The sequence below is a fragment of the Leuresthes tenuis genome, unplaced genomic scaffold, assembly GCF_036924035.1.
Source record: "Leuresthes tenuis unplaced genomic scaffold, fLeuTen1.0.hap1 SCAF_17, whole genome shotgun sequence".
Lineage (NCBI taxonomy): Eukaryota > Metazoa > Chordata > Actinopteri > Atheriniformes > Atherinopsidae > Leuresthes > Leuresthes tenuis.
The window spans coordinates 11556732-11688842 of NW_027325371.1; the positions used below are offsets into that span (position 1 = coordinate 11556732).

The 132111-nt window shown below is 41.1% G+C and overlaps 6 protein-coding genes and 1 pseudogene across 7 annotated transcripts; 5 read left to right on the forward strand and 2 right to left on the reverse strand.

Moving 5' to 3' along the window:
• Positions 1 to 349: 349 nt before the first annotated feature.
• ush1ga (Usher syndrome 1Ga (autosomal recessive)) lies at positions 350 to 4824 on the forward strand. The gene is made up of 3 exons (XM_072368888.1): positions 350 to 557; positions 3286 to 3739; positions 4024 to 4824. The coding sequence occupies exons 1-3, from the start codon at positions 394 to 396 to the stop codon at positions 4822 to 4824; spliced, it is 1419 nt and encodes a 472-aa protein (XP_072224989.1). The 5' UTR covers positions 350 to 393.
• A 2285-nt stretch (positions 4825 to 7109) lies between these two features.
• LOC140273135 (tripartite motif-containing protein 16-like protein) lies at positions 7110 to 10314 on the forward strand. Its single transcript, XM_072368652.1, has 6 exons — positions 7110 to 7674; positions 7895 to 7990; positions 8104 to 8337; positions 8952 to 9123; positions 9264 to 9338; positions 9426 to 10314. Exons 1-6 carry the CDS (start codon positions 7129 to 7131, stop codon positions 9959 to 9961), a joined length of 1659 nt encoding a protein of 552 aa, XP_072224753.1. The 5' UTR covers positions 7110 to 7128; the 3' UTR covers positions 9962 to 10314.
• Positions 10315 to 10407: 93 nt separating this feature from the next.
• On the reverse strand, positions 10408 to 11847 carry amn (amnion associated transmembrane protein). The gene has a single exon (XM_072368653.1). The coding sequence runs from the start codon at positions 11806 to 11808 to the stop codon at positions 10408 to 10410; it is 1401 nt and encodes a 466-aa protein (XP_072224754.1). The 5' UTR covers positions 11809 to 11847.
• Positions 11848 to 12567: 720 nt separating this feature from the next.
• LOC140273904 (proton channel OTOP2-like) lies at positions 12568 to 15385 on the forward strand (annotated as a pseudogene).
• Positions 15386 to 16543: 1158 nt separating this feature from the next.
• Positions 16544 to 27656, reverse strand: hid1a (HID1 domain containing a). Its single transcript, XM_072368992.1, has 19 exons — positions 27471 to 27656; positions 26661 to 26810; positions 25535 to 25705; positions 23464 to 23580; positions 22810 to 22916; positions 22576 to 22692; positions 20231 to 20438; positions 20082 to 20138; positions 19847 to 19987; positions 19666 to 19756; positions 19429 to 19580; positions 19247 to 19325; positions 18923 to 19087; positions 18567 to 18794; positions 17877 to 18028; positions 17712 to 17798; positions 17525 to 17616; positions 17262 to 17420; positions 16544 to 17178 (listed from the first exon to the last, which is right to left on the reverse strand). Exons 1-19 carry the CDS (start codon positions 27534 to 27536, stop codon positions 17115 to 17117), a joined length of 2403 nt encoding a protein of 800 aa, XP_072225093.1. The 5' UTR covers positions 27537 to 27656; the 3' UTR covers positions 16544 to 17114.
• Positions 27657 to 28579: 923 nt separating this feature from the next.
• On the forward strand, positions 28580 to 34018 carry LOC140273040 (protein VCF1). Its single transcript, XM_072368566.1, has 3 exons — positions 28580 to 29144; positions 29620 to 29740; positions 30924 to 34018. The coding sequence occupies exons 1-3, from the start codon at positions 29128 to 29130 to the stop codon at positions 31134 to 31136; spliced, it is 351 nt and encodes a 116-aa protein (XP_072224667.1). The 5' UTR covers positions 28580 to 29127; the 3' UTR covers positions 31137 to 34018.
• A 23906-nt stretch (positions 34019 to 57924) lies between these two features.
• Positions 57925 to 120863, forward strand: LOC140272826 (BAH and coiled-coil domain-containing protein 1). 2 transcript variants are annotated; one of them, XM_072368302.1, is made up of 29 exons: positions 57925 to 58191; positions 61290 to 61614; positions 87122 to 87304; positions 95597 to 95719; positions 95937 to 98285; positions 99493 to 99604; positions 99721 to 99920; positions 100099 to 100260; positions 101438 to 101694; positions 101845 to 102190; positions 103047 to 103976; positions 105286 to 105455; positions 105627 to 105763; positions 105967 to 106080; positions 109478 to 109592; positions 109901 to 110135; positions 110246 to 110434; positions 111653 to 111826; positions 111956 to 112236; positions 112503 to 112580; positions 112757 to 112886; positions 112991 to 113105; positions 113660 to 113735; positions 116002 to 116110; positions 116194 to 116310; positions 116424 to 116585; positions 116867 to 118104; positions 118273 to 118509; positions 118627 to 120863. In XM_072368302.1, exons 2-29 carry the CDS (start codon positions 61443 to 61445, stop codon positions 118834 to 118836), a joined length of 8721 nt encoding a protein of 2906 aa, XP_072224403.1. In that variant the 5' UTR covers positions 57925 to 58191; positions 61290 to 61442; the 3' UTR covers positions 118837 to 120863. The 2 variants fall into 2 exon arrangements, with proteins under 2 accessions (XP_072224403.1, XP_072224404.1); XM_072368303.1 differs by having other exon boundaries at positions 109904 to 110135.
• The last annotated feature ends 11248 nt before the right edge of the window (positions 120864 to 132111 follow it).

Consider the following 132111-nt stretch of genomic DNA (forward strand, 5'->3'; position numbering starts at 1 on the left):
GCTGAACTAAAATGAAAACGTCCAATTATATTACACCCCCCTAGCTGTTCGAATGAGTTAAGGTTGGTGTAAAAGCAACCATGAAAATCCTCAACACCACTTCTAATCAGATAGTGTGGCTCCTTAGAGGGGTTTTGGGTCTCTGTGCTGGACCACCTCGGCCACCGGGAGCACTGTTTGACCACACGGTGCGCGCTGTCGAGTCCCTGGATACCAGCGACGCGCTCCACTTGGCGCTCTTTGTTAGTTCAGAGGTGACTCGCTCTGGATGAACGGTGGAACAAACCGACACTTTGATCGCTGTGTTGCCACCAAATGCCCGCATGACTCCGGCCATGGTGGCGGTGCTGATTAAACGGAATGGAGTCGCGCACAGTGGATTAATTCAGCACCATGAATGACAGGTACCACAAGGCGGCCCGGGACGGCTACCTTGACCTGCTTAAGGAGGCGACGAGGAAGGATCTCAACTCACCGGACGAGGATGGCATGACACCGACGTTATGGGCTGCTTATCACGGCAACCTGGAGGCTTTGCGGCTGATAGTGGCCAGAGGGTGGGTAGGACTTATTAGAACTTGTGTGCAAAACCACAGAAAGCCAACAAATTCACCCAAATGCCAGTAACGGTTTATGCGTTTTTTTCTATTCATTATTCATGACAAATTTATTCAAATTAGTATGGGCTCTATATTGAATATATATGCTCATACGTTAAAAACATACTCTTAAACATTAAGGGCAATTTGAAATTATTAAAAACCTAACCTAGATTTCAGTTACCTTGCTCACTGAAGTGGAATAAATAATGCCTTTATAACGTTTATTATCGTTTTATAACTTAAAGATGTTTTTACAAATGGACATGCACCACTTTTAGATATATTCAGTTAAACCTTGAGAGTGTTCTTATAGAAAAAAAGTCGAGTTCTCCAACTTTGTGAAAGCACACTCTATAACCCTCATTATCACCATCTCCACCTCATGTATTTAGGTTAATACAAGTATAACTCAGCTGAAGATAAAGAAGCCAGTTCATGTCGTCCACGAGTTCTGAATGACCTGATAATTAAGAACATTTGTGACACTATAAAGAGACTTCATAGACATTGTTTATAACCTTTGGCTAAAACATGAACAGTTTATGAATTTTCTCCTTTACTAATTTCATAACATGAACAGGAATATGGCTTAGCCTAATTTCAGGGGGCTACATCGTGTAATACAAGCTGGATACTCTTCAGCAAAAAGTGCAGTCGTGGTTGCTATTCACAACACCCTCTTTCTCATCTTATCTGGTTGACCTAGTTTGCAGCTAGCCAGAAAAAATGGTACCAATTTGAACATGCTTCCCTGAATCTTTTTAAAAGGGGATAACTGTTATAATAATTGTTATTATTTTGGAAATTTTAGAATATACTGTCTTCAAGAACCGAAAAGAGGTCTATCTGCCTTTTCTCAAAGCACACAGTATTATCATAGCCTGAGTTGGATATTTCTCACGAAGTGATTGTAAACAAACCAGCAGTGTATTCAGCTGCTAAGGGACATATTCTTCTATTGTTAACACCAGGCATAAACTACAAACTGACATGTATTGTCAAGATGAATTTTCAAAGTTATCATAAGTCAAACTCATCAGAGGGGATACAATGAAGAGAAGTCTCAGACTGCTGAATACAGTCATGGGAAATAGGCCATATCTGCTATATTTGGCAGGTATATTGCATTGGCTACCAAACATCAAACTGACATAGGACGTGGAAACACGAATTGCCCATTATGTTATAACAAGCTGGGGAGGGATAAGTGGAGCAGCCACCGCTGTCCTCAGTATTTTACTACAGACATTAATTGTGACTCATAAAGCGATCACTTAGAATGACCACCATAAAGGATCATATAAGCTCAGAAGGTGATAAATGTTTCATCTCAATAAAGATGATTTTAATTTTGCAATACCCAAGTGATGATTCAGTCATTCAGTCATTAATTTATGGCCCTTTATGGTCCTTCAATTTTTACAGCACTGTGCTGAAGATGCTTTTCATTTGTTTGATCATTGTTTCATTGTTGCTTTGCCACTTATAGTTCATCATCCACACTGAAGACAGCTACACCCCAAACACAAGTGAACTGTGGTCATGAAACTGCATCTTCTTTTTGACAATTTTAACATCATCATATTCAAACGTAGAGAGCATGGGGCTGAAATCAGAGTGGGACGTGGCTAATTACTGCACAAGCAGGATCTGGCTGATGTGACACACATTCCCTGAGAAAACCTTGCAATGCCCTCCATCAATAATACATCTGCACTTCAACTTCATCCACTGCATCAAATATTCAGGAGTGTGTGTGTGGATACAGTGGAGAACAAGACACAAGACAGTTTCATAAGCATGGGAGTGTGACACAAACAACAAATTTTTTTGAAAATGCAGAAAACCTGAGCTGAAATTAAACAAGAAATATCTAGATTTAGCTGTAAAAAAAAGCTCTCACGTCATATCATGTTGACCTTTGGACATGATAATGTATTTGTCGAAACAAAAAACTAAATTAAATGACAATTTAGTTATAATATTTATAATACTTTCATGAAACAAATTGGCTTTGATAGATTTGCATATTAGGTTTATGATTGGAAAGAAATAAGAGCCCTCCTTATACATCTGTCCGACACATCATCCAACCAGGTTTACAGCTGCTTATTCTGACTTCAGGAATTCATTGTGACATCACCATCCTTGCACAATTGTGCTTTTTGAGCCAGGTGCAACTTCTGTGGCCTCTCCTGAAAAAGGATACAGGTAGTGGAGCAGTGGTGCTAGCAAGCCTCAGGTCATATTACAGACCTGAAGCAACAGTGCAACACACACAGAGGTAACCTTCAGGTCGTGGACTATCTGGGAGAGGAAGTTGGTGGCTGTAGTGTTAATAATGGCCTTTGCATTATTTTTGATTATGGCAGTTTCTTAGATTGGGCCCTCATCCAAGTTTCCAAGATATTTAGACTAACAGTTGTTCTCTGAAAAGGCAATGTGATGTTTAGAGTTTGAATTATTGAATAAGGTCCTGTTAACAACTCTGGGACAGCAGGCCAGTTCTGAAAACATAATCAGAAAATCACATGCTTACTCATGAGTGAGTCATCTAAACAAAAGCCAGAGAGAAGGCGGAGTTTACCCTTAAACTGTTTCAGAGTTTGAACAGAATAGAAGGGAAATGTTTCTTCAAGCAAATGCTTCTTGAGTCATCTAACACATTTCTTATGGCCTACAGAGGAGACCCCGACAAGTGTGACATATGGGGAAACACGCCACTCCACCTGGCGGCTGCCAATGGTCACCTCAACTGCCTTTTCTTCCTGGTGTCTTATGGTGCCAACATATGGTGCCTGGACAACGATTACCACACACCGCTGGATATGGCTGCCACAAAAAACCACATGGATTGTGTCCGCTACCTGGATTCTATCGCTGCCAAGCAGACAGCTCTCAATCCAAAGCTGGTCAGCAAGCTGAAGGACCGGGCATTCCGTGATGCTGAGCGGAGGATGAAAGAGTGTGTGAGGATGCAGAAGAAGCACCACAAACGTATGGAGCGAAAATTTCATAAAGAGGCATCTGAGGCTTCTGCGTCAGATGTCATGAGCTTTTCCAGTTATAACAGCAGTTCTATAAGCCACAAATTACGCAACTTCAACACAGCCACCGTCAGTGTGCCATATTCTCAGGTTTGAAATTTGTTTGTTGTTGTTGATGGTTTTATCTACTAGTTGAGATATTCGTCAGTTTGTGGCCTGATGTGGTAAACATCTTCCTTGTCATAGAATTTCAAAGCACTATTGCACAAAAACCCATCACAGCCTATCAAGCTAGCAATGGGAACAAGAATGAGAAATATATGAATCTGTTAAACTATCTCTTTAGGAGCGTGAAGAAAATACTAGTCATAAGATTCAAATCTGAAAACACCTTTCAAATTTGTGATTGTACCTCGTTGCTGTTGTCCTCTTAGGCAACTCTCCATGCCACAAACCGAGGGAAGACAAAGATCCAGAAGAAGCTGGAGAAAAAAAAACAAGGCGATGGCACCTTTAAGATCTACGAAGATGGAAGGAAGAGTGTGCGCTCTCTTTCTGGCCTTCAGCTGGGTAATGATGTCATGTTTGTAAAACAAGGGACCTACATCAACCCAAAGGACCGTGGTCGTCGCAATGTTCGCGACATGTTCACTAGAGATAACGACGATGCCATTTCACGTGCCATGAGTGAGCCGGACTTACACGGGCCAGATGTGGACTACTCTGAGATCAGCACAGACTCCGGACATGATTCCCTGTTCAACCGACCTGGTCTCGGCACAATGGTCTTTAGGAGGAACTATTTGAGCGGGGGCATGTTTGACCTTGGTGGCCAGGATGTAGCAAGTGTGGCACAGTCCACTAATAATGTGCGTTTACGCAGTCGGCTGCAGCAATACCCAAGTCATGATGAAGACAGCATCGGTAGCGCACATAGCTTGCAGGAGAGGAACATGGAAGAGTTGCCTTGGGAGGAAATTGAATTAGGGCTGGACGATGACGATGAGCCTGATACAAGCCCGCTGGATGTCTTCCTTGCTACACAAAACATGAGCGAGTTTTATTCCATCTTCAAGAGGGAGAAGATTGACCTAGCAGCACTAATGCTGTGTTCTGACCATGACCTAAAGAGTATCCATATCCCCTTAGGACCAAGGAAAAAGATCTTAGATGCCTGTAAGAGACGGCTTGAAACCATAGAGGACCCTGACTGCATAGAAGACACAGAATTGTGAGTCTTGAAATGTTCAATCAGTATTCACTGACTTAAGGGTTTGCACAATCACAAATTGTTGGTTATTCTATTTGTTCCTGGTATAGAACTAAATACAGGCCCCTTCAAACATAAATTTGAACTACCGGTATATAAAAATATCAAATGTGCTTTGTGGAATTATTTCTATTTTTTTCTTTCTTATCAAATACAGTACCATAACAAATAGAGAAGATATGAAGTATTAGAGATTACTAATTAGTTTGAAAACAATGGCAGAAGATTTTACCTACATGTTCATGCATTTGCCTCTAGTAAAGCCTGTACTCGAGCTATCTTTACTTTCCCCCCCTCCTTGGTCTTGCATTAATTAGTATAAAACGTGTTTTGGTTGGCCTAAAGTAAAATGGCTTTGTCTGTCAATATAGTTCACTGCAAAAAAAAGCTTGGCTAGTCTTCACATTTCAGTTGCGAGGGCTTTTTCCTGTATGGTTCTGCTAAAACTGGAAAAACTGGATGTGATCATTTTCAACAACTTTCTAAGCTAGAATGACAACACTTTAACTTTATGTATTTTTATTTAAAAAACAATCAAGACTGCATTGCACATTTTGTTTCTTGTTTGTGAGATTAAAAAAGATCGCAAAAGATAGCATGAATTCCTAAACACATGCATTCTTTCTGTGTCTTCTCTGCAGATAATAAAAGTTGTGGATGGCCATCCTGCTGCGTGCTCATCCAGCCTTAAAGGCCAGTGGAGCATTGTGGAGTGAACGTCACATATGTGAAGGAAGGACTTAAAGATTTACATCTCAGTGCCAGCAAAGCAGAAATAAACACTGTTACAATGAAGAGGAAAACAAGGGAGAGATGATTCTTTTTACCATCTTGGTAGCTCAGAGGCATCACAGAAAGGATTTCTCCTTGTTGGTTGGATGGTTTGAATACCCTGCGCTGCATGATTTCACAAACTGAAAGAAAATTATCAGAGTGCAGCGCTGTGCTGTGATGTCATATGTCATGTGATGTAACTAACAGAGAGATGATTGTGGGCCCCTCGTCCCCAAATGTTTTCCCCTATGCGGTCAAATTTATCACCTCATGTGCCTACAATGCTCGTGCCTGTTTTTCTTTAAAGTTGATGTTAGTATGTTCATAAATACTTCTTATGATAGCGTTTTGGTAAACATTTTTAATCAGAGTCATAGTTACTCATATTTTGTAGCTATTTATGTTTACATACAGGAAGCCATGGCCATCTAAATCTGGCTCACTAGTACTGGAAAGGCCAATTGTACTATGAGATTGTTCTAAATTATTTTAATATTGTAAAATATGTGAAAATGCAGTATTTTTTTTTTATAAACACTATAACAGCACATTAACCTCACACTACAGCATGTATTATTCTTTGTATGCCACTCATATCCGTCTTCCAACAGTTTGTACCATAAATACTTTTTTCAAATCTGCACTGTAGCATAAACTGATGTTTACTACCACATTGTCTTTTCTTTTTAACAACTTAAGACGGATTTTACTCTAAATAAAGATACTCTTTTCCAAGCTGAACATTGTTCAGGGGGAAGAAAGAAGTCTATATATCTATACCTGTTTTTGCAGGAAAAGATTGTTTCTTAATACTCTAATCATTGAGTTCTTAAATGCACATATGGAACTATATGTCCATCTTATGTTTTACTATACAGCTTTCCAAGTTAAGGATCTCCCTGTTTACAGAGAAAACATTCTGAGCCTCTAGAAGGATTTATGAGTGTCTTTGTGACCTGAAAAATTTATAGAACAAAATAATTGTTTATTATACTCAGCTTGTTAAATAATAATCCACACTTGCTGCTCACACACAGTAGGAAAACGTTGCTTCTGTCCCTCATGGCATGAATTCAGGAAGCGTGTCTGTAGATAAGTGGTGTTGTCTGGAAGCTCCATGCCTCTGATAGAAGAACATTGTTATCAAAAGGAAACTCCGCTACAGTGTTGTTTTTAGCAGCACGGAAGATCCAAGTGAAAAAAGAATTCAAAATTCAAACAAAATTCAAAGAGATTCATACATATAATGCTACTGCATTTCACATAGCATGTCATAGAATCTAACTCTTTAAAAATATTGAATTAATGAGAAAACATCAGAAAGTTTGTTTATTCCCCTTCCTGTTTGAATAACTTCCTCTAGTCATTTGTTCTAAACTTAGTGAGGCTGCACACAGGACAGTGAGAACAGCAATGCAGGGGAGGGGTAAGAAATGAGAAAGCCTCTGTTGGCTAAGCACAGAATATCTTAGGCGTGGTTCTTAATTCTTTCCTTATGCTCTCTAAGGGTCTTTCCTACATAGAGAAGACAGAAAAAGGCAGCTGTAGGCACAGAGCTGGCATTGGGAAATTTCTCAAACAAAGCTCATCAGACTTGGATTTAAGGTGGCAAGAGGAGCACTCGAACATGGCAACTCTCAGCAGTAACAGTGAGGAGAGTGTGAAAGAGAGTCAGCACCATGTTGGCGTCAAGAAAGAACCGGAGGATCCTACAGTTGAGGCATCCAGTACACTCCTGGCACAGGATGTGTTATGTGACTCCTGCATGGACAGCCCCAGCAAAGCGTTAAAATCCTGCCTGACCTGTCTGGTTTCTTATTGTGAGGCCCATCTCAGACCCCATCTGGAGAAAGCAAATTTTCAGAACCATCGTTTGGTGGATCCCCTTCATGATATCGACTCTCAGACTTGTGCGCTTCACCAACTCCCTAAGAAAAGCTTCTGCCTGATGGATGGTTGCTGTTTGTGTTTGGACTGTGAGAATCAGGAGCACGAAGGTCACACAACGGTGTCTTTGGGGGAGGCATGCGCACAGATTAAGGTCTAAAAAAAATTAATAAAATAATGATAATGATACACTACAATTTATAACTGGGAATGTCTATATAGTCAGGCTTAAGTCTTACAAAAGGTAGAGACAGTGCTTTAATGTTATTTCTGTTAATGGTGGTTTTGCAATTTTTTTTCTTTAAACATATCCTTGTTTGAAGAACCAGTGCAGTATGTGTTGTAGTCTTGTTTTTTCATACAATCATTTGTAGACTGAACTGCAGAAGAAACACAAAGAGATCAGTCAGAACGTCTCATCTGTCGAGAAAACAATTGAAAAACTGCTGAGCAACAGTGACTTGATTAAGGTAATCTTGAGGGCAGTTTTCCAATTTCTGTTAATTTACTTAACAAATAGAAGTCAGACCTGAGTATGCTGTTTTAAATTCAATACAAAATCCTATTTTTCTCCCTCCCTCAGTCTTCAGTGCAGGAGGTTTGTGTTACAGTTGCACAGCAGTTTACCAGGCTGCAGATAACTGTGGAGGAGGCCAGAAAAAGGGTGGAGGAGCTGCTGGACAGAGAGCATAAAAAGGCCTTCAAACAGGTGGCGGGCATCCAGGCACACCTGGAGCAGAGGAGAGCAGAGTTGATGAAAACTTTAACTCAAATGAACAAACTGTCCAAGAGCAGGTCTGATGTTGACTTTCTGCAGGTAAAACTGGTGGAAAATACTCTGAATTCTAAATTCTAATATATAAGTATAGCCAAAATGCATTCAAGTTTCCAAAAGCAGAATTGGCCACAAGTATGAAATGAAAACTGAATTAGAATGCAATGATGTGCAAATCTTGCCAGAGAGGCTGTGTGTTTCAGAGTCATCATTGTATTAAGGAATATGGGCAAATTGTTGGTCATTTTGAAAATTAGGATTCTCATTTCATCATCTTTGGAAAATATGAAGAAATTCCAAGAATCAGCAAAATTTAGAGATAAATTGATTTGCAAATGAATGTATTCACTTTTTATCAACATTTTACACTAAAGGATTACATTGAAGTAGGTAAGATTCACAGTGTACTAAGTTTAAGATATTTGGGCCAAAAGTTTTTGTTATATCTAGCACAGGGCGTTCTGGGAGATAAAGAATGGATGATGTTACGTTGACAATGCCGATATGGCTTTTCAGATATCTCACACCGAAAAGTCTTGGATCAGAGGAAATAAATTTCACGTTTCTTTGGTTTTTTTTTGGTTTGTTTTTCAAGCATCACTTTTTCACATCATGAACCTGATAAATGTTACATACGTTATTCTGTCATGTATCAGGACTATACAGAATGGAAGAAAGAAGAGGCAGAAATATGTGTACCCAATGTGCACATCAACCGAACGGATAATCTAAACTTATATACCCAAGCAGTGACAGATGTTACACAGGAGCTATGTGACCTGATTTTCTCCTCCTACAAGGAAAAACTTAACATGATTTGCCAAGGTGGTGAGTTAATATGATATGTTCTGCCTCATATCTTGAGACTTATTATGAAAAAAACTGTCTTTACATTTGGTACACACATTTATGTCCCACTTAGAATTAGTTTAAATAGATTTTGTTGTCTGTAAAATTGGATAATGTAGGTAGTAGATCGGTGATGCCAGAACCTCAGCCTCCATCCCTGCCTGTTCCTGAGACCCGGGAGGACTTTTTGAAATGTAAATACTTTTCAATACATTATGTTCTGAGTTTTCTGTTCAATTATGGCTTGTAAATTGTACAAAATTGGGTTTCCCCTATTTTAGACTTAAGGAGTTTGACCTTTGACCCCGACACCACTCATCATTTCCTACGTATAATGGAGGACAACAGAAAGCTGACCAACACCAGCCCCTGGCAGCACAGCTACCCAGACCACCCCAGTCGTTTTGAATATTGGCGCCAGGCCATGGCTAAGGAGAGCCTTTATTTAGGAAGACATTACATTGAAGCAGAGCTGAGTGGAGAGGGTGCACACGTTGGTGTTACCTACAAGAGCATTGATCGTAAGGGAGAGGAAACCAGCAGCTGCATCACTGGCAATGACTTTTCTTGGTGCGTCGGAAGGAACAGCCGAGGTTTCTCAGCTTGGCATGCTGGTGAGGAGACGGCATTGGATGTCACCGATATCACAAAGATCGGCTTGTATCTTGACTTCAACCAAGGCTCTGTGTCTTTCTACCATTTAACGGATCCTATGAAGCTGCTCCACAAATACACAGCTGAATTTATAGAGCCCTTATATGTAACTGTGTGGCTGTCAAAGAAAGAGAACATAGTTTCTCTGGTTAGTCCAAAATGATGTATGTGCTGACAAATTACCAGCTGTCTTCACTGTGAGCCTATAAAAGAAATGTAGTGCTTTGTAAATATTCACCTGTGTTTCAGAACAAGGTACAGATTGCACAAACCCAACATTTGTTTTTCTCACACATCAGAGAATTAAATTTACTACCATCTAGTGGTATCTGTGCAATGTGAACATAAGAACTAAGTGTGCAGTGTTAGGAATTTACTGCCCCATCGTTGCTGTTTTACTGCTTTCAAATGTGATTGGAATGATAAAAAGTGCTGTTGTTTGTCTTGCACGTTTATTTAGTTGGTCATTAAGAGTTTTTTATCTGTCAGCAATGTATCATCTTATTGACACTGCTCAGTGGTTGTTAATCCATAAAAAGGTATGCGAAATCGTCATGTTAGTACAAAAATTACTTTCACAAATCAGTTATATATATGTGCAGATCTACTTCAGACAGTAAAATCTGTTTCATTTTCATCAAAAACTGGATTTATAAAGTGCACACCTGTCTGAGTCATACAGACTGAATTACGTTCAGTTTCATACAGACCGGGAATATCAGAAAGCATGTCAGGCTTGTCAAATATTGGATTATCAAATCCATGGTCAATTGTCCCACCAACATCAGTGCTTTTCCGCAAGCGGCGAAGAGATGGCATTGATGGTATTTGAACAACACCCCTACGGATCAGTACAACTAGGACAACAATGAGTGTAATCACAAGCAAAACAGCAAACACAACTCCAACCACTGTCCCCGCACTACTTCCAGCCTGGTTACTGCTGCTCCCAGAGGAGGCTTGAAATTCAGTGTCTGTGATCCCCAGTTTAGAGCCGTGAGAACAAGCATCCTTCACAATGTCCCGGGCCAAAGCTTCTGACAGTATCCCTGTCTCTCCATCCAGAATAACTACCTGGATCTCAGGTGATGTACCAAAAGGGATAACCCCCATCAGCCGCTGTGACTTCAAGACTTTGGACATGCCCAGCTGAATGGACTTGTACTGTGGCAGGATAAGAAAAAGGTGACGTATTCGTTCCCTGTAATTCTGCAGGTCGAAACCAGCAGTATAATGCATGGTAACAACAGCACCACACATTTCACAGCAGTGTCCCACAGGTAACAGCGGCTTCTTACAGCTCACAGAGTTGCATGTTACTCTGCTACAGATCTGCTGATGGTTTACAGAGTTCCCACAGTCACAGCCAGTAGGATCTTCACAGCTTGGGTTGCCAACAGTGACAGCCGTAGACCCTTGAAATTGCAGTCGGCCAGAGGGTGAGCTGAGATATTGGTAAAACTCAGATTTTTTTTCAAACATCTTCCCCAGCACAGACACAGATTTGACAGGGATGCTTGACTGACTGGAGCTGGTGTCCACACTGAAGGACGATAAGGCTTTGAAAACAACATCATCATGCTGACAGGGAACACTCTCTTCGTGAACTGAAAACAGAAAGTCTCCGTGCTGCAGGTCATTCAGAGTTGCGGCAGTCTGCCACAAAGCTGGGTTAAACCACTGAGGAGACTCTGAGTCTTTGAACTGGGCTGTTACACCTGCTCCACAACCAGGGTCTTGTCCACTGACAACATAAAAGCCAGCTCCTGAATTCAGAATAAACTCTCCATCGATTGGCAGCCTTATCTCCCTCACAGCATGTGAGCTCTCCACAAACACAGACACTTTTCTTTGAACTGAAAAAAGAGCGATGTCATTGCCACATGGAACATCTCCTTTGTCCCAGTTGGTCTTATTCTCGTAGTTGGTGTCAGGAATCCATTGTTTGTATAGAGCATTTGTTGCCCCAACAAGACAGAAGACCAGGAGCACGTCTGGTGTTTTCAGCATCTTGAGTATCTGTGCTGGTCAGAGGGATCATGGTATGACCTTTGCTTCCAAACTTGTGACTAGCACATGACTGCACACTGCTTACTCGTAAAGTTAGCGAGCAATCAACAACATCACCTTACTCAAACAGGTGACCTGTAAAAGATTTACATCTTCTGCATGAACACATCTGCATGACAAGAAGTTTCATATTTAATCAAAAGCTATTTTGTGCTGGGAATGACTGGGAAAGTCTCCATTCTGCAGGTCATTCAGAGTTGTAGCACTTTTGTCCTTTTAAGTTTTTTCTCTCCTCTTTTTTGCCAGTTTAAGCAAACATTTTGTGAATTAAGTGAAGGGTTTCGCTGAACTAGTAATAAACCATAAGCAGTCTCTGAATCTTATTTAGGTTTTGTGTAGAGCATGATAAATGATCGTGTAAGGATACAGCATAGTGTGGTATCCAGCGTATAATTACAATTCTATCTCATTTGCTTAATTTTCAGGCATAATGAAAATTGAATTAGAAGTAGGAACTCAATTAAGATCATAACTAGTTTAATTGCTCTGGATACTGAATCATATTATGGCGCAGAAACTCATAAGCACACACCAGCATGAGAATTATAATCATAATTAACAAAATCATCTTAATATGCTGAATCTAAGTTTGATAAACAGCCTCTACATAATAGCTTATTTCTTGTGTGTTTTCAGTTACATGAAGGGAAAAAGACTTCCTTATTCCTTATTCCTTGTTCCTTATTTCACCCATTTCAAATGCCTCAGGTCAGCAGGGAGGAAAATCTTACGTTACACATTTTCCAAAAAAATATGCTTCTTGGAACCAGTATGCATGATATACAAACACACACTCTCTCTCTCACACACACACACACAACTGGATTTCTCCTTACAACAATTCTTTATACATTTTAAAATTTAATAAATAAGTGTGTTTCAATAAGATGTTTAAAACTGATTCGTACAATTAAAAAGCAAAACGGCTTTGTTGAATTTGTAAATAACGTAAACCATTTAAAAACCTCTGGCTACCTGCAGAGGAGCATTAACTCTGGGAGGCTACATAACTGTTTCTTGGAAGTGGTCATGCGTAAACACAAGCACTCGTCACTCATTGAACCTGCACCTCATAAAATAAACTTTGCAAAACAAGCACGACCTTGCACCATCTGACGTAGCTGAGTCAGGTATAGGAATCTGAGAATCAGGCTTTTTACATGGGATACTGAGAAGGGAGGGGTGGGAACTGGGGAGGGGGCAAAAATAACAAGTAGAGGGGAAAAAAACAGCCAAATGATATTTGGTGTGAAGATGGTGAATTTAAGAATGTTGAAAATGTTCACGTCTGCCGTCCATCAGAGCGGGGCAAGAAACTTGCTTCGTTAATCCGCTGCACCTGTTTTCATTTACTACACTGGTTGCTCTGCAAGCTGACCTGTACGGAGAGGAACGCCGGCCCACTTACTTTGTTTTCAAGTTTTGACTTTGATGCAAAAGTCTTAAGACTTGCACAAGACTTTTACAAGACAGTCCCATAATGAAAACTGTAGCTCAGCAGATGTTGTGTACCTGTTCAATTTTTGTCAGGGTAAATTTTCATTGATGCTTTTGAGTTAATTGTTCCCACTCTGCAGCGCTATCATTTGTTACTGACTCTGGAACTTATAAATTATCATATCCAGCAGGCATAGGTTAATTTTGAACTTGTTTAATTGTCAACTAAAAACGTTCATACTGTGTCGTCGGTAATTAGTGGATTTCTCTTGCACAAAAACTCCAAATGTTCCATTTGGAGTTCCATCCTTCCAACAGAGGAAGAGCAGCACAAGCATTTGCCCTATCCACCCCAAATTTTCCAGAATCGAGGCTGTGAGAGACCATGTGCACCATGCACAGGCAGTGAAGGACAGGGCTCACCACAGTGGTGGAGGGCTTCTGTCTGGGATGACATGCATTAACATGTTGATCCTAGGCTGTGCTCTTGTCAGTGGCAGTGCTTCTAACAGTGTGATTATTACCCCTGTGGACTTCCTTATCGTACTCTTCCTCCTCACTATGACGTGGATGCTTTTTTACATGGTCTTCACCTCTCAAAGGAATCAAGGATTGTTCAAAGATGGCCATGCTGATAGATGATTATTATTCAACAATCCGATCACTGGACTGTCAATATTGCAGCTGGACTTGTGCTGTTTGGCCTTCTCAGTCTCCTAATGGACGTCTTCAAGATTGCCACTTATGTTGGCTACCTTCACTGTGATTCAGCTGTTAAAGTAGCCTTCCCTGTTGTGCAAGCTGTATTTCTATTTGTGCAGGTTGTTAAATTTCTAGGAAAGATATACTGATACTGTTAGTCTTACTTCTACTAAAGCTGAGTTGGTAAAACTTAAGTTGTCCGTTTTAGACTTACTTTCTGCGGATTCATACAAACAATTGTGTGCAGCAACATACTAATTTCAGAAGGTAAAGAGCATTACCTTTTGATTATCAAGGACAATTCTTGATTCATCCAAATCGTAAATGTAAAACATGATGAAGAGGAGCAGAGAAACAAGGCCCTGTTGATTCATTTTATTATGAATATAGTGATGGTGAGCCTGATGTGTCTTGCCACTATGATTTGGCTGCATTGTTTACAGGCTGGACCACAGGCAACATGTATCAGAGAAAAACCCCTCTCGCAGCCTTGATGTGGGGCTGCTGGTGGGAGCCTCAATGGGGCAGTTCATCATCAGTTATTACACTATTGTAGTTGTGGAAGCGACAAAAGCCAGAGGATACCTGAATGCCCTCAATCTGGCCTGGGCTGTGCTACTGGTGCTCCAGCTTGGCCTGCAGAACTATTTCATCATTGAAGGCCTCAGTCGGGAGCACTTCCAAGTGATGCAGGAGGCAGCTATGCACAAATGTTTGTGCCTTTCATGTGCATACGGAGATGATCATTACAGTGGAGCACAATGCATCCAGACATATGACTTCAGGTCCTGATTGGCAAAACTGGAAAAGGGCTTACCCTAAGAGAACCCTAAGAGTTCTGAAGGAAGTCTGTGCCTTTCTGCTGCTTGCTAACATATTTGTAAGTGATACTTATTTTTTCTTGCATTTATTACTGACCAGTAGTGGTTCCTATTGAAAAATAACCTGCTTATTCCCTTCCTGTGCTCTGACAGCTCTGGATCATGCCTGCATTTGGGGCTCGTCCTCAGTTGGACCACTCCACTGAGATGGGCTTCTACAAATACACGCTGTGGACCACTATTGTGGATATTGGACTTCCTTTTGGAATCTTCTACCGTATGCACTCTGCTGCCAGCCTTTTTGAGCTTTACTTAATCTCTTAGCTGTTTTATATTTTCATTTTATCTTTGTGCATGATGATTCATTTTATGGACTATTTTAATGGTTAACCCTTCAGTTGGAATATGTTATACAAATACACTATGCATTGTCATTGGTTGTTTTTCTAGAAAAGTTCCTATTTAGACAGACAGCATATTTATATGCATCTGAGGGTCATATATTTGATGTGCTACAAACATTTTGAAATCAATTTAATTAGTTATCAAAAATTTTTGTCACTTGTTTTGGATGAACAAGGTGAAGACATTGACTTATTAGAGAAATACTAAAATTAGAAATGGTACTAAATGTGCCCTTACAGAAAAATACTGTGTTTCTTCAACCTAAACCATATTGGATTTAAAGGAAAAATATTGATAAGACCCAAGAACCTTTACAGTTTGACCATTATAAATGACAATGGACAACCACCAAATGGCTGTCATTTTATAATGGTAACTAAACAGCAAAATAAGAGTACCTGTATTTCAAACTGACAGGCTTTATAAAAACACCTGTGGGCTTATGCTTTTCTAAATCGTGGCAACAAAATGTTAACCCACACTTTGAGCTTTGAGAGTAACTTTAGGTGACTGGAATACCTTGAAGATGTGGCTCATTGAGCTACAAAGTTATATAAAAATGCTTGTCTGTTTACTGAATGCTGCTGACCATATTTGCAATAAAAAATGTGATTATTGCCAGGTAAAAGGGGGAAAAAAAATATATATAAAAGCTGTTTCTCCTGAAGGAAAATCCTGTTCTAAGAGCGGACCCTACTGTTAGTTGATGTGTAAGTCATTTAAATGAAGTTCAGCCCCATTTGGCTGTTGTTCTCTCAATGTCCTCTCTTTAATCCCCGTCAGGATTTATTGTGCTATCATAATAGATATTTAATCAATGATCCTAACATGAAAAAATAAATCATAAAACTTCATCTGTGTCTGAGGCTATCAATAAAATTAGATGGTCAGGTCTGATTAGAAACATTGTGACTTATCATTCTGCAAACTTGCTCCCAAGGTCATGAAATAAGTATTTAAATGGATGACACAACTGGGATCTGAAGCTAAACGTAAACTAAAATGTGATGATCCCTCTGAAAAGTTCCCCCAGATGGCAAACATCCATCAGCAGTAATTGTGGTAAAGCAAAATTGGCCAACAAGTTGACTGCTGAATAGGAACATGGCACCCTCTAGTGGCCAATACTTGAAGGTGCTCCTTTCACAAACATGTTAACCGACTGAATATCTGATCAGAGGAAAGCGTTCTAGAATTCAGAGATATGAAACAGACATTTGTGAGGAACCACGATATTTAAAAGATTTTACATTGAAATCCATTTATCAGTAATGCGATCGACATGTAATTCACAGATGCATATCAATATATATTTTAAGGAAAATAACATTTTATGTAGTAAGCACTGTGGGCATAGCCGGCAAGGTTGAAAATAAACCCTGGTCTTTTACATGAAATCATACGATCTGCATTATTGTCTCCAAACATCACATAAACAACAACCATAACGAACAACTTATAAAAGTGCAAGTTCACTTTAAAGCATAGCAAGAACGATAAATAAATACGAAACACCAATACTGTGCCAGCCGAAACAGGTTACATGTTCTCTATTAGAAATTTAACAATAGTTTAATATTTTATCTTCTATGCTTTAAAGAAGAAAGCCTCAGCCTTCAGAAAACACACCGATCGTGTCAGTGCTATGACAGACATTCTGTGGTCTTTAGCTTTAGAGAAAAATACGAACACATTTCTTAATAGACAACAAAGTTCATAACTCAGAAATTTTCCAGCTCCCTAGTGAATGGTATAAGGGGCAGGCATTATGATTACGAGGAAGTTAAACACAGTGAAGTTTACCAGGAAACCAGCAGATACTGAAGGGAGGAGGAAACCTGGAGTCAGAACAGTCTGTTTTTGAGTCATAAAGCTTTCTGTCTACATCCTCTGAATCTCAAAAAGGCGGACATCAGTATCATACCAGATGGGAGGATCCACATTGCTAGAAAAACAAAATATATTAGTTTTACTCAACATAGAAAGTTGTCAATTTTCAACATTATACAGTTAATATGCCTGGCTTACCGCAAGTAAACGACACCCCACATGTAGGTGCGAAACCACATGGCAGTGCCAGCGTTGGCCTGATACTTTCTGATGAGGATGGGATGAGGAACTGGCAGCAAACCCACTAAGGTGCCATGCTGAAGAAACTTCAGAATCTCTGATTCATCTGTCAGACCCCTGCAGTGAAACATAAAATATGATCCAACTGAGTTTATTCTGGTGTTATTTTCTGAGAGCTACTGTAAGACATTTGCACAAAAAGGGACAAAAGTCAAACTAACTTGTCAATGCAGATCTTCTCCACTTGGGGAACAAGCACTTGTAGAAGACGCATGATAGTCTGCAGAGGTAACTTGCACTTCCAGGAGAGGACCTGGGACAAAAGAAGCAACTCTTAATTAGATGTTCATGTTGATAAATATTCCAAATTTATCAAAAACTGAAATAAAGGCAAGAGAGTTTACTGACCCATTCTGGTGTGGGAGCCCATAATGACGTTGAAGATGCAGTTGACAAACGTCTTCTCTCCATCTCTGCTTCAGTGTAGAAAACATCCTGATAATGTGAGGAAACAGATTAACAAGTATCCGTTTACATTCAAACCAACAGATACAGTCAAAGAGAGACACTTACTTCATTGTCTCTGCCTGAGTTTGACTCTGTGTCACTGGTCCCAGCAGTGGCATTTTGGTCTGAGTGGACGGTGCGTGGGGAGTCTGTTTTTGGGACTGACACCATGGTGCCATCCTCTGATACCTGGGACTTCTCAGTCAGTTTATCAATGCCTGAAGGAAGACATGAATAGAACATGAATCAATGTGTATCAAAAGAGCCAAATTTCTGCTAGAGATACAGATCAAACTGTTCAGAATATATAAGAAAGAACCGTATCGATACGATCTAGAATGACTGCTCCCTGCTCTGGGCCTACGTATACTTAAATCATGGACACTGTGCCATCCCATGATCAAAACAAGTGGAACCACAGAGCTTGTTACAGGCGCACAGTTTAAAAGGCAGCATTTGGGATGAAATGGGGTTCTATTAGTGCACATGGTATGGGTAACATGTACATCTATGAGGGTATGAATAATGCTAAACCTTATTATCAATACAGATTTTGGAGCAACATATTCTGAGGCCTTGCTGATCTCAGCAGCATAAACCACATCCTGCACATGTTAAAAGTAAGAGTGAAGTAAGAGTAAAAGTTGCTGAACTGGCCTGCCTGCAGTCACTGGCCCACTGAAAACATTTAGCACATTATATTAAATATATATTTATATAGATATATATAGATATATACACTAAAAATATCATTACCTGGTATAGCAACTAGACTGGTCTTCAGTGTCCCAGGCTCTGCTGGGACCGCAGGGCGTGAGCCCTCCATGGATACAGTCTCTTGGGAACTTGTTCGAGAAATTACATCAGGCGTCTTCTTCTTCCTCTGCAAAGCCTTTTGGATTGAACTGGAGTCAGAGGGCAGGTTGGCCAGCTGGTGGAACACGTTTCTCTTGCGAATGATGGCATAGACTAGACTGCAGTTTCCTGGCAGTGAGATAGAGAGGGACAGAGCTATATAAATAAATGCGCCTGAGAAAAAGCTTAAACCTGACAGTGTAAAAACAAACAGTTTATCTCTATATATCTCCTGTGTTTCCCCAGCTTTCTCTTACCATCAAACTGGTATTGAATTATATTGTTGAATGCCTCGAGAAGGAAAAAAACAAGGTGATGGTTCTGAGCAACAGAGAACAGGAACCAGTTGGTGGAAAAGGCCTCCAGTAGGTGGAGCAGTTTATTGGCAGCTACCATAGATAGGCTCTTCAGATATGGGGAAACTACACAAGAAGCAGAGGAGACATTTATAAAACATTTTAAAGGAATGTTTTTCATTCAATTAAAATATGTGTGACATCCATTTCTTATGACACACAGCCTAAAACATTTCAATGTTGATATTCTAGATAAAATTTGAGGATGGCACCAGAGAGATTCACCGTTTACAACAATGGTGAGTAAGCAGTCAAAGAGAGGTTGGAGACGCTGGTGGCCTGTAGTGATAATCTTATGAAAAACCTGGAAAACAAACCAAGTAACAGCTGTGAGACTCAACTGTACTTTAATAAGATAGTAATCAAGTATATTGCCTCTTTAGTTGTGGGGCTGGTGTGTCTCTCACCACAATGAGTAGGTCAGCATGAGTCCCTGTGAACACCGGGATGTCCATAGGCACATGGACGGAATATGGTTTATTCAAGCGCACGCCAAAGTTTCTCTCTCCACTCAACAGCAGCAAAATGAACACCCCAATATGCATGAGTCCAACACGTGCTGCAGCAAGGATACATCACACAACAAGTTAATGAATGTTTGTCAAGAAGAAGTTTGTTGAAATGAAGAAAAAGAGGAGACTCACACTGGTCAGCCCTGGCATCATTCAGGTAATACAGTATAGGGACCAGAATATCCAGCACATCACTGCTCTTCAGGACGAAAAACAGGAACTTCTGTGACGGGAACATAAAGTGGACCGTGTTATATAATAAAGCACAACCTCTTCTAATGTCTCACTTGAGTTAAATGTGGCACATTCCAACCTTATTGAAGTCGCAAAGCTTCCAGAAAAGCACCAGCAGCTCCTGGTGGAACTGGATTTTTTTTGTGGAGTTAGGCAGGTAAGTCTGAGTCAGAGGATTGGTCAGCAGACGAGCGAGACCTTTCAGTACAAAGTCGAAGTCCTACCAGTGGAAGAGCACAGTATTAGCTTTTAACAAGTGTTCGCCACAGGAATTTTTATTTATCATTTATTATTTTTTTACACATTAGGCGTACCTCCTCTCTGTGAATCCTTGACAGATAGTTCACAAACAGGTTTTCAGGACCTGCGGACTGCACAAAGGAAAAAAAAGGTTTATTTGAATAACACATAACCCATCAAATATCATCAACAAACTGATATGTTCATCATGACCTTGCCATACCTCTTGTTCCTCTATACTGGATGAAGAGGCAGGAGGGTGGGGAACCCCTCCATCATGCTCCAGCGTCACAATGAGGATTTGCACAGCCTGCTCCACCAGCTGCTCTCGGTAGTCAGAGAAGAGTAGGTGGTTGTATGGGATGCCGTAGCCCACCGGATCATAGGCGCACACCACATTGAGCAGAGACGTGAACAAAGGCAGCGCATGTCTGTGGAGAAAAACATGAAGACTATGTTAGTGAATTGCTCAAAAAAAAAACTTTTAATGAAATGTTCTGTTTTAGTCAATTGTGTTAAAATCGTGTTACCAAATCCATATATAATATTTACATAAACATAACAAAATATGGGGGTTTGAATCCTGACTGGGGTATTTCTGTGTGGCTTTTGCATGTTCTCTCTGTGTATGTGTGGGTTCTCTCCGGGTCCTCCGGCTTCCTCCCACCATCCAAAAACATGCATGTTAGGTTAATTGGTGACTTGGTGAATTGACCATAGGAGTGAATGTGAGCATGGATGGTTGTTTGTCTTGTTTGTCTAAATGTGGGCCTGTGACAGACTCGTAATCTGTCCAGGGTGTACTCTGAGTGACCCTGAGTTGGATTAAGCGGGTATAAAAAATGACGGATAAAGAAATGTGGAAGCACAACAACTCAAACCAAATTCTTAACTTTGTAAACATGTACAACTGCAAACTTTGGTTTTGGAAATGCCACCCATATCTCAGCAACAGAGCCACAAGCCATCTGCACTGTAAGCTATACATAATGTCACTGCAAGTCCAGATTTTCTATCTCTAATTTTCTAAAAAATAGGAATATAATGAAATGCCACACAAACCAAGACAAAAACTAAATGTGAATCAAAAATTTTATTTCATTCGCTGATATAAATTCTGACAAATTCTGCTAACAGCTGTAACTGTCTTTCCTAATCCTCAAAAAGTCATCAACAGGGACAATTATTGTTTTGTTTTTTTTAATTGGTCCCTCATCCACACTATCACCACCACAAGATACATATTTTCAAATTCAAGAGTTTCAAACCCCCGTTTCCAAATAGTGTTACTGACCCATGCAGACCATGTTTCATCTTGCATGCATTCATGCAGGGTTGAATTTGTGATGAAGGAAAACAGTTACCCTGTGAGGTCATAGACTCCATTTCACATACTATTCTGTGGACTGTCCATACAAACAAGGACAGCTTTTGGAAAGAGAAGCTTCAGCTGTTTATTCTATAAATAATTCTTTTTAAACTTCAAAGAGCATTTTGATGTGTTGAGGAAAATAGTTTTTATAATAGTATTTATAATCATTTGAGGTCATATTATAATTGTTAGTTTTTCTTTAGTTTATCCATTTAGATTTTTGGTTTGAAGGTGCTGGATTCATCTTGAGCAGAATTGCTTTGTTTCCTGAATATTTCACTGGTAAAAAGGCCCAGGAGCTTAAGACATTTTCTGAGCAAAAAAGTATGTAGATAAGCTTATGTAACTAAGTACAATGACACATCAAAAATAAACAACGAACCAACCTTCAGCTGCTGTGCTATGTGCAATATGTATCAGGAGACTTGTTCTTGCTCCTGATGAATGATTTTACAAATGTTTCATTACATCTAAGAAACACATTCTGTGTTTGTTCAGATAGTGTCTGAAGTGTTTTGAGAGTTTTATTTGATTTGTTGATGCTGCGATGCTTAAGTAGATGCTATAGAGCATTGGCAGAATTCCACTTTGACCCAGTTTTCTGGCCTGTTCTCATCCTGGTGCATCAAATACTGGCACTTTGTCAAGTCAAAAAGTTGTATCTGCTAATCTGCCTTTTTCTTTACATTCTAAGATTTAGCATCACTTGCCATCCCTATTGTTTGGACAGTAGTGTGGCTTTTATCTCACTGCTCATTTACATTTCTCTATCTTAATGCTAGCTTTTCTTCCTGAGCTCCTCATTGCTGGTGACTCTGCAATGTGACATTTTTCTGTTTCATGAATTAATCAGTTTGCAGCCCACGTGTTCTGGACATCTTACTGTTAAAAACAAACATATATGTAAATGCACATTGCCCGTATCATCCATTGCATATTACAGTAAATATATTGTTATAACTGCCCACATATATGGGTAAAATGCATTACCTTTGCAGAGGCCCCTTCAGTGTCTATTAGACCGGGTACCTCAGTACCGGGTGGGCCTGATGCTAATGTCAGGTCACCTATTAAATATTTCACCTAAAGTAGCATTTACTAAATTCATCTAAATAGCCACTTGACATCTGCATGGATGCACACAATCACGTATACATGTATACACATGTGTGGATGAGTCGACATATGTCCATTACCTATTTTCTGTGGAGCAGAAGAATGTCACCCAAGGATTGAGGACATTGTTGTCTGATGAAGGAGGCAGGTACATGGCCTCAGAGAAGCAGGTCAGTAACAATCTCAGCAACTCTGTCCTGAAGGGGAAAAATGATGAAGGCAGACAGAGAGAAGTAAGTCCCACAGTAAAATTTGAAAAAAAGTTTCTGGCCTAGATATTGCAAGGTGCAACTGAGCAAAAACAGCTGAGTCACCTATTCAGATCATGGATGTAGTTGAGAGGAGGAGACTGAGCAAATCCTACCCCTGACTCCCAGATGTACTCACAGCTGTCTAAAGACTGCATGCTCTCAACTGAGTCCTAGATACGGTCACAAGACACATCAAAATGTAATTATTTCAATCAAAAAGCAGCATTAACATTTGTCAGAGTGACTCTTTGGGTTTGCACAAAATAAGTTGTCATTTCATCTGTCCATCAGTAGACATAGTTTATCATAACAAATAAGTTAGCAGAGTCACACTTTCTCCTCCTTGAACAGATCCTTGTCTGCAATCCAGTTTATGATAGAATGTTAAAATGGCAATAACAACGTTCATTGTGATGTCAAACTGGCAACATTCCTTTCATACTCATGAAGGAAGTGGAATTCTTCCTGGAGTAACTGGCAGTATCTCTTTCTACGTTGTCTTTTCTGTTAAACTTGAGAGACAGGTTAGTTAGGTGACTTTAAGTCAGGAAGGAGGAAACAGTGCCTGGAAATTGTGTCTAACCTTTAAAACAACAAATTAGAGTTAAGAGAAGAAAAACTTGCTCCAATGTGTCCAGAATAGTTGTGTTTGCTGGAAGGTAGTGAGATGACAAATTAACTGCAACTGGATTGCAGAGTGTCAGGACAGGTACTCACAGGGCCTCGCTTGTGACTGTGCACCGTGAAGTCAGGGCAGAAGAGAAGGTCAGCAATAGCCAGGAGCAGTGACTCAGCTAATGGTCTAGCTCCATCATCTTCATCCAACTCATCTGTCTGAAAAAAGGGGTGGACACATGTGAGGCTTAAAAAAGTTTTTTCAATTCTCTCCAAATTAATGAAAGCCCTGATTTAAGTGGAAAAACAATGGGAATATGCCTCATGACAAACAGCTTTCTATCAACTAAAATGTCTTTGTTGCATCATTTCCTTGTTGCAAACCTCCTCATAGTTGATCAACTGAATTAAAGATTGAAAAGAATACTTTGCTTATAACCTTCGTGAACATCTTAAATGTAATTGTGTCTTCGGAATTAAGCGTCTAATGTCTTTTTTTCAACCAAAGGGGTTCCAGTGCTGGTTTCGAATTGTAAATCAACTTTAAGCTTTTCTGTTTCAACTGCCAAAGTATTGAATCTGCTTGAATCTACTTGAGAACTGCTTACATCCGTGGCAAAGGTAAGGGTTATGATGACCAACCAGACCAAGTAAAACTTTTTAACCGTCTTCTTTAAAAATCCAAAGTGGTGTCAAGTCTGTTTGATTAAAGAGAGAGCAATAAAAACTGAGTTGTCACGTGTAAGGAAAGGAAATTCTAAGAAGCAGTGGAAGAACATGAGCTCACCTCCTTTACATGGAGACATCAACTGACTGATCCACCTCACCAAGATTTAGATCAAGGACATCTGCATGTTAGTTGGCCTACATAAATACGGCTGAATGATATCAAAGAGAGGCAATATATCACAACTGAAGAGGGTGAACTACCAGAAGGCAAAATAGCAGGTGTACAGGACAGCTACAAATACCTAGGGGCCCCACAGACAAATGGCAACCATGAAGAGGCCACAAGGAGGTCAACCTCAACCAAGTACCTACAAAGAGTAAGGCAGGTCATTAAGACTCAGCTGAATGAAATGAACAAGACGCAAGGGGAGGAACCATCATAGAAGGATTAGCCTCAGCATCACCCATCGGTGGCTAGAAAAGGCTGGTCTGAAAGACAGCAAAAGATGAACTAATCATGGCAGCTCGAGACCAAGTCCTGAGCACAAAAATAATAAAGGTGCACCACACCAGACAGGAACCTGGGTTCAGGCTGCGTTAAGAGAACTCTGAGACAGCAGCAGGTTGTAAGAGGCGGACAGGTAGGTCATACGTGGAATACCGTAATCGAGTGGTGGGAACAGGCTACAGGAACATCTGTGCAGAGTATAGGTTGGAAGTCTCAAGGTCAAAGTGTGAGATACCGTCAAATGTGGTGGAGAATGACAGAGCTGAGGGCCTGTGGGACTTCCAGGTCCAGACAGATAAACTGGCGATGGCTCACCAATCGGACACTGAGGTAGTCAACAAACTACTGAAGAGGACAATAGTGACAGATGTAGCAATCCTGAGCCACAGCAACATCAAGAAGCAAACCACAAGAGGGTTGAAAAATACCAACGGCTGAAAGAGGAAGTTAAAAACACACAAGAAGTGAGGACAGTAGTGGCACAAGTGGGAATCTCAGCCCTCAGGGCCATGACCCCAAAATGGGAGAGTGGCTCCAACAGATCTGAGGAACATCAGAGGTCTCTGTCCAGAGGTGCGCAGTTCTAGGAACAGATAAGATACTGCAGAGAACCCTCAAGCTCCCAGAACTCTGGTAGAGGTTCCGAGCTTCACACTCACTCCCTCACGTGAGCGGTTGTAGGTTATAATGTAATGCATAGAGCAGCATTCACAATTGACCTTTAAATTGAATTCATGAAAGGTGTTTGCAACTTTGTTTAGAAACATAATCAGGCGTCTTATTGCCACTGGCAACACGTTTATAGATCCCAGAAATACAGACCAGCAATTGTAAATGCCAGAAATTCCAAAAAAAAAACACAGTGGACACAACAACAGACAGACTCAAAAAGACAACAAAGAGGTGTTAAATGTTCATCAGAATAGTCTTGTATTGATACTGATCTATCGCATTTACAGACAAAAAAAAATTAATTCTTGTCCTGCACACACTCACCCCAGCTCGCCCAGCACCAGGCACTGTCGACCAGAAGAATCCTCTCCAGTCCTGGTCCTCAAAGATGTAAGGAAGAATACGTGTCAGGATCTGAGTGCTGTTCAGAATCACCTGCTTCTCTCTCTCAGTTGGACAACCAGACTCTGCTCCCTGTACCAGTTTCTCCACGGCCTGGACAATCAAGTAACATGGTAGGAGAAAAGAATGGAAATCTGATGAATTTGGCAACATGTTCATCTCAGATGAACATCTTGATTTAGACCGTTTTTGATTCAATTTCAAATATCTAACTTGTTTCTTCTCCATTAGTGATAATAGATTTTAGAGGCATTATCCACTTAGTGTGCATTATCAGACATTATGTTTCTGGAATACTTTCCATAAAAAATGTTATACTAAATTCTTACTAAGTTCAAACATTTCTGTTAGGAGATTTAATATACATGTCGATCTGTATCTCTTCTTTAAGATGCCCTTAATTCAGAAGTAATTATGTGTCTCTTTTTCCAAAAGTAGGCATCAACCGCACTGATGTGTGTTCAGTTCATGTGAGTAAGTAAACATGAGACCATGAATAGGTCCAACACTTTTGCTAATTAAATTTAACTGTTTATAAACTGTTATGCAACATCTATGGATACTCCATACACACACCATAAATTACAGTATGTTTCATTTGAGAGCGAGTATAATTTGTCTATGAGAAGGAGTGTATTGTTCTTATGGACAAAAATTATCTGCAATTCATCAACAGCCTGCAGCAGCCCATTTCTAAAATAGGTAACAAACCCTATGAATGAGCTTAGCTTGAAGGGCTCTCATCTCCTACTCCTTTATTTAATTATGCTGTTCGCCTCTGTGCGTCTGTTTTGTTTCTGATAGGCAGCTTCAAACGGAAGCTGGGAGCAAAAGACGGGAAGCAAAGTGAAAGGAAGGGGAGTTGACTCATTTATTCCCACATTTGGGTCTGCACAGGGCTCTAAAAACAAAATCCTGCATTGTTTTCAAGACAACATGAATCCACAATGTCCCTTTGATGTAAGCATTTCCACATGCTGGAATCTCATCTCATAAACAAACTCACATTTTCCCATGGGCTACTGTATGGATGGTGTTCAATGTTTACCTTATAACAGAGGGTTGCTAAATTTGACGGGGACTCCTCTCGCACAGCTCTAATCTCTGCAGCTGGCACCAGAGCAAAAACATCCTGGATTGTGGTGGTGGAGTCTGCCCAGAACTGGTCCCAGAAGGCATCATCTGTGGCTTCCACTGGCTGTAGAAAATATGTCCAGATTTAATTTCCCACATGAGCTACGTGAAGCAGATTCCGAATTCAATGTCCTAACTGATTCTGCACTGCACTGCAATAAACATTATCATTGGCCTTTTTATTTGAATACATAGGCCTGCATTGTTGTTGAGTATACTCTGTTACATAAACCATTCAATGTCTAATAGCAATGTAAACACAACTGCTTGTTCTGGCAAGAGTGGAAGCAATATTATGTACACTGACCTAAGCACAGTCCACCTGCAGCATCTACAAAAGTGGTTAGTCCCGGGCTTACGTCATCAACTATTATTTTGCTCAACGCCATGATTTATTATAATCTAAACTGAATACGTGGGCTACTGCTTGAATAGAGGGTTATGGTAATTTGCATCCCAGAATCGACAATCATTTAATCCAATTTATGACAAACACAACTCATATAAACGACGCATGAAATCTTTAGACATCGGGATTGTGAACATATCTACCCTGTAGAATACATCACTGTGAATATATACATGTATATGGCTATTTGCAACTAGAGGCAGTTTATTTTTTGCTACCGCATAAGAAGCTCATCTCCTCGGTGATGCTCCTCGGTGCGCTCATCAGCTTGCGCTCTCTAGAATGCTTCATTCAGCAATATGAAAGCGATCTTACCTGTGTTTTGGTCGTAAGCTGGATCACTGCCTTTCTGAAATTCAGTTTTGAGTCGCTGTTGCCCATTGCGGTTGATTCCCCGTGGACACACAGGTCCGCTGCTACAGAGAATCCCTGATAATCTTACCTCCGTCCTGCGCTTGAGTCATTGGCGGAGGCGTTTTTTTTAAACCATTGGCTGGCTGGACGCACTGGGGCACTACAGGGTGTAACTTCCGGGTAACAATTCACTCAGATTGGACGTTTTGTTTAACGATAATGAACAGCTAGCTATACACAAATCCCTTTAATTTATTACCCCTTTTCACAGGATTTCTCTATTTTAGAATTACTTCACCAAATTGGTTTTATGAGGGAACACTAAATATATATTTCTATCATTCGGTATTTCCATCCCAGAAACTAATTGTAACAATTTACAATGTATCGAACAGCGACTCTGTTGTAAACGTAAACAGCGACATCATTTGGAGAAATTCATAATATGTCAGTATTGGATGTCGTGTTAGATGAAAATCTATACAGCCATCTATCCATCCATTTGTTTTCTATACCCGCTTGGTCCTATTCGGGTCGCGGTGAGGAAGGGGGGGGGTCGCCAGTAGTCTATCCCAGCTGCCAGGCGGGGTACACCCAGAGCTAATACCATTAAGTGTATGTATTACTCTATAGGTCTGGGTACACCCTGGATGGGTCGCAAGTTCATCAGAGGGCTACACAGAGACAGGAAAAGAATTGGGTTAGACACACTCTCACACTCACCCCTAAGGACAATTAAAAATCTAAACATATATGGCTGAAATAAAATAATAAAACTGGTGTGGTGTTCAATTCCAAGAACATTTTTTTCCGCTACAGAATGTGCGGTCGTTTTTTTTATTTTGTGTTGCATTCAAGTACACCCGGCAAGCTGCCTTGATATCTATTCAACAGGCTTGTAAAGCACACCGTTGACCTTTTAAAATAGTAATTCATTAATGTTACAAATACTGCCATCACAACTACCCTGCTACTTAAATCTATCCTTGGTAATGCCACGAGAAGCTGCCATGATTAGACAGCACAAGAGTATTTTATAATAATTTCCTGAACACCCGCGGGCCATAAAAGCACCATATCTCTGCGCACGCGCTGTGACATGTAAACAGAACTCGCGTTTGGATGTTCGAGGATGGTAACGCCAGCTAGTCTGGATTAAAGGCCAAGATATTTTACTTGGTCCTTGTTACCGAAGTCCTTTGCCTGGTTAAAAGGGAACTGAATAATTATTACCTAATATAAGTTTGTCAACTATTGTCAGCAACATCGGATATAACGGCAGCGTTAGCTCGCGGTGACGTTAGCGTTAGCTTATAACCAATGACAAAGCGCTGGCTGGCTTGTTATCAGCTAGCTGGTCAACGCCGACATTTTGCAGCATAGTTATCATTTAACACTACTTAATAGTGTATATACTTATTGGAATAGCTAAATAATTTGCAATTGTTGCCAACTTGGATAATGATATCCTATCAGTATTCAGTATAATAAGCTAGGCAGTCTAATTTAGCTTAAGTAAGGTAATAGGCCATTAACTGACATCAAACTACCGTGTAGCCTTTTAAAGGCCTGAACAAAATAAAAAAGAAGATCCTCCAGTTTGACGAAGTGTCATCATATGTTGACTGAAAACAGGTGAGCGGGGCTTACGGTACTTTATACTTTGTTATCAGTTTGAAACAGTGGATTTTTATTCACAGCTTGCAGTATCCATTTTAGAAATGTGGAGCAGCCATTGGTTGATCGTTTGTTACATCAACGACATATCAATATCATACTCCAGCAGTTCCATGACTAACGTGCCTTTTTTCTTGTTTGGGTACATTTGTGGCAGCTTGCTTTTCTGACAGTGTAAAGTATTATATAACTTCATAAAGAATTTATAGCTGTATTATAAAAACGTTAAGGCAGAAGCAAGTAAGAATGGATAATGTCTTGAGATTACTTATTAAATCTACCTTCTCTTCAAAAATATCTCTGGGATTATATATTGTTTTTGCATCTTTTTTTTTTTTAAGAAAAAGAGAGATATTTTTAAACCACTATCATCTCATTTGTATCTTTGGTGCCCAGTAATGACACTTGTATATTCGGCGTTTACCCATAACAGAAAACGGCAGCGCTGTGGTGGTGGTGATGAGGAGAGTGGCCACCTGGTGCCCCAAGCCAAAAGGCAGAGCAGAGCTCATCCTCTCTCCCCTGTGCCAGGACGGGATGCCTGGGACTCTGAGGTAAAACAGGCATCAAGGAAGCTGTGAATTGAGCTTGTATTTCAGCTCAGTTGATCTGAACTGAAAAAAAGAAAAGAAGATTGATATAAAGGTCCATTGGTGCCCTTCCTATGTCAGATGGGAATGGGCACCATGCATCAGATGATCATTAATTGACCTTTTTTCAGCTTTACTGGCTATGACTGTAACTCGCTGATCGGTGTAAAAAATATCAGATGTCGATCCAGTTATTTTTATACTTTAGCACCCGAAATCCTCCAATAAGCCTTTTAAGATGTTAATTGTGTGTTAATCTTAATTGTCCACAAATTTATGGTTGTTCTTATCCTGATTTTTATTTTTTTCCTATTTCAAAATCAAATCTGGTGACTGACAGCAATTAAGCAGCATTCTTCTATGCATTAAGTGTTTATGTGGCCACAGCTTGCTCAAAAAATTAAAGATAAGCATCAGCATTATTGGTCAAAACAGCAACTGGACCTCTGTCAAAAATGCTGACACATATCACATGTTAAGTTAAAAAAGGGAGCGTCTTCTACCTTGATATTACTCATCTGTTAATTTGTTCATTTTAAGCTAATTTTCGCTATTTTCTTCGATTAATCCCCAGCATTAAGTAATTATACGTAACTGTTGACCATTAACGGGAACACTTCCATGGTAGTTCCCACGATCAACAGACCTATTAAAGGAAACTTACTCTTTCCTCAGCTGATAGGCCTGCGCAAAGTACATTTTGCCATCCTCCCCACTCCTCAAGGGTCTACCGGGTCCCTCTTGGGCACCTGGGTCAATCTCCATTTAGGAAAATGGCATACAGTACCATACTAACAAGTAGGAGAACATCACTGGTGCTTGATTGAAAAGTAGTGCGTAAAGAACAGCGTGCACATCTTTAGAGTGCCAGTAAATTCGCACACATGTTTATACAAACCATGTACTCACACTAATGAGTAATATGTCTGTCAAGGCAATGTACACGATGGTCAAACCTACAGTTTATTTGACATGGGGGTTTTAAGCTACCTTAGTTTTCCCTATTCTTGTCCTCCTCTAAGCATGTGACACCTTTGTGATCTACTAGTAGCAAATTTAATTTCTCATCTTAAAAATGAATGTTTTATACTTGAATTTCAGAAAAAAAAAAATAACACTGCAATCATGATTTTTATTGCTCAAACAGTCATCCAACAGTGAGAGCAGCAGCAGCATCAGCAGTCCAGAACATGCAGCTGGGAGTCAGTGTGTTGTGGGCCCCTGTAGTCCCCTCAACTCTGGCAACTCTTCAGAACTCCTTGGCCCAACAAACCAGGTGTCATATCTGCAGATCAACCGCATCCTCAAGGAGGCCCACTTCCAGAGCTTGCACAGTCGAGGTCACCTCAGAGACACATGATGAAATGATGTCCCTCTGTCAGCCACCAAAGGACTGAGGACCTGGAGCATATCGCAGCATCACATGCTGAAACACTTCACTCAGCTTTCCCCACTTATTTCCAATTACTGTGGCATCTCACCGCTCTACAGATATGTGGGTGAAGGCCAGCCTCTGGTCAAGTATATGGGGATGGTTTATCATTGAAATAAATCAAAGTGATTTTCAGTTGAGCAATAATTACTCTGAGAACTGTGATCAACTTAAAACATATTTTTTATCAGCTTATTTTGTGATCAGTCTGGTTTACTTGCTGCTCTGAGAGCCTTATTGTGACTGATTGATAGTGAATCCTTGTGTTTTGTCTTAAATGTTGTAGGAAAACAATGGAGCTGCCAAAGCAGCTCCAAACACAATTTTAGGCCAGTCATGGTGACTTGTTTAGTCTTACGGTAGAATACTTGGGTTGCATATGGCTGGATTAGATGTCTGTAAGTACATGGACCGGTCTCAGGGAGCATATGCACTTGTCTTAGACTGCTCATTTGCTTTTATATTCAGACATGGACTCCTTTAGAAGAAAATGTATGACCCATGAGAGTTAACTTAGCAACGGGGCTTTACTTAGTTCAAAATATTTATAATACATTTCTGTGAAAATAGGTTTCAGCTTGTAGTAGAGGAGTCAGGTTGTAGAACATAGGATTTGGTGTAAGGCAGGGTCATGCATTTTTTTAAAGATTTCATTGCACTCCCAAGACGGATCAATTTTAGTCACAATTTGTAGTATCAGCAATTCCGCTCACTCTGCTTAAGATTCCTCCTTAAATTCTCTGTATTTAGGAAGTAGTACAATAAATGCATTTAGATGCACATTCAGTCATAAGTGCAGATAAATATTTGATAATTAGAATATTGTGCTCTGTTGTTGCTTTCTTAGGTTCACCCCCCAGTTTTGTCTACTGATCTGAAAAAGTCTTTATTTCTTGAGTTTGTTGTACAAAAACTCTATTTGGTGATATTTGGCATAACAGTTTTTTTTAGAATCACTAGGTAACCTCAATGCAGATTGTCACTTGGAAAAAATCTCCTAAAAAGTCTAAAAGGCACCACTTTTGTACATTAGTCTTTACATTTGACTGGTGCAACCACAACCAAGAGAAAAACATATGCAAAAGAGTGCTTCACTGGTGACAGTTTTCAGTTAAAATGTTGATTTAGAACACAAAGAAGTGTCATTTGTTTCAGTTTCAGATGTTATTACTCAATCCCGTTTTTTCTTTTTAAAGTAATGGGAATGCTGAGTGATTAATGTCAAAACTGATCATGGTCACTGATCTGAGCAAAAATGACTGTTTTGGTATCATGACAGCACTCTGGCATTAAATAAGGTCAGACGAGGGGTAAAGAGCATGTTTGTTTTGGTGATTATGTGAAACTCATGAGTACAATATTACCACCTTTGACTTCTCAGTGTCAATACCTATAAAAGCTGAGGTTGGCAAAAAAAAAAACCCAGACAATTTGAAAACGCTTCTCTCTTCCTGCTCTTCTCCCGATCCTCCGGCCGCACACAGGCATATGAATGTACAGTATGCTTTGACAATATATTGTTACATGCTTTAATCTGCTTATTTTCAGACTCTGTAACTCTGCCTTCTTTTCTTTTGGCTGTTTTTCAGTCAAGGCAGCTGCTACCAATGCTGGAATAGCAGTTTTTCCTGCAGCGTATACTTCATTCAAATGAGTACCTCCATCTGCATTAAAGAACAGCTAATAGAAACCCAGTCCTTGATTGGTCAGGGTCTCCTATCATGGGCTTAGATTAAAGCCGGAAAACAGCCAATAGGGGAACTTGTAGAAGTCTATGTAGCCTAGAAACTAGATGAATAAAAAAGCTCATTATTTGAGTGATTCCCCCTCTCATTAAAAGAGATTTGCATCTGGCCTTGCAAGTGTTGGGCTAATCTTTCCCTTAATCTCTTGAGGGGCAGATTTGACATGATGGCTGAACAGAAAAGCCCCATCTGGGCATTTTTGTAAACGACCAAGATGGCAACCACAGAAGTGAGCAGAGTTTTAGTCCGTTTTTGTGTATGTATTACAACAACTTGATGTAGTATCTTCTTTGTTGAGCCTTTTGCTTCCATTTCTCTGCCTCAGTGCCACATCACACTTTGTGTTGCTCTAATTGGTTGCTGGTTTATCCAATTATGAGACCACCAGGAATCAAAACATAAATGAGAGGTTTCAGACTAATTTGGGAAATTGTCATGCAATTCGGGCAATAAGTTTCCTCCCGGACCAGTTGGAATACAATATGGTAAAAGATTGTCATTGAATCTGTCTCCAGTTATGCCAGAAATATTACTGGCTATTCCCAAATTATAACTACAACTTTCCACATTTCATGCTTTCTCAGCCTTTTTTTTTTTATGTTTATGCGTGGGACTGCTGTGGTGTTGATGCACGTAGGAACAAGTAGATATTTCTGTCAAGGAGTTGCATTCCAGAGGCTTGGATTGCAATATTATTGGGCTCTCTAAAATGGTGTTTTATCTGCAGACGAGCCTTCCTGTCTGTGCACTACCATTCAAAGGTTGCTGAGTGACTATCCCTGTGCACTAAAAATCCTGATGTGAGGCTACGTGTCGCCTTCTCTTAAAGTGCGATTGGTTTCTCTGCTGAGCCGTTGTCCCGGAACTAAGAAGTTTATTTTTATTTTTCTAAATCGATGTGTCAAAATAAATGCATTTTGGAGAGGTGGTTTTATCATTATTTTTAATTATATATTTTTTGTATTTAGAAATGTACAATATCAACGTGACATGGATGTTTTTGTTTTTTTTTTTTTTTTTTGTGGACAGCCTCTTATTTTAAAATAAAATTAGATTTTGAACAAGGGCAGTTCAACGTTTATTACCTAACACGTCTTCAGTTTCCCTGTGCACAGCTTGTCGTGATGTTTGGCAGGCAGGTTGTCTTTTGTCTATTCATACTGTCATGATATACCTGCCAGGTTTGCATGAGTTGTAATGCATGCCCCCCCCACCCCAAAGAAAAAAGCCTGTAATAAATGACTCCCCATGCAGTGAGACCATCTTTAATGAGACATGACCTGTGTCTAAGGGAGGAGCAGTGAAAGGCTTCTTTAATTAGCACACTACGTGTCCTTGTCACAGACACAGTAACAGATTACATACATTAATGCACCACGTGTCACCACGGTTACCTTGCTGGCTACTCTGAGTCCTCATTACTAGCCTGCTTTGAGTCCACCTCTACCAAATTGGAGAGATGAAAAACGAGCCAGTGATTAGAAATCTTTCCGACGCGATGACAACAAAGCTCCTAACTCAGGTGCATACTTTCTCCTTCTCTTAAGGACAGCAACATATAGAGACTGTCAATTAGTAAGCTATTTGTGAGTCTTTTATCTCGGCATCATTTCGGGTACGTCTGTTTTGAATATGGCTTTTGTGTCTTGCTGCAAATATCACATTAGTGTCTTGCATGTGGTATGTAATTAAGGTGGTGAGGATGCAATTACTGGGAGCTTGGGAAAATAGTTTTTGCGAGTGATGGTGCCAGTCATGCATACTGAAGGAATACTGCCCTGAAATGCAAATTCAGGGGTGCATTCATGGCTTGTTTGGTTTTGCACTGTTGACGGTATGCAGCAATGAGTGTACAGAATGAGACGTGCTCAAGAAAATGCATTCAATTCATTTGACATGAAATATTTTTTTGGGTGTCTCTGCTTGTAACTTTTTTTTTTTTTTTTTTGAGTACAATTGCAGTATTGATAAGCAGATTTCCTTTTCAGTGCGTCTTAGTAAGTGCAGTCGCTCTGAGAGCAGATGTTCATGAAAAGAGCAGGAGAGGGCAGCACACTCTGAGTGTTAACACATACCCATTCCACACAGTCTAATACTCATAAACGCTGGTGAATTCTGCAATGGCATGAAGACGTGTGGGCTACTAAGAAAATATTTATCTTTAATCAGTTTTCACACACACTCACCCACATTGTATTTTCTTTGCAGCTCACAGATATGAATCTGGTTGATGATGAATGGCTCATATTTGTTGAGTGGAAAGGCAGGAGAGAGTAAAATGAACTGTCCTTGTTCTCGGGTCTATATATGCGCATACATTGTTATATTTTTACCATGGCCAGTGAAAAAACATCTGGGTTAGTCTATGGCTTCTTTTCTTTGTGTTTCCTCTGTTGTTTCCCCATCTCTCCTCAGAGGTGAAATCACAATGAAAACCAGTGTGTTTTGCGTTTATCAGTGTCCAGTTCACCTTCAGCTTCAGGATTTGCAAATATGAATTCTCCTTGAATAATTTCATTAGCATCGGATTGTTTTTGAAAAACTGTTCACATGCCAGTCATTCAAGTGAAACAGTTTGGTTTGTGCAAAAAAAAAATAAATGAATGAATAAAACTCAAATTTGCCTTAAGGCTGATCTGATCAACATTGCCTCTCTTTGCCACAACTTTGGCTGAAATGTATTTGGACAGCTGTTGCCTGGCTTGAAATGGTGATTTTGTTGGCATCATGTTTGCTGCTTTTCCTTGCCAGCCAACACAAACATCTGCTTTGCCTTCCCAATATCAAACAACAAAGCTTGCCTGCTCTGCTGCTCTCATGGCCGTCCTGAGAATTAATGACCCACCAAGCACATTAGCAGTGCCCTATGGCCCCGGTCTGGCTGCAGTGGGGAAACAAGGAGAGGGAATGCTTTGTGGATTGTGATGATGAAATAGATAGCAGGGTAGGAATAAAAATGGTTAGATATTTTTTGCATCATTTGGTCTTTTTTAATTCTACAGTTGGCCGTAATTTTACAACAATGCTGACAGGTCCCGGATTTCATGTAGAATTATGTCGTAGAAAAAGCTTTTACTTTTTCATTTCCCTTGCCATCGGAGGAGGCCAGCTGAATAAATCTGAGAAAGAGGTCGATAAAAGTTCAAATGTACAGTTGTTACAACACTCTTGCTCTTGATTAAAAACAAAAGCTAAAGAGAATCCTCCTACTTTCTTTACATTGCCCCTTTGAGTGCTCACCCTTCCCCTAACTGCTGCTGTTACGGTCTGATGACGACTGAGTTATCTCAGCAACTGTAGCCTAAACGTCCCGCCCCAACGCAGCTGAGAAACAGTTGAGACACTCCACCAAATGAGCCCTTAAAGAAGTGTCTGCAGTTTTTAAAGCTTCCAACAGACTGAACATGCAAGTCAGACAACCAATAGGCTCATCATTTGTGGACCAGTGTCTCTATTTCCACTTTATTTTCCCCCTATACACACAATGCATTTCAGAGACAATGTACAGAGGATTGTTTTCATTATAAAAACTAAATTCAGTGAAGGCCCTAACTAGTCATCACAGACAAAGAAAAAGAAAGACAGGGTTGAGCAGTTTAAGTTGTCAAGTACAGACTGTAACTGTTCCACTTTTTATAGATGCTTGTGAGAATATTCAGACACACTGTTTTGTATTTGTAAAATTGTGATGTTTACGTGGTTCCGTTTTGCTCCGCTGAGCCGTTAACACTCGCAGGCTTTCAACCCAGAGAGGGCTGCAGAGAAGAAGTGCAATAGTTTAGAGAGAGCCGTGCTAAGTGGGACTGTTTAGGGTTGACTGGGTAGAGCATGCACTCAGCGCAGCACCATATAGACCACTGTTTTCTAAATGGCCCCTATTAACTGAATGGGAAAAGGCTGAATTTAGGCTGGTGTTGTTAGCTCAGAGAGGACAGGCTGCATGGCTCACCCAGCCTCATGTTGTCTCCACTCAGCTGACCTGCCACACTGCCATGTTTCATCACCAGAGGACTGATATGGCGCCGCTTACAGCCACCAAGGTGCAATTTGTTGCATTTGGACTATAACTGTCAGGAAGAGATATACCCTCACTTAAATAGCGGCTCATAATATGCCCCTCTCCCTGTATTATCCTAATTGAACCCATGGGCAGCCAACGCCATCAATGGCTGAGCTCATCTGCAAATTAATAAAACATGGGCCCTCACCAGCTCTATGTCTATGATACAATGTAGAGCTGCTTAGATATACTAAAGGAAAGAGTTTGAGATTGTTATTTGAAGAAGAAATGGAGACACAATAAAATGTTCTCATTTTGTTTGCAGCAATGATGAGCCTGAGTTCTTATGGGTCCCACAGTCCTGCATGTATTCCCAGTGAGCTCCTCTCCTTCCTTCTTCCTTCCTTACCCATAATGGAAATGCTTATTAAAACCATCAAACACCATTTACCTAAACATGCTTTGGCAATTCACCCTAATGCACTGATGTTAGATCAGTGGCTGTAGGGCTTTGGGGTGCAGATTCCAAGTGATTCAACAGGTCATTAGCAACCAATATGTTTTGTTTTCTTACCACTGCTGGTTAATGCCAGGCTACATCTTCCTTAGTCAGAACTGAGACACAGCGGCACCATCAACAAGTGCCACATCAACACAAGTACAGAGGGATTTTGACTTTGTGTTTATTTTGATTGTCTGGATTGAGCCCCAGCTTGATGTGGGAGACGATAAAAGGGGTGGTCATCAAAATAAGACCTGATTCTTAATAACAACACATCCCACGGGACACTAAAAAAGCAGCCAGAGGTTATTAAAGACATCTATCACATCTGTTGGGCAAGCAGTCACTTATTCACATTCCTCCCTCATCCTCTCACCACTGGTAATCACTCCTCTGCTTAACATGAAACCAAGGCCATGGTGACCAAACTTTCTACGTGTCTTTTTCACTCCCACGCAGCTTTATTCTGTGTTACTTTATTTTCCCACATACAAAGCTCAAAGGAGACTTTCAAAGCCTGTGACCTCCTACTGTTTCCCAAAAAGAATGGCCAAGTCCAAAGTGGCATCAATCTCTGAGGGAGGGCAGAACTCCTCCAATATCAACATAACGTACCTGGCCTTGAGTGCACCTCAGAGCTTTTGGTCTATTCAAGGGGCGTATTTTACAGCGCAGTCAGTGTGCACTGATGAAAAAAAAAAACACCTCTTGGACATAAAGAAAGGAATGTTGTAAAACCTGGAAGGCTAAGACAACTTGATGAGCCATCAAGACGGACTGTGATCAACCACAAACACAGAGAGAAAAGGCTGACATCACAAAGCTCGAGTATATGGAGTCACTGATATATGGAACAAAATAGAAAAACAGACTCGCTCTCCAAAGAAAACCGTGAGTAATCCTTGGACAGAGTATTGTTGGAGCTTGCACATGATTCTTGAAAGACTTTGATGCCACAGTGAATGATGGTGCATGCTTGTCTTTGCTGGACCACATACAAAATGGGGTTGTAAAAATATGAATAATAAACAATAAGTCACATGGATTCCCATGAACAAAAAACAAAGATGAATCATTTTCTTTTTGTCAAACAGGATGTTTGTGTTGTAATAAATGGAAAAAGAAAGCATAAAAAAAGACAAACATTCTCACATCCATGTTGCATTTCATTCTCACAGATTAAACAAACCCATATCGCTACATTTGTGGGCTTTTGTTGGAATCTGATCCTGCAGATCAGAGAAAGAGACAGAGTTTTCCTGTTTCAAATCTTTATGCTTGTACTGTACTGTATTTCCAAATAGTGATATGCTCTGTGGAATGTCAACAAAAGCAGAATAATGATCAGCTAATTAGTCAGACTATACATTTAGTTAAAACAGTACAAATGTTGACACAGAGACATTTCTTTTACATCATATGTGTACTTTGAATTTAATGACATCAGCACACTTCAAGAGAGGCAGAGGCAACAAAAGTGCTTCCCAAAGAGCCTCTCTGAAGAAAAGTCTGTTTCATCTACTGTCCATTATCCGAAAAAAATATCATCAGGGAACATGAAGAACTCTCTGAGACAAAGCTGATTACTGAGCCTGCTCTCACCTAACAGTATCATATACCCACATTTTATTTGGACCTTTGTCATCCTAATTCAGGGTAGAAGGCAGTCATGTTTTAACACATTGGGTAAAAAACAATGTTTGTCAATATCAAGCAGTTTTGGTTCCTAAACCTAACCCAAACAGTTTTAGTGATTAAACCTAAAATAGTTGTGACAACCTGGCTGTCTTCTCCAGGGAAGACGTTGCTTATTTCAGCAAGACAGTTTTACGCCACATTCTGCGTGTTTTTCCCCTGAATGGCCCTGCAGTAAGAGAGTCCCAGTGCCTGCAGTCCAGAGCTCAAAATAACTGAAAACAGAAGGGGATTATGAAATAAAAAGGAGGCTCAAACGTTTAAGCCGCTAAAATCACATATCAAGCAAAAAATGAGAGAAAAAAAAAAGCTTTAAAACTATAGCGATTCATCTCATAACGTCTTAACCAAAGCTTCCAGGGTTTTAACTGTGTCACTGTTATCATTCTAAAGTTTAAAATGAGAATATAAACAAGTTTCAATGTTCAGTACATTTGTGCTATTTTCAACTAAAAGTAGTGTTTAAATGATATGTCAATGATTGCATCTTCGGTGTACTTTCCCTTTTTAGTCATGAAATTAAATAAAAACTTTGTCAGGTTTTCTGACAACCACATTGTGCTTGCAGTGAAAATAGGGGTTGACACCGCCAAAGAGTTTACAAAGTGGTTTGCTCCAACTATATTAAAATACTCCCTACTGCTTTGTGCATTAATCATTTACCACTCTGAAAGGGGCCATTCCTCACAAAAATGACTGTTACTTTTGATCCCTGTGTAATAAATTTTACTGCTCATACTTAAGTTCAACTTCTTTTGTAAGGTCGTACATGAATGGTCACAGTAAATGGAATTTTTTTTTAGCTCCAAATTGGAACCTGGAGAGAATGCCAAAAGGAAACCTAATGCAAATCTATTTAATCAAGTGTGGTCTTCTCAACACTTAAGTGTCAGGTATTGGGCTGCCTGCGTTCTTTATAATGATTTACTCCTGTCAAACTTTAGTGGAAAGACAATATTTTGAATGTCTTGTGCTCTGCAACAGAGTCTGATATTGAACTGGAACTAAAACCTGGAGTTTGTTGAAATTTGCCGCGTTGACTAACATTTTCTAAAGAGAAGTCTCTCACTGTCATTGTCACTAACCGTAAAAAGTGGAGCCAAAAGGACATTAAGTGCAGAATTTATGGCCTCTATATATTTGAGTGGAGGGCTGCTAAACCTTGTGAAGTCTCTCTTGGCAGTGCAAGGTTTTGCTTTCTCTGTCTCGCTCTGTTGGTTTTTTTCCCTGTTGCTTCAGAGTGCCTACATTTTCCCTTTCTTTATTTTCATTGGCATTTAAAGAGCACGGTGCTCTGTTGAATGTGCTCATTCAATAGTGAACTTTTCAATACAGACATGCCCACACCGATACATTAGAACACAGGCACATGTACACACACAAAGAAAAGCAGCCGTGAACATGGAGAGAGTCGACACTGACTCTCCTGCTCAATGCCACAGGACACTGGAACCCAGCAAGTTTCAGACATGCACCAGATCTGAAAGCATTTCTTCCCGTCTATGCTCATTATTGTCGGGAAGCATTAATTGATTGGTTTGGTTTCTGTTCCCCTTTGTGAGGTGGATTTAGTCCTGGCTTTATGGAGGTTGCTGAAGTCTATTCAGACCAGACCATTCTCTTTGCCTGATGGAGCAAAGCACAGCGGTGGAGAAATCCCTGTCTCAACCTTTATTGATGGAAATCACGCTTGTATTTTTTTAATCTGCCATCTCCCGGGGTCTCATAACACTTTATAGCTTTATATGTCTCATCAGGTTTTATATTCTAGGGTCATACAAAAGATGGCTTTCCTCATTATATTTTTTTCATCTTTTGTTTGCTTTTTAGAATTTCATTTTCGACTCCAATTTTCTTGACCTTAGACATTTTCTGCAAAATGAATGAGCAGACAAAGTTGCTAGAGAGTCTGTCAACCATTAGAATAGTTTAAAGATTTCCTACACTGATATGGTCTAAAATGATATCTGATTCTCACACCAGTCATACATGTCAATAATGAAAGCCTGATTGAGCACGTAAGATTAAAAAAAAGTAATAAAATGATAATTTCATTAAATATTATATTATTACGTTAATACGTAAACATTCCAATTTTATGATTTATTTACTGAGGACAATAATCAATGAACTCATAGAATTTTAGCCCATTCATCCATAAAGAACAGCTTAAACTCTGGGATGCTGATGGGTTTTCTTATATTAACGGTCCAGTTTAGGTCTTTCCAAAACATTTTGTGTAAGATTACTGTCTGACACTCATCAGTTTTAAAAAAATTAACACAATACTTTACATGGTAACAATAAAAATGCTACTAATACATGCTTTTTGATTATGCCTTGCTGCATAACCTTTTCTTGAGTTTAAGTTCACAGACATTTTCCATTTGATTACACTTGTATGATTCAGTCCATAATTCTATCAATGTTTGTGAGCCATCCTGGTCTGGATGCAATGAAAATGTCACCACACAACTGAGAAGAGTTTCTTATTCTGAAAATAAAAAAGAGAAATAAAGTTCTACTTTGACCTCATCTTTATGCAAAGAGCCCTGTGGTTTGTCAATTTGGTCCTTACAAAAAAAAACTGCAAGAGGATAGAAACTTTATTTTGAATAATGGCTTGGCTCATTGCAGCAGGACAAAAATTATCTTGAATTTCTTTTTCTTCTCAAAATCTATCTGGCTCGATTGGTAGGTTCCAAAAGGTTTGATACATTTTCCAGCCTGCTGAGCATCAGCAGCTCTTTTTCTTCTCTTCTGTAATATGCTAAGAAATCCCATTCGTTTTGGCCATAATGTGCTTTCACAAACAAGATCATATTTGATAAATTCCTGCTTTTGGATTTCATAAAAAGATGAAACACTCAAACTACGCCTTCATCCCATTAACCAGAAATACTTGCCACAAGTTTCACCCCTACATTTGCTGATATTAGATGCTTGTGTATTTTTGCCTCTGATGTGCATTTAATACTGCTTCAGTAAATAAAAAGCCAAGTTATATACAAATATCAATCATTCAATTGGATTCTTCGAGAACTTGTGTTAAAATAATTTGCATCATTTTCATGTAGAAATATAGAAAATTCTAAAGGGTTCACAAACTTTCAACCACCACTTCATAAGCTCTATGAAATGTAAAAAAAGATAGCTAAATAAAAATTGTCAGCGTTTAAATGTAAGAACTATCTATCCATTTCTATCCACCTGCTTAATCCAACTGTAGGGTCACAGGCCTATCCAAGCCATCAATGGGCAAGAGGCAGAGTACACCCTGGACAGGTCCCCACTCCATCACAGAGACAAATGAGACAAACAACCACACTCACATTTACTCCATGGGACAATTTAGAGACACCAATTAACCTAACATGCATGCTTTTGGATGGTGGGAGGAAGCCAGAGTACCTGGGGAGAACCCATGCATATATAAACTCCACACAGAAAGGCCCCAGCCAGGAATTGAACCTGGGACCCTTTTGCTGTGAGGTGACAGCGCTAACCACCACACCACTGTGCAGCCCAAAATAGAAAACTACACAGTTATAATTCCAAATTCACCTTATAGTATGAATACTGTATGTGTGTAAGTATTATGAATAGATGCAGTTGTACTGTGCGGCTACAGTTTATGTTCTGCTTTTTAATGGATTTAACCGTGACAAGACCCTGAAAGTATATGTACACACTTGTAGCTATGTTCCACTAATTAAAAGTTTAGCTGTTTTTCCTCCAATAAAACAGCCAGCGTGCACATTTCGGCTTTAAACATCCTCCACATCTCTGATCTGCAGCAACTGGCAAGAGTATCAGGATCGAATAATCAAAAATAGTGATGTTGCTTATTTAGACTTATTATTTAGACAAAACTTTTTGTCCCTGCGTTTTTATTCCTTTCTATTAGACCCACGTACACACACACAGCAACAGCTCATGCAGATGGTTTTATGTCCACATCTGGCAACAGCTGGAGTTGTGAGCACATCTGTTCCATTCTTGGTGGAAACAGAGTGGGTTGTTGCTGCTTTACTACTAACTCTCTTTTACATATTTTCATTTTTCAGTCCACCTCATGACCACAGCAGCCAAAATCCAAGTGGAATTTTTTTGTGTTCCCATTTCAGGCAGAGCAGTCTGTATCATGCTTTTCCCAAAGGGGAGCAAATGTATGCCCACATCTCACACTTTACACACAGACACATTTTTGTGTGTGTGTGTTCTTTTCAGACCAGGGTATTTTTCTTCTCATGTCTACATTGACATTGACGAGGCCAGTGAATTTCTTTGTACTGCTGTGAGCAAGACACTCTCAAAGTCATAATTTCATCAGCTGCAGGGATTTGTTGAGTGGTACAAGAACATTTTGCTATCAGAAACCACATCTACATCACACTATAACATGAGCAGAGTGTCTACATTGGACAAAACACAATTGATGCAAATAACTGAATTTGAAAAAAAGTTGAAACCTGAATTACAGCTCAAGACACACGACCTGTCTCTTACTCATTTAATTTTACTCTCTAGTCTCTTCTTTCTGGTAGATGCATGAGACCTATTTCCTTTCTCTTCCATCACCTTCTACTTCTCTACATCTTACTTTTTACTTGCCCCAATCTGCAATCAATCTGCTGTTCATTTCATCTAATGAGCTCATTAGGGTGTCCTAAGCAATGGTGATTGATAATAATGGCTTAAGAATGTCTCATGGATTCTCTTCTATATCAGGCTTGTAAAGTTAAGGCCCTCTACATTAAAATCATGGGTCAACTCTCCTGTATTTTGTTGTATTTGGTCTGCAAGTTAGCAACTGCCACCTCCCTGCTTTACTTTATCACAAGTGAAACTGGTTTGTATTAACACATTTGTTTAGGCTGCTAATACCCATTTCCGTAAAGCCTCCCTTACCAAGGAGTGAAAATGCTTTACCAATTAATCACTCCTCTGCAGCATTTTCCTTCCACAGGTTTACGTTACATCATAGTTTAACATATTTTACACAATTACAGAGATGAATGAGTGAAAGCAAATGTTAACAGTAGACATCATATTATTCCACCCTATCAAAACAAAGGAAATGTGCTACAGTCGGTCAGTTTGCTGAAAGTCTTTAATTTTTATGGCTGCGCTTTTTAACAGCCATGACTGATGGAGCCATTTGACTTTAAAGCTATAAGAGCGCCTGTTTGTAATGCGGGCAAGTTTGTGGGGCCACTGGCAATATGTCTGAGGACATGCTGCAGCTTTGTGTGTATACCGCTTGTGTGTTTGCATTTGCATGTGTGAGAGTGTGTGCATGACAGCGGGAGAGGGTGATGGAAAAAAAGAAAGAAGGGGGGCTGATCATGATAATTTGGGAGGGGGCGTGTTTGACAGAATTTGCACCCACATGAATAGCGCACAGTCAGCATGCAAGCTCAGATCACTTCAATAGTTTCACATCAACCAATTTAATGGCACAATCCTTGGCCAGTTAAGTTTTTATTCCAAATCCTGTCCATAATCTAATGGCCTTTGAAAGTCTGCCACTTCCCCCTGGCTGACAGGTTGTGCATTTGGATCTAATTGAATCCATTTACATCCTGCACAAATGGAAAGCACATGGAGGCCTACCCACCTGGTTCTGATCAGCTACTGAGTTGGGAGAGCCACACTCTTTGGAGTACGCCTCGTGCCAGCAGGGATACGCTACATGGTGCAGACTGAGAAGCCTGGAAGAGAAAAGGAAGAAGGGACACCTTTTGATACTACTCTCAGCTCTGATTAAATTCAGTTTGAGTTCAGCCGCCCCTTTTACCCTGCTGTGTGTCCCTATCTGAACAGACTGTGGGCTTTTTCAGTTATGATATTTTACCACAAGGGGGAGTCTGGCAATATCTACTCATGTATTATGACTGTTGATGTAGCTGATGTAGACCCAAGAACATTTATATTTTAAATGCAGCTAGGCCTCTCTGATTTAATGTTCAACTAATATTTTGATAATGATTAGATTTTTAGTATATCCTGTTTATGTGATGCACATGTAATCATCTAATTTCTTGTCCTGGTTTTGAGAAACATGTATATGCAGCCTGGAGGACTCAGATAGCTCGAGATCAGACAGAACCTTAAACATTTGATGAGAAACCTGTGTAAAGTAATGAGCATTTATGCAGGGATATGAATGATTTTGTTTCCTCGTGTTCAATGTTCCCACCATGTTTTGAAAATAAGTAGAACCAGGCTATGACTCAAGACAGTGATCAACATTACAGATGCTGCCGAGTACCAGTTTGAAGGCTAATTAGAAGCAGTTGTCTGTCAGTTTGATTTGACTATCAGCACTCATGAGTTGTCAAAGCAACACGAGGAACTGACAACTGACAGATTTCAGGCCAATTCGTGTGGACCCTGCATGCAGAACCATTGGAGGTGATCATGGGATGTGTGCCCAGTGCTGTGTTTAGCAATGCATGAGATAATTAAGTTAGTCAAAAGTAATTTTATGAGAAAATTGATAGTTTGAAGTTTGAAGTTTTCATAGGCAAAGAAAGTTTACAATTCGGGGCTTGAAGCTGTGGTAGTGGGGTCAAACACCACTGTTACCCTGCAGCTAAGTCTGTACTTATACTGTGTTAGTCTGACTAAAACTGGACTTTGAAAATATATGATAACGTGTTATCAATTTTGGACTATCACGCCAAATTAGGAGTCAAGTTACTTCCGCATGTATCTGTTCAATGGGACTCAAACTGGCCGGTGTATTCTGCATATACTTACAGTTCCTATTAAGAGTCTTTGATCCGGAAGTAATACAAAGAGCTGATACCCAGAAGAAGAAGGCACCACCAACAACAGAAAATAAGTGTACACATCTCATTTATCCAAAAAATGAGAAAATAAAAATTCATACAGCATTCACATTTAAACGTGCAGAGCTGTGAAGCTGTCCAACCACTCAACATGGTAACAACTTTCCAAAAGCTAATTTGTTTCATAATTGTTTTGAAAGGTGACAGGATATCAATCTGAAAAAAAGCCTAATAATAACAAGCTGAAAGGTCTCACTGATCATAGAAGAGTTTGACATTTGGTCATTTAATTGATAACCTTTGCGTGTATACTGACGCCTTGGATACTGCAACAAGGATAGAAGTCCAGTTAAATGGCTTAAGCAAGCTGCAAGTGTAGCTCTAATCTAAATTAATCCAAATTTAGTTGCGTTTCATGGTGGTGTGATGGTTAGCACAGTCACAGTGAGAGGGTTCCAGGTTCAACTCCTGGCTGGGGCTTTTCTGTGGAGAGTTTGAATGTATGTGTGTGGGTTCTCTCTGGGTACTCTGGCTTCCTCCCACTCCTTGTGAGTGTGTGTGTGGTTGTTTGTCTTGTGTGGCCCTGTGATGGGCTGGCAACCTGTCCAGGGTGTACCATACCTCATGACTGATGGATTATTTATTTTTTTCCCCTTGTCCTGTCCAGCATTATGGCAGCAGAATTGTAATCTGAATACCTTTTATGGCAAACAGATTTGCTTTGGAAAGGGAAGCTTTATAAATGTAAAGCTCCCCTTGATGCCCATCAACTGCCCGTTTATTTATTTTTGTTTACAATATATAACATGTATTAGAGCCGAACTGGACCGGGACACAAGGAAAGAAGAAGAGGAAACAGAACAAAAATAGAAACAAAAACCAGACAACCAGCTGCGACACCTGTAAAAACAGAACAGACGACAATCCACGGCCTCTGTTGGGAATCCAGCCTTAGCGCCTCCAGGAGCACCTGAAAGCAGACAAGCAGAGAAAAAAACAAACACACAAACAAACAAAAACAAGCACAATCAGGTATTGGGTGGGGCGTCTACCCAGGGGTTTGGGGGTGCTCGGGCTCCTGGGGCCCGGGTCCGGTGCACGGCCCATGTCTGGGCGGCTGGGGCCTGGCGGGGTCGGTGGGCCGTTGCCCCGAGTTCCCGGGGGGCCTCTGCCCTATGTTTATGGGGGCTTCCTCTGCGGTCTTCTGGGTGGATGCGTGGTTGTCCCTGCAGTGGGCTTCCTGAGTTCTGTGCTCTGTTGGGGCTGCTGGTGACCTGGCCTCTGCCTGCTTCTGATTGCTGTGTGTGTGTGTGTGTGGGGGGGGGGGGGGGGGGGGGGGGGGGGGGGGTTGTGGGGGGCTGTGGATTGTGGGTCCTGTGCCACGGGTATTGCATGTTCACACACACACACACACACACACACACACATTCATTAGCCCAGTAGCATGCTTGTTAAGCAGTTGATGTGTTATCCTATCGTTTCAGGTTATCTATATCCACAGTTGTGTTGTATGCGATTGCCGCTACTTGTGCTTGTTTCTGACTGATGGATTAAGCAGCTATAGAAAATGGATGGATGGACAATTTTAGTCCAATACGTGACTTTCTTATAATGTCATGGAAATTTTCTGAGTGTTCTTCTGCCTGGCTTTCTGCTTCTTACTCTTCTTTTTATTTCAAAATCCTTTTTTTTTCAGTTAGTGTAGTTACAACCTGTTTTATAGGGTTATGAACCTAAACCACATGGTAAGCTGTACACGTTGAAAAAATTTAGAAGGTTGCAACAACTACTTCTTCTCATTTGTGGCTCCATGATGGACGAACAAGCTGCCAAATGTTATCAGAGCAGAGGCATCCCTCTACCTTCAAGAATCTCTTAAAGACTCATCTCATCTGAGAACACCTCATTTCCCAGCACCTCTATACACCCATCAAACCTACACCCATCAAACCCGCACTCACCTGCACTTCTGTATCTGTTCTACTTGTACTTTGTCATATGAATAAATTGAAACTGATATTGCACTTGGTGCATAAACCAGGCACTCTTACCACACTGAATTTTGAAAGTCCTTTCTTCATTTTTAAGCCACTTTGGATAAAAGCATCTGCAAAATAGCTAAATGCAAATGAAATGTTAAGCATAACAAAAACATCATGTCTTGGTGTTTAACAGACCATCCGAGAGCATCTATTGGATTTTAGAAATCTCACAACAGGAGAAGCAGGCTCAAAAGAGACCTCCAGCTGAAATACATGATGTGCTGCACAGTTCATGTCCATCTGCACAATGACAATGGTTTTTGTCTGATGGCTATTTCAAATAAACCCTCTGGATACTATATTTGAGATAGTCCATGAATTTTCGCAGAGACAGTGCCTGAAATTGTTCTCTTTTCCTGGTTGTTTGATTGTTCACGAGCACAGTAGTTTGACAGTTTCAGGAAAGTGTTTTTAATCTCTGTGTTTTCATGTGAACTTACATGGATGCACAGACTTACACACTTAAGTTTACGTATAACTGTAAGTTGAGAACTTTAAATGTGCTGAAAGGCTTCTTTTTTTTTTGTCATTTTAAGACACGCAAGCTGTTTCCAGTCTCCAAAGCTAAACCACCACTGGCTGCCAGTAGTAGCTTTGTATTTACCACACAGACATTTGAGTGGTGTCATTAGAGTCATCTCTTTCCTGGCAACTGAATTTTCCAACATTGTTCCTTTTAGTTCTTACATTAATTGAATACAATGTGCTTTCTTTGTGTCACCATTATAGTGTCATGAATTTTTGCAGGCCAGTGTCCATGTTGTGAGTAAAATTGCCCTGTTAGGGTTAGCAGCATGTGGAAAGTAATATTTATGTGTCTGAATGAATTCACAATCTGGTCATTGTGTACGGCCTACATTTATGCTAGTCTGCAAATGGATGTGGTTAATGGGGGCAGTGAGTAACATCATGACCTTGCTCAAGTCCCCCTCAGTCCATCCCAGCCCCACCTCATCCCACATCTGGTTCGACCATCTCCACCTCAAACCCCTGCTAGTCACCCCCACCTGCACCTCATCAATCCTGTGTGTCATCATCGCCACATTTCGGGCTATCGCCAAAGTAAGCCATGACATGAAGACGTGAAAATGATGAATGGACTTTTCCGCACAGGAAGCCACAATGAATGAAGAGACACCCCACCCTCAGTCTTCTTTCCGTTACATTTTTCACTTTCATGCCTCTGCCATGTCTGTCTGTTGTGCACTCTCCTTACATGGAGAAGATCTCAGCAATTAAGCTCAACAAAGTCTAGCCTTTTTTTTTCCCTAATAAGTTTGAGGATCCACAGTAGCTACCAAATCAATGTATCTCTTTAGTGGGCATATAAGTCTTATAACATTCTACCTTCACATGACAGATTTAGCACTTTCTACATCTCTGACTCCCTCTTTTTTTTTCTCAATATGGTCAATGAAACAGTGCAGTTCTCTATCTAAGACTAGGTTGGACCTCACATCCCCAAATAGAAATATTACAGTGAACCTTTACTGTCTGTATGCCATCACTTGTTGTGCCTACATTCAGTATTCATAGCATGTTCATTCATTGCTGGATAATACTGTTCATTGTTATTAACGACTTGCTGGAGTTTTATCTGTTGTTGATGTGAATAGAAGTCCCATTGTGTTCCAGAAGAGATTATCAGCCTCAACCACCATAACTGTTGGCTGTAAGGCTTCTGTTCAACACATATGTAGTGTCCCTGACTGCTATAGAGATTCTTATAATGTCTCATGACTGAGACATTCATCCTTAACTTTGCTCAGACATGGTTAGTATTTCTATAAATTGTGGTAATTTTTTCTGTCATATGATTTTAATGTTTGTCTCAGGGTGTGTGTTAAGGCTTGAGGCGCCAGGTTTTGAACAAAGCTGGCTCTTAAAATCCTTCTATAGTCAGTGCTTATGTTTTACTCCCATGAACTTTAGCTTCCAATATCAGACCAAAGAAACAGTGCCTTGTTTGTACGCTCCCCCAGGGCAAAGTGGCACTGGTAGATATTAAAGAGATTCAAGCCTCCTTTGTCTGGAGGACTGAAGCCACTCCTACTCTATCCCCCAAAACACAGTTTAGCAGCTAAGCTTTAATAGAAAATCTTCATCGTGAATGTATTAAAAGTGGGTATGAATGTTAGAGAGGAATGAAACAGTCAGACTTAAATACATTTTCTTGAGATCATTTGTTTTCTAAGCCTTTCAAAATAATTCTCCATGGAGTTGCACAATTTGTCTGACATCAATTATTTCAAATAAGACAAACTGCTCTTGCTATGAGCACCACGCGCAGCGGGGAAGATGTGAATATTCAATAAAACATACATAAACAACTGCAGCTAATTACCTCAAAACATAGAAGTTTTAGGTTGTCATATGGCTTCTTGAAGAGTATTTCATCACAGTGTTTCAGTATCAATATTTGGAAAGATTCCCATTATGTAATTTGATTAGCGGACCAGGATTACAGTCATCCTATTCTCATGTACTATTACTGGGAAGAAAAACAATTAAGATGTGCATGTAAGCTATGAAGGAGACAATGCCCATGCACAGGAACACCAAAGGATAAAGCACACACATTTACGTAGGCACACACACAAGTCTCATTTAATCCTTTATGATGCGCCTGGAATTTGTAATGATTTTAATTAGGAAAGGTGCAGTAGAAATCAACTCCATGGCAGCGCTGAAACTCCAGGGTGCCTGGAGCCAATTAAAAATATGTGCTGATCAAACAGCCTGCCCTCGCTATACGTGAATATCTCCAGAGTCTATGCTGCAGCAGAGGGACGGCCAAGCTCAGGGCCTTTTACTCTCACCGAACAGGCTACGGAGGGGCAAGTGTTGCACAGCTCCACCCGTCAAAGCGTGGCTCTGGATTCAGTTGGTTCCATCAGCTGTGTTCGTGGGTGACAAAGGGCCAAGAAAAATCCTTTAGTTCACAATCAAACATTTGTGAGAAAATGTCACACACCCATTAGATCCCCACAGAGACCTTTTTTTTCACACAAGGGAATAGGCCCAGCCCACTTTTCTCTCACACTTCTAGTGAGAACATCACATTAGATTAAAATTATTTGACAATTTAGACCGACAATTAAGGTTGTTATTAATTACAGTGTTCCCTTTTGTTTCCAGCAATCCCTGTGATGTTGCCAGACCCTGGAGTGCTCAGAATAGATCCTGTAAATTTAAATGAATGTGAAAGCTACTTATAATTTCAAAATGTTAATATTCTTGAGGAATCCTTCATCTCTGTCACATCCTTTTTTCTCCCTCCTCAGCAAAGTCCCTCCTCCCTCTATCATTAGACATTTCTGTCCCTGGTGATTAATGATTCTAATGAGCATGTGCAGCCATTCACTCTGCCACACATTATTCTATCCTCTGGCCCAGGCCATGTGTCATGTCCTCCTGAGGATGGGGAACACGGCTCTCTGGTCATATTTAGCCAAACAAAATATTAGCTTACTGTATATCTTTTACAATAGCTATGTGAGAGGGGCAACTGTTACAAATGAAGACCTGAAAAAACATGTAAACACTATGCTTTCATTTCCATTACTACATTGACATTATGTTTTTGATAAAAATCTGAATGAAAAAAAGACATGTCAGACACAGCTGTATGTTCTGTGTTCTGTAATCGAAGTTAGCGCTTTGTTGGCAAATTGTTTACAATTAGAGTTTCATTTTCAACTCTGTACTGAGTTCAGTCACCCTGCTGAAAGACATGTACTTTCTGTGGAGCATTTTATAGGCTATAATTCAGCATGAAGTTATTTGTTCTCTCGCTCTCTGTCTTGTTTTGTGCTGTTCTGTCAGTTTGGAAGATCCAAATTAAAACTTTTCCTATCCTGAAAACAGTTGAAAAAAGTCATTTAAGCGTGAATCATGGAAAAAAACTGTTGTCATATTCCCACTTACTATTACTGAAAATTTTAGTGCACATGTTGCTCACTAACATGTCTACTGCTGATTTTGTCTCTTACCCACTTCAGCGTTGCAAGCATTGTTAAACTTTAATCTTTGGCAGACACTGCAAGCTTGTCAGGTGGGCGACAGGAGTGATAACTGCATTGCTGAAGATCCATAAAAAGGCCACCATCTTTGGGACTTGCCTCAGCAGAGACTCTGAAATACAGCTCATAACTTTTATGTTAGAACCACAGTTGGCCATTGGGATGTGAAATTAATATGACAGAAGGGCCATCTGCCATAGGGGAACACAAAGGCAACCAGGAAAACTGGCTTAGGCCTTACAGAGGACATCTTTAATTGGATACATCATGCACAAAATGATATACGTGTCATATAAACTGATTTGTTGTAATGATGACTGAGTTGGATTTATAGTAGCCTGCAAAAATATGCAAGTAGAGAGACAGAAGGGAAGATGCCTAGAAGAAAAAAACTAAAATAAAACAATTAAGTGTAGCTCTATTATTTTCCACTTAATGTCCCAAATTGAATAGCTGTAAATCAATTCTTTGTATTACTCAGATCATTCTACTTGTTTTCAAAGTCCATGACATTTAAACGTGTCCTGACTTTGTGAATGCTAAAGCTTTTAATTACATTTTAACTAAGCTACACATTATCAGGGCAGCAGCCTGCTGTGCTGCAAGGCTTCAAAGAAGGAATCCATACTGATCATTTGTCAGTAGGCTAACCGATGTCTACACACCTACCAGTGGTGCATAGTTTTTAATATTCTGTCACATTTTCGCTCACATGTCATTTTCTGGCTTTAAACATATTCAAGTCTGATGCCAACATTTGAGAGAGTTTATTTATTCAGACAGAGCCACGGTGCAAATTTAAAGTTTCACAAATTGTATTATATATGTCTTGAATTTGTGTCGCGATTAAGTGTTAAGGGTGGCTTTTTGATGGCATTTATTGTTTTCTGATAAACAAACTGGATGTTCACGATAAATATTTTCTCTTTGTCACATTCAATATATGAAGTCTAACAGTCTCCTAAACAGACAGAAGAAGCAAAAAACTGTAACTTTCACGTATTCTACTATTGTTTATATATAATTTCCTGATAATCCAGTCCTTCTTTTCTCTTTTGACTGCATGCATATTAACAGTCAACTTGAGACAGGCTCTGCTGCATAACATCTGTCTTATACGCCTGACAAATAGACAAATAAATAGTCTTCATTTGCACCTTTGACTGTGACAAGAGATCGTGGCGTGTTGATTTTCTGATAAACTGGCATTAGAGCCCAGAATATCCTAACAAATCAGGCCTAACAAGCATTTATGCTGCATGAGATGAGGAGAATGAGGAGTGACTTGTGTAAAATGAATGAAGAAGCTTGTGTGAATTTAAAAGAAGAACACAAAGAGCTGATCTAACTTGACAGAGCTAAGTCTACCGGGCTGGTGTCTAAAGTCCTGAAATCCTAAAATCTTAAAGTAGATGACTGCTGCCCAGCTCAGTGATGTGACGTCTATGTGCTGCTTCTCCAATCTGCAGCTGGGCACCACACACAAACCCCCTTGTCGTCTATCAAACAAGGCCTTTTTGGCAACAACAGCCATCTTGCTCACAAGGGGAACATCCCGTTAAGACATTAACACAATTTATTGACACGATCTATTGGAAATAGTTAACTCAGTTTATCAGTTGCAATCGTTTAGTTTTAAATAAGCATAAAAATGCACAATTCACTTTAATTCCTAACAGAAAATAAATGTATAAAAAAAACAGTGATGAAAAAATGTTGACATTCGCCCAGGGGGCCCGTGGAGCTGCTGGGGAAACATCTCTGGCCTCCTCAAACGGTAATGAGGGGGTTGAAGTACAACGTCAGGTTTGGTAAATTCAAAGGTAAAGATGGTCAAATGCACAGGTCTGCAACACAAATGATCACATCTTCCATTCATACGCTCATAAGCCTTTCCCGCTTCAGTGCAACATTTTTTTAGAAAGCTGACCATACACCCTAAATTATAATAATGATAAAAAAACCATCTTAAATTTATCTTTGGTTACTAATTTAGGAACCTAGTATATATTTATTATATGTGTGCGTGTGAGACACGTTTTTGTGTGTGCATCCTATGAGCTCTGCTATACCTTGACATTCTGTGCATTGGTTGTGTCCGTCATATACTTCCAATGCTCCTCTGCCTTCACACAATGTATGATATGAATTAACAGATTGCTTCTAGCCTTTTGCCCACACTGAATCACAACGAAATGTATTATAGATAAAAAATGCCCCCTTTTTTAAGAGTTGTATCTTGGCATGAATTATGTAAAATAAAATAATTATATACAAATATATATAAAAATATATATCTATCTATATCTAAATATATATATATATTTACATGGTGTAAAGATCCATGTTGAGTTCAGTTTTAAATACAGTCCAAGTCTTCAGTAGGCTTCTGGCTATGCCATATGCCACAACAATTCAAGCAGTTTTTCTGCCCCCACCACATAGACACACACACTTACCTCCTCCCATCTCCCAGATTTAGATTAAGCCAATCCATCCATGATAAACACAACACACAATGGTTACGAATGCTTTTAAAACACAAAAGATTTAATTTGTTTTCACTATGTTGTGCAATCTATACTATGTGATTCATTGCAACTTAATGCATTTCGATAGTCACCCACAAATACACACACACAGGTCATAGGTTATCTGTTGTCAGTCATCTTGATATGATTTCAGACCTCATGTGGTTGAAAGACTTCACGTGAAAAAAATTGGATCAGTTTTGGGTTGTTTTTTTTTCCAAGTCAAACCTTAACAAACCTAATTCCAAATAAGTCCACGTATAGCTGAAAGGTTGGGTAAATCTGTTTGAAACTACCGATATTACTTTAATCTCCTTAGAGTTTTGGACTGAATTTACAAATCACGTATATTTTAATAGCATGAATCCTGGAGGCGATCACGACCAAAAGTTCCCCAGGATCGTCCGCTTTTAGTGTTCTTGAGTGTAGCCTGTTTTATATGCTAAAATAAAAGACAATGAATTTGTCTATCCTTAATAGCAAAGGGCCCTTTATCCGTGTGTAGCTGTGGGTGGGAGGCACAAACTGTCAATCATCAATGCTTCATTGATCAAGGACAATCGTCGTTGTAAGTCTTTTTTCTTAAGAAATCACTCATTCCGCATTAATTATCGCCCTGTATGTCTGTGTGTGTGTGAGCGTGTGTGTGTGTGTGTGTGTGTGTGTGGGGGGGGGGGGGGTGCGCGTGCACATGCACGTATTAGCGCGTGTATTCTCATGTGTGCAGCTCACCACTCTTCGACTATCCCACATTGCATGTGCTCATTTGAAAAGAGCGCACTATGAGATGAAATTCCAGCACCTTCTGCTAAAATACAAGTTAGTATTCAAGCAATGCAGCCGGACGTTTGAGAAACACACACACACACACACACACACACACACACACACACAGTGCGTGCAGTGCAGCAGTGCATATCATTAACGCATTGAATTTATTCCAAAAAACAACACAACAAAAGACAAAAAAACTGAAGGAAAGAAATATATATACATATATTTATTATTATTACAGCAATTTGAAGTAACTAATAACATCAAAGTTGTTTCTCACATTTCATCTGTCAAAAGGAAAAAAAAAACAGAAACAAAAGCTAACAATGATAAAAGGAAAAAAAATCCGATTCATTTCTCCTTTGTCTGACCATGAAGTCGAAATAATAAAAAAAAAATTAAAAATGACGTATGAATGAAATGAAATCTCTCAAATAAACAAACTAAATAATGAATCGACACTTATCTGGTTGTACCATAAATATTAACAGCCTTGTTGAATTATTTTATTTGCCTGCGTTCCGGCTGCTAAAACAAACACTCAGCAAAAAGCTGCGATTCAATTTATTTACCCACGATGTAAAATTATGCAGATAAAGTACATTTAAGTTCAAATGTGTGTCATCATCGTATGTGTTATTCTCACAATGAAAACGTCCAATAAAACAGTTTGTAATACCACACGGCTTGTTTGTTGGCTTCTAAAACTATTTTACTATTTTAAGGCATAAGTAGCTGAACAGTAATAGGGAAGGTGCATGCAGTACATACAGTACAATAAGTAACTACATAAATAAAATCGGATATTTTGGTTGCACCGCATTCTTGCAAATTTCCACGTTGTTTTCACACATATTCGTCCGCTATCTCACTTAGCTACGTGCAAGCGTTTTACGCCCTAATCTGAATCCACCGGCTCCAGCCAGACCGCAACAGTAACAAACAGCAGGCGACGCGATCACTCGATTAACTCCCGCGTCAAAATTTTTCACTTCAAACAAATTGAACTGTTTTTTGTTTCCACCGCACCGCCCCAACTGCGACAAACCTCTTGCAGCCGCACTTTAAAATGGTGAAAGACTCCACGCAGATTTTCTCCGTTAAAGCAGGGCGATCCACGAGCAGAGCTGCTTTCCCTCTCCTTTCGCCCTCACGTGCAAGCCCGCTTCCTGAATTGTTTCGAGCCCCGTTTAACTTGTTTTCTCAACTCTTCGTAAGGATTATAACACTGTCGTTGCGCTTTTACACGAAAACTAACCTCGATTATTTTAAATATCCAACATATAATTTCCCTCGCGCTGCAGTATTCCCTTTGATTCGCGCTTGACTCATATGGCTTCAGGGCCAATGGGGGTCCGCCTCTGGGGTGCCTTGAAACCGTCCCATTTATCCCCTTTCATCATCTAACCCGGGATGCCTTGAAACCGCGGGGCCAGTTATTGCCTTTTTTTTCCGGACAGCCCAATGCGGACTGGCCAACAGCCAATCAGAATCATGTTTACATTCTGTGACTGACAATGCTCTGGCACAGTGCCAGCCAATCGCATCTTTACATAGAAAACAGATTCATGTGTAAACACTTAGAATAATGTAATAACCGAAGTCCACGCGTAACGCGAGCTTTTGGAGTTGCTGTCCTGTCTGCATGATTCCAGGTGCAAATTAATTAGTTTTAAAACAATTTGTCAAAAAGCTGCAAATGGAAAAAAAAAACCCACTCCGAAACAAGAATAGCGATATCTTGCATGAATTGCAAACAAAAAGATAAATAAAACGGGGGCTGTTTGGCATGTTTACCTGCAACGGAAAATTAAATGTATTAAACCATTCAAATAAATAGTCACGTTGCTGATTGTATGAACCTTGATTTAGAAGTTGTCTTTTTGCATTATTCTGCAGGACAAAGCGTTATTTGGGTCATGCTTAAAAGACGTGAAGCCCACGCAGGACAAGATGTGAACACAGTTTTACCCACATTTTCGGCTTACATTAATCTTTTTTTTTTTTGCGCCATTTGCAAACTATTTGTGGTTATTTTGAAGGCAGTTGTTGAATTGCAGAGCTTGAAAATATATTACGTTTTTTTGTTTGGATCTAGATTTATTCTAACATCTAAAAACCTCCTCATCTGTTGTTCATTCTCAAGACGTGCTCGAGCTTAAAGCTGCTGGACAATGTCATGTAGGCAGAATGAGAACAATGCCTTCTTTTTACTCTAATAGGTTGAATTCTAAATGTTTTTACTGAATATGTGAAGAGCTACATTACACGGGGGTTGTCCTGACATCAAGCATAATATTACCTGCAATTCTAATACGTTCATCTTTGTTTGTACCTCCGTATCCTCCTGTTTCTAAATCTGTTTTATCTGCCGTGCGTTTTAAGCTTTTACTCGGGGAGTACTGAGCTCTATTGTGAGTGATCGGACCATCCAGTACTTTAAATCTCGCGCTTTTCACGCTGTTTAGCGTTGCCAGTCACCACGCCATTGGTTTGCGCTTTCGGCCAATCGGAGCCTGCCGTATCTGCGGACAGGCGGCACGAGCCCATTACCATGCAGGTATCTGACCAATGAGAGGTCGTGTTTACCCTGCCCCCGAGACGCGAGGTACGCAGTTGCATCGGGAGAGAAACCGCTGCTCGAAGATCCGAGCCGCAATCCAGTCAGGCCGGAAGCCCCAGTCCCACTGGCCTCTGCTTTCATAGACTGAAACAGCAGACTACTGCACAGCCTCAGATGGAAATATTGTAGGATTTTATTCTAGCCACATGGTCAATCTCATATTTTGCTTTTAAATGGGCGTCGCACTTGCACCTCCTCTCCCAGAGTTTTGTGATTTTATAATTTATTGTTATGCAAGGATTTAACACACCAGTAAGTAGTAATTTTTATATACTTGATATTTTTTATTCAATAAAGACATTTCAGGGTCCGGTGCCCGGCTGCGACTTGACGGATGCCGTGTTTAAATAAAAATGCATGGTGTGACACGCTGTGCCTTGCACACAGTGCGTTGCAATAATTTTTAAAAATAACAAAACAGGATGCACGAGGTGTATCCTGTGTGGAATAAATCAGTGGTTTCATAAACCGTCACAAACTGACACGACACAAATAAGCTATTATTATTATTATTATTATCATCATTATTATTAGCTTTATTAGCGTTATTGTTATTATTATTATTGCATGTTGATGAAATTTTTGTAATCATATACGGTATTTTTATACTGATCGACAACGTAACTGATTTCTAATCACCAATATTTAAGAAAGATGCCAAGTTACTTTTTTTTTTCTTCTGTTCAATAAGATTTATGGTCGTTTTTATAAAGAATTCCAATTGGCAATGCTTATGTATACAGATAATATAGAGCCAAGTTATAAATTTGCGAGCTATTGTTGGGTGTATACTATGGCTGCCATCCGTAACAAACTCCCAGAGGAGTGTTTGCACTGGGAAATAACGGGAAACATTGTCCTTCCACGCCGCGGCCGAGGCGCACTCTCTGCCGGCCAGCGCAGCCACGGAGAGCCGCTTGTCTCAGCCGCTGCACGATCCGACCTACACAGCATAATTTGATTTATCAGCTTCCCCTCTGCTGTCGACGTGCTTTTGCAAATGCAATTGACAGCCACTTGAATTTCATTAGGAGCGTCGATCGTTTCAATTTTAAATAAAAACATTTATGTAAAATAAAAGCAGGCGTGTGCTGGAGAAATGAAATCGCACATTTCGGGCTGAAATATAAAAGAAAGAAACCATCGTGGACATTTACGCCACTTCAAGTAAATGCCCATAAATGTACATTTTGAACATTTACTAAGCTGTTGCCTCTCACAAACCTCGTAAATGCCCCACATTTTTATTCTTAGGTCGTTAGTGGGCACACAGGGAAGGCTGGATATAACAGCATGGCGAAGGGAAGGTAATGGCCGACTGCAAAGCATTTTCTCAGTATGGAGACAAAGGCAGTCCTCCCGATGGGCGGCCATTCACCTTGGATCCCCCTTACAGTCCACACACCGAAGACTTAACGATCATAGATGCAACAACAAGGACTTTTAAACGTTTTCACCTCACAGACCCACATGCATGCACATGTTATTTCAGGAAGCCTCTGTTGATACGGATTTTTTTTTTTTCCCAGGGACCTGCGTATTCAGTGATTTTATTGTTGATGTTGCTCTGAATTGCTGGCTGTAGGCTGTAACTGGCTACATGGGGAGATAATGGGGCTGGAAGTGAAATAGCCTTTAAGATAACAATATGCCTGCTCATATTTGGAGGCTGTATACATCTGATATATATACGATATAACATACACATATATATATATATTTTATGTATATATATATATACATATACATTTATTAGTTATTCAATTTGTGGTGACATGATAAGTTTATATGAGGATATTCTTCTCAGTCCCTTCGAAAAACCCAATGGGACCCCAGACTGAGAATCTATGACATATAAAATCCATAATGCATTTATATATTTAATATTTTGGAAATATAAAACTTAGCTGCCTTCCGCTGGCCTGCTTTATTATTATCTGTAACTGCTTGCAGCTTTCACGTTTAGATGATAGTCGTGTAGTTGAATATCGTTGCAATTAAACATATGTTTTTGGTGATTTAACTAATTATACCCTTTTCCCTCTTTCTGATTAAATAATGCTGTTTTGGGGCAAGGCGGAGCATGTCTCCTGCAATGTATTTACTACTCCGTTTGATTACCTGACCTGAAATAGGTCAAGGCAGAAGAAGACAGTGAGAGTGCAGTTATTCACATGCACATACACTCCCACTCCCCCATACACACACACACACACATACACGGGGGCGTGCGCACGTGCACGTACGCACACGCACACACACAAACATGCAGAGGGAGGGAGAAGGAGACGGCCCCTGCCTTTCAGGAGCTGCTGCATCTCTGTTATGAAGCGGTATTTTAGTGATACTTTGATTTTACATGTAACGCCTCTTGGTATGTGACACATCTCGAAACTTAATGATTTGACAGTGCAGGTTCCCCAAACCAGAATATTTGAAAATATGTCGATGCATGACTCGGTATAGATTGATTTTTTTTTTAAATTTCCAGTTTTGTTGTAAGCTCCATTATTTTCTGTATATATATAATATATATATAATCATATATATACATATTTTTAGTGTAAAATGTGATAAACGGTGTGAGCTGTATTGAGAGAGCTGGATGGAGATGACAGGCAGAAAAACGTCTGCATCAAATTCGAGACAATAGGACGAGCAGGAGAAAGAAGGCAGCGTTGTTCACCTTGAGATGTAGGCTGAGTAGACTTCCATCATTTTAACCCAAACAGAACAACACACAGTGCTTCTTCTGACAAAAGTGTAACACTTTTTGATATTTGTTGGAGGATCCACGATTAATAAAAAAAAAAGCTCTTTCCATGTTAATGTGCATTTTTCTAGAATTACAGATACGCGCTGACGTGGCGTTTGAATCAATTGTCCGGATTAGATCAAATGTGATTAATATTAGATGGAGCCGAATATATATGAGTATAAAATGTGTCAGTGTGCTCGTTGTGCCTATGTCTTTGGACTATGAAGTGCTCATCTCCATACAGGCCTATACTCTGGCTTATCAATAGAGCCAAAGCTGAGCCCGGCTCAGTGGGCTTCTGGACGTCTCGCTCGCCGATTGTATCTTTGTTGGCTACTTTAGACCAAGCAGTTTTTGCTTGAATAGGCAGCTTTCACCATTATGCAAAAATATGCATACATGTATTAGAGGAAAACGCAATGACGTGTAATAATGACTTGTTTATCTCATATGTGCCTGGTTATTTGACCTAATCGTGCTATTTTTGTAATACGAATACAGCAATATCAGAATTTAGCTTCTTGCCATTCTTATCTGAGCTCTCGTTTTTTTCCTTGAGACTGAGAACTGCTTTGAATTTCTCTTTTGACAGAAAAGATGATCGTGAGCTGTGCTTTTGGCTGGAGAAGCCTGCTATCGACTGAATGCAACACATAGATTCGAAGGGACGGATTTTTTTATGGGTTGCATCTGATTTTCCTGATTTACCCGATCCGGATTTCGGATTAACTTAACATTCCTCGGAATGGAAGGACGGGATTTCGCTGCTCCGGCGCACCTTCTTTCAGAGCGGGGCGCCCTGGTGCACCGAGCCGCCTCTCGGATCGCTCCCTCGGGCCACAGCTCAGTGCAGCATGCCGGTCACTTCCCGCCAGGGAAATATTACCCCTCACACATACCAATGGCTCCCCACTCAGGTTAGTCAAACATCCACGGGGCTTTTGTCCCACATCAATATTGCAATTGAAATGTTTCTTTGCCCATATGAGCGTTCTCAGAGCTGTTTCGCATGTTCTCAATGCTGCACAGGAAAGGACCTGCATTTATCATCGTGAATAATAGACAGTAGGCATGTTGTCTTACAAAGCTGATTATTTTTGTACAAAAAACAACAATAGAAGGGGCTCGTGGAGGGTTGCTCAGGTGTGGCTGTTGACATAAATTTCTTGTTCAAATAGCAGCTAATAAATCAGTGGAAATTTGATTTACATTAAACCAGTGATCAGGAATTTTGATTAATCTGAGTCTTCATTTGTAATTAAGATATCTCAGAAGCGTCGAAGGCATCTGTGTTAAGCAAATAGTCATTTGATAAGCAGGTAAATGTCATGGTGTTTAAAAAAAAAGAAGACGTTTAAGATCTGCTTTAGTTTTCACGTTGGAAGTTTCACAAAGCATAGATGACGCTGGTTTCCCTACGTCTCTCAAGCTGAAAGAGATTTTGTCACTTTACGTTAAACTGATAAGTGTCACACTGATGCCATCACTTAGCTGAAACCCCAGGCCATACATAGAGTCAAAAATTTAAAAAAAGGAAAGGAGAAGGCTGGATGAACAGGTCTGCATGGGTTACTGTGCAGGAAGATGAGCAGTACCAGAAACCTTCCCTCTATATTTGGGCTTTGAAGTGTCAGGGTGCAAATGTGTTCACAGTACATGCATCAGGTTTATCAAGTGACTTTGGTATCATGTAAGCCCAAACGTGCACGTTTACGAACATGAAAGCACACATTTTTGCCTACATTCAGCAGTCAAAATTGGCAATTTACCCATAAGACCACTGATCAGAATAACCTTTATCAGTCCATGTATTTGCATTATTTATAGTTACACTGGGTTTAATTAAATATGCCCAGGAAAAGCTCTGGATTTAGTGTGGGGAAGAAATTCAGAAAAAGAAAATGTATTTATTTCACAAATGGTCAAGATACCAATTATCATTCTTTCTTTTTATGTGCTAAAATAATGATACTAATTGCATCAAAAAGCTTTACTTTGAAGACAATTTTCTTTGATGAGATGTTAAAGAAGCTTAAAAGGCACATGTTCCTCCAAATGAGTCTTAGATTACTGCAAATAAAATGGATTTTAAATATTTGTATCTGCTAAATCTACAACTGAATTAGGTGGTCTCAGGTAAAGCTGGTCAGTGAAGCATTCACTTAACAATGCATTCTGTCTTGTACTTCATTATACTTCAAACAGCTGTTTGTTTATTTGCACTTTTAATATTTTATAGTTCGACTGTAGGCAGAGTTGTGGCAGGCTAACCAACGATATTTTTCAAATTCATTGTGTTTGTAAAGATTCTGAATTAATTTGCAAAATCAAGCTAAACATCAGGCATAATTAGTCATTCAGGAGAACACACGGGTGCCGTTCACCATTCATCTCTTACCATTCATGTTTGCTTTTGGCAGCACTCACACTACACACAAACACACACATACACACAGAGAGCCTGCATCCGTATGTTTTTTTTTTTCCTCCTTACAGATGTTTTGTTGAGAGCATGAAGGCTAATGCTGGCTACGGGGTACAGGTGCTCCCACCAATCAGATTTGGTGTGTCTTTTGTAGAACTGTGCAGCGGTAACATGAAGACCTACCCTCCAAATGTCAGCACTGTTCAGTGAGCAGCACAGGTGGTTTATTGTTCTCAGTTTCATCAGAAAGGAATGGGTGGGACTGCAGAGCTGTCTAATATCCTGCAGAAGAAAATGATTCAATTCTGTACATTTTAAGATATTTGATAGAATTAACAAACAGAGTAATATGACATAACTTTAAATAATTTCTAAAATCTGCTCTTGGTCTCATTAAAATTAATGTGTTATTGCACTCAGCTGATATCCAGTTTTTGATTTATTATTTCAATAATATTTGAAAATGTCAAGCACACCATAATTGAAATAAGTGGATAAGACACAAAGGCTAATTCGAAATTATTTGAGGTTTTCATCTTTAAGATGGTATTTCATTAAAACAGGAGATGCTTTCTCTTAAGATGGAAACATTATTGATTGCTCTCTTTAGTTATTCTAAAATTTTTTATCAGGGCATTTAGAAAGAAAACATTTTGAGGCCAAACTGGCTCTTTATTGGGTTGTTGAATATAAAGATGCACATGTTTTCTTGAAGGAATTAAATTGATTAGATTAAGGAACTGAAAGCAAGTCTTTTTTTTTTTTTGATTTCCCAAATCATTTTTATTTGACTGTAATGAGATTGAATAACAAAAGGCAGCATTCTCTGGCAGAGTATTTATTTCCTGGGATCATGTCATCAGCTTAATGTTATTTTCCAACTAGTTCACCCAAATGATTACAGTTGTAGATTTTCTGACCAAACTGGTCCTGGTTTGTTCATCTTGACAGGACAGGTCATTGGCATTCCTTCAAGTGACCTGTTTGCTAGCAACATTATAGCACAACTGAGCATGATGTTTGCTGAGTTTGTTCAGTTTCCCCACACTTTTCCTCTGGGGACTAACGTGCACAGTAGTTCACATGCATTCTTTACAAAGAACATGAATATTTCAGCGTAGATGTAAAAATGCATTGAGAGGCAGGTTTCTGATGTGGCTCCTTGAATTTGCAGAGGTATTCATTGTGAGTACCGACACCCTTGCTGCGGAAAAGAGCAATGTCAGTTGCAACACTCTCCCAGCAGGATTGCAGAATTTCAACATGTTTTGGGAGAAAATTTTCTCAAATTTCCACACACTGTCTTCTTGCTCTCTAAAAGATGCTGCTTAGAGTCAGTAGAGATTCTGTTTGTTTGCATTTGCCTCTGTCCATCTTCACCTACTACAAGCCAGTCATTTGTAATGCATGTCAGGTGGTCGATTTATAGTTTACACTTGCACTGTTCTCTGGAAATGTGACATTGGAGCAGCTTCTCTCTGTGTACACGTGGATACGGTGAGACATAGACCTGTAAAAGCATCTAATTCGGTTTAATTCAGACAGTTCATTTACAAGGACTCTGAAATAGAAATTTTATCTTCTTCTGGCTCAGACAGAGTTGGAGACAGTCTTCACTTGGCTGTGAGGCTAGAATTCAGATGTTGGATAGTGTCAGAGCAGGAGACACAGTGGAGCTGTCTTTACTGCTGGCATTTATGGCTGTGGGTTCATCTTTCAGCCATATTGTTCTGATCAGTACTCTCTGGCTGAGGTGTGGCTGTGTGGAAGCAGCAGGGGGTTCGGAGGCTGTCCATGGCTGATCTCTGCTCTAAACACCCCATGTAATCAAAGGTCATATTTGTGTCATCTAACTCACTCAGCCTCCCCTTCCTTTACATCTGCCCTTTCTCCCTGTCCATAAGCTCTCCTCTCTGTCTCTTCCCCTCCATTTTTCAGTTTCCTTTCTTTCCAGCAGGAAGACCCTTGTGTCTGGGAAGCGGTGGTCTTCCTGCCACTTCTGTTTTAGCCACCCTCCCCTGCCTCTGGGCCATTGTTGCAGACCCTAGCTTTGTGTGTGTTTTACAGCTGCTGTTAAAGATAAAAAACAGTCTCTTCCACCCCCTTTATTGTTTACTGGTAGGATGTCCCTGTCATTCCCTTGGTTTTTATGTCCTAGCTGGATATCTGAGCAGCTCCCCCCTTCAAAGGTTAGCCATACTGCCTGCCTTCTCCCATTTTTTTTTTTTCCCAAAGGAGAATAAATAACTTTACTGAGACTTTTATTGAACGTCTCATTGCTGAAATATCCCATGGGCCTGTGGTTGTTGGGAAGACTCTTCAAAGACAAACACAGGTGTTTGGTGGAGTTAGCAAAGGGCTGGTTACAACCAGGGTCTTAAAAAAATAAACCTCAGAGAGTGGGTGAGGGCTGCTCATGGGAAGGGAGGCTTCTTCTTCAAGGTCTCATTGCTCTTGTGTCGTAAGCACTTGGAGATTGTACTGTGGCCCTGTCTCCTATAACCCACCCCACATACTTGACAACCCTAGACAAGAGCTGCAGTGTGTTTTGTGTTTAGTGTAATTGTTTAGCTTAACAGACTGCTGAACTCTGCCCCCGTATCTTCCTTTTAAAAATTTGAGAATATGTTGAGAAAAGCTCAGAAGTGAGTGTGAGTGATGATAAATCTTGAACATTGCATTAAAAGGCCACTCATACACAGGAGCCCCACTTCTGGAAGTGCAGTGACAGAAGATGGGTTGTAAGCCAAGTTCCATTTGGCACTGGCTTTGTACACTCTCCCCTCTTCTTTGCTATTGCAAAACAGAGAGAGAACCATGGCCTGTTGTTGGGCTCGTTTGTGAATTGTTGTTAGATGACACAGTTCAGGCTGGCTGTCACTGGAGTCCTCCTGAATAGTGGAGGTGTTGCTTGGCATCCTGCACCTGGCTGAAATAGCACCTTGCCCTGTGCTGCTGCCATCTGTCCTCTCCCCCTGACATTCCCCCTGGAAACCACAATGTATGGCAAGGGCGGCGAGCTATCTTTGAAAGGGTAAGCCCCTTACGTATTTGCAAATGGGTTTACTTACAAGACTAATGTTTTGAGTGTATTCAAGCATCAATATCATTACAGCTCTGGTAAGCCAGAGACTTTTCTACATTCTTTCTTGTCACTACTCGGTCATCATACCAGACACTTATTTAAAAAACAAACAAAAAAACATAAGAATTTTCCACTCATTTAATTGAAAAGGTAGATTTGAAATCCGATAGATGATTAAATCATTTTTGTGTTTGTAAATGTCTGTAAATGTCTTTGCTCATCAGCAAAACTGTCCAGCTACCTGAAAAAAAGCCAGGGTCTGGCTTTCTGAGAGGATTTTGGCTAGCTACTGGTCGTGTTGCCTCAGATACAGTCTCTTCAAACAGACCGCCACCCACACTACACCGTGTGGCATGATGCCACAGAGCCCTCGCCTGGAGCATGGGGCGTGTACATAGGCCAAACACAAAGGAGACCCACGGGTGAGAGTGACGGGCAGGGTAATACCTTCCTGTATTGGATTTCAGGGCATTGGATTTCAAAACACTCTCATCTATTTTTAAACTATACATGAGGAAGTTAGAGGTTGAATTAGGAATCAAATGAGACTTTAGTTCACTTCTCATGATTGCACACATACCAAAAGCTTAAATTGTGTTGTGCGAGATTTAATAGACTGATATATTTGCCCAAACTCCAGAACTGCTGTTTTGTTTGTGATTTGGACTTCTCTCTGGCTTACTCTTATTCTCTGTCTTCCTGTCTTTATTTTCTCCTCCCTCCCTCTCGCAGTATCAGGCGGCTTCTCATCAGGCAGCCCCAGGCCCACCTCAGCGCATGGCCGTATTGCATGTGACAGCTGTTAGACATTATTAACGGCTCAAGCAGAAAATCCAGATTGTTTTTTTTTCTTAATTCCAGTTTTCTTATTGTAATCGTTCACTGAAAAGAACAAAAAAAGGGGCCGTTGCCCTATTGTTGTCTGACGATTTGCGGTCAGTGACAATGCTGTACGCATGTGACCGTGTATGTGTGTGTGGCTATGTTTGGGTTAGTGGGTGGTTTGGATGTGTGTGTCTTACACTGTGTTCTCTAGACACCCACTCCCCCACTGGAGCTGAGGCACTCTGTGGTTGACTGTAAGGCGTAGACAGGTGCAATGTTAACCCTCTAACGTCTGAGTCCCTCCCTGCTTGATCAGATGTTAGCTTTATGCAGGAGATTCATTGCATATGGTGGTCCAATGTTACACTGCTTTTATAAGAACCAGCGTGTACTCTTTCCCTGCTTAGATGAATATATAGAATCCCGTTTTATTTGCCAGGGGACAGTTTAATATGCAGGGTGCCTTTGCAAGGTTAAATTTTTTCTGCAGCACTACCATGTTGTTAGAACATGAGACTCACCTTGATAGGGAAATAATTCTGTACTGTGATTTCTTTTTGTCCCTCTTTCTATATGTTACTCAATTTGTATTTTCTGTAGCCTTCCTTTCTCAAAAAAAGTATGTAGACAGTATGTGGCAGAGGGTCCAATAAACTCAAATAAGGATCCACAATTTGGTGATATCACATCAGGCTGTGGTGACACACAGAGCATGTAAATATATGCATGTAATATATGTTTTGCCATTGAATTTCCATGCTTCTTAAGGATGTGTCAGCCTTTTTTGTGAGAAAAACAAAGATTAGCATCAAGAATTCCATTTTAATAAGTCCCATGGGACCATCCAACCAGATGTCTAGTCCTCAATCCAAAAAGTGGACTTGTTGCTCAGCTCTTCCACGGATCTCTTGAGCTCCAGCTGACACAAATGAGCAATGAAAGAAAAAAGAAAGAAAGGGAATAAAAAGAAACTAAATAAAACATGTCCATTCCATTTGTTTTTTCATACAAATCACCTGTTTTACACACAAACCCTTTCATGCCTACATGTTATCTCTTCGATGATCACATCTGTATCCTGTTGTTCCTCAACATTCTCCAATTCTCTGTAACAGGTAGATCTACACATTTTCCCAACCACAACTGTGTTTCAGAGTAGATCTGTCTCTGTCCACTTTGTTCTGCGTTTTTCCACGTTTTTTTTTTCTTGCCCTCTCCGCCTGGCGTGACCACTAGGCTACACTGCATCCTCTCTCTGATACAGCATGCGTCCTCAGGATGTGGGGCAAATGACTGGCGCCGCTGCAACAGATGTGTGTTTGTCTGCTGTTGCTGCATGCATATTAGCTTTCTATCCTTGCTATGAACGGCCAGTGACCTACCCTCCGGTGAATGTGGGGGATGGGACTGATTTGTACAAAAAAAAAAAAGAGGCAGACAGACACAGACAGTAGAAAGCGTCAGCAAGACTAGATGCACACTGTCACATGCTGTCATACACTTACTGGTGCATCGCGAATAGACGCATGAAAAGGCCCACACACACACACACGTGCGCACACATACACAACACAAGGACGTCATAGAGACTCACACATCTTTCCTCCCAGGAGGCCATGGGGCCAGTGGGACAGAGCAAGCTTGAGAGTCTGGTTCATCTGTTTACATCTAATTATAGAAAGAGGACTATTTCTGCAACCACTACTCCAGCTTTTTTTATATCCTTGAGAGAGAACAAGAGAAAGAAGAAGAGAGAGAAAAAAAAATCTTTGACAGTCTTTTCTCACAATGGTGAGTGGTTATCTCATCCCCTCAGTGCTGGTACAGTCTGTAGTCTCTCAGTACAGTACCAGCGGACACAGAGAGAGAGGGAGAGAGCACCTTGTATTGTAAACCCTCTCATCTTCATGTAACATGAATGTGCAAATTTACAAGATACAAGCAGCAAAATGAGGCAATGTGCTCTCTCCATTACCCAGCCATTGGACTGTAACTCTGATAAAGGGAATTTTTTATTTTTTTTTTACCCCTGCCCTTTGAGCTCTTGCTTTGACCCAGTATTTAGTGCTGTTCATCACAACAGTCAAAAAAGAAGGAAGACAGGTTTAAAAAGAAAATGTTTTTTTTGGGGGGGGGGTGCTGTAAAAAAAGCATCATGCTTTAAAGAAACAGTGCCAGTGTGTTAGTTAATCCTCAAGCTTGGTGGCTGATATCCAGCCGGGAAGCTGTTGTTTGCCAGGGGTGCCTGGAGGGGGTAAGCTGTCAGGGAGACGCTGAGCTGGCCGCCTGGGGATGCCAGGTGAGAACCAGATCAGGACAGGGTTGGGTCTGTGAGTCTGGGACAGACAGGTTGTAGCCTCTTGCAGGTGCTTTCATAAAGAGCCCCCAAGGCCAAATATACAGCTTGCTGGATGCAACCTGAGCCAGGTGCTGCCCATCCCCCACCCTAATACATAAACCACCACACAATGGAAATGTGTGCCTGTATACACCCCTCCGCCACCACCAACTCCACATGCTTTATTCTGAGACATGGCAGGTAAATTAATTGGCTGTGAGTATGTAACATAAATGCCGAGATAAAGGTGCACTGTCTGGCCGAAGCGTAGCGTAACGGCCGCGATGATAGCTCCATTGTGCAGATGTTGAGGGGGGTAGTTAGCAGCACAGCCAGCAGGGCCTTTTCTGGAAGGCTGGATAGCCTCTGATTAATTGTAGGGAATGCTTTGAAGTGACACCAAAATGCGCCAGCTCAGAGGCTAATGCAATACCATCAGTATAGGGAGTGTTCCCTCTTCCTCAGTCTTCATTAGCTAATGTTTCCCTAGCACTATCTTGCCACCCGCCCCATACACGCCTGCCTCTTCTTCAGATAGCTTTTAGGAGAACTCAGACTTTATTCTTGGCATTATTTCATGTTTCCACAGTAATTTCTCTACAGGACATTTTTTGAGTGTTTTTATTTTTCTTAGAAGGTGGCGAGGAGGCCTTTACTCACAGAGCTGCACAGCACAGGTGAACTGTGGCACAGCTGAAAGGCCCACGGGATTGATGTGGCACAAATGGGACATGGCTGGGGACTTTTCCCAGAATCCATTTTGATCTCCAAAATTGACAGACGAGCTACAGCTGTGGATGTGGCCGTGTTAGTGAGTGAGTATGTGAGTGTGAGTTTAAAAAGCCAGGGGGGCAGGGTTAGATCTGTCAGCTGTTGGAGTAAAGTAAACTATTAGCAGTAGGAGAGGGCAGTGCTTCCAGTGAAGAATTAGAACCAGTTCTAATTGTAGTGAGGTTGGGCTATGATTACATGCTGGCTAATGCACTGACAGACCTCTTAGTTGGCTAGCTCTCAGAATGCCGCTGAAATGGCTGAATGCCTTTTGGTTATACAGCATAATGGGAGGGTGTGTGAACACACTTGTGTGTGCGTGTGTTTGCTATTTGTCAGTGGCTGCCGGTGTGCATATATTATTAAACTTGCTTTTAAGATGGCGTTTTGAATATTTTTGTGAGTTTAGCATTTTTCTTGCACATGTGTGTTAATGGTGCTCTGTTTGATTCTTGAGTGCCTGTCATTATTTGCAGTAGAGGCAACTTTTCTTCCAAAATCAAAACTCAGCTGGCGCAACTGTCTCTGAGCAGTAGAGGAGAAGTGTGTTTTTGTGTATGTATGTATGTTAGATTTGTTGGTGTGTGTGAGTGTGCATGCCCACAGGAAGCAGCAATCAAAGAAACTGTGTGGTGGAAAGATTGGAATAAGGAATGAGAGAGGAAACAGAGTAGCAGGCAGCTGAGAGGGCAGCATGTGGAGGTGGACGGGAGGGCTGACGCAGGTGCCTAATTCTTTTTATATTCTATCCATCTCTCTTCTTCACTTCTGCATGAGGCTGTTGAGAATGTAAATCCACTTTAAATTACGACTTTGTTTAGTTTAAATGTCTGTGATAGTAATCAGAATAATATCATAGATGGATTTATTCAGCATAATCTTGTAAGTGTCATGCAAAAACAATCCGGTAAGAATTTCGAGACGAAAGCTTTCTCACTACATAAATTTGATTACTCCTTTTTTGTGGTGGAACAGCCTGTTTTCAGGTGCATAGATGCTTAGTTCTGCTGTAAACTGTGGTTTACATCTTAACTGGAAACTGTGATAAATCACGTCACATTCCCAGCACATGGGATGACAGTTATGGGAGTGTATCCACTGTGTCTTCATCAGGCCCTTAGGCCCACACAATATCTCTTTTAAATAGACACAAGGAATACAGACATCATTGTGGCTTCACCATGGGTCGGGAGGTCAGAGAAAACATTGACAGGAATTCTGTTGTGTGCATCTCTGCTGATTACTTTATTTGTTAGTCACAGCTCATAGATGCACTGGAGTGCCTCAGTGTTTGCTTCAAGGTGTTTTTTTTTTTTAAATTCACATTTTGAAGTTGCACATTTCAAAAGTTGAGAAATGGCAGAAAATGAAAAAGCCTCAGTTTAACTAAATAGAAATTTATTACTCAACTTACTCAACTGTAAGAAAACTTCTGATGACCTCTTTCTCCAATTTCCTCGCATAAATGGACAAAGCAACTACCGTAATTCTCTTTTTGTCTTCTTTATCAAAGTTTTGTTTCTGGCTTGTGACCACTCCTATACCACTACTCCCATTCTTCTTACAGCAATGTGTAACATAGCCCATTTGCCACCACCTTCTGACAACACTGACAACCTATTTTTTTCTTTTGGAATAGAAACGAGCCTAATGAGTATTTTCTGTTTAGAAAATTCCTTGACCTCTTTTTCAAGGGAACGCTGGCCAAGATAGCTGCCTGAGAAACATTAAAGTTACAACAATTAAAAAACAAACAACACGCAACAATATCAGTGAAATATATGTTAGATATAAGTAACAAGATTAAGATTTTTCATTAGAACAACAACAAATGCGATATGTAGTTTGAAGATTTGTTTGTGCTCAAGTGTAATTCATTTATGGCTTCATGGAAACTAAATGTTATGTCTTTGAGTTATTCTTGTAATGAAGAAAGACTGTACCCTGCCAGCAAATGTGTGAGAAAACAGTGAAGTATGAGGAGAGAAATGGTCAGTCACATAGTCACATAGTTACAGGACATTGCTCAGCCGTAGTCATATGTACACATGGAAAATGGATGGATCAATACCACATGAACTGTTGAGACTTATGCCGCTGTGTGGGAAAGAGAGGATGGTTGGGGAGATTGGAACATGTGATGCAGCTGCAGATGTCTTTTAGTTTCGAACAATAATTTTATTTTCCTACGAGTTCCACAGTGTATCAACTCTTTTTTTTTCTTTGTGAGTGTGTATGAGTAAATGTGTGCATCCCCATTTTACAGATCCTCTTTCAGAAAGTGGAGCTGCTTTGAGGATCAATACTGACATACTGTCTGCACCAGTACACACCCAAAGAAACACATACACACACTACGAAACACACTGTCTCATCTGTCAGTTGACAGAGTTTTCTCCAACTCCTCCGGCTCTCTTTCCAGCCAAGCAGATGGCGAACATTCAGAATGAAAGCAGATCCTAAGTCCTTTTGGATCTCCATCAGTCCGCCAGTCTCCGGGACCATCCTGCAGGCTCAGGTTTCTCTTGCAGTGACTGAGCCTTTCCAGCTCTTTAAACTGGCCATGGTCACCACCTTTATTTCATGGCTCATGTATGTTGAGTCCAGTGCTTTTTAGCCTCACATCAAACCACACTTACCTCACACAAAACACTGAAGCTAGATTGGGCTGCTGACAGTTGCTCCCATTGCTCACTCTGTTGTCTCCAGCTCAGCAGATACCACAAAACCTAGCAGGGTGCCTTTGCTCTCTGTTCTCTCACATCCTCCCCCAGTGCCTGGCATCCCACTGTGTGCATATAGCAAATTCTTTGAGGAGCACATCCCCCTCGTCTGTCAGTGTGTCAGTGCCACTTACCTGTAGTTGCAGCTACTCTAAGCTGGCCTCCACACAAGGGTGGGGTTTTTCATATTGCAGAATGAGCAGGATTTATTCTAGCATGCTTGCCTTGGCCCTTTTTGTTTTGAAGCTTGCTCTGCTGCAAACTGTAAGTGATTTTTATGAGACGAGCTTCTGTGCCAGTCAGCCAGGCCACTGTGGTGGAAAGCGATAAAGATGCCATTCCAGCCTACAACATCTTGGAGATGGTTGTGCAAAAAGGAATGGACAAAGTGTGCACACTTGTGTATGTGAATATGCACACGTGTTTGTGTAGGTGTGTATTTGTGTGCACGTAATAGGAGGAAGGTGGTTAGTGTTGTGTGTTAAAAAGGAAAAAAAGTTTGGCTTTTCAAGGGAGGCTTCATACTGCCCCCGCCCGCATCTCTCAATTTATGGGCTTGTGAAGGAAATCTCTCATTTGTAATTTTTTTATTTGTTTTCTCCTCACCATCCCTCTTTTTTCATCTCTCAGTTTTTTCATTGAGTTTTTCTTTGAATTTTATACTTTTCCAAAGAACAGAGAGAATAAGGGAGGTAGAGAAAAGGACAGCAAGGAGCTGGTTTCCTGGAGCAAACGGTTAAATCCACGTTGAGCAAAAGCCTTGTCTTAGTGGATATGTTTTAATAAATATTCATAAAAGTTGACATTCTGGCACGATGTATTTTGTTTGTGGTAAGAGTGCCTATCATTAAGCAGTGATAAAATTCCTGCTTGTAAAAAATTTAGAGCACTTGCCACGATGGTGTTCCTGCTGTGTTGTGGTATGTTATTGTTGGAAATGAAAGAAGAAAAAAAAAAACTCTGAAGCAGTGGCGTCAAAGTTTGTTTGTTTGTGGAGACCATTACTGGGCACAGGGATGCATGTAACCACGTTTGCTGCTAAGACCTGCTAGTGAGTTACCACGCTGAGGTCATAGTCAGGTCAACTGAAGTCTGGAGCAATAGTGTGGGTGTGTGTGTGCATGTGAAATTGCAATGGGCGTGTGTTTATGTGTCATTGTGCACTTCAGTCATTCAGGTGGAAGCTCTAAATCTGCCTCACCCTCTCCTTGTCTGCCGAGGACACAGCAGGATCATTTGGGGTTTCACCCTGTTTCAAAGGAGTAGAGGTGAGTGAGGAAGAGGTTTAAAGGGTCTGAGGGGGAGAGAAGAATAGAAGCAACATAGATGAGGAGGGGGTCTTAATGAGTGCCCTGGATCCCATGATTATGGGACTGGCTGATAGAAATCAGGATCTTTCTCAAAGAAGTCAATTAACCCCCTCCCCCTACCCTAATTATAAATAGATTGCTCCACTGGCTCTTTACTGATGGCGCCGCTCAGCACAACTCAATATGCAGAGTCATGCTGCCTGACTCTTTAAGGGGTTGTGTGTGTTCTAAAAGCTTTTTTTTTCAGGATCCATTGGCAGATTGCTTAAAATTGTGTTTTTTAAAGCTGTTAGTTATCCCAACTCCACTCATCTTGTCGCTCACCTGACAATAAGAGAGTCAGTACTGAGCAGCACCAGGAGGGGGCTCCAGCCCAGGAGGCGTGTGGTCATTAGTACATTAGAGCTTAGATGATGGCTGAACTCTGTGGTCAGAGTAAATAAGCAGTGTTGTAGAATGTCAACACAGCCAGCCGGCTCCTTCACAGCACCAAATGTTGACATAACTGCTCTCTTATCTGAGAAGCGCAAAGCCAAGTGCCACAATTGGACGCAGTGCCAGAACAAATACAGTAAGGGTTGGAAACCACACTGTCCATTGTCGCCCTCACTGGCTATAAAGGAATGCACCGCATAGGTTTTTGAGTTATTGCTGCTACTACTCATGTCATACAACACAGAACACTGCACACACGATAATGCAGGGCCATGGAGCAGTTGTGCAACCAAAGTGTTGGTACAGACTATTCATGCCACCAGTCGGCCTGGTGTTCACATTAGCTCGTGAAAATAATGGGGTGTTTAGGATCTTAGTACTCTTCGTGAAGGGCCTGGACCCCACTTCCTCAGCTCAACTTGGCAAAGAATGGCTGCCAGTCTGGCGGTCTTAAGACAAGCTTTGCCATCAGGGCAAAGTGGATGAGCAGTTTAAGTTGTAGCACCAATTATCATTTGTGTGAGTGTGTGTCAAAATAAGCAGAAAGAGAGACGGGAAACAGAAGAGGGGAAAGAGAAAGAAAGATGTCATTTGGCTGCTTTGTTTAAGTACCTGTGTCACATTTGCTTTTTCTGTGTCAAAACATTTCAGTAGACCTTCTTCCCCTCATTGCCACACATCACCCTAATAACTCTTCTTTAGACTCATTCTCTGTCTCTCCCCACCCTCCTCTGCCTCCCCCTTTCTCTACATTATGGCCTCCGCCAGATCTACAGTGTGCTTGGCTCTCTCTGGTGTTGTGATAACCTGCTGAAAGCTGTTGCTCTCCTGTGGGTGAGCAGACTCCCAGCTGAAGTTTATCTGCACTATCTCTCTTTGTGTGCACTCTATTTAACTCCACAGCTTTGACTTACTGTCTTCCTTCCACAGATTCTCTGAATCATTTAACATATAACTTAAGTCTCTCTGATGGCCATAAAACATAGCAGTAGGGCTTTTGGACCAGGGTGAGGGTTATGTTAAAGAAAACTAAGAATAGGAGTACAGCTTAAAGTCAGTTTGATAGCTACGCTGGGAAGCAGAGTTTTCATTTGAGACCCTAAGTAGCCATTTGGAAAATATATGGTTTTGATTTTACTAACCTGTGTGTGTGTGTGTGGTTCTTTTGCAACTTTTCAGTGAGTATGTGAGTTTTGAGGATGTGCAAAGGCAAACCAAATTAACAGCTGCTGCACATCTGTCGAGTTCGATCAGATGCTGCAATCGTCATGTACCTCCCTCCTCCTCTCTGCTATCTCTGCATACGATCTGCAGACAATAGGATAGAAAGAAGGGTTACACGTGACCGTCCAGTTTGCTCATGTAGTATAAACTACAGACTTAATGTGATCACTGAATTGTGATGGAAGACTGCAGTAGTAGCTGTGCAACCAGCCAAGCAAATGGAGAGCAATGAGCAGTTGATCAAGGCGATATGCCATCCTCCTTCTCAGGAGGGATTTCACCTTGAATTTAGATTTTTTCACTCCTAGCTGTTAGATCCCATCACGATAACCAGTGAGAGGAGAGTAGATACTTTTTTTTTTTATTGCTGCCCTGCCTATGTTACACTTCATGTTTGGGTGAAGTTGACCTTCTCTCATGTGTACACATTGCAGGAAATGCTCTTTTCTGCTTAAGTGTATTGCAGCAGATGTTGAGCAGGCCCTAGGCAGCATTCCATGGACGACCAGCGTCAGTGGTCGGCAGACATAACTCAACTTTAAAGCTTGGTTTGTCTGATGCTTTTCAGAAATGAATTTACTGCATAATTTGAATTAATTTGGGCGCATTTGAAAATCTAGGGTGCTACAGAGGGAAGGAAACAGGCTATCTGTATGAGTCTAGTACAGTATTGTCATTTTGGCTAAGAGGCTTCACAACAAAACAATTCAAGGACACACGTGTGATTATACGGTGTGTTCTTTACAGGGCAATGTTTAATGTTTGGCCTTGGCTACCCAGGTGCCTTGCTTTCCCTTGTCTGTAGGTTATCAGAGCGAAAATGCTTGCATTTGTCTTGGCCAACGTTACAAGAATTAAACATTTCTCCTTTGTTCCCCCTTGTGAACCAATGGCAAATTACATTCAGGGCTGCGGAAAGACCTTGGGCTGGCTGGTTGGTGCGGCAGCTCCCGGCTCTGTTATCTGCACTGTTCTGCCTCTGTGCCTCTGACAGGCAACATCAGACAGAAAGAAGCCAGACCAGGGAGCTGCCTTCTGTTTCTCGCACACACATCACTCCAGGACTTTATCATATTACAAGTCGATCCAAGGGAACTCAGAAGACAGCAGCAAAGTGAAATCTTCAGCCAGGCCCCTCAAGTCCAGCACTGCTCTGCATGACCTAAAGGAGGCGCCGGGCCACAGATAGAAGAGGGAGGCAAAGAGGATGGGAGGACAAGGGAGAACAGGACATTCCGACAAGTCATAGTTAGCAGTTGAATGCTGGGATGTCGATTTATGTGTGGTTTTGATGGAGGGAGGGGTGAACCTGTGACTCTCCATAAAACAAGACGTTCATTGCGCTCCCAGGCCTCAGGAAATCTAAAGGATGCACAAGAGCAGAGAAACAGATCGCAAACGGGACATGGGAGAGGGAGGAAATGTGGAGTCTGAAAAAAATAAAGAGAAAGTGTTTCCATTTTGAAGCATGTGACTGACGCCAACTGAGGAAAGAGAGTGAGGTGATGAAGGAAGACAGAAATATGGAGCTAAGCAGCAGGGGAAGGAGAGTGATGGAGAGGGTGTGAGGACCGAAAGGGAAAACTGAGAAGGGAAATGAGTGATGGGGCTTGAAGGAGCAAAAGGAGACGAGACGATAAAAGTGAAAAAAGGAAGACAGCAGGCAAAATCTGCCCCAATGAATACAGCCGCTTGCAGATTTATGTGGTGTTGTGGGTATCATTATACATCAGCAAGAGTGGATGGGGAGACTGAAGCAATATGACGCCTATGTAGTTGTGTGTATTTATCTGTGTATGTATTGCTGCACACTTTTATTCTCCCTCCACATGCTGCTCATGTCTCCTCCAAAGCAAACTGACTTCTGATTTCGACAGAACACCACTCGCCTGTGGTGAGACATCCACCCACATCCACACTCCATTTTTCCAAAGCCTATCTACCTAGCACCGCTGGTTGAGAGAAGAGAGGTTTAGACCACCCAGGACTGGGTAGTCAAAGTACTGCTTTGATGTGGCACAAGCATATGTGCAGTGTATGGGTACAATCATGGCTAAAACACACTTGCAAAACATAGTTTTACTGCCTCCTGTGCAGCTTCATTACTCCTCGTCAGTGGAGCAGTGGGATCCTCAAAAAGACAAAGACAGAGGGAGAGGCAGCCACCTACTGTGCCAGGCAGTGCCAGGCTGAAATACTGGAGCCGTACGGTCAGCCTGAGGGAGGGGAAACCTGCCCAGTATAACCACATCTCAATTAACCAATTAAGTTCAAAAGTTTAAAGGGGACTAATTAGAGAGTTTAATGCTGAGTATTTGTTTTAATCTGCCTTTTTCCCACTACCAGGCATGTCTTTGTCCGTGACTTGGCTGGCTGAGCTTTGGCTGAAACATGACAGGCACGCAAACTACTGTTAGTCACCCATCCATCCCCATGGCAAGAACATAAAACCAGCAGGTTTAGGCAGATCAGTCATCAGCTGTAAAACAAACCAGATCCAGAGCATTCCATCTGTTTCCAGTTCAACACGATGACCATGAAAATCCCATTTTTAGATCTGCAGTCTCAGGAAGAGAATATTCAACTGACTTTTTAGTTATAGCCAATGTGGCTATTTTTTCTTTGTCTTTTTTGGAGTCCTGCAAATGGAGTTTAATAGATGCCAAATGAGAGGTTTAGTGCCTCACTATTGGCCTGTTGGAGTCTCTTTTTAACAGCATCATATTAAATGACTTGTGTTTAGGACTTGAGGCTACAGGTTGCTCCTCTTGCTGACAACATGCCTCCGGCAGAAAGTGTTTGTGACTTACCACTGAGAGAATAAATTTTATACTTGTGTTTAAGAGGAGAAGAGAGGCTGCTTGATTGGCTGCTTCCACCAATAAAAGATATGTGGCCTGTATGACACAGTTGTAGAGAAGCTGCTTTGAGCCCTGAAGCCAAATATGTTTAGAATCGGGCTAACAGCCTGTTAGAGAGGCAAAAATCCCTCTTTGACTCCACTTGTTTTCCAACAGGGATATCTTAATGCTCTAATTTTTGGGGGAGATTTACAAGAAGACAGTTACAGTTTACGTTTCTGAATGGTTGATTGGCTGTTTGTGTTTCTGCATGTGTGTTTGTGTGTGAAATAGGTGGGAGTGAGAAAAGTCTTGGATGTCAGGATGCAGTTTGAGAAGTGAAGGACTCCCCTGATGTATGTGAGGCCCTGGAGGATTCCTCTCTCCTTCCTCTCGTCCTCCTACTCCTCCTTTCTTTTACCCCCCTTACACTCATCTGTTCCTCTGTTAGATCCACAATGCTGGGAAGAAATGTGTCATTAACAGGGGAGACCAAAATAATGTTTATGGGCTCAAGCAGTACTGAAATCATTTTCCATATCAGTGCAACTCCATGGGCCCTGTGGGGGGAGTAAATCTGATTTTCTTCTCCCTGTGCCAATGGGAAACATCATGGGAAAGAAAACAGATTGGATTGTTAGAGAGATGGCCTGATGCAGCTGTGGGCGGCTCTTTTGGTGTTTGGGTGTGTTGCTTTGTATTTATAAGGGGGAGTGTGTCTATCATGAAAGAGAAAAAAGAAAACTAAAAATGGACAGGAATGAGAGAAAGCTAAATAAAACACGAATGATTGCATGTATGTGTGGATGAGAATTCGGGATGAATGAGCCTCGCTTTGGTCATCAAGGGTTGGGACGCAACAAACAGCTCTCTTGTAACAATGGGTCATTTAAAATGCACACTCAAGTTTGGACTCAAAACAAAAGGTCTCCCTTGAGGAGTGTTTAACTGCCCTGTTTATGGTATGAAGGTTAGAATGTCATGCCTTTTGTGCCCAATCTGAAACAAAAACTTGGATTTTATCCACTTAACCAAGATACAAGAAAGGGATTGGTTTCGTCTGAAGCACAGAGGGAAATTGAATCAAGTAAAAGGCTGATGGAAACAGTGTGGTGTTTAGAGAAAAAACACTTTGTATGAGAAAATTGCATTGGACTTGCCTAATATGCACTTCCTGTGACATCATTAACATGAAGTTCTCAGAGAAATGAGGAATGGAAAGCAGAGTGTAGCAATTTTGTGTTGTGACATTGCTTTTCTTGTTTGTGCTATTAAATCTGTGTTATGGGAATTGCAAATGTGCATGACTACACAGGTGGGTGTAAAAGGAGGGTAATGGGCCTGGAGCTCATTTGTCCTGGCCTGGTGCTGCTGCTTTTTCAAATCTGTCCTCCCACCTTCTGTATCCCAGTCTGGAATGTGAGCTTGTTCTCCACAGTTGAGTCCAGTGACTCAGCAAACAGCTGCATTTTCACATGGATCACAGCAAGCACCCTTCAGCAGGCCCAAACTTTTACCTGATCCCAATGTTAAACTATTAATTTGCCATCTGCTCTAGCTTCTTCATGTTCATTTAGTATGGTTACACACACAGCTAAGACAAGCTACAATTATAGATTGACTCGGTCAGCTAATTGGACCACCCTATCCCAGTATACATGCACAGAAAGGGAAGGGGGGGGGGGGGGGGGGGGGGTTCAAATTACCAACTGAAGTACAAATTTTTATTATGTTTATGTTATTAGATACCTGATGGTAATTTTGTCAGAAGATGCTGCAGTAATAAAATCAGTGACAGTCTGGAGATGCTTTAGGCAAATTGACACATAAGACTAAGGAACTACTTTTAAGTTACAATTCCTGTTGTGTTCGGCTGTCTGACATAAACAACTGAAGATTATGTGAATGAGAGAAGCTTTATTCTTCACCCCTGCTCCTTCCTCCTCAAAACTTGTTATCCACATTGCTCAACCCCTTATCCAGCTCTTACCTAGACAGTCAGATCTCATTGTCTCTTATTGTCTAAGCAATATACTTCCTGAGCTGCTCCATGGTAAGTAGTGCTGTATGACCTCTTTATTTACAGGGCCCATTAAATGTTTCTTAAGTAGGAAATCTTCCAGACATTGCTCTCTCTTTATGTTGGCCACCTCCTCCCCCCCGGCACCACTGCTGGCACCAGAGGATCTGGTCAGACATCTTTTTAACAGTAATAATCCTGTCATAAAGGAGGCTTTATTAATGTTTAATTATGATTGCACAACATTGAGGAGGATGGCAGGGAAGCTGTACACGTGAAAGCTGCTTTGTCATGGTCAGGAAAGCTGATGTTTTTTTGCTTCTGTACAAATTATGAAATAGGACAGAAAAGAAAATAGTTAGTGCTCGAATATGTGTGTAGATAGTTGTTTTTTTACATCTCTCCACCACAACCTGAACAGAATACCCGTTGAGTGCATTAGTTCCTGTTTTGTCTGTGGCATTTGAATCCACTGTTGTTTTTCGTCCAAGCTGGCTGAAGCTGTTGGTGGTGAATCGGCTGACCTCTCCAAGCCAATTTAATTTGCATATTACTTCTGAAAACAAATTAGAAATAAAAAAAAAAATCCAGACTCTGCTTCACCCTGTCATCACTTCAATAGTGAGCAAGTGGCAGACCACGAAGCCACTCTGCAAACACAGGCTGTCAACTGCAGCAAGACCACTGCCATATGGACACACAACGACACACAGGCTCACATATGCTCAGCAGCTCCCACATGCTCTCAACTGCTCTTTCACTTTGAAAGTTTCTCACAGTTGCTCACACTCTTATCAACTCTAAACTCTCACCTCTTGCCACTCTGCTGGATGTTGCCCTGTATCAAAGAGTCTTTCTCACTTTCTTCCTCCATCTTTCCTCCCAACTGTTTCTCCCTTTCCACTTCGCCCACCCCCACACTGACCACATCCACTAAGCTCACTCCACAGGCACGCAGTGTGGAGAGTGTCGGAGGCGTGCGCTGCTGGCACTTTCCCCCCACCCCTGCACTGGGCTCAGATCCAGCACTAGACTGCTTGTATGTTCCCTCTCTCACTCTCACTTCAGTATGCTTCTTGATCAGACCAACCTCCTACTGCCCACTCCCTTGGCCACACCAGCTAGGAGAAAAAAACAAAACAAAACAAAAAAAAACCTTGCAACAGTTGTCCGAAGTAATGAGGAATTTGGCTACCAGTTGCACTAATGTTTTCAAGATGACTTTGACTGTTCGAAGGAAATCCCCCCACTTTAGTAGCCATTTCGAATTCCTGCTGTGTTTTATTGTGAGGAAGTAGGCGCTGGGTTAGTCAGCGGCCCTTCAGGGTAGCATGTGCAGTCTGTCTGGGGTTGCTGTTGTGTACAGATGCTTCATCCAGTCCAGTTTGTCTATGTTATTGAAGGGTCTAAAACTTAGTTGTGTGGTTATGAGTGAATTTATGTGTGTGGAAAGTCTGGCTGGCTTCTTCCTGGGTGTCTGAATTCCTGGGCATCAGGAGGAAGGTCTGATGACAAAGACACTGAAGTGGGAATGAAACTCGTGTACCAACAGGCTCAGTATGTTTTTGCTTGGTAAGTCAATATTCTCATGCCTGTTTCCTAACTGTTTTTGTCTTCATAGTCTTTGTCTTCATAGTTCCTTTCTTACATTGATCAAGGAGTAACAAGACTAACTATTGAAATTCACTGGTTATTATCTGATGTGTGTGTAAGACATATATATATTTATATATATATATTACACACACACATATATCTATATATATATATATATATATATATATATAGATATATAATAACTGATATCAGTATTGAGTTCTTGAAGCTTACCAATACATATTATGTTGCCTTGTCTTGTAATGTCAGAGAATGAAAGCAGTGTCAGCAACAATAACTACAACTAACTGCTGGTTCTAAGAATATAAAGACAGCTTTAGCTTCTTTTTAGTCACCTGCTGATAAGGGTTTTATTTATGTAAAGATTTGTGTTTTGGTACGGAGAGAATGTTGGCTATAATTATTCAGGGTGTGTTGAAGAGCCTGACTGCCACAGGGCACTGACCGATTACTGTGCAACTTCAGCTGCCTTGTGTTTCCTGACTCTGTCCGAGATAGGAAGTTTTATAAGCTAGTTGTGTGTATGTGTCTGTGTGTGTGCTTCTATTCCCTGATATTTTTTCTTTTTATATTGTCTCTCTGACACTTGCTGATCACTGAGCTGTGGAGAGCAGATTGATGCAGTCACACCTGCAATTTTCCCTCTTTCTCTCATCCGTAGTCACTATCACTTTCACCTCTCACTGTCTGTCTGATGTCCTTGTCTAGACGGCACGTCCGTCCGTCCCTTCAGGCAGCTGTCTGACAATAAGACAGAGTTAAATACTACCTTAGCTACTATTTTATCAAGAGCAGAGAAGGAAATATGATGCACTGTGAAATATGTGTGAGTATAGTTGTTGAGCTGCTTGTGTGTGAGCACGTGTGTATGAATGGGTGTGTCTTTCTTAGGGTGGAATTTTTGGTCTAATTCCCAGCATTCAAAAGAACAACATGTTGTGGGTGGGGGCTTGTCTTCTCAGCTTTTTTTCCCATCACTGCTTGGCCCACATTTAGATGAATCCCTACACATCCTATTATTGTATAATTCCTTGTTAAGACACCAAACAACCACTCACCCTTGAGTTATATTAATCAGTAGAGGGGTTAACGGAGTAGATTAGTAACTCAAACAGGACAAAGAGGATGGCAACTTCTCTTTGCAGCCTAACAATTGAGACCAGATTAAATTCCATAGAAAGGTGCATGTGTGTGCGTGTGTGGGTGTGTGTGTGTGATTACAACTGTGGCTTAGGAGGAGTGTCAAGGTAGACTGGGATGGCTGTTGTTGCTGAGCAGCATGCTGACCAAGTGCATCTGCCCACTGTTGTTGTAATACCTACTTGTCTCGAGCGCCGTTTCTCTTTCGTTCCCATGACAACTGGGCCTTCATTCTCCTGCTCCGCCTCCCGGCCGGCTGCTCACTGTGTGCTGTCCTCAGGGCCCTCTGGGTACGCATTACTACATGTGCATGCATGTGTTTTCTGTTTTTTTTTTTTTTTGGAGGGGGGGGGGGTTGAACTGGTTTTCATCACCCACACTAGACAGAAACAGTAGCACTATTTACTGCCTCCATCTCCAGGGGTGCGTTGGTATTTGGTTTTGTTTGTGTTTGTACATTTCAACATACTAGAACATAATTGTAAGTGCATATGTCAGGATGAGATGTTTAGATGTCAGAGAGAGAGAGGGTTCCTCAATCCTAGTGTTCCCCTCTGCTTTAATTCACTAATAGGATTAATCTCCATCGCTGTCAGGGATCGGCGCCAATTAGGATGCACATGACCCGATTTTTTTTTTTCTTAAGAACCTAAGTGCACTGCTGGCAGCACTTGAGATCTGGAGACATGAATAAGCATGATTCAAAAGACATTTTCAGAAAACACATACTTTTTACATGAAGCTGATGAGGGGGTTTAAAGCTTGTACCACTGTCACCAGTTAATAAGCTACAACAATTGTGAGGGAGTCCAGTAGTGGTACAATCAGTCCTCAGACCTTCACCGTTTCTGTATCGCTTGGCTTGGCATCCAAACCTAGACTGCCCCAACTCAACGATGGACCAACCTATTTTACCAAAGTGGGCTTTCTCAACAACACATCTGACACATTAAATAGGTTAAGGAAGAGCATTATATCAAACATTCTTAGATTTCATATTGGTATAATACATTATTTTTGCAGCATTGTGCAAGGTATTCATCACGAGGTAAACAGCAGACTTAACACAAAGGATGGGGTCATTTACTGTGACTGACTGTTGAGTTAGCAACCATTGTGACAGAGGTGAAGGTCAGTGTATTATTATGCTGTACCTGCTTAAATTTAGATTGGAAAAAATGATTCTCACAGTGCAGATGGCACACCCAAACTGAGAGGTCTGATCTGGGGGTGTTGGTGGAAGAGCTTGAAGTATGATCTGAACATTTTATTCAGTCTCCTTCAATCCAAATACCAGCTTAAACTTCAAAGATCTTCTTGACTGACATCTAGACATCCCCATTTTATGTTTTGTCCTTCTCCATTCATGGTCTCTCTGCCAGAAGTTCTCACCTCTCTGGGTTTGTTAATAGGGGCTTCATGGTCTCTCTATGTCACTCTATGTCTCTCTTACTCCTTGTCTCTCTCTGAGGAATAGCTGTTAATAATGCAGGAGGATTAGCTAATTTATGTGAGCTGGAGGCCCTGAGGAAAGCTTGGGTTCCTGGGGGCAACAGGCAGAAAGATGAGGAAGGGGGAGTTGAGCGTGTGCGCTGTGGAAGGCGATGGCATACAGGAGCCCAAGGTGTCTGATTGATGGAGGTTGGATGTGTGCCTGGTAAGCACACTACCCCCCCAAACCAAACCCACCCACCTCCCGTGTTCTCCACAGGGATTGGGTGATAGGAGGTGGCAGCAGAACAGGAAGAAGAGGATGAAAAGGAGAAAAACACTGCTTTTATAGTGTGCCATCAGCCTGCTTCACTATGCCTCCCGTCAACACGAACAATGTTGCTTTGACTGCTCAAGTTCTCCTCATTATTAATGTACACTTTTTTTTCTGCAAATAGTTGAAATTGTAGTGGATGTTGTCCATTATGTGTAAGCATTTTAGTTTTGAACAATGGAATGGCTTCAAACGCCAAACAAATTATGCAACTTTGACAGAAAACAAAACACTTAGAGAGAAAACGACAGGGACAAGGAATGGCAAATTTCTTTATTTTCTTTTTCAGATTTTCTTGTGTAACAAAATCTCAGATGCTTCCACAAGTATCTCATAGATAAACATGTAAGAACACTGACAAACTTTGTTTTCTTTTAGGGTAGTTTTTTTCAGGTAGAGCCCTGTACATTTGGGGATCATGTGGGATTTCTACTTGTCCAGGGCCGTGGTACAAAGTGTGGCTGAGGCGCGTGAAAATGTGCCTCACGCGCCTGCAGCTGATCTGTGTGTATGCATGTGCACATCTCCTTGCTCCTGTGCTCTGGCCTATGAGCCATAGACGAGTCTGTGCAGGTGTGAGAGGCAGAATGATGGGTTATCCCTCCTGCGTGCCTGGAGGATGTGCTCGCTCACTGCCTGGCTGATTAAGACTTCTACATGGTTGCTCTCACACTCCTAGAAAAGGATCGATTCATGTTTGGACCTATTCATGCTAAGAAGAAAATCCAATCAAATGGCACACCTTGTAAGAACAGCTGTCATGAGAGGCTGATAATTAATTTCTTTTTGTGCTTCTCACCCCTACTTTTGCAGCAGCTGTGCATGTATGATACACTAACGCGTGTGTGTCTTTGCAAGTAGGTGCATGTGTGCTCTCATCTAAGCAATTTCATACATATGCATGAGACTTCATGGTGGTGTGACTTGCGAGAAATGAATGAGAAAGAGCCGGGCACCCGGGCCCCTCACTCAAGTGCACTAGCGGGCACGTAATGGGAATGCAATTTAAGCAGTGGTTAATCAGTGTGTTTTCTCCAGCTTGCCCAGCAATGCATAATAGACAATCAGCCCCCAGTCACATGGGCGTTGCTACAAATGGTCAATTACTCATCATAGTCTTGTTAAACACACAGTTCAGCCAGCCAGGGACAGATTGCTCTGCTGGTGCCATCATTATGGTGAAGAACAAAGCAAAGCAATGCTATGTGTCAGAAAGAAATGGGGACAGAGGAAAGAAAAGAAGAGACAATGAGGATTTGCAAGAGGCATAAACATGGTTTATTTCTGCTCATCAAAATGGGAAAGAGAACAGAGGAAATGGCTATTGTGATAAAGCAGAGGAAGGAAGAAGGAAAGGAGTGAAACACAAAAATGAAACCACAAAAAAAAGAAAAAAAGACACTGTCAGAGTCATGCAGAGAAACTCAAGACTGAAGAAAAAGGAGAAAAAGAGGAGGTGAAATGGAGCAAAGCAATAAAAGAGATTGAGGGCATGAAAGTGAGAGATGGAGAGAACAAGATAATGGAGGGAGGGAGAGAAATTGAGAAAGGGACACTAGGGAGCTGGAGCAAAAGTGTGTGAGAGCGAGAGGGAGAGAGCCTGAGAAAGTGTGTACTCAGCTGTGAGATGAGACCTCTGTCTGCCCATGGGGAGAGGTGGTGTGAGGGGAGAGAAGACGAGGGGAGAGAACTGTGCTGACAGTGAGGGGGAGGCGAGTCCCACACTCTTTCTCTCTCTCTAACACACACTCTCACTCGTTCACCCTCTCCCAAGCTTGACGGTTCCAACTAAAGAGCCATGGACACAGATTTAATGCAAGTGTTAGGTCATAATCATGGTCACAGTGCACTCCTCTAATGCTAACCTTGTTTTCTCTCTTACCTTTGTCTTTTTTTGGGAATGCAGGCAGTGGATTGATGGGCAATTCTTCCGCCTCCTTCATGGGGACCTTTCTGGCCAGTAGTCTGGGTTCCCCCCCTTCCCACCCGTCTCATCCTTCCCGGCCACCCTCCTCGCCCTCTTCACCCTCCTTCCGAGGCGGACCCCACTCAAGCGCCTCACAAATATGGTTTCCCCATTCACATGAAGGTACTTCACATAACACACACACAGTCTCACCTCATCAACTGACCACATCACCTGAATGAGGCAATATTCATGTCTTGACTGTATAGGAGACAGACTTTTGCTGGGTGTATTCTTACTCTGATTGTAATCGTCTAGCGAGATCTGGGCTCTCAGCCTCTTATTTATGCACGAAGAGCGGGGCCAACATGTTTAGGATGGAGCACTGTGCCTTGGCTTCTACATCCAGACACAGGGTCAAAAGTTCATCCAAAAAATCTTACGGTATCCGATTCATGTCAGCAGAAATCACACTCCAGACTCTCTGAGGCAGCACATGTGAATGTGAGCCAGTCAAAAGTTGCTGTGATCACAAAGCTTTTAGCTTGAGTCTCTATTCCAGTTTAATAGGGGAGTTCCCACCCGACACTCGGCATTACGAAAACCTGACAACACAAATGTGTGCACAGTCAAGCCAATATAAACACACACACTAAGTTCAGCACCTCACATTTCTTCTCAGATGCAACCAGGAAGGCAGACAAGGATAAAACAGAGAGAGATTAGTCAGGTTGGGAATTTTGGGAATTCACATGCCTGGAATGACAGATAAATGTAAAACCTATCCAACCACTGATATATTACTGCAAGGTCTGCTTTGCTGTGTCTTCTCTTCTGTCACTTTAAGATTTACATGTCCATAATCTCTTTTCTAATTACACGGTGTGATGGCCACCCAATGTCACCTACAGAGTCAATCTCTGAAGTTGATAGATTCTTGCCATGTCAATGTTTTAGTATTTATTTATTTTTGTAAGACTCTTCCTTCTGCTTGTTTATAAGGGTATACCAGTGGAGTGTTTTTTAAGATTTATGGTCACTCTTCGGCAGCGCCCCAACTGTACGATATGAGATGAAAAAGAAATGGCACCCAATGTCATATTACAGTGCATTGTGGGGCAGCACTGTCACAAACCAAAAGGATGCAACTAAATGGTGCTTCTCTTTATACTGTACATACTGCTTGCTATATTCCTACACTCGGCCAGGTTGAAAGAGAAGAAATTATACAAACTACTACCAGGCATAAAGAAGTACTTTATCTTAAGAATGAATACAATTAGACTTGTTGATTCTTATGAAATAGTGAAAGAATAATGAATACTTGACCCAGTTCCCTTAACTGCACTCAAGGTTACAGATAGTTTATTATTTTTATTTTTTTTTTACTGTGTCCTGTGGGGTGTAACTGCCTGCTGCAGAGCTTCATAACAAGTTTGTCATCATTTCTGCCAATTTAAGTTTGTTTCAGAGTTAATTCTGTGCTAAATTAAACTTTACAGCTGATATCTAAGTTACCTGTTTTCTTTTCAGGTGCTATCTGTTGGAATCCAGGCTGAGAAACTGTAAAATAATTTCAAATAAGAAATGATCTCACCCAACACCTGATTGAGATTGAAATAAAAAGTGAATTACTTACAAATTGAGACACACCCCACATCTCCTACGGATTTTCAAGGAAATCCATAACTTTTTGAGTAGTCCAGCTAACAGATAAACTAACTAAAAAAAAATCACTAAATTTTCTTGGCAGAGGCAAAGATGCTCTTCAGTTGTATAGATAGAGGTTACTACTAATGGCAAGACATATCTTTAAGTTAGTGTACCAGAAACTAAGGAGAGAGGTTTCACACAATGGCGACCCACCCCCATCAGTTACTAGGACAAACTCCAGTGTGGCCTTACGTTGTCAAACTTTTATTGAATTTGTTAACCTCAGTAAAATCAACTTTCTCTTCTCCAACCAGCTAGATTTCAAGTTCTGGCCCTCAGAGGCTGAGTCTGTTGAGAGACAGTAGCTACTCTTTGAAAAAACTTGGAAAGGGGACAAAATGGATCTAAATTGGATATGACCTCAGTCAGAAACATTTTCCCTCCTGGCTCATTTTGTAAGAGTCAGTGTTTGCCTTACCTTATACTCTCAAGGTTACATTGTCAAACATTTTCTTTTTGTGGAAAAGTAAAATAATATTAAGAGTGATGATGATAATGCCAAGCCTAATAAAAGTAATGGAGGTGATTATGACTGGGATTATTACTCAGTTGGCAGTGGAGGCTATTATCTCTATTGCAGTTTAATTGCATATAACGCACTAAGAGCATGATTGAATCCAGACTGTTCATCAACCACATTCAGCTGTTCCCTCCTCAACATAATTGCATATTGTCTTTTTCCTGTTTTGCATAAAAAGCAAGTCATCAAAATGAGCGGCACAATTACTCAGACTCTCGCATCCTCTCTCTGGGTGTCAGCAGCACCCCACCAGCAGCAGAGAAGGCACTGACTTGTGTGCGTGTCAGTGCATTGGCGTCTCACTTACAACCTAAAAGATATGCTGTGGATTTTTTTTTTTTCCTCAGTATGCTTTTAAAGTAGTTGGTTGCATGTAAATCCAAGCATTGCTGTCCAAATTTAAATTCAGAAATTGTTCTTTGATTCTCATACTTCAGGCATATACCTGTCATTGCGCATGATGTCTTTGTTTCCGCTGTTCCTCTGACAAATTTTCCAAGAATTTCAGATATCAATTATCTCATTAGTCTTCCTAGATAGTCACTTTTCAGAATAAAGCCTTGGCAAACTGTGGGTATATATAGCAGGCTAACTCATGATCTTCCTCTTTTATTTTATCTTTTATTTGGTGAGTGTATTTAAAAACTTTTTCACACAAAAATCCCCACATGTATTTAAATTGAAATCATACTGGAGATAAAGGAGAGTGATAAAAAGCAGAAATAATTATTAAGCATACCATGCCGTCTATGCAGAGTCTACATGATTCTCTGAATTTTTTTTATTTTAGGGACAGAAGAAGGATGGAATGAATAATATTTATTTAAAGTCAGATCTGCAAAGCACATGTAAACAAAATATGCAAACTTTCAGTGTTTTCATTTTCAAGGCGTCAGGTGCTGCTGTTTTGCTAAAGTCTATAGCATCTCTGAGATACACACAACGTGTTCTTTGGCATGCTGTAACGCAGCAATATTTGACAACAGGAGCAAATGCTGCCTTCCTGAAGGTCTGGATTTGCCTCTTGTCTGAGACTTGTGCTTGTTTTCCCACTTAGTTCCACTCGTCTTTTTTTTCTCCAGTTTTACTCTCAGATCTTGATTTGATTTAGACATCAAAACTGGTTTGGTTTGGATTGCAAAAGTACTGTTTTTTCTTAAGACAAGGCAAGTTTCTTTGTAGAGCACAATTCGTACACAAGGAAATTCAAAGTGTTTTACAGCTACATAAAATCACAAGTAGGCAAATAAAATCATTCCAAAAAACATAAAAATGATTAAAAACAATATTTAATTAAATAAATTAAAAGTGAAGAGTGCAGATAAAATACTTTCAGTTGTCATATGCACAGCTAAATAGAACTGTTTTTGGCCTGGATTTAAACATTGTCAGAGTTGAGGCCTGTCTCACATCTTCTGGAAGACTGTTCCAGATTTTAGGAGCATAAAACTGAAAGGCAGCCTCAGCTTGATTAGTTCTAATCCTGGGCACCAGCAGGAGACCCTCCCTGAGGTTCTCAGCGTCCGAGTTGATTCATATGGCTCTAACCATAACCTTCAGAAACTATCATGGTCAGGCTTACCCCAGCTTTTTAGAACTGATAACGCTACGAGTTTAAAAGTCATACTAAAAGGTACCCCGCAAATTACAGTCTAACGCTAAGTTCTCTGACATGAATGTTATAATTTTCTATTTCTAGTACACTAAGGTATGGTAAGGTTATTAAAGGTCACATGAGCTTTGAGCTTACCGTATTTTTCGGGCTATAGAGCGCACCGGGTTATAAGCCGCAATATCAATGATTGACTGCTAACGGGTCTATTTTCATACATAAAATGCACCGGGTTATAAGGTGCATTAAATTAAACAAAACTCAGATAAGTCAGACTTTATTCAACTCACTTGTTGTACTGCGTGACTGATAGCGTTGAGTTTGAAATCCGCTTTGTAAGCATGTCTCTTAACAGGAGCCATTTTTGGGGCAGCGGGTATAGAAAATGAATGAATGAATGCACACACCTTAATGTTGAAGCACAGATCGTATTTCTCCGCTAGGCTTGTGACTACGGTGGCCGTAATGCTCAATCCATCAAGCAGTGCAGCTTCGTAGCTTACCAAGGCCGTGCTAAAACATTTTGACAGATTTTTGAGCGCTGTGTACCACATAAAATCGGTTCTAGGTCAGAAACACAACCAGAATTAATTCCTACATCAGGCGCATCACATTTTAAGGCACACTGTCGATTTTTGAGAAAATTAAAGGATTTTAAGTGCGTCTTATGGTCCGAAAAATACGGTACTTCTTATTATTCATAATGCATTTGAGAGAAATGTCTCTCTCATGTCAGTGTACAGCAAATGCTACCAATTTAATTTTATATGGCCACTATAATAAGGACAACTATTTGTTTATGGTTAACACAGGGTTAAGAGAAAAGTCTAGCTTGGCTAGTAATGTTTGTATTCCAGAGTGCTAAAAGGACAAAATGGCAAAAATATTGCAATTGGAGTTCGCACAATGCTATTTAAGCATATCAGTACAATTGAAATCTCTTTGTATTTTGCAGTGTACTGATATCATTGGGTGTCTGTAAACTTTTCTGGGCTGGTTTACCAGCAGCAATGGATTTCATGTCAAAACACATTGATTAAATAACCTGAAAGGGGCAACAATAACAATAAAAGAATAGGCCACAGCAAACATAAGTATAGGAGAGTCTATGGGGGGAAAAAAACTAAATAAACATGGGTGATGTTGATGGCAATCCAGGAAAAAATTAAAGGGAAGGATCAGGGTCCTGAAAAAGGAGACTAACGATCATTACACAGTATGTCCCGAAAAACTGGATGTTAATCCTAGAAACATAGTCTCATAATATAGATGATGAGCTCCAAGACTGATGAAAAACAAGCTGAGAATCATAGTTTTCACACAGTCCACACTACAGTGAAGCTGTCCAATATGGAAAGAATTCTCAACTCTCAGTTTCTGGTGTTGGCCAAATAAGAAAAGGGAAAACGAAGTGTTTACAACTTGTCTACATTGGCACAGATAGTGTGGAAATTCTGTGTCTCTTGGATTTTGTCTTCTATTACAATATACAATAACAGCCATTGTATGCACTGTTGTTACTTCTGAGCTGAGAATTGGGGGTGGGGAGTGGTGACTGTATTAATAAATGTAAAATATTATTTGAAACACCTGGTAAATTAATTAAAAAGTTTTTTAAAAATTATTTTCATGTGTGGACGCGTTTCAATAAGCCCCTCTGACTCAACCTATTGGAAAAATTAAAAAAATGAAACATAAACAAAAAAAAAAGCTATGGGCAGCAGGCAGCAACCTGAGGCCAGCTGGCTGTAGTCCAAATGACTTCTTATGTTATGCCAAAAATAATCACAGTCTCAAATCTCTGTTCATACATATGCACACATACATACATGCACACACGCAATTGCCTGCACACACCTGTCTAATCCACTCCTGTTTGATACGCCTTTCCAAGCCTATCTTCAGTTGTCCATCTTTCCTTCTGTGAGCAGTTGCTAGCTTTCCTTTTGAAGGATTTAAGCTGCACCCCCACCTCTCTTCTTCTACACGCCTGCTTCTTTCATTCTCTCTCTCTTGTGCCAGCCTGCACCCCTTCCTTTCAATTAGTCAAACCTGAAGAGATACACCACAGCACTGCCCCTCCTCCGCCAAACATCTCTCGTCTTGTCTCCTCTTCTCCTCCCTTTCTGTGTCTCGATGGTTCTGTCACTTTTTCCTCAATTAGCAAACCAGACAAGCAGCTCAGGCTGCTCCTCCTCTCCCCTTGGTCTTCTCATGCCTTGCTCTGTCCATCCATTCTCTGAAATGTTAAAGCCATTTCCTTGTAGAAAATATATAAATTCCACTTATGTAATTTTTTTGTCTTCAAGCAAAAATACAGACACCCTCATAAGTATTTGATGTGGCTAGTATCCTCAAAGCTGAGAGGGGACTAATGCTAATGTAGCAGGCCTAATTCTCCTCTGCCTCTAGGTGCTGTTCTATATCTAGCCCCCTTCTTTGTCTTCCTTGTCAGCTTGCTTTGCTCAACCCACCAGGCTGTGCGAAATACCCTCAGAACTTCTGAAAATCCTTCTATGGGATGCAGTTCTGTTTGCTCTGCCTCTTGCCCCTACTGCTCTCAATGAAAGAAGGGCATGTACTGGGAACTCTCCTCTGTCATTCACTTGCTGATGCTGAAATGTTCCTGTGTGTGTGTATATATATGGTATGTAAGTGAAGGGAGTGAAAGAGAGCGATACTGCTGTGCAGTCAGCAGACTGCACTAAGACCCTGCTCACGCAGCCTGCAGCAGCAGCAGAAGCAGCAGCAGAAGCAGCAGCAGCAGCAGCCGCTTCCCTTGTCCTGACCAGATTAATGGCTGAATGGGCTCTGCCATGCCCAGCAGTCCCCCTCTTTCCGCCCCATTGGAGAGCATGCTGAAACTGAGCGGGCTGGCATTATCGGGCACAGCCAGACCACACTGTGAAAAGGGATTACGCCGTCAATCGTCACGCTCACAAACAACATGCTGCTGCAGAAAAAGGCCTTCTCTCAGCTTGGATAAAGACTGGCAAACCACTTTCTGCTTTTCTTACCCCCAAAATCAGAGAAAAATGTTTTGCTTAAACAAAGGATCCCCCTCCTACCTCAGCTGATGAATTGGCATAAATGTGCATGCTTATTAATCATCACGGCAAATAAAGAGACAGAGACAAAGGGAGGGAAGGGAAAAGAGTAGGAATGGTAGAAAAGCAGGTGAAAGAAAGAAAAGGTGAGAGTATGCAATTATCACTGTATTGCCCTCCCCAGAAACCAGCACCTCCTGTGTTATTGCAGGGCTGTTTGCCCTCTCTGTGCATTTCATTAATTAAGATGGGAGGATGCAGAGGCCGCAATGAAACGAGGTCATTAAGCCCACCACAACACTCCTCCCTCCCCTGAGCTGACTCGCAGCACCAGCTCCATTGTTCCACAAGTAGAAAGTGAGACATTCAACACTCAGAGCAGCAGTAAAAACCAATGCTGTACACGTACGCACAAGGCCAAATGAACTGCATCTGAGCTTTCCTGGATCAACTCACATGCTTGCCAACACAAATATGTCTGTCTTTCATTTTGCTTGTACAGAGATACACTTTCCTCTCTTACTTTCCTTACCTTCATATGTTAGTTATATTAGATTGTGAGGATGAGGGTGAGACAGGTGCAAAAGCAGGAAAACGATATGAATCACCTGGGCTTCTCTAGAAGACACTGAGGTCACATAAATGCCTGCATGCTTATGAGCAGTAGATCACCTGTGTGTCCATCTCTCAGTTATATGGATTTCAAAGGAGTTAAACATGAAAAAATAATGCATGTGTGTGTATATTCATCCAACCTTCTTCTTTTTCTTTCTTGCATAGGTTCATATAGGTTTACTTGTGTTGTGTGGTAGCATGTGTAAAATCACAGCTCTTTTTGGTATCAAATTACAAAATGTGCGCAGTCAAGAACATAACCTTGTAATTCTATCGTACTGTGACCATACTGGCCTATTTTTCTACTCTTTATTTTTATTTCCTTTTATCCATAAATAACTCTCTTGTTGTGGGGTGAAATTATTAATCATACAGTTGTGGAGATAGGGTAATTAAATTTGCATTAATGTGTTTAGATGCTATAGTGACCTAATTGCAGTGGAAGTGCGTAGTCATAGCGATACTGGTCCCAACACTGAGGTGGGCTTTCATCTCAGTCCATCTTTTCATTTTTCTCCACCCTTAAAGTCAGTTTAGTTTCCCATTGTCCCATTGTAAATGGGTTAGTGTAAATGTCCTCCAGATGGGCCTGATGTATTGAGCCCAGGTGTACTGAATTGAAGGCCCAACATTCAAATGATATTTTACTTCTGGGTTAGCCATCCCGCACACTGGTGACACAAGCTACAAATCCAACCATCTCATTCCATTCAGATTAATATGACATGCCACTGGAGCCGTATGCTTCAAAGACAAAGGTAATTTTAGTACAGCAATTCTCAGGCTTGTTTTTATATATTTTTTCTATTATAAATTCAGACAGGAAATCCAAACATTAGCGGTACAGCCAGTACTTATTTGCATATGAAACCATCAGCTGCATTGGACTTGGAGGATTACAGTGTATTACTGCGTCAGAGTGGCTGTTGTCCTGCCTTATTAACCCCTCCTTCCCTCACTCTTAACAGGCCCTGGATATCCTCGGTTCTCAGGGAGTTTGGCCCATACTTTCCTTCCAATGAGCCACTTGGACCACCATGCCAACAGTGGCGTTCTCTATGGGCAGCACCGTTTCTATGACACACAAAAAGGTGAGATGAGGGTAAAAATAAAAATTTAGGTAAAAATTTAGAAGCAATTCATTTAAAACAAATTTAAACAATATAGCGTGGTCTACTTGTTTAAGGAACACTGACAAAAAGATGCAGAGAAACATTATCATCATCAGAGACAAAAATTCTTTCATTGCTTTTTCATATTTCAACTGATGTATTTTTCTTTACTGACCTATCACAAATCCTGTTGTAGAGAACTTCTATCTGCGAGGTCTCCCATCCCAGCCACCTCTCATCTCAGCCAATCATAGTCTGCCACCGATGTCCAGGGCAGGTTTAGGGCACTCTCAGGGTTCCTGCAGCAGAGACAGAGATCCAGGAATAGGGTCAACTATACATAAGGGTCTCAAAGAGTCATCAGTGGAAAGGGGAGTGGTACCTGTCAAGGACAAAGAGAGGCCCAATAGCAAACAAGAAGCTAAGGAACGACAACAACAGCATCATCACAGCCACCAGACAGCCCAAACCACACACCACCACCATTCCCAGACCCATCAGCAGCACCCTCACTATCCACAGCACCCGCTGCCCTTGGAGGAGGTAAATAGTAGGGCCCTGGAGAGGCACAAGGCATCACTCACAATGGAATACAACAAGGAGCACCCTCAAAGTATGGGCAAATCCCTCAGTGCCTGCTTGCACAATGGCAAGATGCAAAATGGAGATGCAGGAACTGCAACAGGGGCCAAGGTCTCCATGTCCAGCTGTGGCGGGGAGGGTACAGCCCTTCGGGGTATGGGAGGTGGGAGCAGCAGTCAGGGCAGACATATGGGGTCCAGTGGCAATGGCCGCTGTACCAAGGAAGGGATAAGTGGGGAGATGAGGATCAGTGAACAACCTTCAGACTGTCTGGAAAGGGGTCAAGCACCACTTCACCACTCTCTGCCCTACTCTGTACCCCCACCCTTACACATGGGTTCTGCTACTGGAGGGGCACACCCTCACCCCCATCCTCACACTCATCCTCATACACATCCTCACCCTGGGGGCTTCCACTGCCTTCAACTCCACCCCAGCCATCCACACCATCCGCATCACTCCCACCATACACACCACCATCCAGACTTTTTCTGCCCACCCCCACCTGCTCCTCTTGCCAACCCTGCTTCACAAGAGAGGGGCCCAGTCAATGTAGGGCGAGAGCCTAAAGTCACAGGCCCTACATTTGTGCCATCTGTGGCAGACCTAGGGGACAAATCTAATGGGCCATTCCAGCTTGGCAACTCTGATTGCCAGGGTGTTGGTAATGGAGGAGGAGGCAACAATGCCAAGGACAAAGCAATAGAAAAGAATAGTGGGGTTGGACACCATAGTAGCTGGCAGAGGAAACAGCAACAACAGCAACAGCAGCATTCGTACAGAAAGACAGAGAAGGCCCCAGACTGGATGCAGTCCCATCACCAACACGTTCAGCCTTCACAACTTCCTCCACCTTCCCAGCAACAACACCAGGTTGTTCGATCACGGAGTGCTGAATGCATCAACAGTGGTGTGGAAATGGATGTGTTCAGGTCCTCACTGTCCCAGGGACCCAAGGCAGGACACTCTGTGCCTCATTCTGTAAACACATCTCCTTACAGAGACTGTTCCCATCAAGTACCCCCACCTAACTCCTCACCTATTGGAAATAAAAACATGGCTCAACATAACGGGACTGGAGCAGCCCATGGTCCAGCAGGTAGCTGCTCATTACAGAGAGATGGCCAAAAGGTAGCCAGGATTCGCCACCAGCAACATGGCCGACCTGGCCCAGATGCTCCCTCTCCAGCGGAGTTGAACCAGAGTAATAGTCAGGAGCTTAAAAGAAAGATGGACATGTCTCCTTATGGTTACAGCAACAGCAGTGGGCAACATCACCATCAGCAGCCACTGGTGCCTCCCTGGGCCATGAGGCCTTCCCTTCACATGCCACAACCTGAAGATGAACAGAGGAAGTCTTACATGGAGATAGGGAGCACTGGTGGGCAACACTCACAGCAGCAGCAGCAGCAGCAGCAGCAGCAACAGCAGCAGCAGCAGCAACAGCAGCAACAGCAGCAACAGCAGCAACAGCAGCAGCAGCAGCAGCAGCAACAACCGGGAATGAACCTGCCTCCTCCACAGCCCTCCTCTGCACCACCCCTAGGTCAGCAACAGCAGCAGCCACAACAGCAACCTGACCCCCAAGGTCCAACTCAGGGTGAGAGCAGTGCCATGAAAAGCCTGCTAAAGTACAGCAATCAGCAACAGCCACTGCTCCTCTCTCAGAAGAGCCCGTTTGGGGGTCTGGGAAGTCTCAAATCAGGTCTGTCAGGGGGTAGCTGTGCCCTGCAAGTCAACAAACAGACTCTACCTTCCAGGAAGGGCCCTGCCAATGACAGTGAGCGCACTGAATACAGTGGGCGGGGACGGGAAATGGGGGACACAAGTCATGGAGAAAGTGAGGTGCGGCAGCCACCAGTGGGAATTGCAGTGGCAGTGGCCAGACAAAGGGAACCACCATGTCGTTCAGGAGACAGTCACCCCAACAGCCGCCAAGGAAGGGTGCATCCTTCTGTGAAAGGTAAATATGAACACGTCTCTGACCTGTCAATGTGAATACACAGGCTTACAGAAATAGTTGGAAAATAAAAGAGAAAAATTTGTAGTAATGTAATTAAACTTATTTTCATTTGAAGAGATAAGTGTCATATATGGTATATAATTCCCCAGGCTTCGATACTTTATGTTATTTGCTCTGCAGCAGCCCCAAACATAGGATGCGTCTTTTTATATTTATTTAGCAGTCTTGGTATCCTTACAACAGAGAATTTTATCTTTCCCCCAAAAAGAAACGGTAAAATTGCACTGCCAAAAAAGTCAATTATATAGACATTAACAATTGAAGTTCAAGTAAATGTTTAGAGTGATAAATAGTAATAGCAATTTACATAACACATCAGTATCAATAAAGTACCATTATTTTTATAGACACTCTTCCATTAAAATGACATCTTTATTTAGTTAAACTATCTTATTTATTTTGGGGTTTTATCTAACATTAACTGTTTTTCAAAGTAGCTGAGCAAAACACTGAAGAGTGAATAAGGTTGAGGGTGAACAGATGCAGCTGGGCAAGTGGAAAAGATAGAGGCGGGTCTAATTAATATATTCATCGACAGTACATATTAAATCAGGCTGAGGTGTAGGGTTACATCTGAGTCATTGCAAGGCATAAAGGGATTGTTTTAATGAAAAAAAAGGGTTTTAATCAATGCTAGAAGAGGTTTTTTAAATAACAGTACCAAATGAATAACACACATCTGTCCCTTTTTAGATCTGGAATCAATGCACATCTATTTATGTTGTGGATACAGTGGATGGCCATGCAATGCCTCTCAAAAGTCCAAACATGAATTTTGGCATGAGACTGTGGTTAATTTAAAAAAAAAAAAAAAACACACAAACATGATAAGGGATGATTAAGAATTTAGTTGAGTTTTCTTTAACTTTCAGATGTATATCATATTTGAAACTTTGTGTTAAAGACAACTTCCCATGTTATTGGATAGATATCTAAATGTAATGTCTAAGAAGCACAATTATGTCCAGACCCAAGGATTTAAGATATAATAAATGATGGTGGTTTTCATAATTTCAAGCCAATGTTATTTATTTTTATGTTATATTCTTGTTCTTCTATGTGGTAAAAAAAATAATGACAAGGGGGAAAAGAGGGACTCACAAAGTACAAGTGAAAGCTGATGGTTAAGTCGATGTTTATCTCTCAGGACCACCCCGCTCCATGTATCCCTCAGATCCCACTGAAGAGGAAAGGAAGAGGTTGAGTGAGGAACAAATAGGTCTCACTTGCCTGGACAGAGAGAGAGATGCATATATCAGGTGAGCAAATGCAAAGCTATTGCTCAATACCCAACTCAAGTCTGCATGGTCAGAAGACAAAGAGTTTTCCGGTCTCTTACTTGTTAACGTTTGTCTTTGCCTCATCGTGATCAAAGGGACAATAAAGACAGGGTGGAGTTTGCAAGGATCCACCCCTCCAACAGCTGTCATGGAGACCTCACCTCTCATCTCATGGTCCCTGGTGGGACTTCTCTCCAGTCTGGACAGTTAGGAGATCCTGCTGCACATTCTGCTCACCATCACTGGATGCCAAGAAATGGAAGTCCATCCCTCTGGATGACAGGACACTCTTATGGTAAGAAAAAAAGTTTTGGAAATAAGATGCTAAAATTGTTCTTATTCAGTCCAGTATGATTCATTTACATTTTTGTGATTTCAGAGTTGACGATATAAACAATATTGTACTGTCCATATTCATGGTTTTGCCTACAAAGAAGGGGTTGTAATTTTCAAGTGAAATTATTTCTGTAAAGCAGGTATAGGTCATACAACCCTGCACCAGAATCTCCCCCCAGGCTTCTCTGCAGCAATGTCAGGCCCTCTGCAGCCAGTTCTTCCTCTGCCTCAGGACCCCTCAGCCCAGCTGGTGGTCCTGCCCTCTGAGCCTCCTACCCATCCTGCAACCCATCATCTAGGTTTGATATACCTTAATTTTTACTTCAGGGTTCATGATCTGAAGATGATGTTTAATTAATTTTTGGTAATCTAAATGATCTTGTGAAGTGTGCTGATCAGCTTCCAGTTCATGGGTTTGTTCACAGACACATTCCACATTTTAGATATCACTTGCACTCCAAATATACAACCCAATAGCAATAGTGTTCTCAGTGAGTCAGAGTCCTCAGAAAAAGCTGTATGTACATCATACTAAACTGTGACAGCAGAGGAAGAGAAAGTGTTTAAAGATCACATCTTAAAACTCACAGTGGAGACATATTCAGTTAGCAGGAAGCAAAATTTAATTAGCTCACAGTCTGTGACAATACATTCCTTGTGCGCTCAACAGGAGTTTCATCTAAGAAGAGAAGAGCATCCACAGAAACTGCCCCACAGGAAACATTTCCATATCCAGTTATGAGTGGAAACTTTTGCTCTTTCACAAAATGGGTGAAGAGATTTGGATGAAATTGTTAATGAGAAGAGCACGATAAATGACTAACACAGAAAATGAAAAGAAAAATAAGCTTGAGGAGCAGTTTTCTATAGTGTTGGACAACTTAGGTGTAACAGCTATCGTTGAACATCCCTAACATATAATTGTACTTGTTTTTCAATCCAAACAATGCCTAAGAATATACATCCTTAAACATGGAGATAAGGCTTTCTGCCAGACCCCCTGTTGTGATTTTGTTTGCATGTTGGACATCTGTGTATAGATGTCTCATCTATCTATTCCCAGCCCAACATCTAATCATCCTATAATGAGTATTTTCTGGTCATAATTCACTATTGTTTCAATGTTTTTCCCCAGCATTCCAAAATTCCCAAAGCAGTTAATTTCTTATAAAAAAAAATGCTTTCTGTTTAGAGTAAAGAAGAGTGTGGGACTGTTGCTGCTCTGTGTTCTGTGAAGTCAAGAATAATTTTATTTTTTTAAAGGATAGATGTTGCTGTAAAATGTGAATACAATTGTTTTGAAATGATCTAATGTTTTTGCCGTTTTAAAATAGTTGTGTAGGAGGCACATAATGATGGATATAGAAAAGACAATTGTTCTCCGTTCAATAATACATTTCAGTGTTTTGCATGTAGCATTGATGTGTGTGAATCCAGAAATCTCCTCATCACATTCCTCATCCCTCCTCTCATTAGATGTGATGGAGCAGCAAGGGCTGTGGCCCCCTGTGTATGGTGCCCGGGGCCCACCCTCCCACATGCAGCATCCTGCTGTGTACTCCCGATCTCAGTTTCTACGGCAACAGGAGCTGTATGCTCTCCAGCAGCATCAACAGCTCCAGCATCAGCACCAGAGTCATCAGTCACAACAACAACTGCAGTCTCAACCTCAGCAGCAGCAACCACATAGAGCTGCACACAGCATGCACCACCAAGCCATTCACAATGCACAGGTGTTTATCAAGTCTATAAGGCTGTCTCTCTATTTACACTGCAAATAACTGATTATTGTCCGGATAACAAATATCACTTCCTTGCGATGATACCTGTAATATTAGTTCACTAAATGTACAGTTAACAATAATTTCCTTTCAATATGACAGATGCAAAAGAGACCAGGTGAGCCGTCAGATGAACTTGAGGAACTTATTTCAGAGCCAAGAACCTCTAAATCTGCCAAGGCCTACTCTTACAACCCACCGCAGAAGAACACGTCACCCCCTGGAGCCTGCGCCACTCACCTTTCCCCTTGTTACCAATCCCCCTCACTGCGACAGCATCCCAGAAGCACTCCTTCAACACCCTGCCCTGCTCCAAGCCCTGCAGCAGCAGCCCCTCACTCTCCTGCCATCAGCCCTGCCCCACCTCAAATGCTCAAGGGGTCTGAATCCCAGGAAAAGAGAGGTGAGGGACAACCCCCACAGGATTACCCAGAGTCTCTTGAGCCTGGTGAGCATAAGAAATCTTTACAGGTGCCCAGCTGCCTTGGATAAAATGTGTGCCGTGGCTGTAATTTAAGCAACACGAGATATCAAATGAATTATCGTAAAAAAAAATGGCATTAAGTTACAGTTGTTGAATTTAAAAATATGAATAACACAACAATAGAATGAGAGCTGAAAAAGAACTCCAGGATTTCACACCTTTTTATAATTTACTGAATGGTAACTGCAATTGCCACTCAGAAGTGATCCCTGTTTTCCAGCTGGTGTTGTGGTTAAATGTGTGGGTGGCTCTTCTGGCTAGCCCCTGATTGACTAAACAGCTAAAAGCTCAGGAAAATGGCTGTTGGCTGTGCCGGGTGCTTTACAGTACTGTTACCTTGGTAATGACTGAGAAACACCTTAATTTTGGCCCTTACCTCACAGGGTCTGCACTCTTTTCATCATTATTAATGTCTGGCTAAGGTCTCCAGCATGCCAGAGGAATTGTTAGGCTTGCTGATAAACCAAAGGTCTGGCCCACTTTAAATAATTCACGGGCGCGTGCGTGCGCACATGTATGTGCACACACAGATACACAAACACAGTTCCTTGCGGTCCTCTAGCCCTCCTGCTAAGAGATCAACACAGGGAGCTACTTTATTGCCTTACAGTCTAGGTAGCAAGAGAGTTAAGTTTAGAGCACAATATATAAAGATTTCAAATTTGCATAATATCTGAAAATGTGAGGGTCCAATCAAGACAATGATGCTCTGCTGTATTTTTGTTGGAATATAGTTTCATTTTGCCATAGTCTCATGATTTTATCAGATTGATGAAATCATCTATGATTAAAATTAAATTATCTATATTTTTATCTACAGACTTACCTCCTGGGTACACCTACCCTGCTATAGCCATGGGCTACAGGAGCGGACCTTCCCCACTGGATGTTCGACTGGCTGAGCCAGCCGACCTAGAAACAGTCCAAGCCGAGCCTACTGAGCATGCTCCCCAGTCTCTCGCCAGCCTAGGGGAGGAGTTAGACTGCCAAGTCGTGGTAATGCCTCTCACAGAGCCACTCCCACTCAAGGAAGTGGAGCCAGAAAAGGAGGTAAGAGTGGTTGAAAGGGTTCTCGAACATAAGGAGGAGGCAGAGGTTGCAGCAGTGACCGTGGCCAACTATGTGCCAAGGGAGCAGGAGGCAGATGAGCAGGGTTCAGCTGAAAAGGACATACTGGTTTGCCACACTACTGAGAGTCCAGTGTGCGACACAGCTTCCTGTCCAGTTCCCCTTTCAACGGAAGAGCTCAATAGGCCAGATGCTGTCATTACTTTGGAGGAGGAAGATGATGATAACGCAGTGGGTCGGGAGAGTCGGGTGGAGAATGATCAAAAGGTCAACATTGCTGGAGAGCAGGAGTCGGAGATGTCCGCTATCATCGAGCTTGACCCAGCTTCCCCTGCTGCTACTGAGTCACAGTGCCCACCCCAGGAGGGAGCAAAGGACAATGAGTACCAGCATGAGAACAAGATGACCACTGATGATGCCTCAGTAGATTTTGCTTCTGCCTGCAGCCCAAGGCATGAAACTGTTGCTGTGCCCAACAAACCTCTTGTGCCCTGCTACTGGAGTCTGGAACTGCTGATTGCTGCTGCTTTTTGCACAGATGTACCCCCATTTCCCTTGTTCCCTTATGGCACCCCATCAGCTATGTCATCACAATGCAGATCCAACCAGGGTATGGAGCTTCTGAGCGAGCTGGCAGATCTAGAGCTACAGCAGCAGAAGCGTACCTGTGGGAAAAGCCAGGGTGAGGGACAGTAGATCTTCTTTGAATCACACATATTGACATACTCAAAGCAATATAGTCATATAGTTCATCCTTCTGCATCTCTTTCTACTGAGACACACTTACACCCCCCACCCCCCACGCCCCACCCCCCCAGGCCTCGCCTCTGTCGTTCTCTGTTCCCTCCTAGATACTCCTCTCTTTCTGCTGGTCTCAAGAGCCTCTGGTGGATTCTAACATGTCCCCAGAGAGGCTGTCTGCATGCCTGTCTGCCATTGCTCTTCTTAGGCATGTTAAAAGCACTTTGATTTCCTAAGGACTGTACTAAAGATGCAGCAGTCTCAAGAGAGAGAGAAGAGGCAGGGGACAGGGATGAACAACTAATAAAGGGTGTACATCTTTCTTTTTTCTGCTCCTTCTTTGTAATGTCCAGTGTAGAGACCTTCTTGCAGTCTCTTCATCTTGCAGCTGTTTGACTCAAAAAAGGAGACACAAATTTGCTTCCCTCTCTCCCAAACACAACACGTAACCAAAAGTTGGTTTGTAATCACAAAAGCAGTGGATGTTTTCAGCACCCTGGAGCATTGCCTGGCTAATTAGACCTCATTGTTTCAAAGTGCCTTTAAAAGCTTTCTTGTTTTTCAAAGCTCCATGTGCTTTTTTATTCATGCAAAAGGATGTTTTGTGTTTACCACAGCATCCTAATGTATTTAAGTGATCCCAAAAGAGGGTTCTAAAAAAAGGGTATCGTCTGATTCCAGAGTAAGTGATGTTGTCTTCTTGATGCGATACTGTTGACAGCTCAGGAAAGTCGTGTGTCGGTTTAGAGTCGCAACAATAGATTTCACTACACCAAGTGCTAGAACAACTGAGAGGATTCGTGTTTCTTTTTTTTTTTTAATTATTATAAACATTAAGATGTAAAGCGACACCACTTTGTAAACAATATGTCATGTTTCTCACTGGACTGCAATCTCTACTATTCAGCCTGTAGCTCAGTCTATTAATAGCAGATTGTCCAAACAGTGCCAAAAGCAGATAGGCTACATAAGAAGCGCTTGGCTGAGATGACCACAGATGTAGCAGCATCTGTTGAATCTATACTGATTTAACCTCTGAAAAGATATGCTGCTGTCTCCTCGAACTGACTTCATGCAAACAGTTTTCACCTAAAACCTTTCTTCATTAACATATATTTATAACTTATTCCATCTAGAATTTAATATGAAACCTTGCCACTTCAACTAACTGATGAGGAATATTTTGTTTGATGACAATATCTGTAAATTGAGCATGTAGTAAATAAGTGTTTTTCATTTGTTTCCTACAGAGGAGGAGCTTCTCATGTTTGACCTCCATAGCCTTGCTACCTTGGCCACAGCCCGTGCCTTGGAGTTGGGATCCCAGGAAGGCAGCAGTATAGGTTCAGAGCGACATTTTCCAGCTCGGAGGATCTTCAATCTACGTAGAAAGTGCAGCTGGGCACCTCGTAATGAGCCAGTAAGACACAGCTATATTGTGCCTATCTTGATCCTTCAAAAGCTAAAGATCCCAAATGGGTTTACTGACTTTTTATTGAATAGATAGATAAAGATATTGCAGAGTGAAGATCAAGTTTTGCTTGCAATGATCTACTTTAGCACAGTAACTTTCTTACTTTGTGTACTTCAGGTATGTCCAGCCAAAGTTAGCATGGAAACAATGGATGGTCCTGAGCTTGCTATGCGCATGAAGTTGGCTGACATACAGCGTCGCTACAAAGAGAAGCAAAAGGAGCTGGCCAAACTTCAGAGAAAGCATGATCATCAGTGAGTGTGACCATATCTTCCTGTACCCCAAATCGTATGAGTTTTCAATTCAAAATGTCCAAACTAAATACATGTTTTCAGTTTGAGAGTGAATCCCTTTCATTACTCTACAGTTGCTGCCTTTTAAGTTCAAACACATCGTTAAGTTTGTATCATTAAGTTCTTTTGTCTGCTTTTGTGTTTAAATCTTATTGTGCTTGCAGGAAGGAGGAAACTCCCCGCAGCCCAGCACGGCGAGGGCCAGGACGACCGAGGAAGCGGAGACCCACCCTCAGCACAGGTCCAGTGTCCTCAACTGAGGGCCAAAGAAAAGTCAAGTGAGTATCAGTCAGCTCATTTCCACTGGCTGGCTGAAGTCCAGTCCTTCATGATAAGCCCTTCTGTACCACGGGGATACAGGGACTGCTTCTCATTGGCATAAACAAGAAAATGGAGAACTGATGAGCCATTCTAGGAAGATTACTTGAACTCTTTCTAACCTAATAACACTGGTGTTAATAGTTTAACAGCATATTGTATGTCAGTTGTGTTGGCTGACATTTAAACTTGATTTATGGACTACATATGCTTATAAATTCTCTCATTATGTTTCATTATAGCTTAATATTTCAGTGGCACCACTTTAGTTCATTGTAAGCTTTACTGGGCTTGGTTGAGGGGAAGCTGGAGGCTGGGTGACGAGGAGAGGATGTTGTTAGAGTACAATGAATTCTCCTGTGATCTTTCCCAGCAGCAGGACTGAGGCACAACTTTTCCATGACCCCACAGGGTCACCAGAGGTCCAAAAGATACCGTGATACTGAGAAAGTCAGTCAATCAAAGATAGGCAATCAAAGATAAGCTCACATTTGGAGCTTCAATTCAATTGCCATGTGTGTTTAATATAAAAGAGCAGCAGGGAAGAGTGAAGGACAATAAAAAACAAGGCTCTATACCTCTTTCTTCATAAATGCTTTTTTATATACCGTATTTTCTGCACCATAAGGCGTACCTAAATGCCTCAAATTTTCACAAAAAACGGCCGTGCACCATATAATCCGGTGCGCCTTATGTGTGCACCGGATTCCAAAATCTGTCACGGATACCGCCATTTTGAATTTACCGCGGGGAGCGCCGAGCATTCATCGGGGCATTAAGCCCCCTCCGCATCACCCACCGCTCTCACTTTGCGCCGGTCACCGCCACGTTCACTTTTGCCGCGCCTCTTCGCTCTCGTACATTGGAAAAGAATGGCATCTGGCCACTTCCATCGCTCGCTTTGCGTTTGGTGTGAATCCAGGGTTAGGCGGATCCCAGCCATTCACTCTGAATGGAGCGAAGATTGTTTCGACCTCGTACTTAGCGATTGAATCGTGTCATCATTCATGCTTTTGCCCGTGTCCCAGTGAGTGCCTGTTCTTCAGTCTGAGATGGGTGATGCAGACCGATGTGCAGTTTATAAGTTTTTAAGTGTAAAAACGACCGACGATGTTGTCCTTGACTGTCAGACCATTTCCCGCTGACACAGGGACGTAATACATACACTACGTGTGCTGGCAGCGATAAACCAATCAGAGAACATTAGGTAATACGTACGCCTTATGTATGGGTTAAGTACAGAAATGGACCCCATAATTGAAGGTGCGCTTTATAATCATGTGAGCCTTACAGTGCGCAAAATACGGTATATATATTTTTAGAAATGCCATTGCCATTTGATACTAGGGACTAATAAACAAGGGTTCTAGGGATTACTGTAAGGCTTCAATTCGTCTTGTCATCAGTGTTTGGAAAGGCTTTGGTTGCTACATGTCACCTCGTGACATTTGCTTTTTCTCCATGTTCTTTTCACACTTCTTTCGCACTGTGGTTTCTGGGCAACAATCCACAGTTTTCCCAGCAGCCCCTCTGCGATGTCACCTCCACTCTCCTTCCACCCATGTACCCCTGCCTGCTCGCCATACACTGATCGAGGTGGGATGCTTATGCTGGGTGACAATGACACCCAAATGAAAGGGTAACGGGCCAGGTCCGTGCAGTGGATGGGAGGTGATGGAATGTTTGTACAGGACAGAGTACAGTAAATGGTAGTGTTTTTCTCTTGTGTTCCAAATTTGTATTCTTAAGTTGATCTCTCTATTGTTTAGGATGTGTGTGTGTGGTGTGTGTGTGTGAAGTGCACAACAGAGCAGCGAGCAGACAAAGGACTGATTAGCCCCATGTTGTGTTGCATCACAGGGTTCTATAAAAGCATATACTGCACCTGTCACTCATGCTGATACAAGACACTGATGCTTTTGCACAGATGGAGTTCAGCAGCAGACAGCCCAACCATTTAGCATCTCTATCCATACTTTAGTTTGCTTGAACCACCAGGAGCTTGTGGCTGTGTCTGAGTGAAAGATGCATTCAAGCTTCTCTGCTTGTTATATATGTCTCTGTAATTATGCATAGATGCAGCTGTGTGTGCATTTACCCAGGCATTGTTTGTTTTTGTGCATGCCTCCGTTATTCCTTTGAGCAATGTGGTCCTTTGTGGCTCTGCTTTGATTTTTGAGGGGGGAGGTGGGAATACTGCTTGCCAGCAAACTCTACAAATCAATTCTGTTTAATTAGTCACTGTACGCTCAACCCCACCAGCCACCCCACAGAGAGGAGAGACTCTGTCACATTGCGTTTGTCAGCAGTGGAAGGCAAGCCACGGCGGGATCTGCCTTACAGGGACAGCTCACACTTCACTGGCACCTCTGTCACTCAGTCTGTCAGTGGGCAGGCTGTCCCACTGCCTGACAATCACCTTCCTTTTTTTTTTTTTTTGTTCTTCTGTGCCTTATATGTGCATGTAGGCTCACCCTGATATGAGATTATGAGTGCTACATATATTACACCCTCTCCATTCACATGCCTTTTTTCAAACGCTGAAAAATCCCACATAAACAATCAAGCGGACTTGTCTCTTTCTTGCAAGAAATAAATGTTTTGTGTTAATTGTATCCAGTGACTCTGAGCCTAATTTTGAGAGAATTGTTCTGACACATACACACGTTTGATCTGAAGAATATCTGGTTACGCCATATGTGGAACAATATGAGTTGAAAGAACAAACTAAATTTTAAAAATGCCGTATATATCTACTTCACAAACTCTGTTTACTCTGTGTATGTGACTGATTTCCTCAGCCATATGCACACTGCAAGAGGGGAAGTTATTCTTTTGTTTGAGCATGGCCTGGCTCATGCCTGTGTGGTCTATGGGCAGACTTCCAGAGGGAAATTCAAGGGCGTTTGGAGTGGTCCGCCTGTGATGCTGCTCAGTGTAGGGGAAAGAGTGTGCCATAGTGATATGAAAAGGCAACTTGTGGAGAAAAAACAATACAGCTGAATACAAATGAAATGCCTTCAAAACATTCACAGTATCCTTCAGAGCAAATGCAGTGCCTCTCAGGCCACAGACACACTCCCTTGATAAGGCGTTAATGCCTCTTATACTACACCGCCCTCAGACAGTCCCAGGCTTCTTGTTAGATCCCAATTTTTCAAGTGTGTGGCTCAGACACTGAGCCCTCTTTGTCCTTTTTTGTCACTCTGTTCAGCAGACAGAGAAAGGAAAGTTATTAGATCCCACAGAGAGGTGACTCAACTCTGTTTTTCTCCTATGATGTCCTACCCCCACTTTTTCTTTCAAACCTCCACCATTCTTCTTTGATAAATGCCTCTCTCTTGTTTTGACTGGCAGGTCGGTGGGGGCGGGGCTTGGCTTGTTGCCCGAGGACCTAGGAGGGGGTGGAGACAGCCAGAGAAGGAAGAAGAGGCTGTCCAATCGAGGCTTTGAGCGACTCAGCAGCACACAGGTCAGGGTCCCCTTGTCCAGCTCGCTTTTGTCCTGTAACTTGAAATGAATGAGGCTGCTCTTTGTTTCTTTCCATTTGATATATTCCTTTGTTGCACACTATTTCTAATTAGGTACTACCCTTAGGAGTTGAATCCTCTGCTCTCTATATGAATATTTTTTCATAGGGGCTTCTACAATTCTTTTTTTTTTCTCTATGAGTGTGTGGAAGTGAGGGACCTCTTCCTCTAACATTCTGAGGCTTTTGTTAGTGCCATAACCGGGTGTGTAACTATCTTTCTCTGTCTCTCTCATCTTTCTCTGTTGCAGCAGATAAAAGCACAGGGCTGCAGAAAAAGCAGTCTTCACAGCGTGCTCAGCTCCAAGCTGGCTGGTGATGTAGCTCAGCTCAAACAGAAGGCCCAGGTTAAAAAGAATTTCTCAGGAATAGGCTCAAGGGACAAGGACGTTTTGCCCTGCAACTCCAACGCCAAGCATGAGCACAGAAGCCAGGGAACAGTCAAAGCTGAATCCAGGCGAGAGTCTAGTGGACAAAGTGACACAGGTATTTATTGCCAGTTACTGTACTGATTGCTTTCGTGGTTTTCAAGTTCACAATGGTCACATTTCAAGAAAAATATGCTTAATTTTTGCTTGATATTGCAAACATCTCAGCAGCCAGTGTGGAAAGTGTCCCCCAAGAAAATTGGAAAGGACTTATGCGTCGTGGAAGTAAAAAAGGATCCACCACCCTGGCACAGGGTTCCTCCCACCTGAGCCAACCAAGAGGAAAAGTTCCTCGTAGGCAGGAAGCAACGGAGGAGGAAGGGAGCTCTTCAGCTGTGAGTGACTCCTCTGACCAAGGTGAGTCAGTGAATACTAATGTGGATATCAAACATACCCCCACTGTTCCTCTGTGGTAATTCACAAATGCCAAAGGGAGTAGGCTCGGCTTCGCATTGGTGTGTGCTCACATATACGTCAAGCTGGCTTTGTGGATAACTTCCTGAAACAAAGCCTATTCACCTCTGTTACTATTTCAATTAGAGCTCAAGGGTGAATCACCAGCAAATCAACTTAGATCAACCATAACAAGGCACATCAGTCCCTACTTGAAAGGCATGTGTGAAAAGGCTAAGATGAGGAGCTAAAGATTTTAATCAAAATTATTGCCAAGTCAGAGATAGGGGAAAAAAATAAGTTAGCAAAGTGGAAAGTACTTCTGGTAATTATTCATGGTCTTGACCTTTGAACTTTAAGTTTAGAAGTTTCCCTGTGTTCCTGCTGATTTTTTTTGGTTCCTTGTTTTACAAAGGGAATTGAACTAGAGATAAAGTATTTGATTGGCTAGTTATGTTTTTGCCTAGTGAGAGAAAAGCCACCTTCTTATGGTGATCTTGGTGGCTAAAGAGATGAAACAGACTAAAATGCTATGGAAAACATTTGCATAAGTGCTGCGGTGCATAAACAGCACTTCAGATTTCAAGCAAAAGAATAAAAAGATATAAAAATTACATACATATCCGGCAGGACTGAATCAAGTATATTTTCCACAATAGACCTTAAAATTCAGTACTCATTTTCTTAACTTGTAAATCATTCTAAATCCAACCAGAGGTGAGTGAAAAGGTGTTGATGAATGTCTTGTAACAGACTGGCGTGTTCACGGACATCTTACACCTCAGCAATTGGCCTTGTTGGCTGGTCTGGTTTAGATGTGCAGCCACAGCTGTGGACACTTGGCTGTGAGAGACTTTGACAACCCTGGAGACTCGCAGACTGGGTCAAAGAGCTCCAGTGACAAACATACACATAAACTCACTCTGACTTTCCCAAGCACACAAGCTCACAGTTACATGTGGGTTCACACCAGGAAATACCACTTTAGCAAAGCACTTTATACATCATCTCTATGAACCGTTAAACGCTTAACTTAAATGATAATGAGGTGCCTGTGAAATGACTGGGAGTAAGTTGAAGATCTCTACTTGTTAGTAATGAATTAAAGAGATGTTCGATAAGCCATGCAAGTTTACAAGAAAACAGCTAATCTTGGGCTGTGTTGTTTGCTATCACCATTAGAAGATGAAGAAGAGGAAGGCAGTTATGAGACAGATGAAGGTCAAGATTACAGAACCCGACCCCCCAGAGATGTCACTTCTAACTCCTCCATGACGGGCCCCAGTCCCTCATCTGTCGTTAAACTGGAGGCCAACCAGAAAGCAAGGAACAAAAAGAAGAGACAGGAGCTTTATGGTGAGACTGTCCTTTGAAATGATTTATAAGTCAACAAAGTTGCTCCTCATCTTCATGGGAAGCATCTGTTTTGTGCTTGTTCTCCTTTCTTGTTTGGTCTAAATCTGTTTTTCTAATTGAACCACACAGGCTCTCAGTGTCTGCCTGGAGTAGAGGGGGAAGTCAAAGTAAGGAAGAAGCCCACCTGTAGGCTGAGCATGGCAACTGCAGTCAAAAACCACCAAGACCAACGGCCTGAAGGAGTGAGAAGGACATGCGGACCCAGGCCTAAGGAACCTCGGTGGGGCAGCCTTGGGACAAGAGGCAGCCGCCACAGGAGGAATATGGGACTGGCCACATTCCCGACCACCAGTGAAAGGTTGAAGAGGGCGACACGCAAGAACACCATGCTGAGAGGAGCCATCACGAAGGTTGGATTATTTCCATTATGAACTGAAATTGATGTATTAATACTGTTTATATTATCTAAGGATCACAAAACAGAACACTGAAGAACAATGAGAATGGTAGAAATAGGTCTGCTGTGGAAGATTTTGGCTTGAAGAATTAATATTTATTTTTCAATTATGTGTACACAAAGTGCAGCTATACTGCTTCCCCTGAATATGCTGTTATAATAACTAAAGTGTGTCAGATTTATCACTCATCTTGTTCATTCTCATGTTAACTTTCCTAGAGGAGAAGCTGGTCAATAGGAGCTGTGTCTCCACAGAGTGATGAGGGAAGCAGGGGGCGAAGAGGCAAGGACCAACAGGTATGAGTTACCTCCAAATCACTAAACAGCATCTAAAATATGGCAATTTTCTGTTGTAATGTTATCGTATATTGAGTCACATTGTTAACGTTTATCTATATCAGATTTTTTCTACCTCCGCATTCACCTTTAATCCACCTCACATCCATTTATCTCCCTTTTATTATATTCTCCAGTCAAAGGGACGAGCAGTGAGTCGTCTGCTGGAGAGCTTTGCAGCTGACGAAGGCTTTCAGATGGACGGCAGCAGCTTCTCAGAAGAAGAGGAGGACAGTAGACACTTGTACAACAACAAATGCTCAGACGGTAAAAAGAAAACCTGAATAAAACTGTGTTTCCTGTACCAAAACTCAAGAAGCAGATTGTTTTGGTGATGTTTATTCCATTGGTGTCTGTTCTTTTCTATGCAGTTCCTAACTGTGTCTTGACCAAAGAACTCCTAACTGATGGACTGAAGGTGCTGATCTCCAAGGAGGATGAGCTTCTATACGCAGCCAGGGTCCACACTCTGGAGATCTCAGACATGTAAGTGAAGAGTAAGGGTGATCTTTCAATTACTTATGGGTGTCTATTTTATTCATTAGTAAGGTTATATATGTTCATTTACAAGCAGAGCTCAATAATGGGCTATTCAGTCTTTTAAAAATGATGATGAAGACCTATTTATTATGTGCAAAACACATAAAAAACACATAGAAAATTGGCATCTATGCAGCAGCTGAAGGATATAAAATCCAAGTGATGAGTTGTGCTGGAGGATATAATGCATCCACACCAATATCAATCATGTATACAAGGTTTCCTGGGGCCAATTGCAAAAACAGGAACTTTTTCATGACAGGACAAGCAGTATTTTTTTTTTTTATCTTCCTTTGTTTCTTTTCTTTTCTTACTTACATAACAAATACATTATTCCGTACCAAGCTCTGAGTATCAATATTGCTCCTCTGGCTCAGGCAGCAAAGAGATGCTATAGCAACAGCAGTGTGAGTAACATATGACATGGGAACTAAGCAAGCATAATACTAGCCTCTGAAAATAACCACATCTTTTTCTCTCTGCTGTGCTTTTTCCTTAAGCTTTAGCATTGTTATCGATGGTGAAAGAGGAAACCGACCAAGAATCTATTCATTGGAACAACTGCTACGGGAGGCTGTAAGTTTAACTCATTAGACTGAAATAGTGTTTGTTACATAACAAATCATCTCTCGTATGATCACGTCACTTCCATGTTTTATAAAAACACTCCAAACATCCACTTTCTACCTTTTCTGCATTTCTTACTTTTGGATTTGAAGAGATGACATGGACATTACTTCCCTTGCTGCCAAAGTCAAATTACATATACAGAGTTAGAACAGGTGGGGCCAGGTACAACACTGTTAGGTTATCGAGCCATTATAATACATATGCACTTTACAACAAACATCAGTGTTTAACACAAGCAGTGGACATTGTAAAAAAGATGTAAGTAAGATGATGCTAGTCTCTGTGCACTGGGTCACCCACGCTGTGGTGTCAAAGATATATCTTCCAAAAATAATAATTTTTCATTGATGCCAAACAGAACACAGGGCATTATGTTTGCAGACACTGGTGTTTCCAAACAAGGGTAATCTAGAAGAGTGGAGCAGAGTTTAGCTGGCATGTTAGCACTTTGGATTTCTTGATTTTGCTGAAATTCTAATAGGGGAAAGGAAACGGTTTATTTAGAGGTCATAGAACTGTACAGGGACTTCATCTTAAGTGGTTTTGTGATCATATTTCACTAGTAGTTATAAAGGATAAAGTATTGATTTGGTAAATTTCACTGTATTGTAATAGGGAACATATCATAACGCAATTTTCTAAACAAATTTCATGAGTTTTAAGTGAATATCCTGACATCCTAAACATATGTTCAAAATGAACATACATTAAGAGAGCCCAGGTTCATACGGATTCAATCATTCCACTAACAATGGAGCCAAACAAACCGCATTGTTTAATTTAATGGAAAATAACATTAAAATTTTATTTGTTTGTAAAAAAATTTATTTTACGCTTATTATGTTTTGGGAGTTTTATTATTATTATTATTTAGTAGATTTTTTTTCCCATCATGCTCCAAATATTTTTTATAGGTTTGAACTGCATCAGGCTGGTTTAGCACCGAGACATTCTATATGGAGCCATGCAGTTATAATGTTAAATGTTGTTTCACTGAAAGCAAGGCCTTCCTTGAAAATTATGACAGCATATGTCGCTCTGAAAGCTGTACTTATTACTTAAGTATTGATGGTGCCTTCACAGATGTACAAGTCACCTATACCAGGTGTATTGGTAACACCATCAGGGATACAACATCATTAGAGATGCTGGCGTTTGAACTGTGTGCTGCTAACAAGACGGAGACGGCAGTGTCTGATTTCTCTTTGTATGGTATATTTTAATTTGCATTTGTGAGTTTGCATCTCAATGTCTACTGTAGAGCAGAGAGCCCAAAAGAACGTTATCAAGAAATTGTTGAACTACTTCAACACAGTCGGTGGTAAAGCCCTGAGTTTTAATCTCCGAAAGACTCAGCCTTACCAATAATGCTGATCTTTAGTGTTTTTTAAATTAATTGAATTCTAATTGTATTTACATTCAAATAAGCATTTCTCTTAACTATGCTATTTATCTCCTTGCTGTAACGGTCCATACATAATTCTTCCACCTGTACACGAGTCCACCTTCTGTCTCTCTATCAGTCTAAACTGGCTTACATGATAAAAATTGATTTTGTAAAAAAAAGTTTTTGTTTTTTTTTTACTGAAAGGATTTTGCAGCTCTGTTTTCCAACTCTGCTGGCATTTTCACACCAAGCACCTCTGGAAACATTTCTTTTATCTAAACACTCGTGACATAGCAGCTGCTTCTAATTACACCATACTTCTACTTTGGCATCTTAAACTTCGCCAAAAAGTAATTTATTTGACTGTGACACCAATACCCCGATTTTCACTGATCCCACTCTCCCAACCACACACCCGCATCCACACCTCATCAGTCAAAGAGTCCCTTGCCATGGCAACAGTAAATGAAAGCAACCTGAAAGAGCCCCCAGTGAGCGGCGGATGCTGGGGCTGCCTGCATTGTTGGAGGGAGGATCTGGCAACCTGCAATCACAAGCCCTCTATTCAGGCCCTCTTTAGTATTACTCAGCAAGTCAGGATTTACTGCATCATGGCTTCCGTTCTTTTCAGCTCTGACTGGCACATTGGCATGAGATAAGTGCCGCTTGGAAACGTGGCACAGTGGCTGCCCATTCACAATGCTCCATTGCTCTCATACTGTGTGTAAGTGTGTGTGTGGGTGCATGTACGCATGCATGTCTGTGTATGCGTGCATTGTGTACAACCTGTAATGAATCTTAATTATGTTTGGGTCTGGTTTCCAGGTCCTTGATATACGTCCAGAGTCTGAGAGTGTGCTCAGTGAAGGAACCAGGGTGTGTGCTTATTGGAGCGAGCGCTCACGGTGCTTGTACCCAGGCTACGTTCACAGAGGTGAGGGATTGAATCCACATTCGACTGTATGCACACAGAGTCAGTATTTAGTGCTCATGCAAGTGCATTTCCCCCTCTTACAGGTGGTTCATCTGATGAGGGGAAGCAAGGAGGAGTAATGGTTGAGTTTGATGATGGCGACCGAGGAAGGATTTCACTCCAAAACATCCGGCTTCTGCCTCCAGGATACCAGATTAGCTGTGGGTGCCTCCTTCATGCATGACTGGGAATTTAAGATTTCATGTGGCAGAGTGCTGTCTGTCTTTAACCAAAAGCTAACAGTGCCTTACAGTATCTTACTTTTGTATTTAAGGTGGGGAGTCATCTCCTGCCCTGTTGGTACCTAGTGGAACAACAGCCAAGAGAAGTTCCAGTTTGGAGCAGGCCCCCATCAGTGACAGGCCTTCTGACAGACTCAGCTCCACCAATACTATAGCCAACACCCAAAATCTAACTGTCATTAAAAGAAAACCAGGTGAAAATTAAAAACAGCTGTAAAAATGTACTGAAACAGAAAAAAAATATTTTCCTGAGTAACAGGATCTCCATCATTTATGTGTTGTCTTCAATTATTCAATTTATATGAAGCATTTCAGCTAAAATAGAGAGAGCTTTCCTGTAATTATATTTTAAAAAATGTTGTTGTCTAATATTGTTCATAGATTATTCAAACAAGCTGAGGAAAACAAACAAAAACAAAACAAGTTCTTTAGCTACAACATATGAACTTATATGACTTTTTTTTCTTAATTCTAGGGAGACCAAAAGGCTCTGGGAAAAAACAAAAGCAGCAGCAGGCTGAAAATTCCAATAAAAATCCTCCACCTTTCCTGGGTTGGAGTTCACTGGCTAACTCCCGGAAGAGAACATCTGATAATCTGTTTCAGTTCAATGGGGTACCCAGGAAGGTCATAAGAGGGAAGGAAGATACCTTGTTCTCATTGCCTCAGACCCAGCCTCCATCTTCTCTCCCAACCAAAGGCCTTTTCAGCAGCAGCTCCTTTGAGGTGGATTCCTTTAGAAGCATTGCGAATGGCTATTCCTCCTTCTGTAGTCAATCTACAGGAGCAGGTCCAGGTTTGTCTCTGGGTGCCAGAAGTGGGCTATACGCAGACAAGCGCAGGCAAGATGAGCTGGTTACGCCTAGGGGAAGGAAGTCTGGACAAGAGTTCCTGGTCAAATTAGATCATGAAGGAGTGACCTCTCCCAAGACCAAGAACAGCAAGGCTCTGCTGTTGCGAGGTGGATCTTCGAGTGTGAGTGGTATGCCCAGGACAGAGGCATACTCTCACCCAGTCCTGCTGGTTAAAGACAACAAAAAAGGTGGTGCCTCCAGGGTAGAACTTCTCTTGAAAGGAACCACACCGCAAAGAAAGCCTTCACCTTCTCTGCGTTTGGAGGATTATGGTGACTTGGGCTTTAGCTCTCACAGAGACTGTCACAGTTCTTACTCTGATCTGGATGATGATGAAGAAGAGGAGGAGAGGAGGAGGGCCACACTGGTTGCAGCCACAGGTGGACTCAGGACAGCTGGTCGTTTTCTTTCTCGCCTCTCTGTCTCCTCCTCCTCATCTGGTTCTTCAAGCTCCTCCTCTTCAGGCTCTCTCTCAAGTTCCAGTTTGTGTTCATCTGACAATGATTCATCCTATAGCTCAGAGGACGAGGACAGTTCAGCACTGATGCTGCAGAGTTGTCTGTCCTCCCACCAGGGGCTTCTACAGCCATCTGAACCTTCTACTTCCTCAAGACCTCGACAGCACTCCTTTGTTGCCAAAGCTGTGGCGGTTTCCAGTGCCAAAGGAGGCCTTACTGATCTGGTCTCTAACAGCAAGTCCCTGAAAAGAAAAGAGTGCATGAATTCCACCTCTAAACTAACTAAGGAATTTGTTAAGAAACCTAGGATACTTCCAGATGACACATTTATTCCAAGGCCTAAAATGTCTGCTTTTCTGGCAGGCCGCCAAATGTGGAGGTGGTCAGGAAACCCTACACAGGTGAGAAGAGTTCATGCTCCATTTTACTGCATAAATCAGGTTAGCTCATGAAGAAAAGCATTCTTTTCTTTCAAATCAATACATTAAACATGAAAAGCTTGAGGTGAAGAAATGTCAATAATGATGATTTGCATGAAAGACAATTTGCCATTTTGTCTGGTTTTCCAGAGGCGAGGTCTAAAGGGCAAGGCCCGGAAGCTTTTCTACAAGGCCATTGTGCGAGGCAGAGACACAATGAGAGTTGGAGATTGTGCTGTGTTCCTCTCGGCTGGACGCCCTAACCTCCCATATGTAGGTCAAATTGAGAACTTATGGGAATCCTGGACTTCCAGAATGGTAGTCAAAGTTAAATGGTTTTACCACCCTGAGGAAACTAAGCTAGGCAAGAGACTTCGAGATGGAAAGGTAAGTTGCGATGATAAATTACATTTTTTTTGATAACTGGAACTTTTCAAATGACATTAATCTTTATGTACTTGATAATTATTATGATGCAGCTAACCCTATTTGTTATCTACCCAGCATGCCCTTTACCAGTCATGTCATGAAGATGAGAACGATGTCCAGACAATCTCTCATAAGTGCCAGGTGGTGAGCAGGGAGGAGTATGAGTGTCTGACTCGTAATCAGAAGCCGAACAGTACTTCCCCTGACCTCTACTACCTGGCCGGGACTTATGATCCCACCACTGGTCAGTTGGTCACTGTTGAAGGAGTTTCCATCATGTGTTGAACCTCCATAAGGACACTACTGAAGGACTTCTTCTGAAGAAGGTTCATGACTTCGCTTATTAGACCATTCAGCCTTGCAATAGACAAATATTCTATAGATACCCATGGAACCCATGGACCCATGGAATCAATGTCAGCACCAAAACAAGGCTGTCTGAGATTACACACTGGAGTATGTTGGAATCTAATCCTAATGGAAATGAAGTGGATGTCCAACTGTTTGATCCTTTTGTGAGGAATAGCAGAAAGTCTGGGTCTTCCTGGGCATCGCAGAATTCAATAACTGGTGTTTTTTAAAAATGTTTTTGTTGTTGATTTTTTTATTTTAAACTGTCAAATTATTCTCCTTTTATATGATCTTCTGTGATTAAAAGCTTCACAAAGGGTTTTTAGACTCGTACTTTCAGCTCTTATCAAATATCACAGAAGAAGAGCTGAGATTGCATTGGATTGTGCAAATTAATATGAGGCTCAATAGTCACCGTGGACCAATTCTTGAAAAGATAGCCTTATCTGAGTGAATGGAAATGAACAGTGAATCATGGGGCCCTCTCTATGCCTTTTCATTCCAGGGAAGTTGAAAATATGTAAAGGGTGTAAAGTTAAAGTTGTCTGTAAATATTGTGAATTTTTCCCAATCAAGCCATACACTTCAGTACCTCTCACCTGTCTTAATTGTTCAGGTGTACATTCTACAATTTCAATTATTGTATTGTATTGTTGTCTGTTGTCTATATGTATATAAAAGCTATTTTATATAGGAGTTTATTGTATATATGAGATGTATCTTTCCATGTTTGCAATTGATTTATTTTTATATGGGTGTAGACTACATTGCATTGTGTTTTTTTTATTCTTTTCTTTTCTCTTTGCATTGGGGAGTCAAGATTGGAGAGGTTAGTGTTGCACTGCATATGCCCTGCTGAGACAGACTGAGACAGACAAAGAACAAATACAGAAGGATTTAGTCTATAACAGGAAAATACTTACTTTCTGAGAGAGAAGGATCATCCTGTTAAAAAAAAAAAAAAAACAGACAAGGTCAAGTGGCTTTTTGTAAAATTGTTCTGTTACTTCACATTTTAGTTAGCCTATTTTTAAAAACAGTTTTTATTTATGTCCTGCTTATCATCATAATCATCATCACTAGGCAGATCCCACTGGACTGCAGTCACGGGTCAAATATGAGTGTACCATTGTGACACAATATTTGTGTGTTATGAGTGTCCTGGCATCACTAAAATCATGACTACACAGATAAATCTAGAACAAGACTGGGTCTTTAAATGAAGATGTGTTTATTGTGCATTGCACCCATCAGTGCATAATTTAGCACATTATGGCCTACAAAATACCAAAGTGTCTTTAATATCTTTATTGTCTTTATTTAAAAACTTATGAAGCACGTGTACTGAACGCAAATCAGATATCACTGGTAACTTTTAGAACACTTGTCCTCCACTATGTGCATATTGGCTATACATTGTGGCAAATAGTTTCTTGCACATATACCAGCAGTTTTTGTTTAGTACAAAAATATGCACCAAAATGCCACCTGGGATGTGACTATGAAGGTCAAGGTACAGAAAAAGTGAGTTATCTAGTACTGACAGTTTGTTGAAATGAATTATTTTGGTTTCATTAGCCATCTGTGTTTATTTTGTACAGAACACAAACATATTCAATGCTAACTGTGAAGGACAATCAGATTCACAAAGCAACGGACAGAGTAGGTTCACTCAATCTGAAAAGGACTTAAGTTTATTTAATTTGTGCCAAGTACATTTTCTTTTTGTCTTGTTTAATATGCAATCCTGATTATTTTTTTTGTTCAAAGTTTTAATTTGTTTGCCAACATTTAATTTATTGTCAATGTTGCTGTTCGTTCATGCCAAGAGCGCTTTATGAGAATGTGACATTGTTTTTCTTGGTGTGATGTCGCATTTGCATTTCTTAAATAAAACTGGTCTTATAGAGGCCATCTAGTGAAAAGAAATAAAGCAACACTGGATTCTTCTCATGCGCAAACTTCTGTGGATTAATTCTGTCCTTTTTGACTGGAGCTTACATTTCCCATTAGCACATTTATGTTAAACCCAGCATTAGGTGCATGTGATGTTTTTTAAAACAGTTCTATCAATACTTTAAGAAACCTATTTCTATGGCTTTTAACAAAGGAATACAACATTTGTAGCAGAAATCCACTTATCCCTGTGAGTAATGAAAAGAAAAAGTGAATGTGATATCTTAGGGCCCTTTGATTCTGTAATAAACAGAATGAGTAAAGCTTTGAAAATAATATTACATTTTAAAGACAAAATAAATAAAATACTTTCTTCCATATTCCAGCTCAATTTGACATCCAAACCAAAGAGAAAATCTTTTTATAACAAAGGAACCCAGGTCAAGTGCAAAATGACCATTTTCCCCTAATGTCTTGGTATGGTATTTACTGTTAAGATATATATATATATATATATTAAAAGAAAACTGTTATTCCAAAAGGAGTAACCGATACAGACAAAGCACAAAGGGTAGTAAGTGTCATTTTACTCCATACTATATACTATTCCAGAACAATGAGTAAACAACTCAGTAACAAGTCTTCACAACAAACTCACATTCATTCGTTTCTTCATTTGTTCTTTGCTGCTAATGCATATACTGCTTATTCTTAATTACATCACTCACAAGCACAAAGAAACTTATTTCCTGCTAAATTCTTTTGTTTGTCAATTTTAAATCCTTTGATTGAAGCATCTCTGGCTGAACTAAGTTTGCGCTCCTTAGTAAATAGTGATAGATCTGCCACAGCAACACATAAAGCCTACCAAGTTTATCGGCTAAGCTCAGTCAATGTGAAGCTGACTGATTCAGAGATGAATGTGAACTTTTGTAATTCATGATAAAATACAGCTGTATGTTTTCTTGTTAAAACGAATCGGTTCTCTAGTGCTGTATCTGGTGGTGATAGGCTCAAAAACATTTTGTTTCAAGCCTGTTAACAAGTTAATCTGTATTCTGTGTGTAAAGAGAGAAACTGAAAGTGTATAATTTCTTGAATTTAAAAAAGAAAAAAATACATGGGAAAAAGATTTTCCCATGTATTTTAACTATATTTAAGTTTAGAGTTCAAATTAAAAAGATTCATGAATAATTTTTCTTATGATTTGAATGAAAAGGAAAGAAGGATGCTCTCTAGTGGAACGTAAATCATGCTATATCACATGAAATCAGCGTGCAGACTAAAACACCTTTTTTCTCAAATTTTAGATTAAAAAAGCAAGGTCTCACAGCATGAGTTTACATTGAAGAACAAAATGCCAGAGGCAACATGTATCCCTCTCCTGTCAGTGCCTGTAGCAGCAGGTATACTCCTCTATCCAGCCACACCATCCATAACCTACAGCATCTGTCTGCTTGTATATATGCTCATCAGCTTTGACAAAGCCAATTCTGCTAACCGGAATCAGTGAAATAACCACTGGCTAGGCCTGAAGGTCAGACAATACGGGTCACTGACCTTTTTCTGCAGGCCCAGGGGTCTTTTTGTTCTGCATGCAGCCGCAGCGCCAACACCACCCCTGCCTCCCCCCCACCAGTGCCCAGGCAGGGGCTAATGGGCACATCAGTCATCTCCAGCAGCGGCCCAGTGAACACAAACAGTTCTGTTTACCACCACAACCTTTTATGTTGACTATGGCCACTGCCCCATGTCCGAGCCATGGCCCTTCCTGCATCAGTGGGGTGGGGGCAAGAAGCGCTCTTGAGCTGTGGATGAGGTTAAAGGTGTGTGAGTGTTATGGTTAATGGGTTTTGTGATAGCATTGCTTCATTACCCTTTACACAGTAGGCACGATATTCATCTAATAAGTCTATAATACAAATATTTTTAACAAATGTATGCTCTCCCTGAATTAAGCCAATTAAACATCTGTGCGGACGATAAGGTCACCAATTCATAGGAATGCAACAGAGCTTTCAGTTTTCCCATCCAAACCACATTTTAAAGTATTATCTAATATGGCTTCTGTTACCTCTCACTAGACAGACAAGCATGTCTGCCTCACATTTCAGTGCCTGTGAGGTTCAGCTTGGTCAGCATCCAAACTGTGTTCCTCAGTGTCAACAGGAGGAATGCTTTCCTGCACAAATATCTACACCTCATAAATGTCTCACCCTCTGCTTGACCCTATGTGGCCTCTGACTGGGAGGGGGTTGGAAAAGGGACAGACAGCCCAGTGTGTGCATGTATTTGTGTGTGTGTGTGTGGCGGGGTGGGGGTCTGCGAGTGTGAAGCAGAACGGAAGAGGTGAGGTCTTGGGTCTTAACAAGGTGCTGGAAGAATAGACCAGAATAAACAGATCACTCAGGCACTGACCGCTTCTTTTGAAATGGCACTTTAAAGGGCACTTTAAAGGGCAGTTATACAGTTATATCTTTGATAGTCAGATGTTAATTCATAAAAATAACCGTAGATTAGTCTTTAAACAACTTTAAGTACAAAAGAGTCCAAAAAGCTTAAAATGTGTGAATTCTAACAGCATACAAACACCTCGTGCTTTAAAATGATGGAACATCTGTTGGCTGAAAACATCAGCATGTACACGGCAGTTACTGTAAAGTCCTGTTTCACAGACCCTTATGCCACCACGCAGTCAGCTCACTAACTGTGTTGTGTGTTGCTTGCTGTGGGTCAGATCCAGCCATGCCACCCCTAATCCATTTCTCTGTTGCTCATTATTAGTGGTTTGTAAAGATTCTCTATCAGCTTTTCACAGTATTAAACTGGCTCCTCTCTACATATGTTACACACAAACTCTGATGTAATATTGCAAATTTAGTTTCATGGCAAAAATAACTAATCTATGACTTACTGTCAAGGTCTTCCTTTTGTTTGTGGAATGTATTGTTTCCTTTATCTCAAAATCACTCCTGTCTTTAATTTTGCTGTATGACAGTGGTGTGTGTATGAGTGAATGACGTGTAAGTCCAGAAAGGAGGAATTAGCTCAGATGAGAGAAAACTTTAAGGTAGATAAGCAATATGCCCTTAAACTATCTTAAATATGTGTTAGGCCTAAACTGCTCTGTCATAGCATATTTTCCCAGCTCGGCAGCGATCACAAGATCTAGTGCAATGTATGGTAGCAGTTTTTTTTAAGTGGGTCTCTGAATTCAAAAGTTCAAATCATTTATTTCTATTTTTTGGGTATTTTTATAAAAGCCCCTATTGATGAAAAAAAAAAAAAAGAAAGTAGATGTGAGCAGTTCTGCATTCAATTGAGCCTGATGGCACAGCCACAGGGGCTGGTTATCACTAGTTGATCCAAAATTGACCTACACGCTTAAATTTGAGGTTTTATCTAACACGCATGAATGTCTTCATGTGCCTCTTTAGTCGCATTACAAAGCGATACTGTTCTAACAGCTGCAGTTGTTCTCTCACTGTCCACAGTACTCTACTGACCCAACAATAGGAGAAAAAAATGACAGTCTGTCGTAAAAGGGGTCAGGCGCCTTCTCATAGTATTCCATCTGTAAGTGCAGGACAGCTGGGAATACTCTATATCTCATCAATAATGATAAAAATACAATCTGTGGCCTTTTTGAGATGAGCTATGAATTTAATTAATCAGACGCGAGACTGGGTATCCACTCTTACTCAATTAATTGATTAATTATCCATCCTGTCAGAATAAAAGTGTTCAGGTCAGGTTTGTGCATGGGAACTGTGGCTGGGCTAATATGAGTTTTTCCACAATACATCCCCTATTTCTTTCCAAACCTTCCTGCATAGTGGTGTTTGTGCATTCCTGTGTTGACAACCCCTCCATTTAGTTCTCTTGGGTGTTTACCCCCTTTCACAGTAGCAGAGAGGCAGCTCCCACCATCCCATTCTGTTTACATTGCTCTTCTCCACTATTTACTCTGTGCTCCAGCGCCCTGGTGCGCCGCATTCCAAACAGCTGTTCCATTATGGAGAGAGCAGGCGCTTCAACCACACAGTCCTGCCACACTGCTCTGTCTGACAGCTCACGAGGGTCACTACCATGGCTCTACTGGCATGCCTGCCATTGTTGCTATAAAGCTCAGTTTCCTTCAGTGCCAGAGTGGCTTCTGGGCATAGAGTCAGAAAGGGCAACTGTCTGAGTCTTCGAACTGCAAGACAATTTTGCCAAGTTCAGCTTTTGATTAACCATCTCCATATGGAATTCAGCTCTGTGGTAGTTCAAATAAGCGGCAATCATATCCAGATGATCTGGAATAACATAGCACAAGCTATTCATAGTATTTATTTTAAAAAAAGATAATAAAGAAAACTGTCTTTCATTGCTTTCACACATTTTCTATTGGTACCTTACATTTCCAGCTCCTGTATGCCATCGTCTGTAGCTACACACACTGTACAATTATCCATTCTCTGAAACACTTTAGCCAGCTTGCTGTCAGGTAAAAGGAAGACTATTGCCCATTTGAGGTCATACAAAACCATGTATCTCTAGTGAATTATCTTTACCTTTCTCGTGTTCTTTTTCCTGCAGGTGTGCACAGCTGGTGCTGAGTAAGGAGAGAGGAAACCTAAGATAAAGGCCACCAAGCATCTGCATGCTCCCATTGGAGTGCTGCAGTGCCCTGTGGCTACAGGGACAGGAGACAGTCCATTTATCACAATACAATAGCTGCTGCCTCAGGCCTGTGGAATACGAGCCCATCTTGGTCCAGTACAGTAATGTTCATTCATTCATATTACATTTATGTAAGTGCTAATATCTCTCTCTTTTTGAATGATTACAATCGTTTTAATTTAGCGTGGCACAGAATGCCGCCATAGATATGAAAAGATTAGCCATTTCTGGCCATATGAATCAAAGTCCCAGTCACAAAACATAGAATAGTCACGAAAACTTTATTGATTTTTGTCCCCCGACATGATTCTAGCTTTTTTTTTTTTTTCATGTGCTACTGACCATGAAAATAAGTTTATTAAAAAAACAAAGTGTTGCATCACATTTAACACTCTAAACACATCTAAACTCTTCAGATGAGTTTGATAGTGGAACTATATGATGGTTTTTAAAGTAATTGTATTTTAAAATGTAATGTTTGCATTTGCTCACTGTTTCTTAGTATTTTAATTCAGTGTTTCAATACTGGTTGAGACATTACAAACTGCTTGGTTAAGAGAGGTATTGAAAAGACCTTCTTAAGGTTAGGCATGAGAAAGTACATTATTCAGATTGTTTGTTAAAAACAGCATAGTTAAGATTAGAGAAACATCATGGGTTGTGATAAAACAGACACTATAATAATGTATTGCTTCAAAATCGCCTTTTCCTTTTCCTCCCACCATCCAAATATTGACCGTAGGAATGAGTGTGAATGTTCATGGCCAGTTGCCTTGTTTGTCTCTGTGTGGCTTTGTGATGTGCTGGTGACCCATCCAGAGTATACCCTACTTTGACAGCTGAGATAGGTTCCAGCCTTCCACGACCCTGAATTGGATTAAGTGAGTATAGAAAATGGATAGATGGATGGATGGATTACTGGCTTTTGAGGTGTAGGACATTTCAACCAGACATCCTATTGAAAAGCATTCCTTTAAAAATCATGCTGGGTGGCATGAAAAAAACAACGAAAATAGATTTGTTTTTAAAAGAAAAAATGGATTTCATGTTCATCAGCACAAATACAAAGTTTTTCTCTCGACCATGTCAAATTCGCCATGAAAATAGGCTGTAGTATGGCAACACATTTATAAAACCTTAGGGGAAAAGTCAAACTTACAGTAGTGTGTGTTGCATCTACGATCTGGTGTCAAATACCCCAAAATGCTCTGTTTTAAACAGGCCTATGCATCACAAATAAATAAATGTGTGTCCGTCTTACCCCAATGTTGTATGTATGTGATACAACATTCTGCTACATACAGAGCATGTCGTTGAATGAAATGTCATTACGTGCAGACTCCTAGTGCAATACATAAAATGACACAAGGTGCAACAACAATTAGTCAAAATATTTGCGAGACAGACAAGACAGTGCAGACAGTAACTGTCCAGGACTACGAATGAGCCTGAGAACATGTGGATTAGCTAGCAGCAGCACATGAATGAGGTAGAATGGATACTTTCAGATTGTCCAGTCAGTCTTAATGTGCACAGAGAGGTGTGTGTTACTGAGAAAAGGGATATCAGTGTGTATAATGGCACGAGTGGGGAGGATTCCACTAAAGTCAGAGAGGGGCCAGAGCATGGACCTGTGCATGAACATGTACATTTCTGTTTAGTATAAAAATGCTTGTCAAAGTAAGATATCAAAGAATCCTACCTCCAGCCTCCAGCGCTCACTTCCAAAGTCCTTAAACACATCATTGTCCTTCACAGGATGGCTCTGCTTTTCTCTTTTTCCCATTTATATCTAGCACTTTAAAAATATACAATCTGCTTTGTTACTAGGCAGTCATAACCGTCATGACTGGCATTTAGACATCTTATCAACATAGAGTTGAGGCCCTCGGGCAACGAAGCCAGGCTTTGATCAGACATTTTGGAGACATCTCTCATTTTCTTCAAACAAATCCAGAGGGGCTGGTGTGCTAAATTTGAGACAAACTCAAAGCACTAAATGTACCCTGTGATGCAGGAAATAGAGACATCCATATATAGTATGACTGTTAATAAAGAGGTGAGATGCTGAAAAACAATCTGCACATTTAAGTGGAGAAGAAAAGAAAGAAATGTCAGAGAGAGGTGGGGATGCAAAAAAAGGTGAAAGGAAATTCTGTCAGAGAGAAGAGAGGGAGAGAGAAGAGGGAGGAGAACAGCATGCAAGGGCCGCACTATGAGATCAGCTGACAAACATCTCTGCAACCTTAGCAGGGGCAAATCACCTTCCATCCTCTGAATTGCCTGTGACAGATGTTATGGAGACCCAATTTCACCTTATATTTTCTCTTGCATTTTCACCATGCAACCTGTCAGTGGGAGAGACACAGAAAGTGAGTGAATAAAAGAAAGAGACAGAAAAGTCGGGCTCGGGGTTTGCAGCTGAACAGTAGGAGAGAAAGTGAAAGAACAAGGAAGAAAGAAAGATATAGACAAGAAAGAAAATGAAACCTAAAAGGACCAATTCAGCTGGCGGAGCCATGCAGAGAATTCACCTGAGGATACTCTCATGCTCCGTTTGGGTCTCCATGGAGACAGGCCTCCTGAGTGTGTGTGCTACTGTAAAGACTGACAGTTGTCCAGTTAGATAGTCCTGCTATTGATTTCCACACAATTTTCTAGATGAGAGTAGTCCAAGAGGGTAGCTCATGGTCAAGTCATCTCCTGTAAACCAAACTGCTGCGTATTCTCAGTATTTACAAACTGCTATTAAAATCTAATCAATACTTTAAAGATGCATTCTCTGAGAATGAACCCTTTACTGAGTTTTTTATTTATGACTCTCATCAGACCAAATAAAGTATTTTCACAGCTGTAACCATCTGTTTCCTGGAAATTCTCCAGCTTTAACTGTATTCAAGTATACAGGATTACATGCTTTAGTGCCTGCAGATAGAAATGCATCTATGGTAAGGGGCATATCCATTTTGTCTCCTCGTGGTTACAAGCTCTGAGGCAGTTGTCCTTAATTACGAGGATTTTTTGTCATCTCTCCCTGTTTAGTTTTTCTACATGTGCTATGATAACTATAGGAGCCAGCTCAGAGACTCAATATGGCCTTTATCTGGGGTCTGTTGGCCAGTGTCAGCTTACAGGCTACACTCTACACACACAGAACATTATGGAAGTTTTAATAGGTGATCAGAGCAGCTGTTGTCGGCACAGTGTTGATTTACTGTGGCTAAGAGAGAGCTTAATGACTATGAGCCAGACAGCTCTTAACCCTTTGATGTGCAGTGGATAATGTAACAGGATCAGGTGGCTCCCTCTGGGAAAGTCGCATGTACTCTTATGCGCTAACATAAGAATACACTTGCAGAAACTCTTTTGGAATATAATTACATTGTCTAAAAGCTCTTTTGTAACAGACTGCCAACCTCTTACTGTGAGTAGCTTACTGCTGCTGAAGACTCCAAATAACACATGGGTTTGACTTGTGCCACTAGTCATGGCTTATAACTCTTCCGTGATCCATGGTCGAGGAACATATAAACACACACAAAAACAACAAATCCACATACAGTTGCGATGCTTGCTGACAGGTGGTGAATGCTCAAGGAAATAGAAGCTTACCAAGCACAAACAGCCCCAGCAGGCTTAGCACTTCAGCAGACAGCAATTTGTGTACTTATGCAGGAGCGAGCACTATTCAGACTATGCAGCATCCATCTTGAGGGTCAAATGGCACAAATTCTGTTTGCACTTTGAAGACACCAATGTCCTCTTTTTTTTCGTGTTTAACATCACAGATGGATAAACAATGAGGCTGGCCTGGTCAAATAGTCAGAGGATGGATTAAGCATCTGATGACTTATAACTCGGTCAAATTAAAAGTTCAAAGAGATACTCTCAGGAAAATGCAAATGTCAGCATATAGGGTATATGCTGATAAGCTGTTTTACCAGTCATTATCTTAGCTTACAGACTTAATGTGCTAACTAGGAAATGTCCAGTTAAGTTATTTTGTTCACTACTCCAGTCCTTTAACACAGTGCATTCATTAACTGAGAGGTCCAACCAATACTTTTATTCACCTAAATATCTAAACATACAGTAAACAAGATCTTTAGTATTTACTAATTATAATTTCCATAAGCTAAAAATCCCAAATATCCAAATGCTTAAGGGCTTGTTTTAAAATACAATAATAATACTACTGTAATAATACTACTATTTACGTTTTGCATATCAATGCTGAATCACATTACCTCATCCACAAAGTCTGAGCTGATATGTTTCTATAACAACCAAACAAAGGGCCTTGTGTATTTTTTTCACATTTTTAGTGACCACCATAAGTTTTCTTACATGTTTGGAATGGCAGGCTGAGGTATTCACTTGCGATCTGTGAACTTCACCATTACTAAATGCATTATTGTTTTGTAACTAAAAAGTGACTTTTGAGACAGTAGAGGCATGAGGGTCACGCTCAAGACAAGACCCACCATTGTGATGAAGTTGGTGGAGTTAGTGGAGACAACACATATTAAGCAACATAGTCTAAACATCAAGTTGTCAACAGGATCAACTTCGAATGGAATACATTTGTAGTGCTGCACATGTACAGAGCTGAATTAAAAAAAATGTTTACATAAAAATATGAATGTTACTTTAAGCTACGGGATAACTAAAGACAATAACAAATGTTCCAGAATGGATCTGTCTACTTAAGTTCAGTGCAATTCATCCAACGGTATGACTTTTCAGTCAAACAATGAATATCAACCACAAGGCGTTGCTTGAACAAAAGCAAGGGGGTCAGTAGGTCACACTGTCAGGAATAACTAATGTTTATGTATTCATAAGGATGAGTAAAACTACACACTTGGTGGTTTTTGGTGGCACATAACGAAAAGGTGTAGCCATTAGGATTCAACCTCATACAGATTTTCATGGCAGTCAATTTCTCTTTAATCCAAAAATATTAATGACACGAAGGAGGTAAAATCTGGGATTTAACAAAGTTATGACTGTGAATATCGACGTCAATGTCTGGCAAATCTATGTATTAAATGTTGATATTCAGCTTGGATCAAAGTGCTGAACTGATATTTCGATCCCTAGCAGCTCTGCCACTAGCATATCTTTGCTCTGTCACACAAACTCATGTGAACACACATGAGAGAAATACCTCACGGACGTTTCTAAGCAATAATCATCGCTGTAACAACTGAAGGTCTGTGCCAACCAACTGTTTTGAACCACAACAAAACCTACAGCCCGGGCCCCATTAACCCATCTTGGAATGATAGCTAAATTGTCCACCAACTCTCAGAGGCCAGCCGGAATGTAATCAAAAGCAGACGGAATAATCAACAAAAATGCTCTCCATTCCGGTAAAGATGTCTCCCAAAAGCACATGAATTACACTGAAGCAGGCGTTGGGACTGTGAATGATGTTGGGCTACCAGCACCAGCCAAGTCGCTGTCTCCCTATGCCAAGTGAGAGCATGCCAGGCACTTCCTGCTGTAAACAATCTACCCGCAGAATGAGAGAGAGGAGAGGAAACCTCTCAATGAGGAACAACAGGAGACACAGAGAAGACCCAGTTGCTCAATGAAAATTTCTCTAGTGAACAAATGCGATCAATTTGTCAGACAAGCTACGGAAGTCTGTTTGAGGGGAATGTGTGTGTGTGTATGTGTGCGAGGACAAATGGCATTTCTCAGTGCAGATAAACACATAGCAAGTGCTCAGGGCTTATGGAGGAAGGCACTGGATATAGAGCTTGGCTGAGTTCACAATACATAACATAGCTCTCTCCAGACTTTATAATCCTTCTTCTGGAAATGCTGACCTGAACAACTCTCTTCTAGCCATTTTCCTTGGCCATCAGCACTTTATTTTTCTTAACCTTAGCATAAAAATGTAAAAAAAATAAAAATTAATAATAATGTTTAAGCACACAAATAAGTATCCACCATGTTTTTATAGTCCCAGAGTTTTGGATACATTATTGTTAACCCTCTGGCCTATACATCAACAAGTCCACTTGTTGAGACACTAAACAAACATGCTCCTCTGACCCATTTAAGGAACCTAGGGCTAACAGAGGCCTTTGAACCAGTCCATAAGGGTGAAATCTTGGAGGCTGTATTTACCAGAACACAATATTTATTCACTTGTGCTTAAATCACTCTCTTTTACAGTCTCTGTGTGTGGGAATGCTGTAAAAAGTCAGAGGAAAAATGAGGAGTGCAACGTATGTCTGGCTCTTGTGAAAGGCAGAGCTTGTGTATGAACCTCTGATTGAACAGACCTACATGTGGAGAAACACATGTGTTTGCACATAAATTGCCATGTTTGTAAGTGCATACATGCACAGACATAATCAAAACACACACAGGGCCACACATGCAAGCTGACAATCACTGAGAAATTAGCTTAGGACACACACAAATAAGCAATTTTTCACAGACTGACACACATACCTGCCATTCTAAATCACATAATCATTCTTTTCATATGAAAGACGCATTGAATTGTCAGGATGGCAGCAGCTGAGGTCTCATATTAGACCTGATGTCAGAGCCAGTGAGCCAAAGATGACATTAATGTGAGAACTCCTGTCCCTTAAAGCTTACCCTGTCTGCATCGAAACAAGAGAC

Excerpts from the sequence above, each read along its gene's own strand:
- ush1ga (XM_072368888.1), top strand. The coding sequence starts at position 394 with ATGAATGACAGGTACCACAAGGCGGCCCGGGACGGCTACCTTGACCTG. Across the intron at positions 558-3,285 it reads CGGCTGATAGTGGCCAGAGG|AGGAGACCCCGACAAGTGTG; the intron begins GTGGGTAGGACT and ends TATGGCCTACAG. Across the intron at positions 3,740-4,023 it reads TCAGTGTGCCATATTCTCAG|GCAACTCTCCATGCCACAAA; the intron begins GTTTGAAATTTG and ends TTGTCCTCTTAG.
- LOC140273135 (XM_072368652.1), top strand. The coding sequence starts at position 7,129 with ATGCTCTCTAAGGGTCTTTCCTACATAGAGAAGACAGAAAAAGGCAGC. Across the intron at positions 7,675-7,894 it reads AGGCATGCGCACAGATTAAG|ACTGAACTGCAGAAGAAACA; the intron begins GTCTAAAAAAAA and ends AATCATTTGTAG. Across the intron at positions 9,339-9,425 it reads CCGGGAGGACTTTTTGAAAT|ACTTAAGGAGTTTGACCTTT; the intron begins GTAAATACTTTT and ends CCCCTATTTTAG.
- amn (XM_072368653.1), bottom strand. The coding sequence starts at position 11,808 with ATGCTGAAAACACCAGACGTGCTCCTGGTCTTCTGTCTTGTTGGGGCA.
- hid1a (XM_072368992.1), bottom strand. The coding sequence starts at position 27,536 with ATGGGCAACAGCGACTCAAAACTGAATTTCAGAAAGGCAGTGATCCAG. Across the intron at positions 20,439-22,575 it reads TTCTGCTCCACAGAAAATAG|ACATGCGCTGCCTTTGTTCA; the intron begins GTAATGGACATA and ends TTTTCTCCACAG. Across the intron at positions 19,088-19,246 it reads ACTCACCATTGTTGTAAACG|TTTCCCCATATCTGAAGAGC; the intron begins GTGAATCTCTCT and ends CTTCTTGTGTAG.
- LOC140273040 (XM_072368566.1), top strand. Across the intron at positions 29,741-30,923 it reads GGGATGCCTGGGACTCTGAG|TCATCCAACAGTGAGAGCAG; the intron begins GTAAAACAGGCA and ends TTGCTCAAACAG.
- LOC140272826 (XM_072368302.1), top strand. The coding sequence starts at position 61,443 with ATGGAAGGACGGGATTTCGCTGCTCCGGCGCACCTTCTTTCAGAGCGG. Across the intron at positions 106,081-109,477 it reads GAGGGCCAAAGAAAAGTCAA|GTCGGTGGGGGCGGGGCTTG; the intron begins GTGAGTATCAGT and ends TTTGACTGGCAG. Across the intron at positions 110,435-111,652 it reads GAGTGACTCCTCTGACCAAG|AAGATGAAGAAGAGGAAGGC; the intron begins GTGAGTCAGTGA and ends TATCACCATTAG.